This window comes from Acomys minous (genome assembly GCF_964271855.1).
Source record: "Acomys minous genome assembly, chromosome: 13".
NCBI classification, from domain to species: Eukaryota; Metazoa; Chordata; class Mammalia; order Rodentia; family Muridae; genus Acomys; species Acomys minous.
Window position 1 is genome coordinate 71,384,755 of NC_140495.1, and position 144,179 is coordinate 71,528,933.

General features: G+C 40.0%; 1 protein-coding gene, 1 long non-coding RNA gene and 1 pseudogene across 4 annotated transcripts; 2 read left to right on the forward strand and 1 right to left on the reverse strand.

The window, feature by feature from the left end:
- Positions 1–15,626: 15,626 nt before the first annotated feature.
- On the forward strand, positions 15,627–87,038 carry LOC311581752 (large ribosomal subunit protein uL1-like; annotated as a pseudogene). Its single transcript, XR_014783546.1, has 5 exons — positions 15,627–15,704; positions 19,143–31,746; positions 38,926–39,037; positions 73,448–78,197; positions 84,422–87,038. The product of XR_014783546.1 is annotated as a large ribosomal subunit protein uL1-like (transcript).
- A 20,684-nt stretch (positions 87,039–107,722) lies between these two features.
- LOC311581754 lies at positions 107,723–115,785 on the forward strand. The gene is made up of 2 exons (XR_014773883.1): positions 107,723–107,858; positions 113,959–115,785. It is a non-coding gene; the product is annotated as an uncharacterized lncRNA (long non-coding RNA).
- A 297-nt stretch (positions 115,786–116,082) lies between these two features.
- Positions 116,083–133,575, reverse strand: OGFRL1 (opioid growth factor receptor like 1). Of its 2 annotated transcripts, none has more exons than XM_084754287.1 (7): positions 133,158–133,575; positions 129,210–129,296; positions 128,961–129,042; positions 126,408–126,486; positions 126,244–126,310; positions 125,987–126,132; positions 116,083–120,242 (listed from the first exon to the last, which is right to left on the reverse strand). In XM_084754287.1, exons 1-7 carry the CDS (start codon positions 133,392–133,394, stop codon positions 119,579–119,581), a joined length of 1,362 nt encoding a protein of 453 aa, XP_084610413.1. In that variant the 5' UTR covers positions 133,395–133,575; the 3' UTR covers positions 116,083–119,578. The 2 variants fall into 2 exon arrangements, with proteins under 2 accessions (XP_084610413.1, XP_084610412.1); XM_084754286.1 differs by having other exon boundaries at positions 128,961–129,039; positions 133,158–133,574.
- Positions 133,576–144,179: the final 10,604 nt, after the last annotated feature.

A 144,179-nucleotide genomic window follows, 5' to 3' on the forward strand; every position in this document is an offset into this window, starting at 1 on the left:
TCACTGGGTCTAGTAATTCTATTGTTAAGTGATCAAATATAAAATAAATACACAAAAATCAATAATATTGCAAAATAATATCCAATCAAAATGAAGTGAAACACACTCATGATGCACAATTAGAAAATTACTCTTTAAGATCATTGTGCTTTGCTAACAGTGAAAATTACAAAGTGCTATAGGGGAAATTAAAACTCATTCATGTAAAGAACATATCTGCTGCAGAATGGGGAGAAAATCAAATTAATGTAATTCATCAAAGCCCCCAAATAAATTCTAGGACGATGAGTGCAACAGAGTATATTTTGAAAACAATCCAAACGTTTATCAGAGGAATAAGTCAGGGAGAAAAAAAACAAAGGAAAGAGCTTAATACAGGGAGCCTTATTAGTGGGATATGAAAGATATTTAATAGCAATAAACAATAGATGTGCCATAAGCAAACCCTACTAGATTAAAATACAAAATGACACCTGTCCGTAGCGGCGTTACAGGTGTAGCAGCCATGTGGCTCACGTAGCAGAGAGGAGAGACGCTATGTCTATGCTCAGTGTTCTGACCTATAAACATCTGAATAATTAGTAGCCTAACATTCCATGAAAAAAAAGCGAACCCGAGATGACCAGCAGTCTGGGCCCAGACAGCTCCCAGGACGAGGAACAAGCTGGAAACTCAAAGAACCCCACCAAGACTGCCGCCCTGGGGCTTAGCGTGTGCCCAAGACAGGGGACCCTCACAAGGGGCTACTCAGGCAGGCCAAGTGAGAAGAAAGCCAGAGGAGATAACCACCCAGTTAGGTGCCACTCAAGCCTGAGAGGGCAGATCATGCCTGAGACTATCCCTGCCCAGCACCATAATGCAAGAGCGGGGCATAGCACTTCTGAGACCACTCCTGAGATGACCCCAGTCAAGACCCTGGGTACCGCTGAAAGGATCAAGTAAGTAAGTGTTGGAGAAATGGAAGAGAAAGAGAAACAGAAGCATGTGGACACCATGAGGAGAGGCAGAACTGAAGACTCATAGCGAAGGACAGTCCGATGTGAGTAGCCAGTGATGCTACTGGGACCACGGTGGGGTCCTAGCCTGTGCTACTGCTGTGGGCCATGTCTAGGTCTGTGTCTCTGCAGCAGCATGGGTCTGTTACCACCAAAGGCCAGGTGGACGTCTGTGGTCTTGTCTGCCACCCAGGGACATATTGATGTCAGAGGGCTGTGTGGAGCTGGCCCCAATCCTCACTTGGGTTTTGTGGCAGACCTGGCCCTGGCGTCAAGAGAGCAGGATAGCTGTCTCTGCCCCTCACCGGCAGCACATGGCAGAGGAGGGTGATGGCTGCACCACAGAGCTGCCCCCTGATGGTGGGGGCATGGATGAGGCATCCCGAGGGTGTGTGCAGAGGAATGTTAATTCAGAACATAGCTGCTCTGGCAAAGAGATCACATCCAAAGATCTAGATTTCTGTGATCCAGCTGAAATACAAACATGAGACAGAGGCAAACAGATCTGAGTTCAGGGCCAGCCTGATATAGAGCAAGTATCGGATAAAGAAAAGCTTAGGTCCAGGTGTGGTGACACAAGCCTTTAATCCCAAAAGTTAGTTTGTAGAAGGAAGCATGTATGTTTGAAAGTGATGTCTAATTGAGTGGCAGAAAAGGTGACAAATCAGAGGAGATTTGACAGAATAGTATATGCCCAACTCTCACTAGAAGAGAGAGGAAAGGGAAGCTACTTTAAGAGGCAATTTTACAGAGAGGAGGCAGTTTTGTTTTGTTTTGTTTTTTTAAACCAGGACAGCAATAGAGAGATGGGTTGCAGAGAAAGAACTTGGGTGAAGATGGAATAAGCCAGAAAATGAGAAGAAGCCAGAGTAGAGCAGATTTCTGAGTTAGTTTGAGGCCAAGCAGAGCAAATTCCAGGCCAAGAGAGAAGCCAGATTAAATAAATCAGCTGGGAGAAGAGTTTCAGCCAGAACAGCTGAGTTTAACTAGCCAGCCCAGAGCTCAGAAAAAAACAAGTAAGGGTGAGCTTATTTAAGCAGTCTCAGAGTCTGAAAACATCTTAGGCCTAAGTTAGATTGTATGGAGGCTAGAAGCTTCCAGGACTAGGCCTAGGTTACCAGAAGGAGGCAGTAAGCCTCCCAGACAACAACTGAGCGAGGAGAATAAAAGTGACTTTTACAGTTGTGAGCATAGGAAAGCTGGTCCCAAAAACTTGTCTGCCTAGCAGAAGAGTGAGCAAGGGAGGGATGCCCTCCCCAACCCTTGTTCCTTGCCACCTATGGCAGACAGGAGAGCTGGTCATGGGGTCCCGAGAGTAGGAAAGCTGTCTCTGCCCCTTACTATGACAGCATTTGGGAGAGTGAGCCCTGCACCTCACCGGGGCAGCACAGTAGACTTGGCCCTGGTTGTGGGGGTTGCAAGGGAGCCAGTGGAAGGACCAGCTCAGACATCTCTCAAGCCCAGACCCAGGGCGTTGAGTTGGCCTACCCCATCATCTACCCCATCGATGAACTGCTGGCGTGCATGAAGGGGCCGGTCCTACAGATCCAAAACTACAGGGTCTGAGTGACTCAGGGCAGCAACAGGATACTGGAGAGGAGTTCTAGTACTGATAGAGCAGCAGAGGCCAGAGGCCTCATACCAGACCAGCAGGTCATTGCAATGAACATTTGCAAGCAAAGAAGTGTGGACAAAGGGGTACACTGCAGGATACGCCACAGCTTCCACAAAGAGATTTATTGTTGTTTTCTTTTTTTTCTCTGTTGTGGGGAGGAGTTAGAGGGAGGGTGCATGATGAGAAATTCACAAAGAACCAATAAAACATTTTTTAAAGTGACAAAAATACAGGTGAAATGACCAGACACAAGATACGAAAGGCAATTATTTAATAAATGTCTGAGACAGTTACTTAACAAATGGAAATAGTACAGCCCAACAGAAAAAACAAATGACAGAATGATTAGCTATTTTAAAATTACAAACTGAAACCATGCGGCTAGACACTCAAGTCTTGACCAAGTTTATCTCAGGGATGGAGAATGGCCTCTGACTATGAACACACTGGGAGAAATGCTACAAAGAAATTACAGTGGAGCCAGCAAGAGGGCTCAGTGGGCAAAGGTGCCTGCTGCCATGCCAGAGGAGCCAGGTGGCATCCTCGGAACTCGATGAGTATGCCTACATCTATGCTCTTGTGTAGAACCCAGAACCACCTGCCCGGAGGTGAGACTGCCCACAGTGGGCCGGGCCCTCCCATATCAACCATCAATCAAGAAAATGCCTCACAGACTTGCATACAGGCATTGGCTGGGTAGAGGTTGCCCTATCTCAGGTAACTCAAGCTTATGCCAAGTTGACTAGAGGAGTAAGCAGGAGACACGCCTTTCTGATTAACCTCATGGGCGTTAATTCGATCACAGACTACAAAGAGAGTACTGCAAAATTGTTCCTCCGCGTGCCCTTATCTAAACCACTCAAGAACGCCTTTTTGTCTCTTTCAAAAATTACGTATTGAATTAGAAATAAATGTGATAATCATTAAACATCACCCCATCTTTCGTGAAACGTAGCTTGCTTTTTTGAGGAAAGAAGACTAAAGGACAAATGGGTTTATTTTAGTTAAGTCATAATGAATCTTGTGAGTGTCCTTTTTCCAGAGAGAGAGAGAGAGAGAGAGAGAGAGAGAGAGAGAGAGAGAGACAGAGACAGAGACAGAGACAGAGAGAGAGAGACAGAGAGGAGAGAGAGAGAGAAATAAAGTGTGATGACCCTCACTGAGGTTTGTGGAAAAGAAATAGGAAAGGATGTAGATCCAGAGGCTAGGGAGGGGAGCTGTGAAAGTCTGTGCTCTGAGCGTGATATGAGACTGCGAGACTGCGAGACTGCGAGACTGCGAGACTGCGTTCGTAAATCCAGAGCAGTTGCAGTTACCTGCAGAAGATCAAGCCACTCAGAATTCTAGTACGTATGAGGGAGGAGCTCCAAGGGGAGGGGCTCATAAATCTGTGCCCCTAACCAGAGCTGTAGGCACTGATAGCGATGGTGATCCTTTTTCAGGGGCGTGGCCACTCGTTGGTTTCCAGTGTTCCATGGGTGGATCCACGCTCATGTATATATAACTGCGCTAAGTGGACACACACAGTGGTTCATTTTAAAAAGCAAAGGGGGAAAAAAGGAGCGAAGATGAAATTGGAATAGAGATGAGCTAGGGAGGCCTGAAGGGAACTGGAGAGGGATACGGAGGGGGTTAATATAATCATATTTTGTTGTATACATGCATGACATTTTCAAAGAATGATTTTGAAGTAGTTTGAAAAAGAAATAAAAATCTAGCACTAACAAAAAGAAAGAATAATTTTTAAATTCCCTGAAGAAAATGAGACCTGATTGTGGATTAGAATGAAACAAAACCCTTAAGTAGTCTGGCAGTTGTCAGATAAAAGAGAACAATGATTTTCCACATCCTTCAAAAAAAAAAAAAAAAAAAAAAAAGCAACTGACAAAAAAGTGAGTTAGAACTTAGATAACAGAAATAACTATAATAGTAAATTTTATTCTGGAGAGAAATCATTAATGGTATTAACTAGTGATGAATCTTGAATGCCACAGCACTGATCTGCCAGGGAAACTGTGTCTCAGTGTGACAAGAGTGGCACAAAAGATATGAAAGAGAAAAAAAATGACTTTCTGATTGTATTTGAAGCCTGATCTACAGGAGGGAACCCGTTCCTGAAACTGTACACCTAGTCAAAAAGTTCGTGACTGGGAAGGGTCACAGGCCTTTGAGAGGACCAATTATTGTTGCTCTACTAAGTTGTGATGTTGTCAAACTGCCTTCTAAATATTTATGTCTATTCTCATTGGCTAGAGCTGCTCCCAGGCTTCATCAGAGAAGCTGCTTTTCACAATGTGAATGGAGAGACGTACAACTGCTATTATTTTTTACACATGTGGAAGTTGTGAAAGAGTTAAGTAAAAGATATTTCAAGTATTTCATTCTGTCCCTCTCTAGTATTCTGCTTGTTTTTGTTTCATCATGAAAGTCATCTAAAAAATTTTTTTAGCACAATAGACATCTAAGTTTTTGTTTTAAATATCCAAGGAGATTTTTTTTTTTTATAACGTAACGGCATGTGAATATTCTTTTACTTGTAAGTTGAATTACCGTGTAGCAAAGGGGGAGTAGGATTTCCCACACCAGTTTTGTACAACTTTCAAAAATCTTTGTAATTATATTAATTGTACCAGATTTACTGGAAACATGTCAGAAAGTTTAGAAAGATATGTAGATTACATTATTCCAGATTTCATAGATTTGCATAAATGTATCCTTTACTATATATATCCTTGCCAATTCAAAATCTATATTCCAGTCTGCATGAATGAAACACAGTATTCGCTGAATGATACACAAAGATAAAAATTCTCAAAGATAAATATACTTAACTTTCTCAAACAACTGTGAAGCATCAAAGCACATAACAAAGTATTCTGCTCTGTGCCCTAACCGCCATACACTGCACTTTTCTATTTCTTTAACTCAGTTTTTAATACTACATAGATAAGAGAATCATAAATTACCTAAGCCTTGACTTTAATTCATTAACTACTCAATTCTTTCACTGTGTTAGAGATCAAAGTCAGGTTATAACAGGCTAGGCAAGTGCTCTTCCAATGAACCCTGTCCCAACTCTGCTTTCTGTTTTCCTTTCATTTGATATGTCATCTAAAGCTTAAATATTTGTGGTGGATTTTTCTTAACAATTTTATGGGAAGAAAGGAAAGAATTTACATCTTCACAGTCTCCTGTTATTTTCCTGTGCCCGACACGAATCCACCGAAATGAAACAAAATAAATAGAAAACGTTAAAAAAAAAGCCTCCTAGCAAGAAAATTTATGTATCTTATACTATATCTTAGGCTAATTATATTTTCTACACTTATTCATATAAATTAAACATAATACTTGCTGAATGATAAATTAAATCAAAATTTAAGATAATAAATATCCTTAACTTCCCCAAACTAATTTTTCACAGCTTGGGAGATTTCATTGAAAGCTTACCCTTAAACTTTAAAAAGTTCTTCATCCTCCTTACAGCTCCACTTTCAGGAAATATTCATGGACTGACTCATGGCTTGGAGTTCCTAACTTTAAATCATCTTCTTGATTCTCTGCCCTTCTTTGCTCTTGGGAGCAAGGTAAGTTTTTCTGTTTCCAACACAGGGCTGTTGAACCATTGCCTATAAAGTAAAGAGGACCTCTATAGAAGATGGAGAATTAATAATGTAATTATTGTAATGTTTACAGCCAGAAGATTCTGGTGACCAACCAATCTAGCTGTTTGATCCAAAAGAGAAATAAAAGAAATCACAAGACAAGTCTGACTTCTATATTTGTTGACCATCATTCATAGGAATAGCTCAGAACAGTGCATTGCTCGTTTTTTAGGATGTACAGGGACCTAGGACTAGAGTTCATCTACCTGGGTTCATTGGCTTTACATACCATCTCCTTTCCACAAAATAGAAATAATGCCCGTTACCTAAGAGCACTGTCTACCTGCATAGGGTCTCCAAAGTATGCCTCACAAACAAGTGCTTCTTCCATCCTTAATACAGCAAGAAAGAGACACAGCAACCGTAATTGCTATCATCCTCATTTAATGTCCTGCAGGAACTAATTGCCTGTTATTGAAAAAAGGAATGCTCAAACCTTTTTTGACTCTCTCTAAGCCCCACACCAAGCTGCCTCTTCACCAGGGAGAAAGTTCTGAGGAGTTAATGTCATTTTGCACATGAAGGTGCTTTCTAAATTAAAAAAGAATGGAGAAAGGGGAACGTTGTTTCTATATTAATTTTTACACTACTTTGGGGGAGATTCAATCAAATGCGACTACTTTGGAAAAGCTAATCCAGTTTCAAGATACCATCTCTAAACGGTGTTATATTATACAGCAAAATGCTACACACCAGGATGAAACATGAAAGTTGACAGCAGTTTTTCAGTTCTGCCATTCTTCCTTCCTAATTCCAGGTTTGCTTTATTTTCCTTCCTGTTTCTTATCGACTGACAGAGATTCAAAGCTTATTCGGCTTAGTCTCATGTACACATAGACACACACACCTACACACTACATAATTTCCAATAGTGTTCATATCACAGCAGGCAAGCCAACAGACTGATTTACCTGTCTTTAAGACATATTCATCCCAACATACCCATAGGACCTAAAACATTATACAATGGCTACTGCAGTCTCCTTCACTCGCACAGATGTTTACCAGTGATTTTATCTGAAAATCTGGAGACTCGAACGCTCAAAAAAGACAATTTCTCAAACCATGTGTGTTCCAGATTTCTAATTCTTTTTGTAACTTTCCACAGAATCTCCTTCATAATTTTCATTCGTTTCTCAAGCCTTAAAACTCACACTTGGCAAAACTTCAGTAGTTTTTTTCCTGTATGCTGATTCAAACAGCTTCAAGTGATACAATCACTTCAAAAAAAGAAAGAAAGAAAGAAAAGAAAAAACAACTCCCCCCTAAATAAGACCCCCACAAACAGGCATTTAGCAAACACTTTCACCATCCTTATTTTGCCCTGAAACCTGTGGAACCCAAGGACACAGCTGTTCTTCAGTGTGCACGCGCTCACACACACACACACACACATGCACAGACACACACACAGACATATGCACACACACAGAAACACACACACACAGACACATGCACACACACACAGACACACATACAGAGATACATGCACACATACACATAGACACACAGACACTCATTATTATGAATTGCTCACAAAGTTCATAAAATAATTTCACTGAGTGCTGGTGTTTTTGAAACAATCATTTATATTCTTCATGTTTATATTTTACATATCACAGTCCTACAATTGTTGTTTCACAACATATATTACAGTTTTGTTTTTCTTTGAATATACATTCATTTGAAGACATTTTTCTTGAGATAATACTTACAAAAATCTAACAAGATCACATCCCTCCCTCTATTCAGATACAACAAGCCTCCCCACGTGAAAAATTTGTCTTTCAACTACTTATGCTTTTAGTTTCTGCATGTACCCAGCTAAACAAGACTTGCTATTTGGAAAAAAAAGAAATTTAAATGATAAAATTACTACTATATTTATATTATTTCTATATTACTTCTCATCTTGATCATTAGTTGGGTAAAATGAGGTATAGTTCATTTATTTTATAAAACTCTTGTTGCTGTAATTTTATCAAACATGTTATTTTTAGTTTGATGATTGCAATTTAGAATGAATTTATTTGTATTTCTTTTTCTTTTCTTTTCTTTTCTTTTTTTTGTTTTCAGCTTTTAGGAACTTTATTTTCCTTCCATTCTTCCCTTTACTCAGGTATATTCAGAGCAGCTCAGGACCACTCAGTAGTGGCTCCAATCTACACGGTGGCCTATGCTGTGACAGCTGCTTACCAGCCCTCAGTGACTGGCTGGGCTCTCCAGTCCTCAGTGGGGAACTGCTGGATGGGCACGGAGGGTACCTGCACACCCTCAGAGCAGTCTGCCACCTCTGGCTGAGCAGCAGTGAACTCAGGAGCTGGCGCAGTCCATTCGCCCTGGAATTCCTCCTTGGTCACGGCCTTCTCAGCAGCAGCCTGCTCCTCAGTCTCAATCTCCTCTGGGTCTTTGTAGAAGTAAAGATCAAGCATAACCTCCCATGGGTGCTCACAGGAAATAGTGCCACCAGCATCCATCACATCAGACCCACTGAGTGAGCTCCCTTATTGTTGCATGGATGGCAATGCCCACATAGAGCAGAGGAGAAGCCGTGTTGCACAGCGCGATGGTGGGCGGGTTGACATAAGAGACCTCTGTGAGGAGCTGGTGGTCAGCCCCAGGGGTCAGTCACCACTAGAAGCCGTGGCTCCCTGAGGCTGCTTGGATCTGGTTGGTGAAGGTCCCAGATATGAAGGGGCCAGCAATGGGAGTGGTTCCAGTGGCTGCAGCAAACTGTGTTTCTGGAGGAGATGATGCTGACGTCAGCAGGGTTCTCAATGGCGACAGTAGCTGGAGCAATCAGTCTCAACTGGATGTCCTTTCTCCCACAGCAGTAACATAGCACTGCTTCTCACCCACTCATCTTTGCCTCTGACAATCTGTTTAGCGCCCCACCCCCCACCCCGCCAGAGTCAAGAACAAACATCTATTGAGAAAACAGAGTAGCAACAACAACGGACCAAAGAAATGATTTCCCACTTCTAGCTTGGTTTATCACTGGCAAGCATAGATAAATTAGGCAGTTCATCCCCAAATAGCCCATCCCAAAATGAATGCTGATTCATGGAAGTTGCATCAATGCTGAATGTTTTGAGTGGTGCACGCCTTTAATTCCAGCACTTGGGAGGCAGAGGCACGTGGATCTGTGAGTTCGAGGTCAGCCCGGTCTACAAAGCGAGTCCAGGACAGCCAAGGCTACACAGAGAAACCCTGTCTCGAACACCCTCCTGCCAAAAATAAAAGTAAAAATGAATTGCACAACCCTGTGAGAAAGTTTTTGAGAGGTGATCCCTGATGTAACAGATTTCTATTCCTCTGTGAGAACCACAGAAGGATCCTTACTATTGTCCTCATGGAATCATACTCAGGTGCTATGTATGCCTCAAAATACATCATCCTTCCACGTATGTATGTATTTTTTTAAATACAGCACACAGTGAGAAAACAGCATGGTTAAACTCAATAATTCAGAAAAAAAAATGTAAGTTTCATAAAAAGAGAGTTGAAGGATCTGGTGTTGTGCCTCCCTAAAGCAATCATCCTTTATCCATGTCAGAAATAGGAAGAAAAATGGGGCTAATTATTTTTTTTCTATTCTCCCTATAGATATTATTTCATTATTACTAACGACATAATTTTCATATGAATGAACTGTACTCAGTGAATTGGAGACAAGTCATGTGGAAGTCGGCTTTGTCTAAGACACAAAAACTCAGATGCATTCAATAATCAGAACCCAGTTCTTTGTTATGCTCAGTGATGATGCAGTCTCAAGGCAATTGTACCTTGAATGTAAAGTAATTTCACAAAATATTGTGGTTAGTAAGAGTACTACTGACAGATGAATTGACTTAGAAAAGATCTTTGTTTATATTTTAAAATTATCATTACAAATTCAAACGCTAATGTGAGGGTCACAGTTTTTATAATAAACATTTAACCATATGCTGAAGCCACTAGCTCTCTTTCACACTATAACTCAACCTGTTCCGTGGTGGACAAAGGATGAGAAAGTTACTGTGGAAAACAACAAAAATATCACTCTCTAAATGATACAGCATGAGAGTGTAACCACACGTACTACCCAGATGACTTAGAAAAGAGCCACTGCTAGTAATAAACATGTGTGAACCCACAGATTAGTAAGACATTACCCAGCACTGTCTTTGATACGTGAGGCCGTGTACTGTAGCTGGCATTTTCTACGTTGTGGGTTCTTCTTTTTTCCATCCTCCCCAACCTTTTTCTTCTGCCCTTTCACTAAATATGAAAGAAAAAAGGATAGAAATGAAAGGAAAAAGGTCCCTGAATAAGTTCAGGGGGCAGGAAGAGGCCACCATTATCCTTAGACTACTTCCTGGTGATTAGGAACATGGAGTTCTTGGGACAAGTCTGATCTTCACCATCAGGATATTTGATTTCTTTTTCTTCTCATTTCTTTGCACAAAACCACTTGACAAGCTGGGGCCAACAGCAACAAACCACCAAACAGCAGTCCATACTGTCTATGCATTTATGTGTCTTCCCAAAAGTCCCCAGAATTTCAAATGTCACACAATTGCAGAAAACTATCTGCAGCTGGCAAAACCATGCCTTAGCTAGAGCACGAGGCAAATCATAGTCAGCTGCTGAGAAGCAGACCCATATTCCCACACCTGGGATTAAAATGAAAACATATTCCCATAATATTTTTGTTTTTTAAAGAACCCAGAATTCCAAAATTCTCACTACAATGTATAGTGCATTTATACAGATCAGTTTCCCCAGCGTTTCCACTCAGGAAATGTGTGTGTGTGTGTGTGTGTGTGTGTGTGTGTGTGTGTGTGTGTGTGTATGTGCTTTATATACATAGTTAATTAGTTGAAAATAACTGGGGGAGAGTTCAATTAAATTTAGTAAATTTCACATTTTAGATTTATGCATGTCTGTTTAAATTAACAATTAAGTTTCTGTACTAGATAGAATGTTTTGAAACAAAGTTTAAAAAATGACATTATGACACATAGAAATATATCTAAAAATATATTGTACTTTCCTCTTTAATTTTTGTTTGTTTGTTTTTGTTTTTCAAGACAGGATTTCTCTGTGTAGCCCTGGCTATCCTGAACTCCATTTGTAGACCAGACTGGCCTCGAATTCACAGACATCTGCTTGCCTCTGTCTCCTGAGTGCTCGCTTTACAGGCATGCTTGAAAATTAAACACAAAACCCATAAATGAATGCTAATATAGAGTTACAAAAATAATTCAGTACTTGATTGTGTGGGTATAAATTTGACACAGCCACTATAATTTACATGTAAAGCTATGCACATTAGCAGACCTAGGATATATTAATTTTATGTGTACACTGAAAGTTTCATGCATTTTTAAAGATTATACGAAGAACAGTATTACATTGGGGTTGGACTCTGCCGGATAAGGTTGAAGTCGGACTTCTTCCATAGCCCTTTCCCTCTCAGTCTATGAAGGCAGACTCCGATTCCTTAATGGAGTTCTCTCACTCCACCTGGTCTGATAGCCCCAGATCTTGTAAGGAGTGTCACAGTCGCATGGCCCTCAGGGAAAACTACAAGTCTGATCCTTTCCTGATAAGAAACTTGACCACCATGCACAGGGAATTCCTGGAAGGAATTCCACCCTATGCTGAGATCCTAGCCTCCAGCAAATGACTTTTGACCTTTAATTGTACCTAGAAGTCACCCCCTCACACATAGGATAATTAAGTGTCACTTTGTCCTTCTTGTGATGGGACACTCCAACCCCTCCCACACACACACATACACACACCCTGTGTTTCTGCATGTAAATGAGCTACTGTACCACTGTATGTAGATTAAGCATCCTTGCACTCTTAGCCCTAGGGGATCAGACAAATTCTTCCTCCCCAAACCCCTCCCCACTGCCCAAGGTTTATAAATAAAGGCTGGCTGCCTTGCTTGGGGTGGGTGGAGGTGGGGTGGGGTGGGGGTGGGGGGCAACTCCTGCTCTCTTGCTGGACATTCCTCCACCATGACCAGCTGAGACTCCATTTATTCTGGGATGAACCACCACTAGAGGCCCAGCGGTCAGGCAGCGATGGCAGATCTGCCTTTGCAGCTGCTGGGGCCTGTGCCATGACTTCGGATAGCTTGGTGCTGACCCCAGACCTGCCTGCCAGAGGGTTTGCTGCATCTGCCTGCTGTGCTTGGCACAGCAGGTCAAACAAAGAGCTGTAACACTTGGTATCACAGGCTTGTGGAGCACCGCAGCCTCCACTGCCATGTGAGACCTGCAGTCTCGTTCTTAAAAAAGAGCTAAACTGTGACACCCCATGGAAAACTCAGTTTTCACCTTCCAGGGAGAGGCTGGTAGCCTAGCCTAGTGGTCTGGGCCTCAAGGCCTCACCCTAAAGCACCCTAGGCATCCCTGAATGAGAAGCATTCTCATCTGGAGGCAAGCAGTGCATGGACCAGCCCAGATGTGGGACTCAGGACACCAACCACCACGGACGCCGAACGACACATTGGCCACTATGATGCTTCTTATTTTTGAGATATATGTTAAGAGCAACCAGTAATAAAGAATACTTCCAGTCAGGGGTGGTGGCATATGCCTTTAATCTCAGTACTTGGGAGGCTGAAGCAGGTCGTTCACTGTGAGTTCTAGGCTAGCCTGGTCTACAAAGAGAGTCCAGGACAGCCAAGATAACATAGAGAGACCCTGTCTCGAAAAACCAAAATAAATAATTAAATAAATAAATAAAATAACCCCCCAAAAAATAAATAAGTAAAAGAAGAAGAGTATTTCTGCCATGCATGACGGCACATGCCTGTAATTCCACTACTCAGGAAGGCAGAGGCAGGCAGATCTCTGAGTTGGAGGCCAGCCTGGTCTATAAAGCAAGTCCAGGGCAGCCAAGGCTACACAGAGAAACCCTGCCTCCAAAAACCAAAACCAACCAAACAAAAATATATTTCTTAACCTTTTCCATTCATAATTCTTCTCTAAAGACAGTCTCTTGTTTTTTTAACACTATTTCTAGTTCCAAACTAGAAGAAGTGTGGATGAAAAACAACTGTGAGAAGTAATGCTCTGGTGGTTTTTCCAGGGAGAGAGGGGTAAGGAACGAGGGAGGGTAAGAAGAGACAGGCAGAGAGATGAGAGAGATTGACATTGGTCTACGTACCCAAGTACCCTCAAACTGCTGAGGTGCGGAACTCTTCTTCCTTAGCCTCCAGAGCAGCTGGGGCAACAGGTTCACAGTGCGGCACCTAACACCAAACTACTGTTTTGTTTTGTTTTGTTTTGTTTTGTTTTGTTTTGTTTTCTCTAGAATTCATAGGCAGAAGTTTAATTCGCATCTATTTTAAGAGAAAACGGACGGGTTCAAAAATCAGATTGAAAACCCACGAAGACCGAGGAAATGTTCAACGGCTGTGGGTGGCAACTTTTGACGGTGAAGTTGAGACTAATAACAACATGCTCTAGGCTGCTTTGCACTTGGCACGGGGTCTTAGAGAAAACCAAGTGCTTGATAACTATCTTGGCTGGATCTCACCCAGTGAGGCAGGCATATTGTTCTCTTGTTACCGTGTTAGTCATTAACCAGCACTTGGATCTTTTGACAACACTAAGTCCTGGGCATCGTCATCTCTCTGCAAGCTACTCACAGTGAGTTTCAGTTGTGGAATAGGGGGCCGGGTAAGAGAGTATACTTTTGGGGTTTGGTATTTATTCTTTCCCTCTCCCTCCCCAATCCTGTTCTTCCCTCTTCATTTGTTCACTTTACAGATCATCCTTTCAGAAATGACATTAGTCGTCAAAACAATTTATGTAAAGGAACAGGTCTCTTGTACAAATATTTTTAAATGCAGTTTATTGACAAAACACATACATTGAGCACGCCAGCTATTTGAAGCATGCGAATAGATAATCTTATTCTAAAATATGAAAACAGGTGTTACCGAGTACTTTTTTTCAACACCGTGTAGTCCATTTTCAGAAAGGAACTCAATAAAATTAGCTTCACAGGAACGATGAAAAACAAGTAACCCTATTTGTAGCAGTTTGAATAAGATGCCCCTATAAATTCCAGCGTTGGAATCCTTGCTCCCTAGTTAGTGATGTTGTTTGGGGGAGGCTCAAGAAGTCAGACCCTATTGAAGGAGGTCTTTCTTGGGAAGTTGGCATTAAGAACTGAAAAGTCGCTGCCCTTTTAGTTCCCTCTCTCTGCTTTCTGCTTGTGGTTCAAGATGTGTGTCCTCCCTTTCTGCTCCAGCAGCCACATCTGCCACCTGCTGCCTCCCAGCGCTGCCGTCATGGACTCTTGTCCCTCTGGAACTGCAAGTCCACATTAATCCTTTCTCCTATTAGTTGCCCTGGTCATGGTGTTTTATCAAAGCAAGCACACACGTTGGTTATGTAAAATAGGCAAATAGCTATGCAGCCTCTATTTATTGCAATTGGTGACCGCCATCTTTAACCAACGTTTACTCAAGCCATTTCTAGGTAATCGAAGAGAGCTGGCAAATACATCCTCTTTATAGTCTCTATTCAGGGATTCACCCAAGTTTCACTGAATATAGTTTATGCGATTTTAGAAATAAGGTTCATAACTTGACACTGCGATGCGCTTGTGATGCACGCACTCAGAAGGCCGAGGGAGGAGGGTACAGGGTTAAATCGGATTGAATTACACAGAAAGACCCTATCTCAAACAAACAAACAAACAAACAAACAAACAAACAAAAGAACCACAAGGTTTTTATTAAAAATTATGTATATCTTACACGCAATTTTCCCTTAGGATAAGAAAATCATTGCTATGCCACTGATGATCTGGGTTTTTTTTAAAATCAGGACAGAAACTAAGATGTCTGAAGAAACTGCGATCTGAGCGCCGTCTAGTTATGTATTTAGTTTTCTAATGTGAAAGGCCTTACTTAACTTTAAAATTTAATAATGCTAATTAATAATGCCACAACCTATGTGTGCAGCTTTCTTGCACGAGAGCAGTTGGGGTTGTGTGTGTGGGATAATTTTGTTGAACCCCAGAAAGAAGCATCACCTGCTTATAAAGAGGGCTGTCAGCTTCCCGACCTGCCCAAGCCCACTCCCTCTGCGACGCAGCCTTGGCCAGACTGGACTTGCTCAGGGCGGCAGGATCAGGTCCCACCTCTGGGCTCTGAGCGGTTCGCTCCTCGAGGATCAGGGCGGGTGTGTAGCCGGAGTCGCTTCCTATTGGCCATATTGCCGGGCGTCCCGACACCTGATTGGACAGCCCCGCCTCCCCGCGGGCTGAGCTCATTGGAGGACGCCAGCCGAGGGGGCGGAGCGTGCCTCACCCCGTTCCCTCCCCCTCCCGCCCCCTCCGGGTTCTTGAGCGAGCGCGCCGGGCGGCTGAGTGGGGCTGGGGCGCGGGAGCGGTGCTGCGCGGCGGGCTGCGGAGGTAGGGAGCGCGGCGAGCGGCGAGGGCGGCGGGGCCGCGGCTGGCGGCTCGTGGCCCGCGGGCGCCCCGGGCGGGAGGAGCTCGCTGCAGTCCTCGGCCGGCGGGGGGGGGGGAACAGAGCTGCCGGCGAACCGAGCCCTCCACGGTCCTGTCAGCTGCGGCCGCCACACACACAGACACACATACAGAGACACACACATACACACACACACACACTTGCACACACACGCACACATACGCACACACACATACGCACACACACACACACACAAAGAGCGCGGCGGCGGTGCGGGGAGGCTCGCCCGGGCCCGCAGCGCCCAGGCCGCGGAGACAATGCGGCGGGCCGGGGCCCCGCGATGTGCGAGCCGGGAAAAGTTTGCGTCTTCTCCTCGGGCTGGGCCGGGCCGGGCCGCGGCTTGGGGAGCCGGCTTCGGGACGGGGCCCGCGAGCTCGGGCGCCTGCGCGGCCGGAGGCGTGAAGAGAGCCTTTAATACTTTTTTTTTTTTTTTTTTTTTTTTTTTTTTTGGAGCGGGCGGGGAGAACAAATGTAAGTGCGGTCGGGTGAGAGGCGCTGGCGTGCCGCTGACGCGGGGACGGTATCCGTGGGAACCTTTCGGGGGGCGAAGGCTGCCCCGGGCCTGGCGGGGGCGGGGTGGAGAGGTTGGAAGGTCGCGGAGCTGCTCTGCCTGAGACTGGCTCTGCTTGACCTTGGACCAATGATTTAACCGCTTAGATGGCCTCGAGGGTGATCTAGGAGGCGACAGCCACTCCAAGAGTCTTGTAGCTTTGAAATGTTTCTCCGAAGGAGATCCGCCCCCCCCTCGCCCCCCAACCTCCTTACAGTGCGGGAGTTAGAAGTGGTAGGCCGGGATATATTTATATGCACCCGGGGGACTCATCCTTTAGCCGTACTCAGAAGTAACTTTTAAGTCGAATGGCTTAAAGACACCTATCCTTAAAGGTTATGTCGTGTGGGGGGGAAAAAGGCATCCATTACTTTATTTGCAATTCTTAAGACTGGTCTACCTTGCTTCGATTTTTAAAGTTCTAGGGCTGGGACAGAGCCAATCCTGAAGGTGAAGTGGCAGGTGGCCCCAGCAAACACTTCTCCACTCAATTTTGGAGAAGCCTGAAGTATTATATGCAAAGCACAGAGTAAACAGGGCGGGCTTGTGTTTATGGAGTTGGTTTCTGTATCACTGCTCCCTACTGAAAAGTTTTGTTGAAGGGTGAGGTGTGTGTGTGTGTGCTGTCTTTCGACAAAGAAGGAAAAGAAAACTTCATTTGTAATCCATTTGTAAATCTTAAAAGTAATGTAAATCTCCCTTGCGGGCGGGCACAGTAGAGATGCTAGTACATCTTGATCTAATTTTAATGAAGGATTGAAAATAGCCACTGTGTTCGTATCACTGATGCCAAGTCAGCTCACTTACATAATCTTCTTTGTTGAGATGTGTTGGTGCTATGTATAATTCTAAAGAATAACTAAAAGGTTTGTTCTGACATTGAACTATTGTCATTTCAGATTGATATGGAAAATAATGAAATCTTAACTTTTGGTTATCCTGATAACCTACATTTTTTTTTCCATGAAAAGTAAAATCAAACCTTTCTACCTTTCTCTTGTAAATACTACTGCATATATACTTTGTCAGCAGTGTGTAAGGAAGGTATTTGCTGTGTTCCTGATCAAATACCATGGTTTTCTCACGTTGTGAGAGTGCTTCTTAGATGTCAGGTGCTCCGCTGGCCGTTTTCTCTCCATGGCGCTTAGAAGCTTGTAAACAATACAGGCTTGTAAGTTATACATTCCACAACCATTTGCTCACTAAAATGCCCAGAACCCAGATTAAATAATTAAAAGTTCACATTGCCTATCCTTAAAGAAAGTTATCACTATTCTTTTTAAAAGAAGGGAGATGTCAAAGAAAGGATTTACAGAATAAGTAAGCTTAATTCTAGTATCTAGCTTGAAAGTTTATAGCTTAAAATAGAGATACATATTTAGAGACAAAGAAAACGGGTAGTGTTTCTAGGAGAATGATAACAATGTTGAGTTAATATAATGCATTTTATGACCTAGTTTTATTTGAACATGAGCCTTTGAAGAGGTGTGTTTCTTAAATAATCAGTAGCTGTTTGCATTGATTGGATGTCTAATTAAATGTCCTAATCATAAGCAGAATATTTTACTTGAGTGCTGCCTCATTTTTAAACTCATTTAGAAAATAACGTGAAAGCTTTCAGTTTATTTGTCTGAAGGAATATTTTCAAAATCAAGCAAATCCTCAGTGAGAAAAAAAATATCTTGGATCTTATACCAAATGTAAATTAAACACCAGAAATAGCATCTTGCCAAGGTCTTTCCTCTAGACAAGCACTGGGTGTAGGAAAGATCCCAAGTGGACTGCAGTGAGGCCTGCTCTGTGTAGTAATGGCAGCGTTAACATTTGGAAGCTGGGACACTTTGAGCTTTCTTTGTAGAATTTGTGTTCTTAGTCCACTTTCCTAGCTGTGCAGGTTTCAGAGTTGGGAACAGGGTCTGCTCTTTACAGACAGGTATCAAAACTCCCTTGTAAAACTTGTGAAGCTTCACGCTCCTGAGCATCTCCAAACTTAGAGAATCAGAATGTTTGTGAATGGATCCCAAATCTGTACTCAGGAGCTCCATTTAGTTTGAGACTGAATACACAAAACTGTAATAATTAGTGTTTTTACTCTTGCCAGTGTTATACTAGCTACTTTTTCTTTTAAGATAGCTTCCCAAATACTCAGTGCCTAATCGTTTACGCTATGACACCAGACATGGCCTCATCCCTCCGATTCGGTCTTTGTAGGTCAGCCAAGGTGAGGCCTGTAGAGTAGAACCAGAGTTTGCAGACACCTCTTTTCTGGTACACTTAAGAGGTTACCTAAATTTCAGGCTAAAGGTTGAGAATGCACTCAGGGGACAGCAGCTGGAGAGACTGGAACCAGAATGCTTCTATCCATTTAATGCTCTCGAACACTCACACTTGAACATTTAGGTAAAAACACTGATACTGTGGCAGGCAGATGTGTGGCTACATCCGTATACCCTGCCTTCTACTGTTACAGATTTTTGTTGACAAAGTTATATAAGGACTTCAGTAAGTTCTGTATTTAGATGTCCTCCAATTTTTGAAGATTGGTGTGTTTATTGAAAAATATAAAAAAGAAATTGAGGGAATAGGCTGAGTAGTCTGCCAGACCTGACTGTCCAGGTGGTGCCAGCTGTATCCCCAGCCCTGTGCTTTAGCTCCTTTACTACAAAGATAAGGATAATAGTACCTGCCTTCTAGGAGTTGTTTTGAAAATTATGCAAGATTACACATTAAAATACAATCTACCAATAAATGAGCACATTGTATATATTTAGGTATAATTTTTAACTGTAACTTTTCCAATTTTCCTTTTTAGCCCTGGAAAGTCACTGAAGAAGGAAAAGAGGAAGTACACACTGGATGAGCTAAGTAGATCTGAGCACAGTGGAAGGTCACAGTACTGAGAAGTAACTGTTGCGCGGAGGGCAAGAGGGCAGGAGAAAGATGTAGATTGCAGTGGCAGCAACTAACTTGAGTTTCGTGGTATAAGCTTTCTGGCTCAGGTGCTTTTTCTACCCTCATCCCCCTTTGCACCATCATATTTAGCGCTTAAATATATACTTTCTACACTCACTATGAGAAGCACTTATTACGTACGGAGTCTGCCTCAAATTTTGAATCCTGGCATTAGATTTTAGTGTCACTTATTCTCAACTTTTGGGCTTAAGGGTAGTAGCTGTTTTTCTTCTTATGGGCAGGTGGATGGAGTCTGGCTTTTAGAATATTGAAGGGAATAGGTTTCTGCCCATGATGCTGGGAATGGATGCAGAATTCTGCTTCAGTTTCGTTTTCTCATATAGGCATTTGCCACAAAGAACAGGGGTTCTAGCCAAAGAGGCTCCTACCTGGCGACTTATGACACTACTTGTGCTTAGTGTTGAGATACTTAAAGTATTTTCTCTAACAACAGTTCATTTGCTTCTTCTAACAGCCCATTAAAATGCGGTCAACGAAGTGAACAGATTATAGTCAAGCACCTCAAATCCTTTCTCCTCCTCTCTCTTCTCTCTTGCTTGTCAACAAAAGGAGTCTGTCCTGCTCTAAAAGCTCAGCTCTTCATAGGTTTAGGAGCAACCAACCATTGTTTTTAGCTCATTTGCAGTGTCTTGTGTTGATCCACCCAGAATCTAACCATTATTCATTTTCTAATCCTCCCCATATCCTAACATCTTAAAACACTCACCCTCCTTGAATTCATATGGTAGCCGTGACCTTTTGGCCAAATATAACCTAGTTATAAAATCTTAATGAAAGCATGTATATATGGTTTATTTGATAAAAGAAAGCACTGGAGTAAGTGAGTTTTAGAACTTACCACAGATTTGTGAAAGACAAGTCAGGCTGCACTACTTCCCTGACCCTTGAATGGAGAGGATCGGCCAGATGATCCAGAGTAAACATGTTCTCATTCTGAGGTTCTAGCACATTATGACCATGTATAGTTGGGATGGGATTGAGTATTCCTGGGTGCAAGTGTTGTTATGAGAACTGAGTGTCACAGGACCTGTTCTATCTCAGAGATTTATAAATATAAAATTGTTTACTTTAAAATTCCATATACATTTTCTGAAAAGCCTTTCAACCCAAAAAAACTAAAAAATAAAAAATAAAATAAAATAAAATTAGCTGAAGAACAAATTAAAAAAAGAAAGGAAGAAAGCTGATATCATCCTTGGGAATCATTTGTTATATGGTAAAGCAGTAGACTGTCATTCCTCACTGTTGATTGAGGGTGGGGAAAAGTTTGTGCTAGGATCCACCCCTTTGTAGATACTAAAATCTGTGACTGTTAAATCTTTTATGAGGAGTAGTTTGGCATACCACCATAACTGCCATACATCTTGTATATTCTAAAGCAGTCTTTAGGCTTACACCTGATATAATGTGATACCTTGTAAATAGTTGCTGTACTGTGTTGTTCAGGGAGTAGTGACAAGATACAATGTCTGCATATGCTTAACATGAGTGAAATTATTTATTTATTCGTTGCATTTATTTATGGAGACAAGGTCTTGTTTAGCCCAGGTTGGTTGGACTGGAACTTACTGTGCAGTCTATGGTGTCCTTAAATTTATAATTCTTATAGCTCAGCTTCCTAAATGCTGGCATTCTGAGGCATGTGACATGGAGCTTAACATATTTATATACACACACATACATTCATTCTTGATCCACAGAAACTAGAATGCATGTGAAAACCAATGGTAGTTTACATTTCATTTTTATTTACTAGTGCTGAGTAACTCCTGGCCGTGGATTCCTTTTTTAATCATTGCATAACTAAAAATCATAGATGGAAAACTCTAGGCTAGATACAAAGTGATGGTCCACTAATCTGGCTGGTGAGTATAGTAAGACTGCATCTGTATGTACATATATCACACGCACATTACTCCTAAACTAAGGATACCCTGAAATTGTGAGATGCTATTATACATTGACCAGACTTTATGGATATCTCTTTACTTTAAAGTGTGTTGACATTTAATTGACCTTTGAAGGTTCATTCTGTTAATCATACTCAAAGTGCTAAAGCTATGGTTGACTGCTCTGGAATTTTTACATTCAGTCGTGCTTAGCATATAAATTTTCTGGCATAATTGCTGCTTATTTAGAGAAAGTTTCCTTTCTTCTCTCTGAAAATGTGAGTTGTGCTTGTGTTGTTTTTAGAACTTTGCTTCAGGCTAGGTAATGATAGAGGTTTGACTTGAAGTCTCGTCCTGTCATTAGTTGTGTGGGGCATTGCTTTTTCATACACAGGTAATGGAACTCGCTGGCCTAAATGAAGAGTGCTTTTATTCATGCAAGAGCTAGAGCTCTTCAAGGCACCGTGTTAAATTTTAAACAAGTTTAACACTTAAAATTGTATGTCTCTCAAGAAACTTTTAAGAGCTTTTCAAGTCTATTATTGTGGATGAAACTATCAATGCAACAAGTATTTTTATTGAACAAGAATTCAAAAGAACTATTTTCATAGTAAACTGTATTCCATGAATTATCATGAATATAATTTTATTGTAACCACACAAAAGTCTAATCTATTTCTTTTTAAAATGCTTTTTATTGCTTTATCTAGAGTATATCTGCTGAAATGTTTTAAGATTTCTTGGACTTAAATGTATGAAAATGGTCTTTGGAATTATTTTTGATAGAGTTAGCTCAATTAAATTAAATTGAGTTTTGTTTCGTTTTTCCCTTTGGGTTAGTTCACTTGACATTCTCCATGTTAAAATGGTAACAATCTTTACATAGCTTAGACTCTCCTTGAAATCATGACCCTCTAGCCTCATTCTTCTGAGTACTGGTATTACAGGTATGCATTACCGTGCCTGGCTACAAAAAAAAAAATCCTTTTCAAATTTTAATTTTATGTGTGTGGACATTCTGCCTGCATATTTGTCTCTACCATATGTGTGCCTGGTGCCCCTGGAGACTGGAAGAGTATGTCAGATCCTCTGAGACTAGAGCTACAGACAGTTGTGAGTCTCCATGTAAGTAATAGGATTAGAACCTGGATCCCCTGGAAGATCATTACCATCTATCTCTTCAGCCCTTAAATTGGTATTTTTAATATTTTTTGAAATGATGACATTTTTAAAATTAAGATTGAAAAATTAACATGTACTTACCATTTTTGATGATCTTTGAGGCCCCATACATATTTTGAATGTTATTTTTTACCTCAAAACAGTTATTAAATAGGAAAATTGAAGTCTAAACTAGAATTTTTCACTTTCATGAGTTAATTTTAAACTTTGCAAATATTTATCTTCGTGTTTGAAATGCATTCTACTTTAAATTTTGATATCACATCATTTACTTATTTGTGCAGTTTGAATAAAGCAATCAGCTCCTTGCCACAGAGTTTGATCTTCTCTCATCAGTTCTCTATATTGTCTGAACTTTTCTGCTTTTCCCTGTCCTCCACTAGAGTTGTCTCTTTTATTTTATGATAGAACAACCTCCCAATGAAAGGCCATTTTCTCCTAGGCATTTAACTTCATATTATCCTTTTGGGGGCATAAGGGATATATAGTGAAAGATACTAAATACTATTATTTCAATAAAAGCTAAAGAATGTGACCACATACAGAATACTCAGGCCAAGGATTACACTTCAAACTTCCTGTTTGTATGCTGTGATTTCAGTGAATTTCTTCATCAGTAGTTAGCATCTTTTTTTGTTTTGTTTTGTTTTTTGTTTTTCAATACAGGTTAGTAGTTAGCATCTTAAAGCCAGAAATAGCTAAACATAATTTTAATATAAAGACTGGTTTTCTCAGAAAACTTTCTTAGTACATTTTAAAAAATACACAAGTCTATTGAGTGGGTGATAAATTAACAAAAATAGATGCTTAGCATTCTTTTATTGTTATCTTTTGTTATCATAAAGAATTTTCTGTCATTCAGATCTGAAGATGTTCACAGGTGGTTTATTTAACAAAATTTATGTGTTTTCACATACTAAATTCTAGACACAATACTTTATAAGTATTAGTTTACTAAATATTCTCCAAGTTAAAATGTAAGTGCCTTCATTTTACAAGTGAGAAGGTTATGGCGCAAGTATTTATGGTAGGGTGTTTTGCTGGGGAGGCAGTTGTGTAAGAAAAATAGGTAAGAATCTTGGGACTAAATAGCAACAAAGCTGTGCAGGATCTGGAGAAAGATGAGTCTGTTAAGGAAAGGCAGGAGACTGAGCTGGGCCCAGTATGAAGAGCAGCGTGCCCTCCTCCAGGGCTCTGGAAGCACGGGGCAGATGCTCTCAGGTTTCTGTTGAGGGTTCAGCCTGTCAGGTGGAGGAGGCTCCAGCTCTAGTGCTGCCGAGCCCTCATGTCTTCTCCCTCCTGGCATTTTCTGGCTGACTCAGGCAGCTTTGCCCCAGGAGGGTTTTTCTTCTTCCTCGGTTGGAAGCCTGGACTCTGTAAATAATAGTTTTTTTTTCCCCAGTTTTAATCTCAGGCCAGTTCATCCTGCCCTTGTCCTTTGTATATTTCCTTGAAAATAGTACTCAGTAGTATTTTATATATTGTATGAAACTTAGAGATTCATAATAAGTACCAGAATTAAAGGACAATCTTTTTTTGTTCTCCTGAATTCAGGAGAGAAAATGAGAGAGCAGTTAAAGTAGAAAAATAGGGAGAAAAGAAACATTGTGGAAATGAAGAGATAAATTGGGAGCGGGAGGATGATGGAAAATGAAGGGAGAGGATTGCTGATTTGCTTCACACCCACACCTCCTCCCCAGATTCACAGTAACAGGCAATGTCACTTTCTTTTGCCTGACATGCTGAGCAGGGAGTTGAGAGTCGTGGGAGTGGAAATTTTCTTCCTTTTGCATTTTGAGACTTGGGTGTGCTGTTTTAAAATGATACTGGTATCTAAGTAATGTTTGTTTATACTGCATATTTTCTGTGTAGCCTTTTGGATGGGGCTTATAATACAAACAATACTGTTGGAAGGACTGCAGGTACTTCATGGCTGTGTTTGTTTTACTAGTTAAAAAAACTGCTAGGGCCCTAAGACTTCTGAGCACATTTAGAAAACTCCAGAGGCCATTTTAAGAATAGGTCTAGTAAAAAGAAAGAAAGGAAATTAAGACTTGGTTCTTTAGAATGCTGACCAACATGAAAGTTTTTCTTCAGAAAGTATAAGTTAGGGTCTAGTGTGTGTGTGTGTGTGTGTGTGTGTGTGTATTTAAAACTTGTAAAAACTTACTTTAAAAAAACTTACTTTTATTTTTTGGTCTTCTTAATCATCTAGATAAAAGTATAGCATTTTTGTTCCACAGAATATAAGATTAAAGTTAGAAAGAATTTGGAGGGATTTTAGTCCTATTTTTAATTCCATTTTGGTCATTTAGAAAGATCCTTGATCAGATCATGAGTTTCAAAGTAGTTCTTCCTGATTTATGATTGTAATAGGACAGAATAATTGGAATTGTGATCATCTCACAAAATCTGAGATATACTGCCTGTCTTATTTTTAAACTTTCTGGTAACTCATTTTATGCCTCTTCCTCACTTTTTATCTTACTATCTGTATAAAAGGTAGATTACTCATTTACATTTTTGAAATAGTCTCTTTAAGTAGCAAAATATTGAGCTAACTGGTAAAACTGTTGGTTTGGAGGAAGTAATTAATTTTTAAGTGATTGTTCCCCAGGTAGAGACTATCTGAGAGATAAAGTGCATTAACCGCCCTTTTCCCAGTCATTACATGGTTCTTGCATTCTGTTTAAGCATCCATGGGCTCTAGGAAACAGAAAGGGGCAGGCAGATTTTCTTTCTTATTTTCCTTGTATCTAATTGTGCACTTGTCCATTCTTTCCTACTGTCATGGAAACTTTTCTCCTCCTCTGACACCATTCTCACTAGCCTCTCGATTGCCACTGTGCCCAGTTTTTCCTCACTAGACAGAGACAGAACCTGGACCTAGAAGCTTGTAGAAGGTCCCAAGCTTTCTTGGACTCTCCTCCCCGAAGCTTGAGCTTCACCTGTGCTGCTTGTTTATTGCTGCTGTTCCTGTGTCTGCTGTCGGCCTGGCCTGAGCTGTCTTTTAACCTCTGCTCTTGGTGCCTAACTTTACAAGTGAAATTTGAGCCAGTTATACTGGAAATGTCAGCCATCCCTAGTGGTTCAATTCACATTCTGCACAAATGTACTGCATGCCTGTTAACTGGTAACTATTATTTGAGCAGGAGTGATGTTTGTTTGTTTGTTTTGTCTTGCAGGTTTATAGTTATTTGATGAAAATCTAAAAAACTCTTACTTGAACCATGGAGCTTTCGGCAACCCAGAACACTTTAAGTAAAATATTAACTTGCTGTAAAACTCTCTTGAAAGTGTCTTAATTTTCAGGTTAAGTAGGATATTTCAGCTAAATTGCTCATTCTCTTACGAAATAATATAAAGTTGTGAAAGCTGATTTGAAGGTTGGATTCTAAATAAGACATTTATTTCCTGATTTTTATGTGCTTTGTTGTTATTTGCCTTCAGCATAAAGTATATGGTTCTCCTTTGCTTGCATCTCAAATTTCTTACCAGACAGTACTACAGACAAGTTCTTCTACAGAAAGCCTTATAAGTTAGCTTCTAACTGCTATGTCTTTAACTATATTTTCAAACAATTGTGTAATGTTTCTAATTTTTAAAAAAGGTCCTGTGCAAAGTGATGGTGAATGAACTGCTGACTCTTTGTATTAAGAGAAAAAAAATCACCAGTTAAAGGAAATCTGCTTTTATGATTTGTATATCTTTAATTTAAAAAAATCTTCCAACCTTCCTTTACTCAGTTCCTGTTGTATCTCATAAATTCAAAAAAAATAAGGAATTGGAATCTTAATGCTTTATAGCTGTGAGGATTTTGTAGAGAATTTTATTAACCCTCTTAATGAGAAAATTGACATCCAGTGTGGTCTAATGAAATCAGAGAGCTACTGGGTTTAAAAGCCCAAATAATATTTTCGTTGTCTGTTTCCATTAGTATATGCTATAATGTATAAGCTTCCATAACATGTTACTAATCAGAAAAAGGTAATAAGGGACATAACTAGTAGAGGCAGATGCTACTTGTCCCTTTACACATACCTTAGTCACTGACCAGGGAGTTCTGTGAGGAGCAGGTATTGCTGTTTCCTTTTGTAGAGAAAGTAGCTCAGTCTTGAAGTTGCAGATCTCCCCTTACCCCTAGGTGTCTGCCAGGTAACCCTATCTGGTCTTTCTGTTATTTAAGAATCACCATCACAGGACACAGGATGGGGAGCAACACCTTAATATTGTGATTTTGGCTATTTTTGTTCAGTTATAAACTCCCAAAAGATTCTGTATAGTTGTAAATAAGATGCATCTTAAGGATTCTCTTACTGATTTCTTCAAGATTCAGCCAGCAAATACCAAGCAGCCACTTTCTGCAGGGCACTTTTGGGTAATGGAGTAGGTAAATGCAGTAGGTAGAGTCAAGCACAGGCAGAGAGAGACTAAAGGTAATCCCTCCTTTCAAAGATTTGCCTTTGTATGGATGTGTGAAAGATACTAGTCCTTATATCTAAAATTGGTCAGCTCTTTCTAAATATCCATATTAGAGTTTATATTAAAGTAATGTACACCATATATAAAAATAGGGAAGTGAGTTTTTAAACATAGTAACATTTATATGACTTGGTTTTTTTCTTCACTTTCTTTTAACTTTTAATATTTAATAGCTTAATACTGCCAAGTTGTAGCTTTGAAAGCATAGTCATAATTGCTTTCATAATGAATCAGTTTGAAAGTATGACATTCTAGGTATTTTATGGCAATTTATTATTATTAAAGACTCTAAAATAACCTTGCCTTTATAAATGCTTTCTAAAGTTAAAAAAATGAGTTAAGTAGTAGATTGTTCTATAATATTTAACAGTACCAGATACATACATATATATATATATATATATTAGCAACTGTGAAAAATTGGCCTAAGTTAAAAGTAGATGTTTTTCAGTTAGTGATATTGGTAAACAGACATTGTTGTTGTTGTTATTTTGAAATAAGGTTTTACTCTTTGCTAACCTTGAACTCCTAGTCTCAAGTGATCCTTCTAAACTACAAGTATGGAGCAACCCCAATTCAAACAATTGTTTTGGGACAGTTCCCCTGTGTAGCCCTACCTGACCTAAAAAACACTGTGTGTGTGTGTGTGTGTGTGTGTGTGTGTGTGTGTGTGTGTGTGTGTGTATTATAAGCTAAGCTAGCCTCAGCTTCTGCCTCTTGAGCCCTCTGATTACAAGTGTGGTCCATCTTGCCTGTTAAATATTTTTGAAGGCAACATTTGGTTATAAAACTGTTCACTTCTGAGGCAATAAATTATCCTGGAGGAATAGTATTGACCATGCCATGTTTTTACTGGGTGGGAATTAACCTTTAGTTTTGTTTCTTTTTAAAAAGTATTTCAGTATTTGAGCTCATTTCAGCCATGCAATTGTTACAATAAAACTTAAATGTACCTGATGCTTCTTTAGAAGCATGCTGTGTTCCAGTAGAAGCAGGAAGGTTTTCTTGTGTTTTGGAAGGGATCTAATGGAGCACGAGTCCAGAGGGAAGAGCTGAGCCAGCAGCCTGTGGTCTGGGGGAGGTTGCCAGGGAACTGCTGACAGTGAGCTACAGAGAAGGAGCTGAAGTGGATAGAATGAAGTGGGAAAGTCCCCTATTAGCCTGAAGTTGGCAGGCCCTGACCTTCTGGAATCCCCCACCTTAGTGGGAGTACTGGGGAAAGTGAGATGAGAGCTACTGGCAAATCGGGGTGAAGGAAGATGAGTGATAAGCCCAAGGTCATGATGCTTCTGAGAATATCTGAAAACTTGGCCCAGAGAGCAAGCCAGTTTCATTTCATCATAAAGGGTGCTTTAAACTCTTAATTTTTTGGCTAACATTTTTGTTAATTTTATAATGAAAATATAATTATTATTGAGCTATTAATTGTCTCTTATTTTTCAAATGCATACCTTCTTATACTCCACAAATGGTACAGAACACCAAAATAGAGGAGTCACCATTGAGCCATGAGTGAGACTTTAGTGCTGCAAGCCTGGTGTCATCCTTCGTATTATGTTGATGATGTATATGTCTTGGGAGCTGTTTTATTATGCTATGACAGGTATAAGATGAAAGTGGCATAGTAGATACCCACAGCCATGCAATAAATACTTGGGTGAGGCTCAGTTGAACTGAGGTTATAGATATGTACAAGACCAAGCATGGGGATGCATGCTTATAATCCCAACATTTGGTAGCTGGAGGCCACAGTATCAAGAGTTCAAGGTCAGCCTCTGTTATATAGTTCAGGGGGCTAGATGCAGACCCCTACCCTAAAATTTAAAAAAAAAAAGTCTTAAAAATGAAAAAAAAAGTCTTAAAAATGAGTATATAAATTTTACCTTATTTTTTATTTATTTTACTGCCATTTTAATAAAGTGATAATTGAACAAGATAACTGTTTATTTCTAGACTAGAAGAGAATTAGTAAATTTCTAGGCTAGGAGAGCCTTAATAAATTTGAACTCTTTACTATCTAATATAATGGTTTTCTTCCTAGAATTTAAGTTTTCTAACAATTGTTTGCATGAGCAAACTCCATGGGAAGTGACTTCCAGTAAATTAGTAAAGCCTCTATTCATTTTTACATGCAGGGGCTAGCAGGTAGGTTTTCATTTGCATCACTTCCAGCAACAACAAAGAAAGTCAAGATTTATTGGTGTCATCACTTGCAGGAAATGTAATGATGACACAAACCTAAGACTAGCCTAAAGCTGTGAGGAACACCAGGCATAAAAAGAACTAGTCAGAGAAGGTGGAGATTGGTTTTGAAGTGTAGAATTCTGTACATACATTTAGTTATTCCCTGTTTTAAATGAGTTCAATGCATGCTTTCTACAAAAGGAGAAAGACCAGTTGCCATTTGTATTTTACTGGTGTGTCAAAACAAAAACGAGATAGAAGTGGAATGCCAATACATGCAGCTCCCTGGACCCTAGGGTTCCATGGGTCCCTAGAAGTCAGAAGGATGCAGAACCTGGCTCCCGGACCCTGTGCTGACAAGAAGCTTCCCATTCTTGGAATACCACTATAAACATGCAAACCTGAGGTTACATGGTCAGGAAAGAGAAAGGTAGGAGAGAGAAGCATCATTTTCTGGAGGGGCAGGGCACATTGTGATTTTTCATTTCCATGACTAGCTAAGAAAATGTTTTAAAGGAGTTTAGGACCAGTCTTAAAGTCTTCTCTGTTAGAATGAGTCAATTCTTCAAGTAGTTAAAATAGAAAGGATATGAGAAAGATAACCTTCAGAGACACCAGAGCTGTACTTTTGAGGTGGCTGACTTAGGGACCTTGACTCACAGGTCTGAAGCCATGGAATACTCATAGTTTTGAAGTTTGTTTTCTTCTGTGTTCAGGGGTCGTATCAGGGAGAATAGGGTCTGTTGCCCTGAATAAAATCAAATCCTTATTTACATGTTTTTTTGTTTGTTTGTTTGTTTGGTTGGTTGATTGTTTTCCTGAGACACGATTTCTCTGTGTAACAGCTATAGCTGCTCTGGACTTGCCTTGTAGATCAGGCTGGCCTCAAACTCACTGAGATCCACCTGCCACTGCCTTCCTGAGTGTTAGGATTAAAGGCATGTGCCACCACACTCAGCTATTAACATATTTTTGAAAACTAGATAGTGTTCACATTTTCCAGATAATGGCAAGACATTTTAGTCAGAAGCCAACTTAGTTCAGATATTTTAGGTCAGTGGTTCTTTGCTGATGAGGTATAGCAGAAGCCTTTGGTAGCTTTTTCAGGTATTCACACCTAGCAGCTCACCATCTTTTGAACAAGAATTGCAGAATCAAGGGGGCAAAATCAAATCCAGGTATGTGGGGTTAGAAGACACCAACTAGATAAATCTGTCTTTTCTCAGCCTTTTAACTTTGAGAATTATGGTTCCAAATGTAATATGTGCTGTTCAGCAACAAAGAGAAAATCATAAATCATTAAAACAACTGCATAACACAGAACTTCACCTAAAGTGGCAAAATTATCCAGCATCCATTTGAATAAATTGACTTTAGCTTTCATATGAATTTTTACTGTGCTTGTGTCTTGCTAAAACTCCCTATACATATAGGCTGTTAAGTACTAGACTGATACTTGCTAAATGCTCTTGCATTTTTGAGCTCTTGTATCTATGATCTTGTCTTTCATGTTTCAGTGTATGTGTGTGTGTGTGTGTGTGTGTGTGTGTGTGTGTGTGTGTGTTTATTCAGTGTTGAGCAAAAAGGCTGTAGTGCTGAAGTTTGTTTCTCTCACATAGAATTGTTATTGGAAGTTGTTTGCTTAGTATATACCAAGCAATTACCATTTATCATTTTTAATTTAAAGTTATTACTCAAAATTGGATTGGCTCTAGGGCAACTAGGAGATCCTTCATTTTGAGAAAAATTTTTGAGAGTGAAAATACTTTCTTTTTATAAATAGTCGCTGATAGAATATCCTTCAGGGGGCCAGTTCTGGTATTTATGTTTTAATTAAAGAGGACCCTGCCTCTCTATTTGTGGGCCACTTAAAAGAAGTGGGTGTCTTGGTGAGAAGTTCAGGAGGTTTGGTGGCTGTAGCTGAGTTTAAGATTGACTGAGCTCTGGGCGCAATGGTATATGAATGCCAAGTGCTAAGAATGTGTGGAATGTAGACTTGCCAGCACTGATAGAGTTTGCTTTGTTCCCTTGTGTGACTTGACCCATTGAGAAATTGTGGTTCCCTAGGAAGCTTTCATAGTTCAAAGTGTTTAGTTAATAAAGAGAATAGCCACAACATAATTCAGCTTGTTTTCACCTGCTGCCTCAAAGATTAACATAATGGAATAGAACTATCCTTTGCTTTGAAAAAGAAATTTATGGAGCTCATCACATTTGTTAGTTTCCACAAACATGAAGCTCCCTGTGGGGATTTTTGTATCATAAAATCCCAAAGTGTTGCCAACTTAATCTTGTGGTAGCTTCATCTAAATCCAAACCTCAAGGAAAGGCACACCCACTTTTCTGTATCAGCTTAATCTCTCACTAGACTCAGAAGGGTTTTGAATTACTTCAGGAAAAGTAGTCACTGATAGAGCTTAACCTTCCGTTTTCCTCATTTATTTTCATTAGAGAATGGGAGTGGAATTCAGAACATTCAGATGTGGAGTTAATGTGCGTCACTGCTGCCAGCCCCTGCTGCCAGCGATAGGTTCTGTTTTTTTCCAGTGGGAAACTCTGATCCACAGACTGATGCATGCCGCGCTGCACCTCCTTGCTCTTTTCTGCTTTTCTCCTGATTGTTGCTAACTCTTTGGAACATCAGCTGACTGAATTAAGGCTTCTGGAAGCAAAATTCACAACAAAGGTGATCTGTAAAAGCAGCTTGTAAGTCTTATGTTTCTGTCTGTTTATAACTTTCCCGTTCTTATTGATAGTTTCAAGTTTCCCTACTTCAGTGTTTAATGTTGAATGTGTAGTCTATTACTGTGTAGATAGTTAAGATTTTTCTTGGTTACTTTTGCTCAAAGAATTTTGATGAACTTTATGCATATTGTAGTCCTAGTAAGTCACCTCACCACTTGCCTGTTTGTTTCTTATGGCCAACGTTAATGGATGAAATCCATTTATACATGTTGTTTTAGTAAACGTGTTTGACACTTAGTAGATGAATAATAAATGCTCCTCAAGCGTCTACCTGTTTGGAATCACAGTCATTTTCTAAGGCATATCTATGTGAATGAGGCTTTACAGTTTACAGAATGTTGCTTGTACATTTCAGAAACACAATAGACTTCCCAGGTCAGTAAGACAGACCGCTGAAGAAGGCATATCTCTGCTGACAGTGAGCGGCTGTAAACATCCTCGACTGGAAGCTGTGAAGCCACAAACAGGCTTTCAGTCGGATGTTTGCAGCTGCCTACTGCCTCCAACTTCAAGGAACAATTATCTTGTTGGCTGAAACCAATACCTTGCTTTCTCTTTGATTTATTTTTACAAAGCTTGGGTGGGAAAGATAAATTAAACAACTTCTAATCCAAAGAAATGTTCTTCCTGTGCATGAAATATGCAATGTGTGTACTTAAAAAAAATGGTAACAATATTCTTAAGATAACTGAAAAAATGTATTATAGTATTCTTTAAAAAAAAACTATGCTAGGACAGTGCTTAAAAAAATCATTGTAAAAAGTGGGCTCTATTTTTATGTCAAATCTCAGAGTAGGCTTTTTTTAGGGCACTCACAAAAAATTAGGTAAGTACTTGAATTAAACTACCTATCCCTTCTTGATTTACTCTTTAAGTTAATGAAGTAGCAATATTTACCTTAGTAACATCTAAAACACTAATATTGCTTTAACTAATTCTGAAAAGTATATTTGGATTTGTTTGCTGATCAAAAATACTCTATAGTTTTGTTTGAGATTTTCTTTTTGGCTGAACTGATAACGTAACTCAGCTCTCTTTAAAATAGTGTGGGTTGGGGAAGCCTAGCACAGATCTCTGAAGGACAGTTTCTAGTTTGCCTTTTGTGTAAATCTGTATTTTTCTTATGGCTTAATGTGAATGTTTATTTAGCTAAATTATAGGAATGAGACACCTTAAAAAGAAAAGTAGGTAGCAACTTTATCTTCTAAAACACACTTTTGAAATATACTATTTTCATTACTTTAGAAACTACAGCTTCTATTCTCCCATTTAATACCATTGATCTTACTAATAGGAAATGCTGAGAGAGTGTTCATAAATTCTGGCCATGCTGATGACTGGGATGAGAGATGGGTGTGTAGAAATGAGTTTTCCCATACATAAAGCCACCAAGTGAGAAAACTCTTATTAGTCATGCCAGGCAGGAAGAGTTAGTTGACTACCTCTGAAACACAGGGGACTGGATAGAGGAGTCCCAGGCTCTGGAACTGAGCACTGTTGTTTTAATAGGTAAACTGAAACACTGAATGTAAGTAACTCAGCTATGTCCTAAGGAACATACAGTATTTCCCAGGGAGATGGCTATACATTTGAAGAAATTCTTTGACCTTCACTTTTATATTCTCCCCTGTGTTATTTCATACTTCTTTCTTTGCTTCATTGCCTTCTAAATTTTCCACTTTCCACTTTTATTTGGTTGTTTCCTTCATATGAATAATTACTGGAATTTTTTAACTTGTAAAATTTACTTGGTTTAGATATTTCTTACGCCAACAAATGTGAACCTTCATTAGCTATTTTGTTTAGTTTTAAAACTTATACCTGTTATATTTTGTGTTCCTCATTTCTGCAGTAATAATCTAAAATGCTATTTTAGACTACCAACAATGCTATTTATAGTTGAAATAAGATCTGGACTTTCCCCCCTCCATTTTATAAAAATAAACTTAAATTTAGAACAGTGGTATTACATATAAAATTATGTTGTGAAAGTATTGTACACTTAAGTAAGATTAACTTTTGCTCATTATTTTTACATGTGTTTTTAAAAATAATAATGTAAAAATTCCATCCATATCTGCACAATAAAGCATCTTACATGAACCACAACATAAAACAATGTTTCTTTTCCTCCTCCCCCTTCTCCTTTCATGTTGGGCCTTGTGCTTGCTGGGCAAGGGTTCTTAAACTGAGTACATGCCCAGCCTCTTTGGAGTCTTTAAGTGGCTTGAGACAGGTCGGTTACAGACGTCCTTGGTGCTAGAGGAATGAACTCAAGTGTTGTTTCAAAGCTAGTAATGTTTTAAAAAGTGAACAACATACCTAAATAGCCATAAGTAGTATATATGTAGTTTTATTTGTAATTTTCCAAAATAGAAATTGTGACAACCTTTGAAGAGAGCTTTCTAAAGGAGGAATATAAGAGCTGAAAGTGACATTGATGATTCCTTTAAATGATATTTATATTTTTCCTAACTCTAGAACTCTAACTTGAACCTGTACTTAAGCTTATATGGATGTCTCCATAAATAGCATACATGTGTAACTCCTGTCGTCCCTGAGAGGACAGCTGCAAGCTGTGAGGGTTGTGATGACTCAAGGACTGACTTCTTATCTAGACCTATGAATGCCATTTCTGCCTGCATTGCTATTAGATTGTGTTGTTTTCTTTTGCTAAAGTAGTAGCTAAATGTTACCACCAAGAAAAAAGACTTTCCTAAGTATTACCATGATTTGATAGTTTATTAATACTAATTGCCAGGTGTTTTTGTCTGTTGGGAGAGTAATAAGATGTTAAATACTTTTAATTTTTGAAGTGAGTTAATGAAATCTTAAAGATAATTGTTAGGGAACCATCTTAAAAGATTTGATACAGGAATTGAATTTTTCCTTAGCGTAGCCCTCTAAGTACAGAATAGGTATCGGATATTCTAAGTAGCTAGGTAGGCTTGTTAGTATATACTATAGTTGGTTATATGATGCCTAAGCAAATACTGAACCGAGCCATTTGAGATTGAGGGTTTTGTGGTTATTATTTTTCTTCAGTTTTATTCTTCTTAATGCCAGAAATTCACTAAATAAAAGTGGTTTTTTGTTGGTGGTGCTTTTTTGTTTATTTGTTTTTCTCAGTCTACTAAATATGGAGCTAACCAAATGGCTCATGGGTGAAACTGATTGTCTTCAAGGCTGATGAACCTGTGCTCAATCTTGCGACTCACTGGGCAGAATGAGAGAACAGACCTGCAGGTTCTTTAACTTCCTCGAGCAGACCATAGATTGCACACACATCAACATTTATTTGTGGACACACAAACATATACATTTAAGAAAATGAATGTTTTAATGCACTGACTGCTAGTCTTGCACGTGGGAGCTGATGAATTAAACATTCCTTGATAGACTTAGTGGTTATTCATGACAATTATCTGTCACTAATATATACTTAAAAATCTGGCATTATGAATGTGGTGAGCAAGTTAGTGTTGCCAAACAATACTTAATCTGCCTTTCTAATTTGTAGATTTAATTACTATATAAGCTTAATGATGCAGTACTGTTAGAATGAAAGTTTTTTAATGCAAAATGCATGTTAAAACAATGTAGACTAGGGATTCATTCAGCACAAATACTAAATGTAAACTTATTGTCTATACAGACTTACAGTTTCCCATGATTAGAGAGATTATTGAATAAATCCCATTAAGTTACCTTTCATTTGTGGGTAATATCAGAATCTTGTTAGAAGACACAAAACAGTGTGATACTGTATCATAAGTTGTTACACTCAGTGATGTCTTACAAGACTGATCACAATTTTGGATTTCTTGATTTATTTTTATTTTTATTTTTTGCCAAAGAATGAAACTCTTGAAAAATACAAATGCTTATGCAATGCAAGAAATCTTTAAGTAAGGGGAAATTTACAGAAAAAGTTAAGAGATGTCATCATTGAATATATAAATTAATATCCAATGTCATAAAACAGTACCACTTGTAGTCATAATTTCCAGAGTTAGTAGGTGTATATTTATTGGCTTTAATGTAAGAATGACTGTACGTTAGATGTAGATGTCAGTTCAGTACCAAGGTGCATAAACACTGTATTGCCTCACTTTGAGAGTCTGATCTGGCGTGTGCTCATCTTCTGCTGTCCCCAGCTTCCTAAGCTGCAGCTACACTGTTCCAGTCCGTTGTGTTCTTTCTCTTGCCTCAGTTCCTTCCTCTGCACAGATGAATGTTCTTATTTCATGTTTTTCTACTTGTAAACACATAACATCTTTGCATACTTGCACACACGCACAAGCATGCACACTCATATTTTTTATTGTTGTCTGGTTCTGAACAGAATTTCCTTAGAAATTCTTTATTCCTTTTAGGTCATTCTATAGCCTCATTTGTCCTGATACAGGAATCACATGTCCACCACGTGAAATGCAGAGGGACCAGCAGTAAATGATCAGAACTTGTGCCAATGAACTAGGAAGTATTCCAGGATACAGTGAATAAGACAGTCCCAGAGAAGTTAAGCAGCAGCCAGGTAATCTTCAAAGGAAATAATGACCAGTTTAAAGTATACTAATTGACATTAGTATTTGTTTCAATGAAACATACTTTGTATTTTGGATTTAGTTTAATTGTAAGATCTTATACACAGAATTTGATTCTTCCAAAATATGATTTTTTTTAAAGATTAATGATTGTCAGTTTGCTTTACTAAATGCCTCACTTGTAGAAAGGCTAGGAATGATGCTTCTATATACCTTATTTCTCCTGGGTGCATCTACTGGTCTTTCAAGAACGTTCTCTGTGGTGCCATAGAAATGGTTATGACAAGAATATGTTGCTGCCTGGGCCTTGAGTATTGGTGGCATTGATAAAATTGTAAATATCATGTGGCAAGCACTGTTCACAGTGCTTTGTTGTGTCTGTCACAACTTAATTATCACAATAGCATTGTGAAATAAGTGGCACCCTACTTTTAACAAGTGAGGAAACTGAGGCACCGACAGAGTGAGTTACAAGGAACTTCTCTGTAAGTGGCAGGGAGTCTAAAGTAAGAATATAAATTACCAAGGCTCACATGATGAGAGACCAAGCAGTTTGAGTTGAAAGGCCTGTGGAAGGCATATGAAGTATACTCTCCACAAGCTGAGGACATGAAATACAAGGAAGATGTAGAGAGAAACACTGAAGTGCAAGGCGGGTACATGCCCTCAGAGTGTCTAGAGTAGCTGCAGTGCTGCAGGTAGAGGTATCTAGAAGAGTATAGTGAGAAAATAAGCTGGAATATCTGGAAAGTTTGAAAATGCAAAAATAGATTTTGAAACTTAATAGCAAGCTACAGTTTTAAAGAGTGTTGAATTATAGGTTAAACTTATTATGCAGACATGTTTTGTGTCCCTTCAAAGCTGCAAAAAAGGGACAGCACTCTTGCTGCATCTGTAAATAGGCTGCTATCTGTTTTCTTTTTGTAGTTGTAAAGAATTATTCATGCCAGCACAGTTAATGAGCTTTAGCAGCTGTTGAATGAAATTATATATTCTGTTCAGTAAGGGTTTTCTCGTAATACCATTCTTTCTGCCTGCCTTGGTGTCTTTAACACCAGGCTACTTCTAAGTCATAATGTCCAACTTCTTCTCCAGAGTCTGGCTCTGGGTCAGTCTGGACCTTTGGGTCAAGTTAGCCATGGTGGGATGTCATTTTTCTGTACCATGATTCCTCTCTTCAAGCTTTCTGAAAAATTCTAGGGATAACCATTCATTTTTATAAAGGTTTTTTTGAAACAGAATCAGGAGCTGCCAAGTTTGTATAGGAACTTTGAGTTTCTAGGTAAAGAACATTACTTTCGTAGACTGTGGGGTGAAAGAGCTGAGTGAGACTTGATTTTCCCCTCCAAGATGTTTCTCTGTTGTACCCTGTCTTAGAGTTTCCTGGATAGGCTTGTTAGCAGTCCCATCTATTATTTATTGCAGGGATTTAAGCCTTTCTTTTTAGTAATGAGAATTGAAACTAGGACCTTGGGCATGGTAGACAAGTGTTGTATATCACAACCCTATCCTCATCCCTGAATTCAAACTTTAACATTTAGTCTTCCTTAAATATTTCTCTGAGATGACCACGTTTCTCTAATTCTTAGAAAAGAAAGGCAGTTGAGTGTCACCAGGAAGTAACTTCTCGTTTTGCCTACCTGTCCTGGGTCTGTCCTCTGTGGGATCTGCCTCCTTGGTATAGTTGATGGCTATAGCCCTTGCTTTCTGCTAGATACCCCATGTTGATAACCAACATGTACGTGCTCAGGAGTTAAAACTAAGCTGGGAATTCTTTGTGTTCTGAATGCCCCTCTGCAACAAAAACATCTGATTCTTTTTTTTTTTTTCCTTCTTCCACTGAAAACCACTTTAAGGTTTTTCTACAAACATGTTGCCATGTATTTACCATAAGAAAAATATTTGGTAAACATATTTGACTGTCTACTGTGTAAAAACAGATCTGTTTTCACCCTAAATCCTGGTGAAGTGTTAATTTAACAAATTAAGTTATATTTCAGAAATAAACGTAAGAAAAGCAGAAAATAAGCACATGAAGCAAGGTAATTTATGAACAAACATACATATACACAACTACAGTTTTTTGTTTGGTTTTTGAAGACAGGGTTTCTTTATGTAGCCTTGGCTGTCCTGGACTCACTTTGTAGACCAGGCTGGCCGTGGAACTCACAGAGATGCACCTGCCTCTGCCTCTCGAGTGCTGGGATTAAAGGTGTGTGCCACCGTGCCTGGCCAACTACAGTTTCTTAGTCTCTGATTTTCTATTTATTTGCATCCCTGATTATGGCTCTTCCATAAATGCCCAGTTGTTAATTGTTCAAGCATTTTACCTGTTGGTCAGATTAAGTGCAAATAATCCAATGGTACTATTCTGATTATACTCAGTCACTGTAGTAGTTACTTTCATTCTTTCTGTGATTAAATACCAGGCAAGGACCAAATTGAAGGCCTTATTGTGGGCCACAGTTTGAGGAAATAGTCCATCATTGTGGCAGGAGTATGAGGTAGCTGGTCACATTATACCTACAGTCAGAAAGTAGAGAAAGATGAATCTTAGACCTTACCTTAGACCATTTTTTTTCTTTTTGCTCAGCCCAGGACTCCAGCCTGTGATACACTGTCACATACAGTCAAGAGTGGGTCTTCCATCTTATTTAACCTAATCTACAAAAGAAAAAAAAAATCCCTTACAGAAGAGCATAGAGGTTTGTTTCCATTTTAAATTCTATTAAGCTGACAGTCAAGATTACTGTTACAGCTTAAATCTGCTTTTAAGCTATGACAGTGTATGGATACTTTGACAATCTTTTCACTTTACATACCTTTTGATGGGGAAGTAATTTCAACAATGAGTGAAACACCCCAGTCAAAACAGACACCATCCAGTCTTTCTATAGCTTAGTCTCTGTTGATATTTTTAAGAATATGTTAAAAGTAATAGTCTGGAGGCACTCACGTGCTTTGTAGTAAGAACATCTGACACATAGACCACTTGGAAATACCACTTAACATGTTATCAAGTACTCTGTTGCTATCTCAGCCAAACTTATTTCTGAATTAATAAGACTCTGCTATGGTTTACAGATCTCAGAGATATGTAATACTGTATATTCAAGGACTGCTTCAGAAGTAGTATTTAAGTAGCTATAAACATTTGTTCTTCTAACATGGTAGGCATTTAAGATAATGACTGTCGTCCTTGGCACTGTGTAGCATAGTGAGAATACTGGCTTGCTGACTAAAACAAATGGCTGCTAAAATGTATTATTAAATTCCAGCTTGTCTTACTAGCTAGAAATTTTTGCTTTTTTCTTGTATACAGTTTTGTATCTTTTTATTAAATGAATATTTTTCAACTCTAGCAAATAAGAACTATATTTTTCTTATCATGATTATGTTTCTCACCATTTATATGTTTTTAAACTAGTACTTGAAAGAGTCCTACTGTGTGTGCACAAATGCATATGCTCATCTAAAACTGCCTTAGTTAAAGTCTCAGTGTCTAGAATGTACAAGGCCCTGGGGCTTCATTCCTGAGTATTACAATAAATACGATACTATTCCTAACTGTTCTACCTGAGTCACCACTGTGAGACAATCACATCATCAAGTAGTGCTGACTTCATTTCAGTATTTCCTTTAGGTGACTATTTGGGAGACTCCCTTCCAATAGAGGAAGTGGTTTGATGAAGGCCAGTGTTTTCATTTCAGATCCTTCATATCTCTGGAAAGCTGCATCCTCTGTAAAAAATAGAGTTGTATGTGTGCCAGAGTGTAGCTCTGACATTCATCAGGGAGGAGGGGAGGTCACATAATGCTTTGTGTCTTTCAGCAGTAATCCTCCCATCTGGCAAGAATTGGACAGGAAGTATTTAACAATGGGATTTTATAAAATTCAATGTAGTAATGAGTGTTTTTATATTTGAATGGATCTAAGGAAGTTTTTTTTTTCTCCCTACCCCTCAAACAGGAAGGGCACTTAAGGGTGAGGGTGTCTGTGGACTTGGGAGCACTTGCCTACTTTATTGGACTTTGTATAATATTTTTCCATTTTATCATGTCCATGAAAGGAAGAAAGAGTTGTAGTAGTCTCTTCATACTGGTCTCAAATAGATTGCATAAGGAAGTTAGTAAGGAAGTAACTGTCTCTTAGGTAGGTGATCTCACCGTCAACAGAGGTCTTATAATGTCTTCAACTATACCAGAAACAATGGAGTTATTGTCTTTCCTATGTGTGCTGTAAGACTTGGTAGTTTTACAAGCTCTACAGACAAAAAAGATATTCCTGCTTGCCCCTCACTCAAGTTCTCCAAGGCAGCTGCAGACAGAAGTTTCTTCGTGCTAGTGCCAGAGAGTTGGTACACAGAGGACATCCACCAAGGAACAAAATGAGTCCTTTTCCTCCAAGACCTATAAAGTTACAGGTTTTGGACACAAGGCTGGGTCTTCACTAGCCAGTAACCCTTGTCAGTAGCACAGAAAGTGAGGGAGGTCACAGCTAAAGAGGATCAAGAGAAGGCGGAGGAGGCAGAGATTCAGAAGGCATGTTCACCATAAACCTGGCTATGAAGACAGCCTGCTTCACTGAGGACCAGCTAAAAGGTCACAAATATGAGGTGGAAAATATTCATTTTGTGGCATTTTCTTCCTAGTGTTTAGATAAAGTCCTAATAAAGGCACCAAAAAAAGACGATGATTGGGGGACCTCACGAAGAGAACTCACTTTAGGATTCCACAGCTATTAAGTATACTAGGATGTTTTCTTGATATCTGCTTTATCTGTGATCCTGTCTTGTCAGTTGCACCATGACCTTAAAGTACCTAGAGCCCATAAAAGATCTAAAACACCTTTTTATAAAAATTTCTGACCTATTATTCCTTTTACTCTTTTTTCTCAAGTGTTATAGATTGTCCTGACATTTCAGATTGTGGGGGAGGGTGCTTTTAGGAAGGAATTAATCCCCATAATTTAATTTTCCAGATAAGTGAATTATATCCCATTTAAAACTAAAACAACTAAACAAAACATTATATATTATATGTGTGTGTATATAATATACATATATAATCATATGTATGTATATATAGTTTCTAAAGTATTAATATTTTTTGGCTTCTCTAATGAAAGAAATAGACCCCCTTTCCAGCAGTGTTTTGGTAAGTTAGACTATAACTATAAACAGTTCTTGTGCTGTGCCTATTGAGTGCATTGAGGCCTCTGATGTTTGTGCTTGGAACTGTAATTGCTATGACTGAATTGTGCCTTTAAGACATGGATACTGTGCCTGCTACTAATCTACCCCCACAGCACTAAAACTGTCAGTAAAGGTTCCATAAATACTTGGGTTGATTGCTAAGGATAGCATGATTGTCCCTTAATGTTGTCTTTTTCAGTCAGTGTTACTCAGGTTGGGCTTAATGGCAATGAAAACACCTTTTTTTCACTTGAATTGCTCTGTTGCCCCGGTTGGTCCTTTCCTGTCCTTTCATTACCTGAATTTGAATAGGTTCTTAAAACTATCCTTAAGCTTCACAAGAGCTATGTCTTTTATACTACATGGGCAATTTCTTGGACACACTGCCTAATAGTGACATTAACTTGGTTCATTGTGTTAATCAATCCATGTCCTGTGGACCCCAAGTCACACATCCAACATAATTGTGCTGTTTAAAGTATATATCCAATTGAGGGAACCTTTATTCTCTAGTTTAACTGGCCATTTTAACACAAGTTGCCATGTTACGCAGGAAATGTCCAGGCAACATGCAATCAGTGAGGGCTGGAGTTCAAGACTGATGAGTTTGTGTTAGTATCAGTTCCTTTGGGGCATATTTATGCAGCACTTAGGACTCTCCCTGTGTCAAGATTCCAACTAAACTCCTCCACAAGGACTTCTTGAGAGACTTGTTCAAATGTGCATTGTATAACACATTTTCTCTTGTCTATCCACTCACTAATCATATTCAAAAAGAGGAAATGAGAATCAACACCCAAATTATATAAATTTCCTCTTACCTTCACTCTTACACCTTTAAAAAATTAAAAACATGATTGCTGCTCTAAGGCAGAGGCTTTCAGATGTGTGCTCACTCATTTTGTAAGTATTGGGTAATCTACTACTCTAAGTAGGACTCTGCTAATGGTTGGTGGTGCAGCTGTGACCAAGTCAGGTGCTGTCCTTGCCCTCCTGTGCCCATTGCTGCCAGACACTAGAAGGTTGGCAGAAGGAGTGAGTGAGGAGCAGTTGCTGAATAGGTAGGTGGTGGATAGACCAGAGCTGAGAAATTGTGTGTGCTGAAGTGGAAGCTGTTCAAGTTGCTGAGAGTCTAAAATTAAATGCTGTGTCAAAGTCTAGACAGATTGGGAAACTGGTAGAACTGTGAAAAAAAAAAAAACCCCAAGAAACGAATTTGGAGCAGCTTGCTTTTTAAAGCATTTAATAGTAATATTAATAGACTTCTCATGTCAGTAATTCAGGTGCATACTTGAGATAGCTTTCACAGTCCAGTCTATATGCTCTAAAAGTGGCACTGCCATGTGAAGTAAATGTCCTTGAACTTAAAACTGCCATATTAAGAATTTTGATTCTTTTACTAAGGGGAAAATCCTAGCAGAACAATGAGTCAATCTTTTACTACATTGCCCAAGTTTGATATTCTTTAGAGAGTTTTCAGAGAATTGCTTATGCAATACCCATTTTGCTCACTGTTGCCTCAGAGGGTTCATATTAATCATCTTCTGAAAGTTTTTTGTTTAGGTGTACACTATACCTGAGCTGACTTCTGACTCAATCAGTCCCGTTTACAGGTCTCAAAAGGGCTGTTGGTGAAAAACCACAGAGTAATTAGCCCAGGTCTCCAATTTAATCCTACCTCTCACTCAGCCCATTCTCCCTTCTCCAGTGCAGCTTATTCCTTAGACTGCACTGTTACAACCCTTTAAAGGCTGGGGAAAAAGAATAGTCTTTGGTCCTTTCAAGGTTACTTCTTTCAGGGGTTTGGTTCTAGGTGCCCACCTATGCTCCACTTTCTAGGGATGCTAGGCTAGAGTATTTTTGGTCAGATTTAGGTCTGTATGAAACCCAGTTGCCCAGAGGAAAAGTAAATGTTTCCTTTTGTCAACACTGCTATTTTCTGTCCTTCTTCCTTTGTTTCTTGATGGTCTGTTTGCTTCCAGACTCCTTTTAATCTCTTATTAATGTATACATAAGTTGCACATATATGTATGTCGCACAGAGATGTGAAATGTCTAGATGCAATTAGGTAGATAAGTAAAAATGCCAGATAAACATTTGTTTCATTTATTTTCCTGGTCAATATATCACTTTAATAAGATATGGCCTTACCTGACCTCCCTGTCTAAAATAGGCTTTCCCAGCTGATACCTTGACATTTATCATCACTGTAAAATTATATATTTAATAATTAACTATATTTGTCTCTGCGTGGGTATCATGATGCTAGGAACTCAGATCTCTGTTACCTAGAAGAGTGGATCTTTTGCGTTTTGAAACTTGAGGTATGCCTTAATGAAAGTTGATAATAATCTCTTTTTTAGCTGAATATGTGTTAAAGTTTTTTGTTTCCCAGTGTGGCACAAATAGTGAATGAAACCGAGACTCATTCTCTAGACTGTTCATGCTATGTCTCAGCACAGCAAGATACTTAGTATGTCTTTACAGAGGAAACAGAATGAACATAAAGGACAGTGCACAGTGCAATTCTTCCTGAGCGTGTCAGCCTTGTATCAGAGTAAAGAACAGTAGGATAGCAAACCTAGTGTGGTGAACCCTTGAGGAAGCTGGATGTTTCATGTCAGTCAGGCAGTCTTTCTCCCCTGTACTGCTAATATCAACCAGTTAAAGAAATGAGTAATTTGATTTTAAGTTTTGTTTCTTGGCCCAATTCTAAGGTAACTGCTCATTCCTGATGGTATAATTAGTGTTGATTCATTTTTCCTTCCCTGTGGGAGGATTAGTAGGGACACATAACTTGCATATTTGTAAGTTCATTCTTTCAGCCTCTCAGATATCTCTTGCTGCCAAGGACACTTCAAGACTGGGCTTAAGCAATTAGATTTGGAGCCAGTCAGGGTTTTGTGTATGTATTTGGACTTCTCCACTTTCTGATGGGTTTGAGAGGAAACATACAGTTCCACATGAATTTTCAGTGACAGAATTACAACTTTTGCTAAAGTTTTTTGTTTGTTTGTTTTTTAGTGGAGAGGAAGAAGAGTGAACTGGGATAGAAGTTTTGATGTTTCTTTGCCACAGTGCCATTCCTCAAAGGTTAAATTTTCTAGTGGAAATAAGTTTCTAACTTTAATATAATGGGAAAGGTAAACTGGTAGATTTAATGTTTTTCCATATGACAAAAATTTTGTTTCTCACTGAGACAGTGTCCAAAGTATTCCAGTTCTGGTTTGTTGAATAAGCTTAGCACATTCTCTTCACTTAGTTCCCCTAGGTTCTGTTTTTCATCAGAAGAAAACACTGTGTCATGTTAATATACAATAGCCACAAAAACCTGCCCTGGGATACTTCCCTCAGTGCTGTGATGAGAGATCACTGTCAGGTTTCCTAAAATACAAGGCACTCTCTGAGCTGTTTTCACCAAATATAGTAGGTTACCTGAGAAATGTTTGCATTGCTGTTTCTCTTTTAAAGCAACTGATTATTGGGTAGTGGCAAACATATTTATCTCCTTAAGAATAACTCAGAATACTGAGGCTGTGAAATCTCAGTCCTTCATAAAAAGTTACTGAAACATTGAGAAAGTAGTAACAATTCTATAAAGGAAGCATGCTTTACCCCATCCCTCTGTTAAAACATAAATGTTTTAGGTTTTTACACGTCCCTTTAGTACTGGTCCATTTTTGTAGATATTGAAAGTAACAGTATACTTAACAGTGTACTTAAAAGGGTATACTTTAAAAAGGTTATAAATAGATATCATATGAAGACTTAAGTGAATATGTTATATTGACAACAACACATTATGCCAAATCATTCTTGAAATTGCTTTCGTTTTGACTAATAGTCTCATGTAGGTGATTTTTCTATCTGCTACCATGATAAATTATCTCTAAAACATTAAATAGTGAACATAGGATTTTTGTTATTGTTGTTTGCTTAAGTATAATAGATATGTAAGCCATGCCAGGAGTGTGTGTGTGTGTGTGTGTGTGTGTGTGTGTGTGTGTGTGTGTGTGTGTGTTTTATTAACTACAAAATGCAAACTCAAAATATTTTATTGACCTCAGTTTTGATCACTATTTAAACCTGGTGATCTGTGCATTTTGTTATTTGGCTTTTTCCTCTGGTAAGACATATGCTTATAGCTCTAGCAGCACGCTTTTAAAAATTATTTATTTGTTGGTTTGTTTGTTTTTGGTTTAATAGAGAGATTCTCTGTGTACCCTTGGTTGTCCTGGACTGGCTTTGTAGACCAGGCTGGCCTCAAACTCACAAGGATCCACCTGACTCTGCCTCCCTGAGTGCTGGGATGAAAGGCGTATGCCCCACTCCCAGCTGGCATAAGGCATTTTTGATTGGGCAATTGCCTGTTGTAACATTGATTGGCAGCAGTTTATAAAGACATTGCATGATCTCCTGAGAAGTATACACAATGCCTACCCATGTAGAAGATTGGGCAGTCTAATGAATCAAATAAGGTTTGATTTTTGCTCATTATGACTTTAAAATTTTAAAGTCAGTATAATGCAGAGATAGTTGTTTTGTCATTCACAAGTTGATAAGAACCAAAGTGCTCTAATAGAAAAATAAGCTGAGGATATTAAAGTTTAAACAAATGGGAAAATAGCAGCCATGTAACAGAGGAAGCATATTGGTAAGTTTAGCTTTATACAGTCACATCCATACTTTGGGTTAGACTTGGTCTAAGTAGTGATGTTGTTGAGTTTAGGTATGCAACTTTGCTATTTGTTTCCATTTTTGTCTTATGTTTTTTTAGTATTTTCTTTCCTGCCTTTTATTTTTATTTATTATTTCTTAAGGGGGACATGCCTGCCATAGCATGTGTTTGCAGGACAATTTTATGGAGTGGGTTCTTCCCTTTCATCTTTACATGGGACCCAGGGGTTAAACTCAGGGCATTAGGATTATACAACAAACACTTTGCCTATTGAGCCCTCTCACTAGCTCTCTGCCCTTTTTTTATGTTAAATATTTTAGCATTTTAATTGTGTTGCCTTTTTTAAATGCTATATTTCTCTGGTATATTTGTAATAGTCACTCCAGAGGTTATAATATGCTGCTGTAATTTACTACAATCAATTTGAGATCATTGCTAAATCAACCAATTAAATTAGTACTGAGTGATCACTTGCATTCATTCACTTTCAGGCTGTCTCCATCAAACATCACCACAGAATGATCCCTCAGGTCTGCCTTCTAAAAGACAGAACTAAGCATATGAAGTTATTTACAACCCCACAGATTTATTTACGGCATTTGAAATCATTTATAGCATCCATGCCCTGTTTACAGTACTTTTGAACTGAAGTTTGTGTGTTCTCTCCTGTTTAGCTAGGCAGCCACTGTGTGGCAGTGTCATCCACCAGCATTGGAAGCTCCACTTGAGCTCACTACAACAGTGTGGAGCTCCTTTCCCTCCCTGCAGGCCAGAGAAGCAGCAGTGGTTTGGGTTGCAGTGACACCTGCTGGCACTTTGTTTTTTATTTTCTTTAGATCACTTTTTGAGTAGGAATCATTTAATCCATTAGAATGTCATAAAAAGGCCTCCTTTTTCTGTTACCACATGTTCTTATACAGTGTATTTCTGAGCCACAGCTTTGCTAGAAGCAGCAACCAACACTTGGCTTTTGCATTTGGCTTGAGAGAAAGATCTGTCCACTTCCTATAGGGAGGATTAGGTAAAAGAATGAAGACACTGTTCTATGGTAAAATTAGAAATGTCTGTATCACAGTATCACAAGAAATACTTTAAGAATAGGTACTCTGAGAGAATGTGCCTGGTCATCAAGTGTCGCCATGTTATTTTGTCATTACATCTGAGGGTACTCAAAGACAAGTTCAGCTGTTTTATTCCATTTCTGGTGAAGCTAGAGTTTTCACATGAGTGCTGAACAGTGAAAGCATTTCAATCACAGAGCACTGATGTGATCTTTAAAGCTGTATAAATGTTGCCGAAATAGGTTTCTCTTTTTAAAAATTAATACTGACAATAAGGTTAAAATCATATTTAATACTCAGCCCATCCTTTCTCCTTTTTCTAGTCATATCACTGCTATCACTTTACTGTGGTTTCCAGATACCCTGTCCCAACAGCTCACTCATGAACATATTTTATTGCTGGATTGTAGACTTGAAACACAATAGCTAGTATTTGTCAGACCGAAGAAACAGAATAGTCTCAGTATTTTAAATCATGTCACTAACAATTTGGTAATGCATTACAGTGACAGTTCTTTCTAAAGTTGCTCTAATATGCCTGTAATTAATGTTTAGAATTTAACTAAAAAACTGATAGGACTATGATTTTCCAGTTAAATTTAAAAAACGTGCTTAACTTCTGTCGTTGTCCAATAAATGTTTCAGTTTGGCAATGCTCATCAAAATACCTCCCATTTGGCCACTGGCACACTCAGCATCATAACAGCTGGCAGAACTAGCTAACTTTTTAACATAAGACCCACACTTGGTTATTGTGACTAACTGTGTCCAAATGATCTTTGCTTACAGTTCATGTGGAGAGAGGATAGAAATTGGCTGCAAGGAAAGAGTATTTGAACATTTTTCATTTACATCATTGAAAAGTCATATATATTGTCACTTCACACCTTCAATAAAATTATAATTAATATAGTAATAAGACATTAAAACAATAAAATAATAAAAATAGCAAATCTCTCCTTCTATTTTGGACTAGGGTATTGTACTCAGATTTTCAGGTTTGGCAGCAAGCACTAAGCATTTCATAATGTCTGGTTGTTTTATACACAGGTGTGTGTGTATTTGTTTGTTTGTTTGATTTAAACTTAGATTTCCCATACTTAAAACACCAATAGGAAATTATTTAAAAATACATGAGTCAATTACAAGTTCATCTTTTTTCTTCCCTTTGAGCACATTAGTTTAAAAAGAAAAACAGTTAAGCATAGAAGAGAACACGGCTGGGGGAGGAAGAGATCAAGAACCCAAAGTTTATGGAAAATGTGATCAGATGTATTACATTAGTAGGATGGCCTCCTCACCTTAATCTATTACAGCATTTCCCAGAATAATGCCAGGAGCTTGTCTGTTCCGTACACTATAGAATGTACCAAGTCTTAGTTTTAAACAGGATGAGTTCAGTTATGGCAAGAATCTAGACAGAACATTCCATCAAGCAGAGATTCAATGTAGGTAGCACTTCTAGCTGGGAGAAGGGAACTTTTATTTTGAGATGAACATGAGAAGTTAATTAAACAGACATTTGGACTTTTTAAAAAGTCTTTTTGGAACTAAGAGTATTTTCATTAAACTGGGGGAACTCTGTGAATTATTGAGTTCACAACAACATACTGCTGGTTATGCATATATTGTAACACTGTAGTGAGGTGCTCTGTACTGCAGTTAGCATCCAGGTAAGTGCAACCCAACTAGAATAAGAACATTTAAGGTGGGACAAATAAAAGTTGCTGTTAAATAAAATGAGTACTATTAGGTTTTCTTGTGATTTCTTCTTAGTTGTTCCTTGGAAGTTTCCATGTTCATTGTTCCTCAAAGATTCATTTGTTACATTTCATAAGTTTACATTTGGGGTTAAAACGAGGGGTCAATGATCCTCTACTCTTAAAAAAAAATGTATATAGTAGGGATGGCACATGTGTGCCAAGCTATACATGTGGAGGCCAGAGCACAACTTCCTAGAGTCGGTTCTCTCCTTCCATTTGGTCCAGGGGATTGTACTCAGGTTTTGGGTTTCACAGAAAGCACTGTTACTCACTAGGTCATCTTGCCAGCCCAAGTGTTCTTTTTCTACACTGGCAAGATGAAAGTGAAATGGAAGGTCATAGGCAGCTTAGCCTAAGTGAGATACATGCACAGGAAAGGAGCAGAAGGTGCAGTAGCTAGGAGATAAGTTCTTTGTATCTGGTACAAGAAGCCACTGCCTATCTAGATGGAAGGTTCCTTAGGAATTAGGAATGCCCTCGGCTAAGTACTGGTATACAAGATAAGTCAAGCTGCAAAATATTTGTTTCTTGTACATCATTTATATAATTACTATAAGGAGTTTAAACATGAAGATTAGGAAAGGCCACTGTACATCTTGAGATGTTAGATGTACTGTGCTCTACTGGGAATGTTAGAAATCAGATGGTGGCAAAAAAATTTTTTTAGGAGGTAGGAGACATCATGTTAGGTTTGTGGCTTAAATTTTTCAATCCAGTTGTTAGCACAAAGGGAATGAGTATAAGGAAAGCACAATAAAATAATATAAACATAGATTCTTGTCAAGTTTGATTAGATTTAATGCATACTTGAATGCGTTTTTATTTAGAACTGAAAATAGTCAAGTTTTAGTTTCTGTGAAGCTTTTGTGAAGGATAAAGACCAGATTCTATGTAACTATAACGAAAGTTATTTTACTGTCTAGTTCTTACTAACTGACTGGCTTCAAACAGTTTAAATTCTTAAATGATTGTTCAGTATTCAGAATTATTAAGGCTGTTTCCTTTCGTTCTTGTCCATTTTTAAACTGTTCACATGGACTTCTCTGCAGTTATTTTCACCCTGACTTTTCTTCACTTGGAATCCATCATAGGAATAAAATTTTAAAATGAGGTGGTTATCAGGGCAGGTTAACTTGTCACAAGTTCTTGCTGTCACTTAAGAAATATTGGTTATAATGTGATCAGTTCTCCTCGCCATGAATACCATAGAAAACTAAACCAGCTGTACTTTGAAGTAGAGGGTAATTACAAAGACTTTTTCTGAAACTGTTGTAATTTTTCTTACTGTTCTGTTTTCTTGTTTGTTTGTTTTAAGAAATTTAAAACAAATAATTATCTTGAATTCATTAAATTGCCAGACATTAGATAGCACCACTCATATATCTATTCTTTCTATATTTATTGTTTATACTATAAACTTTGGCTCCATGCTGTAGATTGTCTTCAAACAGAATGACATTGAATGAAACTAAATTCAACTTCCCAAATAACTTGGTTTCATAGAGAGAGAGAGAAAATATAATCATGATGATAATGAACTATGAGTTGGTAACAAGCATGCAGGGCATAGTGATGTGGAAAGGGCAGAATAGTTGGGTCCTCCAGGAGGATTGAGCACAGATTTAGTAAAAAGTCAGTGGGGGCTCCTTTGGAAGAGAAATGCTTGATTTGGGATTTGAGACAGTGTGGGGCTAGCTAGAGAGGTGACCAGAGTGCAGAAACAGTTGGGAAGAATGGGCTTCTTGAAACTCTGAGAAGGCATTCCCCCCGGTACAACAGAAGTCTAATAAGCAGCAAGCTGGCTTTGTGAGTTTCTGGTCCTGACTCTGGGGGATATCAGCATTGACATATGACTTTTTCAGCACTTGCTTTGTCTCATTGGAAAACCTTATCACTAAAATCTGAGTAAGGAATTTCCTCAACACTCTGCTCTTCTCTTTGTATGTCCTCATATTTGTTCTTTGTAGTTTTAGTACAAAAATACATGGCATGCATGCCCATTTATACAGCCTGGCATTTATGGCACCTGTCTTTTTTTCCTAGCTCCTGGCTCACTAGCCTCATTTCTGACTCCTCATCTAACTGCTGAATTTTTAAAAGTCTTAGCTTATACTTTTTATATACTGTATCCTCTTCAGTATATAGTCCTCTTAAGTCCTCATAGCACATCTTCCTCTAACAACTTTACTTAATATTCAGTATTGTCTCAAGTACCATCTAATTCAGCTGTGTGTCTTGACCCAATACAGTACCTCCTACACTAAGACTGATGGATCTGTCCTGCATATTAGGTTGTGTTTTGAGGATAAGGATTGGTAGTATTCATTTCTCTTTCCCTAGCATTTTACACCATTGCTGGTGTGTGGCAAGTACATTTAAATGTTTGGCTAAGGCGTGAATGAGTGATTCATATCTGTTACTGAGTTGTAAGCCACTTTGGTTCACAGGTGGTGGTCTCAACATGTAGGCTTGTTTTGTGGTATTTAGTATCAGTGATGACTTTATTCTTCAATACCCAACAAATCAGTGTATCGAATGAATTCCTGGAACTGTTTCAGTCATTTATTGTTAGAGAGAACTTAAGAATTGACTGGCTCTGTTTATGGGCATGCATCCAGTTACAGATTTATTTATTTCCACATACAAGACTTTAAAATTTCCAGTATTATGTTATAATATTTAGTGTACCATTTCAGTGCATACAACCAACATGTTTACTCTACTCATTTGATAATTTATGAACTTATAACCCATAAATAAGATAACTGGCTATTGGTAATTAAACCTTCAAATCATCTATCTGCAGACACAGTTGAACAGTTGTTCTCCATTCTATGCAGGAGTGAAGCAGAACAAAATCATAGCTGAGACAGTGAGAAGGCAGACTTATTTTCCTGCAATTAGAGAGCAGAGTAATATAGAGCAAAGAAACTTCTAAGACCATTTTAGGAAAGCATAAAATATTATAGTTGAAACTTACTCAAATGCCTGGGTGTTTAGGGCCAAACCAGGAGATCCCAGGAAAATCCTGATATGTGCAAAACAGGAACTGAGCAGCCTGCAGCCTTTTCACCAGCTCAAGATCTAGAAGTTGAGATTCAGTCCCAAGGATACTCTGTTTTCTGTCTTCTGCTGTAACACATTATGGGATCTCCAGATGCTCCTGGGCTTCCTGAGGCTTGTGCTGCTCACCGCCAACCTGCTCTAGAGAGCACTGAGTGACAGATACTGTAAACATCCTACACTCTCAGCTGTGAAAAGTAAGAAAGCTGGGAGAAGGCTGTTTACTGTTTCTGCCTTGGAAATCAACTAGAGAAATGAATTTTAGATAGCCTGTGTCTTATAGTTGATCCTATCACTGGCCTGTTATGAGATCAGCTTTAAAAGGTAAAGGATGAACTAATTAATTCAAGCTAAGAAATGTAAGACACTTTGCAATATAGGTTATTTTTAAGTGTTTAAGAAGACCAGGTATAATGGGGTCTGCCTGTAATTCCAGTACTCAAGAGACTGAGGTTTTTGCATACAGAGTTTAAACCATATTGGGTACCATGGCAGAGTCCAGGCTAGCCTGGGCTACATCAAGAACCCTGTCTCATAAAAGAAAGTTTACTAAATACCCACAAGATGAAAATTTTATTAACTAGTATGAGACTATTATTTTATGGGCTGCTGTGGTAGCCCGGTGTATGAAAGCAATAAAATACTAAATGGATGCCCACCAATTTTCCATTTATTTGGCTAGCGTTATACACACTGAGTTTGTATTTCAATGATGTCTGGGACTTGCTACTTTATCAGGGATCAGAGGCAGTTTAAGATCCATGTGGAATGATATGACATACAGTATGACAAAAACCTGATATATAAAGACAATGTAATTATACATTTCCAGAAAAGGTAGGATTCTGGGATGCAGTTGGAGGACATACAAGAAGAGAAATTTAAGCAGAATCTATAGAACTTTCAGGTTCAATTTAAATCAGAAAAATAGCAACCTGTTTCTTTTTCCAGTAAATCACTTATATTAAATATTTATTCAACACCTCATCTAGAACTTGGACTTGTCCAAATATGAATCTTTTGCATTGAGCATCCTAGCAAGTATCTGCCACTAAACTACATCTCCAACCCATATTTAGCTTTTGTTCTAGTCAATATCAAATAAGTCTTTTTTATAGAGATAATGTAAATAAAGTATGTTCTCATACAGCAAGCTCTTAGGATGTTAAAATTCTTAATATATATATTTAGTATACATATTTATTCACATATATGATCTTGGCATACTAGCATGCTTCAGTCATTTAAACTAAAGACACCCTATTACTTTAAATACATTAGAGAAGCATTTTATTTTCTCCAATACCCAAAAGACAATCAAGTATTGCTTAAAAAAATAGTATTGCTTATGTAGATCTAGTAAAAATGTGTATAAATACACTGACCTCAGTATATGAGTTCAAGGAAGTATTTGAACAAACTGGTCTTGCATCAGTTATAGACAACTCAGTTTGGATGAGTCATTAACCTTTTCTAGGTTTGCCTTCAGGCTTAAGGAAACCCCCTCTTCAATACAATGCTCTATATTCTCCTGAAAGAACAGTTACTATTGATGATTGTACTTGTGCTTTCTGACTGTTCTGAGCACAGACAGCTCTGCTGGAAGCAGGTGGAGTATGACACTACATATGCTCTCATCACTTTTTACTCAGATAAATTAACAATGACATTAAGAAATTCCAGATCAAAAAAAAGAAAGAAAGAAAGAAAGAAATTCCGGATCAAAGCTGCTATTAATTTTCAGCTTTTCAAAGCTTTTGGAAAATCCTAATGTATTACATTATTAAATTATTTTTTTTGGAGAACCAACTGTATGCCACTTTTGGGGTATAGAGATATGGCAGAAAAAAATCCTTACTATCATGGGACTTGGAAATAAATATATCATGATAGATCTGTGTATTCTGTGTATTAATGTGATATATCCAGCTTTATTCAGTGATAGTTTTGCCTTTCACTGTTTCGATACCAAATAAATTAATATTTCAAAATGCTATTTCATTGTCTGTGGAACACTTCTAGATACAAAACATTTTTTCCTTAATATGTTCTCATTGTAACAATACTGCATGTGATATGGCTAACTAGTATAAGTAAACATATTTGAGGATTTTTTATGTATTATATATGCATGTCATATGTATTTGCTGAAAAGATACTGTTAAACAATTGTGCAAAAGTTGTATGTTTATTTACTGTCTGTTATATAAATACAAATATCATTGTAATTATGCAAGTAGACTTAATTACTTAGAAGCTTTTGTTCAAATTTGTAGCTTTATCTTTATATTTTTATATTTTAAAGTTGGTGTAAACACTTTAAAAGAATAAACTAAGTAAAAGTAAATGTTTTATTGGAAAAGCAAAACAAACTTTAATGAACAATTTATTGTAAGATTGTGTTGTTTAAGAATTAATAAAAATACGTTTTTCATATTTCATCTGAATTATTTCTTTGTATATAGTTTTAAATGAGTAAATCTTTTATACATTAACTTTATGTCTAATGGTGATCTTTCTATAAAATTAGTTTGACTTAGACTTTTCAATTTGAATATTTAGACTCTTCATTTTGAAACTATAGAAAGCAGGTTATTAATTACAGTATCAGTCATTGAAAAGTTAAAAGTCAGTTATCTCTAAGCAAAAATGGAGAAGAGTTGACATGTTCCTGCACTGGAGGGAGAGGTGAAGATAGTGCAGGCTGGCTCACCTAGGTGTGAGGGGCCTCTCAACTCTGGGCAGTGTCAAAGAGACCACTGCTAGGTGATGGCTGTGATGCCTCAGGGGTTTCCATAGCCACCCAGCATGTATACTCTGACTTTTAATGTGGTTTAGTGCATAAGGCTTCTGCCACCAAGCTTGGTGTTTAATCCCTAAAATCTGCATATTATGGGAAGAAGAGAACCAACTCCCACAAATTGTCTTCTGACAGGCATATTCATGCTGATGTGCGCATGCACAGTAGAATATACATGTTGAAAAAATTAATAAAAAATTTAAGTATTAGTCCTCCATCATGTTAAATTTTTGAAGTAAGATTTCCTTAAAGACAGGGATATAAATATACTGTAAGTTTAGTGTTTTTATTTTTAATTTTTAGAATTGTTATTGTGCTTGAGATTTTATAATTTTCTGGGAGAGGAGAATGATTTATGATTTTTTAAATGATTTATTTTGGTTTTCTTAATTTTCTCACTTTACATCCCGATTATAGGCTCCTCCCTCATTGCCTCCCACTCTCTCCCTTCCCTTTATCATCCCTCTCCCCCCTAGTATTCAGAAAAGGGGAGCCCTCCACCCCTAACATCTGACCTGTGTGAATCTTCTTCTTCTGTGGCCTAACAAGGCTGCCCTACCAAGGGGATGTGATCCACAAGTGGGCACCAGAGTTCCTGTCAGAAGTAGTCCCTACTCTCCATTTTATGGGTCTCACAGGGAGACTGTGCTGCCTTTCTACTACATCTGAGCTGAGGGTCATCATGCATGGTCCTTGGTTGATGCATCAATCTCTGCAGCAGCACCACCCCATCCTACATCCCGCTACCACCTGAACTGTTGGCTCCATTGGTCTCCTTGTGGAGCTCCTGTCCCTTCCAGGTCTTTCTATCTCTCAACTGTTCCATAAGACTCCCTGTGCTGCACCTTGAAGTTTGTCTGTGAGTCTCTGCATCTTCTTGATTTATGGATTTTTTTTAAATTGTCTTTTTAAATACTTCTCATTAATAAAAATAATCTTCAGTTTCAAACACCACTTAAAATTTTTTTGTCCTACAGTTAACAGAAAACAAAACAAACAAAAATAATTTGACTCCTTTATGGATCAAATCCCAGGTGTTAGCAGGCTTCACAGAATACTCGTTGGGGACAGTGCGTTTGGGATGTTAGAGTAGCTAAAAATGCCACTCAAATGCTTTGGACAATGCTACTCAGCAATAGATCATTTCAGTCCCAAACAGTGGTATCACAATACACAGCCTTACAGACAATCTAATTCCAGAAGAATTTGAACTACTCACTCTCTGTAGTGTTCCCCTGGGACACAGTAAGTCTGAAAAAAAAAATGTGATGCGGGTCATAAAAAAATAATCAAAATTAAAGATTAAAAATTACGTGAGTAGTATGTGTACCTTTCAAGCGACTCCAAGCATCGTATAGTGTTGGGTTTTTTTTTTTTTAAAGGCTTTCTCATTAAAATGTCAGCTGTGGGGTTTTATTCTTTTTGCTTTGTTTGAGTTAATAATTTTTAATCATGCATTTTACTGAGAGAAAAGAAACGGCAGATTTTGTTTTTAAAAGTGAACTCCTGATGTGTTCATTTCCACGATACAGGAATGCAAAGAGAATAAAGGAAATTTCAAAACTTTAGATATTTAACCTTCAACTGATTTTTAAAGTGTTGCTCCTATTTGGCTCAGGGGGAAGAATACTATTTTAAATTCTCAGGTTTGTGGGGCAAACCCAGATATTGTGTAGTTTGTGAATCTGACAACACTCAAGACTTGGCAATGTTTACAGCTTGCAACACTAGGCATAGATGCCCCTCTAAAAGTACCTTCAGTGGATGACTAGGAAACTGTTGCAGACACAGCAGGGCATCTGATCGTGCAGACTCACAGTAGTTATGACAGCATAAATAGGAACTGTGCACACTCAAGTCAGACTAAATCTCAGCATAGAGGGTGGGAGCTGGACAGGAAATTTCAACCTCAAACATGGAGCTTGGTAAACTTTCTCTTAAGAGTGTATGCAGTCCCTGGTAACTCAAACATACTTCAGTGCAGGCCACACATTAAAGAATGTTTGGTCTTGATTGGGGGAAACACACAGGAGATAAGAAAGAGGGGTGGTCGGGTGGGTCTGGAAAGAGTTGCAGGGTTGGGAGAAAAGTAAGATCAAAACACATTGTATGAAATTCTCAAAGAACTAAAAAACTTTCCTTAAAATCTCACTTAATTTTAAAATAGTTTTAATGCAGTTGCAAGCCAGCCCTGTACATACATAAAGAGACCAGTCACTGTCTGTTATGTTGCACCTCTGATAAGGCATGGCTAGTTGCATTACAGTCTGAACTAGGATGTACTATCCCAGCCCATTCCATGAATCATGATATCTGCCACATGGCTAATATATAGTACACAGTAAGGACTGCAAGTAACTGCTCTTCATCCCATCAAGGCATCTGGAATTAATGGCTCCTGACTAGCGGTTACTGTTAATGTCATAGTAGAAGCCAGGCTTGTTTCTACTCAGCACTGACTTGACATTAAAATTCCAAATCATGGGTCTAGAGATGTGACACATGCTATAGCATGAAGACCTGAGTTCAAATCCTCAGAACCCACATAAAGCCAGGTCCAGTAGTAGGTGTCTGTAATCCCAGGGTTTCTGTGATAAGAGGAAGGGCAAAGACAAGACTCACCAGCAAGCAGTGCATGGCAGGTAGCTTGGTATACACAGCAGTGAGCAAGAGACCCTATCTCAAACAAGATGGAATATTGTCCTCTAATGTTAACACACATGCATGTGCATCCACATGTACCCACACCATGCATGGATCTAATCAGACCTGATGAGGACAGGAATAGATACTAATAGGATAGTTTTAGGGACAGGGACCTCAATTCTTGTTGGCCAAAGAGCCAGGTTCATGTAGCATATATTTAGTAAAAAGCACAGAAATTGTCTTCACCAAACTGAAAGCTTACTAAAGATGGGAATCTACTTATATGTGAAAATTTTAGTGCAAAAATGATTATTCAGAAATTCATCACTGTATTGCTATACCACCACTCATGAATCCTGTTGTCCAATAGCTCCTAATTTGGGGATAGTATGACTATTGTCCCTATAACATGTTCTTACTCTCTGTTTGGGGTATAGAAAATTGTACAAGGTTCTCTAGGGAAAGTAACAACTGTTTTACTAGAGTTAAACAATTTAAAAGGTCAAATGTGGAATATTCATATTGTCTGGAGATGGAGAGAAACCTTCCAAGTATAGAGTTTTGGGTTTAAAAAAAAAATACAATAAAGAGCCATGTAAGCATAGATGAATGGACTACATATCAAGATAAAACATGAAGACAAGTAGGAATTTTGGACTCTTACAGACGAAATTAACAATCATGTGTAAGATTCATACCACAGTACAGACTTTAACGAATATATGAAGTAATAATTCACAAAAGACATTCAGATAACTAATGTTTAAAACCTTCCATGATGGTAGTTGTGTAGTTCCCAGGGCAATATCTCTTGACTCTGGGTTAAGTCTTCAAGGAACAGTTTGTTAGCTTCTCATAATCACAATAAAGTTGAAAATTGTGTTGATATGACACATATTTGAACTGCATTAAAAAAAAACTGGATTGTGCCAGTGGAGTCCACAATTTTATTGATTAACTGTTTTCTGTTATCATTGAGATTCTGAAACTAATCATAGTCAATGAATAAAATAGCTCTAGTTTTTATGAAATCTTACTGCAAAAAAACGTTTTAAAATGTTAGTATCTTCTAGAAAGAAAAGGTGTATCTGTCATGATAAATGATTGCCACGCTTCTTTTTTTTTTCAGTGTTAGTATCAAACCTGAGGCTTCACACAAGGGAAGCAAGTTATATTCCTAATTCAACCAAATACTATTTTCGAATCACTGAAAGAAGTAAAATTAGCATAAGATTTTCCTATTCTAATTTAAAAACATATGAATTACCATAATGTAAGTGGGATTGGTCTCATTCCCTCTTTGCCTTTCTATAAGAGCCCCTTAGTGTCTAGCCACCCCAAAGACAGAAACAGTAGATCAGTTGTCTTTTTAAAAATATTATTATAAATGTTATTATAAAATATTTGCAAATACATTACACACCCAAATTAACCAAAGTCTGTACAATTTCATAAACTTATGCAGTTAGAATTGGCATTTAAGATTGAAGGTGTGAAACTGCACATTATATTTTATACTTCTCAGTACTGGATATATTTTATAGACTTACACAGCACCAAAAACAAAAGGTCCTTAACAATTAGAACTAGAGCAACTATTAGCTTTATATCTTCGTTCACAGTTTGTGTCATTACTTGCATTCATTACTTCCTCATCGCCTTATATTTAGCTTTTCTTGTTTTGTTCTCTATTTGTTTTCTTTGTAAATATATATTTTTCTTTTATTATTTTTAACTGAAAATCAATTTTTTTCATACAATATATTCTGATTACAGTTTTCCGTCCCCCAGATCTTTCCACATCCCTCTGACTGTAGTTGTCTTAATGATATGATTATGAGTAGACACTACTGGGAGATATAGTAACTCAAAATATGATGGGGAAGCAGGTTGTTTCAGCTGTTAATTTCATGGTAGTGTCCTGTTTTCCCCTTCCTTGGTGTCGTAGATAAGAAGGGATGGCACCCTTGAGCGATAAAGGTAGAACAGGGAATGGGAAAAATTGAAACAATGTATCTTCAAGGCTGTGTTAAACTGCATTCATGTTCAATGATTTCACAATATTCAACTTGTGAGAAGTTTAAACAGCTTTTCATAATTAAAAAGTTAAAAGTTTGTGTTTAAGTAAAACAAGCCCCCTGACTTGGATTAATAATAATAATAATAATAATAATAATAATAATAATAATAATAATAATATACTAAAATATATCTACCTTTGTGTTGGGTAAAAATTAGTTTTATTAAAAGCTAGAAACTCAACAGATAAAGGGAAGCATAGCTAAGAAATTACTAAGACCCTACAGAGGTCAATCAGTTCAACTACACAGAATTCACTGAATAGCAAAAGTGTTATCTTGAATCCAAGAATAAGATGTCCTGTTTAATGCAGTGTGTGGAACACTGAAGTAGATCCATTCCTTCTATCACACTCCAGAATAAACAAGCTGAGTAAAGGTATTTACAACATGTATCACTAACAAACCATTACTCTTTAATTTATTGATATCTAAAATTACAGAAAAGTACCTAAAGAAATTTTGTAGAGACATGGACAGATTTGAACAAATAGCTTGAGCAAACAACATATGTACATATATGCATCTATGTATATTCCATAATTATATGGAAAGATCAACAATTACAGCCACATCAAAATAATGATGAAAACCACAGCAAAGGCCTATAAACAGAGGTCCATCATACTGGAAAAAAATTCCAAAAGCTTTACAATCCATTCTGTTAGTGAAGTAGAGAAACAGGTCTATGGTCATGAGATGTGGGAAATATCTCTACAGAGAGGAGTTGTCAGTCTCTAACCCACTACATCTAATTACTACTTTTCTTAGGAGAGGTATCAACATCAACAAATGTCATTAATCCTTGATAGGGAACCAACCACAGACCAAAGAAACATTTTTGCCCAACTCTATGGGGAATCACTTGCCTCATGAACCTTTCTTCTTCCCACAAGGGCCAACCTTGTAATGATCTTGTACTGGTCATCCCACTGCTCTGGTTTCAAAATAACAATGGCCATGTGGTGCCTAAAGGACAGAGTTCTACATCTGAACACAGAAATCTCTGAGCTTGAGCACATTTCCCCAGTAACATGATATGAAAATAGCTTTATATATAGTTAATCATAAAATATTTGTGATTGTCAAGCAAGTGGAGTACTGTACAGCTCTTCAGCAGAATATTGTAGAACTCCATACAAGGATATGGAATGATTTACAAGAAATACAATTAAATTGAAATTTTGGGAAAAGCATTCATAGTATATTAACTGTGGTGTAAAAAGGAAAGAATCATCACACACATACACACACACACACACACACACACACACACACACACACACAGCTTAACATACCTAAAAGGGACCTGAGAAATACAAATCAGAGGACTGTCCAGTTGGCTACTTATATGGGATGGGGATATCAGATAAAAAGAATACAGGAAGAAGGGACTCTGGTTATGCTATATCATATAGCTGGGTTTGAAATCATGCTAATATTGTATATATTCCAAAAATAAAATGAGTGAAATGAAGAAGCGAGTATAATTGAAATGTGTATACCTAGTTGATATTCTGGTAAAAAACCAGGTCATATGACAAGGGGGGAAAAGAAGAAATGAGTAAACAACTTCTAGACAATATGTAACTACTTATCCTTATTCTTGGGATAGAAGTGCAGAGCTGTCAATCACTCACATATTATTATTATAGTGGCATGTGTAAAGTCATTGTTAACCTGTTTTAAGTGCACTAGATTGTTGAATAAATGAGTTAATGTAGTAAGGTCATTGGGTTCTCACTGTGGAAATAGAAGAATAAAAATATAGAATAGTAGAAAGCAAGTCAATCCTATGGAACAGATTAGAACCAGATACAATGTTCTAAATTGTTAATCTGTGTATGAAATTCTGTGTACACATATGCATGGGTATGTATTCTGTTGGCATGCTTCCATCCCTTCCTACTCGTTAGTTAAAGGGCCAGGAAGCAAAGATCAGAGGAACAGTGAGAAAGGCTACCAACTAGACTTTGATCCCTGGTGAAAGAAAACGTGGTGTCTATAAGTCAGACTCCACAACTCAAGGTAGCTCATAAAAAATGCTCAGCCAATAGCTCTTAACATTGGCATTGTCTTTACATCCTAGAGCCAGCCACAATTACTTCAGTACAGTTTATCCATTACATGAGAATGGTCCATATTAATGAGGTATGTTATGCTGTAATAATGTGTATATTGTATTATGTTCAAATCTCTGCCTTCTTATGAAAATAAAATCAGTCAACATTTTCCTCAAGTTCATACAGACCCTCAAGATAATCAGAACTTAGTTTTCATTTGCTTGTATCCTGTTTGTCTGTAAAAATGGTCTTCAAAGGCCATGTAAAAGTAGCAACCCTCATGTATAAGTACTATAATACTCATGATGGCAGCTCTTCTTCTGTTCGGTTCTTTCTTCATTTCCACTCCTGTGTGCACGTCTTTCATTACAGATTTGAATTTTGTATTGTGTAGTGGATGTAAACATGTTTTTTTTCTTAATCCGAGTGTGCAATATGAAACGTGTGTAAGGGTGTGTGGTGTTTTTCACGGGAAACAGACTTGTAAGAGAACAGGTGATGTTTGTCCACTAGAAGAGGAACACCTCTTGTGGGGGCTTCATCTGTGCCAACTCATAAGCATCCTAGTATGGACTCTATGAGGATATACATACACACACACACACACACACACATACACACACACATGTATACCCCCAAACAAGAGGCTTGGCTTTTTGGCTTTTTGGTCTTGGCTGTTCATGGCTCCACTTTGAGACGCTCCTAGAGAGAACCATTCCAGCGAACACTTTGAGGTTCCAGCTGCTGCAGTTGCAGTCGCCTTTGCTGAATTGTTGGTTTCCCATTTAATGGGTCGGCTGGGGTCCTGCTGACTATGGCAGTGGAATTCTCCAAGGAACTAAGTCTAAAAAGGTCTACTTCCCCTGTTCCCATTAACCTTTTTTCTCCTATCTAGGGTAGGTGGGTTGGAAAGGAGATATAAACAGTAAAGAACCCCAAATAAAGTATGTTTGAAAAGTTCAAAGCCTACAGTCATGGTTAGTATTTGTGACCTTAATGGAATTCAGAGTTACCATGAAAACAGCCCCATGGGCATAGCTTTAAAGGATTTTCTACACTGGGTTAATTGAGGTTGGAAAAGCTTCCAACTCTAGGGGGTGCTATTCCAGGTGCTAAGATCCTAAACTGGATAAAGGGGAGAAAGATCTGGAGAGCAATTTCACCTCTCACTGTTCCCTGACTGGGTACAATGTGAGCGGCTGCTGCCCCTCTGCCTCCCAAACCACGATGGGCCCTACCCTCAAACTGAGCCAGCACGAAGCCCTCCTGTCTTAGACTACTTTTGTCAATATTTTGTTTTAGTAGCAGGAAAAGTAACTAATATAAAAGCTTTGCTAGAACACAAAATGTCAGAGAGACCACAGCAGGACAGGTTACCCAAACACTTGTTCTCACTGGAAAACTCAAGATGATCCACACTGTGGATATGCTGGGATTTAGCAGCCACGAATATACCTACCAAGCCAAAAATAGAACTGACACACTGCTATAGGTTGCTGTTTGTTGCTATGATAAACAGTGACCACAAACAGCTTTGGAGGAACAGGATTTATTTCAACTTACACTTCCACCTCACAGTCAATCAGTGAGGGAAGTGAGGGCAGAAACTAGAACAGGAACTGAAAATGGAAACCACAGAGGAATGTTGCTTGCTCACTGGTTCACTGGCTCACGTTCAGTCAGCTTTCTTATGTAGCATAGCTCTCCTGTCTAGGATGGTGCCGCCCACAGTGGCAGGCTGTCCTACATCAACCATCAAACAAGACAGTCTCTCAGAGACATGGACCTGGCCAATCTGATCTAGGCGTTCTTCAACTGATGTTCCCCCTTCCAGGTTGTATCCCAATAAAAACTGAGCAGGACATGAAAGTTTATCAGAAAAAAAACAACAAACAACAACAACAAAAACCCTGTTACAATAAATTATCCTTCTATGATCTTCCAGCTATCCACATGGCATTTTTATTACCAATAAGATTTGAGTGAGAACTCAAATAGATTAGATCAGTAGCCATGACAGTGTGGCCTGGTCTCTGAGCAACCTACCTGTAGGGGAGTTACTGTTAACCAGATTCACAGCCATGCAAGGCCAGTGGCCTGGGGCTGAGCTCTGATCCAGGTGGATTGATCTTTCAAACCAAAAGCTCAGAACAGTTACCCAACTGCTAGGTGGTCAGTCCTCTCCCCTTAGAGGAGAGTCAGCTGGGCAGTGGGGAGGACCTAAAAGCTCTTCCCATGGGCTTGAGAAAAAGTGAAAGTGCTATTTAAAGGCCCAGGGGCATAGTGCATCAGGTGAATTTTGAGTTTTGCACTTCTGTTGAGTGTGCGCCCCATACTCTCTGGAAGGCACCTCCTGCTTCTGTCATGCACTGCTAGGCAGGCCCTCTTGCCTGTGAACCCTAATGTCTGCTTCTGCAGTGTAACAGGCACAAGGAAAAGGCTCCAGTGACTGCATTTTAAGATCAAGCCTCTCCAGGCAGCAGTCTAGTCAGATACACTTTGTCACTACCCGTTTTAATGTGTGTTTGCTTCACTTTTTCCAGGGTAAGATGAAAACTGAGACTCAGAGAACTGAAGAGGGGGATACAGGCTTTCTTCTCCCTGTCCCCAAGCTGCCTCTTCCTGTATTTCCCAGTGGTTTATGGGAGGGACTCAAAGCAAAGGGTGAAAATGACAAATAGACACTGTTTCTATTGTCAGTCTCTGAAGTTCCAGGAACAGGCTCAAAGTTCAATCTAGGTCTATGAAAATATTAGCAGATGCCAAAAGGCCAGCAGCCAAGATTTGTCTCTTTGTGGGAGAACTAGAAAGCTCCCAACAGTTAGAGAAAAAAAATTAAAGGCTTGGCAATGATGCAAATCCTATGAAAAAGAGAGTGAGAAAGAGAGAATGCCTCTGAATTAATTAGATTTATGAGCTTCTCAAAGACTGTTTTCTCCTGATCCTGGGCCTTTAAGTGTTAGCTGGCTGAAAGTTTAAGACCAGGATATATTTATTTACTCCCCACGTGATACTGCTAATACAGTGCAGATGAAATAAATCTGAGATAACTTGGGATTCTTTAGAGAGGGAGCTAACATTATTGGGTAATAAGTAAGCTTTTATAGTAAGCAAATGTATAACCTTGTAAGACTATTCTAAGCCATTTAGAATGACAATCACGTGTCATAGTCTTGAAATTATTTTTATTTTTTGAGATTATAATTACATTATTTTTCCCTTCCCCTTTCTCCGAACCCTTCTATATACCCACCCTTGCTGATTTCTTTAAAATTCATGGCCTTCCCTCCCTGCCCCCCACCCCTGTTCACTGTTGTTATATGCATAATATGTAAGTACAGCCCGATCAACCAGTCTGTGTTATGTTACTTAAATGGTAGCTTTCAAAGCTGACCATTTTGAATTGGATAATCAATTGTTGTGTAGTATGCTATTTCCTGGGAAGACTATTTCACCCATACTCAGAATTCCTTACTTTTCTGTAGTTCTTTGAACTGCCTGACATTATAAGATATTATTTAAATAAATTTATTAATTGTACTGAGAAAATCACAATTGACCCATCACAGTTTTATGTTTCTAGAAATTTAAATTGGGAATATTTGTTCTTTCCATTTTTAAATATATTAAGCATGGCAAATAGGGTGTGTAAGGTGAATTGAAACTGATGCTAAAAATTGAAGGTGTTTGAATACATGTTAACGTAAAAATTTTAAATAAAATACATGATTGAAAATCATGCCATGTGTGGTAGGGCATGCCTTTAATCCCAGCAATTGGGAGGCAGAGGCAGGCAGATCTCTGTGAGTTTGAGGCCAGCTGCTCTACAAAGGGAGTTCCAGGATAGCCAGGACAGAGAAACCCTGTCGTTAAAATACAAAGAAGAAGGAGGAGGAGGAAGAGAAGGAGGAGGAGGAGGAAAGAAAAGAAAGAAAGAAAGAGAAAGAAAGAAAGAAAGAGAGAGAGAGAAAGGAGAAAAGAAAGCAAACAAAGAAAACAAAAGTTACTTAGGCTGGGCATGGTGGCACATGCCTTTAATTCTAGCACTTGGAGGGAGAGGCAGGCAGAGCGCTGTGAGTTTGAGGACAGCCTGGTCGAAAGAAAGAAAAAGAAGAAAAGAAAGAATGAAAGGAAGGAAGGAAGAAAGAAAATCACTAAGGCAAATTCTTGGGGGTTTTGGTGATCAAATTATGACCACACAGATTTTGATTAAGGAGTTTCCTTTCCCACAAATATCCATAGTTTATCAGAAATAAATGTATTGCTTTTATTTCTAAATAGCTTCAATGTTTTTGCCAGACATTTGACTGTAGTGGCAGAAAATAAACAGTAGAGGGCACTTTGGTTCTCTAATAAAATCAATTGTTCCAAAACCTTTTGTAAATCAACAAAATGAAGTATAAGGTTTGAATACCATGGTAAGCTTAAACAAAGATGTAAAACAAGACTCTCCTCTTGCTGTAGTCAAAGTACAGCTAACTCAGGCTAACTGAAGTGTGTCTCTTTAGTCAGGCTATAGAGAAATTGGCTGCCCCATGGAAGACAAAAACATAACTGGTCTGAGGACTACAAATTGTGGTTCCACCATACCAAGAAAATTTCATTTATACAAACAAAATCTCACATTCAGTTTAAAATTGCCAAGCATGCTAAATGTTTCTGACTTAAATCAATAAGCTCAATGTATTAACTGCTTTGTCTTGTTACGATAAAATGCTAATTCAAACCAACTTGGGGGATCAAAGTGTTTATGTGGCATACAGGGTACAATCCACCATCAAGGGAAACCAAGGCATGAGCTCCAGACAGGAGCCTGAAGCAGAATCCACTGGATGGGTGCAGCTTGCATGCTTGCTCCTCTGCCTTGCTCAGTCCTCTGGACTGAGACCTTCTGTATCACTTAGCAATGGAGAAAATGCCCCTACAGACCTGGTAATGATAGAGCCAATTCCTTTAAGAGTACTTTGTAGGTATACCTAGGTTTGCATGAAGTTGAAAAAAACTTACCATAGCATTCACTTTATCCAGGATTTTAAGACACAATTTGCATGCTCTAACTGCATAAGAAGTAGTGGTAAGTCACAGAATACACTTCTATATTGGTTTGATACTCCTAACATTTGGCCTATGAATTTAGAAATGTTCCATTTCTTCTAGAGTTATATTTATTATCACCCTTGTCATTTTGGTCTTAAGTCACAGTGGCTTCCTGGAACTACCGACAAATCTATTCTAATTTTATATACACACAAGCAACACTAAAAGGACTCCTGAGATTGCATTTATATATTTATGCATGTATACCTAACAATAATAATTAAAGAAAAAAAGCCATGAATTTGAGGGGGAGAGGGAATAAGGAGGAGATGGACAGACATGGAAGGAGGCAAGGGAAAGATGAAATGGTATAATTGTATTTTAACTTAAAAATTCAAGTTAAAAATGAAAATGTGAGAAAGAACATGCCGAAGAAGAGAATATACAATTAAATCTAAATTATATTATTCCAAGTGGTGATGACCTTGTGAAAATCATTATAATTTCTTGAACCTCAGTTTTAGCATTTTATAAATGAATTTCTGTATTTAGTATCAACTCTACAATAATGTCATCCATTCTTACTCTGAATATTTTCCTAGCAAATTTAATGATCTGTGCCCTAGTTCTCAACAGATTTATCAAGGCTCTTCTTCTAGCAGGTTGAAAGATCCACTTAAATTTTGATAAAAAAATTTTTTTAAAGATAAGGAGCCAATGCTAAAAAGCATCTCTTACTCAAAATGAGCATCTGCTTCAGGAGGCCTGAGAACCTCCAGAAATCAATCAGTAGACTTCACACACCACATACCAAGAATTACTGACAGAGGTTAAAATTATACAATTACTACATATCTGGGGGCAGTTTCAGAAAGTCTATGTGATATTCTGGGGTCAAAGTGAGAAGTAAGTTGTAAAACATGAAAATACACTTTCAAACCCAATAAGGTCTTGTTCTACAGTTCTGAAAACAATCTATCCATTTTCCACTTGAGAAAATAGGTCTTAACACCCTTGCACATATGCACTTTGCCTATGTAAAGTCCTTCAGCAGTTTGAGGAGCTGCTTATAAGGACTTTGGCTAAAAGACTCCAATACCAGGGCCAGAAATAAAGCAAAGTCAAAGGAATTGTAGAAAATGCACTTCAATATTAGTTCCTTGAAACTACTCAAGTGTTAGTACTTGATCAGGATAGGAGCTGAAATTGGCCATACCAACTCTCTAGAACACAGCCTCCTTGTTTTGTTGAGCACTTCTCGAGCCTTATGTCCGTGATCAGTGGACAGCTAAGCATTCCACAAATATTAGAGGCTGTGTGATAAAATGTATCCTGAACCAGGAAACATCTTTACACAACTCTACCTGGGGAAACCATACCCAACTCTAACCCTTACTTAGCATCTAAACCACCTTCTCCATTTATGCTCTCCTTAACTCATTCTGCCCATCTCCAAGCAAAAGTAACCACTACTCACATTGCACCATATGTCCAGTGTTCACCATAGCACATGCAGGTGAATAAGTTCACAGCCTTCTTTCCCACACGACTGTGTATTCCTAGAAGAAGGCTAGTCTAATTTTACTCCTCAGCTCCTAGAACAAAGTTGACACATAGTAAGGAATAGATCAACATCTCTTAAAGAATGCAAACATGAGATTCTAGCTGACAGGCAATTGTAATAGTCCAGTCTTCCCAAATTCAGTGAGTGGAACTATAAACGAAAATTGAAAATCATTAATATACAATAGATCCAGTTAGATGAGTGATTAAATATAGAAATGAGAGATAATAAGAACTAGAAGATGACTATAGCCACATTTTCTAGTTTAAAAGACTGAGAGAATATAGAGGCTATTATAAACATGGGAAGAACAGAAGAAAAAGAACGTGAATTCTGTTCCAGGCTTTTAGACCTGATAGGCCAATGATCTCCATTAGCAGGTTATCAGGCTCTTGTGTATTCAGAGCTAAAGCTGTTAGAAAGGCTGTAGACTTTAAGGGCGTGGCAGTACAAAGTACAGAGTGGATGGTAATGAAGAGATACTGAAGAGAAGCATAGGAATACTAGACTTAGGGTACTACTTTTAAGTTAAAAGGCTGTAGAGAAGTGAAAAGATCTGACAACATGCCCCAAGAACATGGGTTATCACAGGAGCCCAGAAAGGACCAAACGAGAGAAGGGCCATAGAGCCCTCATCATGTGACTTCCATGAAGAGAGGGCTTCAACAACAGGTAGAACCAAATGCACGAGAGCCATGGAGCTGCGTGAAGACAGTGAGGGCAGTTCTCCCTAAGTGTCAGTTGTAACATAAATGGGCAGTGTTGCTGTAAGTTCTGTGACATGGCACCTTTCCTGTCTTCTAATTGAGAGTTATTAGTGTAGTTCTGTTTCTACTAATCAGAGCTACTAATTTTTGCTTCATTAAGAAGTTAACAATGTAATCTATGGGGCTGAAGACACAGCTTAGTGGCAGATCACTTGCTATTGTGCCCAATATCCTGACATCATTGCTGGCAACAGAGAGAGAGGAGGAGGAGGGAGGAGAAAGGAAGGAAGGGAGGGAGGGAGGCAGTTCTTAGGACTGTTTTGTGTTTTGCTTTGTTTTGTTTTGTCTTCTAAAAAGATAAACCAGGACTATCTTAAAAGATTTCTTCCAAAGAGAAACACAGACTATCACTAAAGCTATTAAGCAGAAGCCTCAGGTGGCTCAGTTGGTAAAACATGACCTTAAGTCTGGAGGTCTGGGGTTCAGACCCAAGTAGAACTATTTTTTCAGGTGTGGGGGTATATGATTGTAATCCCAGCACTTAAGGAGGCAGAGGTAAGTGGGTCTCTGTGAGTTCGAGGTCAGCCATGTCTACCGCCAAGGCTACATAGAGAAACCCTGTCTTGAAATCCAAAATAAAATAAAATAAGATCTGGTGACATTTTCATCTTGGTAGGTTTATTCCATTAAATTTACCACTGACGTCTTGCGTGTTTTGATTTGGTAATAGTCGATTGTGTCATTTTAAGTATATCCTCCAAAGCAGCTTGGGCAAGATCATTAAGTTCAAATTAAAAGTGAGTTTTATTGGAGATCGAATATATTAACTAAATAAAATATCCAGGGTCACTTCACTGTGCCAGAGACTTCCTAGAAACTACAGTTAATGAATTTCTGCATATGAGGTGGGTTATTCTCAGGGGAAACAATAGAAAACGCAGGGAAAACCTTCAGGGATCTGAGGGAATGGCATAGATTTAGCTTCCAGTAATCATACACAAGGCATCTCTGGTCATAAAAACAGAAGTAGTCTGTGTGAACCCTATTTAGATAGGTTACTTGTATGCTTTTTGTGTTGCTTATGTACATGTTGTTATCTCCCTGCTAAAACTTCTTAACATACAAGAGGAATCTTGCTTTGTTTCCTGTCATGTCCCAAGCACCCACAATAATATCTTGAATACCAACTGATTCACAATTGTTTGTTACACAAAGGAGTGATTAAAAAAAAAAAAAGAACTCCTATTTTCTATAAGTTTTACATTTTCCTGCCCAGAAGACTCTCTTTAGAACTTCCTCCTGTTCTTGCCTTTTTCCCCTTCTCAGAACACATCCCTCTGTTTCCACACCAGGCATTTGTTATGCATCTCCCCGACTTCCAGAGACAGTGGTCCATCTTCTGTTTTACTGCTTCAAGAAGAGGCTCCTCCATTCTCCCCTCAGAAACTGAGCAGGAGAAAATGGGCACATAGTCCTCTCAGTCTTGTTTGTTTTTTGTTTTTTCATCTGCCTTTGTACATTGTCTTAGGATTTACTCAAACTTTTTGGATAATGTCCATCTGATCTCCCTCTGTATAGAACAATTACCGTGGCCACAGTCTTGTTTTGATAGAGATAAGAAGTGAAGCCATACATTTACTATCTCGTGGCTTGTCTCCCAAAGCTCTGGCTGGTAGATTCATAATGGCCCTAAAGTAGCACAACAAACATGCCAAAGGGAAGGAACTTCCATTTTTTTGTATGTAGAAAAACCACTGTTGATGACCATAGAGATCACTACCTTGAAGAGACCTGAATAGGGACAGGGTGAGGTCCAGCTCCTTCTTGTCCATCAGGCTTCTTCCAAGCCTCTCGCAAGCAAGGATGGAACATATAGAGATTCTAGGCTCCGTTATCCCATCCAAAGTGGAAGCCCTGACACTTCTGGATCTGAAGGCTCACTTGCACCTCCTGTTTCTGCCTCCCTTACACTTCATGGAGTCCTCCCCATAAATCTCTTTCATATAAAAGCCTGTTTTGCCATCTGCTTCTTGGAGAACTTGACCAGATGCCTCTAAAAGTTGACTGCCTCACAAACTTGTCAATGAGAGGTACTAAAGAAAGATACCCAGCATGAAGGTGTCACTTCCTAAAGGTCTTACTGCAAACTGTGTGGCTTCAAATTTATGTGTCAAATGCAGGTTCTGGTCACATAATGCATCAATGAAGGAGGCTCATACTCTGTTCGCCGAAAGAGAATGTCTTAAACCCTTCAGCCAAGTGTGCATTATATTGAATCTGTGGGTTCCATAAGCTTTAATTTTTTTCTTTGTCTGCAAAATTATTGGTGACTGTGACTACTATGTGAGTTACCATAATAGGTCTCAAATGACAGAAATGTGAATGTGCATTAAGTAACATATTTTACCCAGTAATAATCATGCCTTCATTTTCCATGCCAAATTCAGTGAATACTAGGCACCTTTGAAGTTGTGCACACTGAGTCTGTGGTACTAAGATAATGAGTGTCTTCATCTAACAGTGGGCTTTAAGAGAAGCCACGCCCCAATGGCAAGATTCAGTACTGGGAAATCTGTAAGTAAAACTTTCAGAGTGGGGGCTAGATCCTAGTAGCAGGTGTCCTCCTAAGCCTAGATGGTCCACCAAGCTAATACACAGGGATTTGGCCTGTGGCACCTCCAGCAGCTGTTCTCAAGGCCTGTGTCAGCACCGTTTATATCAAGTACACTCAGAACGCTCATGTCAGCAGCATAATGCGGGCATGTCAGCATCTTCATCTGACACCCCCGAAAATGTGTACAGTTTAATTAGACTAAAGCCACGGGATGGTTTGTTGGTAGCTCAGCCTGGAAGTAATGGCTTCCTAAGGGAGACATCCCTGCCCCACCATGGGGAACCATCTAATATTCATCTGTGAAAAGCCAGCCCCACCTGGTGCATTCCCTCTAAGAGACTATACTCAAAGAGCAATAACTTTACCTCCTGAATTTAGTGGAATATTTGTGGTTAACTGGGATAATTTGTCTGGACACCTGAAGACTTTTGTGTTCTCCTTGCACCAACATCAGCCAAGTGTGCTATGTTCTTCCTCAAGCAGGTTGTCTTATTTCCCTGCTCCATTTAAATGGGGGAAAGAAAGCTTCCATAGAGAGAGCTAGAGGAATGACAAACTGCCTTCCAGTCCATGGGAGGCTGGCTGGAGGAGGTTTCAGTGGGGAGCGCAAGCTTCTCTGATGGCAGAGAAGCTCTGATGGGCAGTGGGCCCCTAAGAGCTTAAGAATATTTTAGAACTGCCCTTTTTCTCCTAAAGTACTGCATTTGTTTGAGCCATTCCTTGTTTTAAAAGCATTCTTTCTCCACCATCTCAGTTTTTCAGTGCTGAGTCAGGCTGAATAACAGAGACCAGCTCAAGTCCATTCTTGAAAAACTCAGAATATTTTGTTGTGGAGGAGTGGGACACAGTGTCTATGTGGCAGAATTATGTCCAGTTAGGGTTGGAAGCTAAAGAGTCACTTGAAGCACTTCCTGTGCAGAGCAGGAGGCTAGGAATAAACATCAGAGGAGAGTTAAACCTGAGCTAAGGCGTTTGAAGCAGAATCAGACCTTTCTTTATAATGATGACAACTGGATACTAACTTCTAACAAAACAGAGTTGGTGCCTTCACAGAAGTTCCTCTCTGACCAGTATCTGAGCTCCTTACATATCAGTATCTCCTGGGACTTCCTTTTTCTAAAAGGAATGTATTTTAGGTTATGAATCAAAATGCATGTTCTGGAAGGCATGGATAGATTTGCACGTATACATACAACAAACACACACAAAGAGAGGAAGGGAGACTGAGGTAGGGAGAGAGAGAGTGAGGAAGGAAAAAGAGAGGGGAGGCTTTTAGAGCATACTTTTTCTTCTCTTATTTTATTCTATCTTAGGACAGGGTCTCAATATGTATCTCAGGCTGACCCTTGCTATTCTCCTGCCTCAGCTTACCCAGTGCTAGGATTACAGGTCTGCACCATCGTGTTCCATTAAACCTCTGGTGTTTGTTGCAGTAATTTTATGGGGTAGTATACAAGTGGGAAATTATTACCATGATGATTTACACAAGTCAGAATTCTTAACGGTTAACTGCAAACTCTTCACACCTGAGTCTTGACCAAGATTCAAAAGGAATAGCACAATGTTTAGTGTAGGACCAATATTCCCAGCCAATGGCTCTTAAAATCCCACTGGCTCTTATGAAAAGGATAAAAGATACTTTCTTTAGTGCTACTACCAATATGTCTTCCACATTTTAAAGATGCACTTTCGGAGATGCCTTTCTGGAACAGTAGAGTTCTGGACAGGAGGACGTGGGCAGGAAATATTAGGTGTCATGTGCTACTTTGTTAACACAGAAAAATAAATTTAACTTGAACTGCATCTTTTTGAAGGCTCAGAAATTGCTTTACTGTTGTCACTACAGAGCCACTCTTCAATCACTTTGAAGAATTATAAAGGACGCAAAAAAAAATCTCTGAAGATGAAAGAAGGTAAATGCTTCTCCCTCCCAATAAAAAGGAAAAAGGAGTGTCACAAGAAATTACAGACTACTGGTTGAGTAGAGCTCCAGAGCAAATGATCAAACAAGCCATTGCAATGCCTCATGAGCAATGGGGAGTGTGACTTTTTGGAGAACATTGCGTTAACTAGGATGACGAAGAGACTTGTTACATTTTGAAGCATTTTGTTGTTGTTGTTTTGTTTTTCAAGGCAAGGTTTCTCTGTGTAGCATTGACTCACTTTGTAGAGCAGGCTGGCCTTGAACTCACAGAGATTCACCTGCCTCTGCCTCCCATATGCTGAGATTAAAGATGTGTGCCACCACCGCCCAGCATGAAGCAATTTTTAATACTAGTAGGATTCTAAATCTATTACATTGAATATATATCATGGTGCTATAGATGTGAGTCTAGCCTCATCTCTTCTAGAAACTTCCCATGCAATTCTGAGTAATCACACTTTCATTTGCTGGATTATTAGGCTTGCTGCTAGTCAATGTCCCTTAAAATCTGAGAAGCTCAAAACTGGGGTTCACAAATCCCTATGATATTTGTAGCTATAGTCAATGTCACTTAGGGAAGCTGTTTGACTCATGGGGCCCCTATGTGTTGTAATCTATGCTTTGATACAGGCTGTTGAAATGGAAATGCTGGAAATTTGGGCCATACATTCCTATTTTTCTATCTTCCTTGTCTATAGCTGATTACTGTAGATCTAGATAGTTCTCTTAAACATGGTTGATCAAATTCTCTCCAGAACATCAAAGAAAAAGATGGAGGGCTCTTTTCTGTTGTTTGCAGCTTGAGCAGCCCTGAACAGCAAATTCTCTCAGTGACCTTGTATTAGGCAGTGATGGAAATGCTGCACAGGAACCAGAGCAAGTGCTACAGGTTTCTGGAAATAGTGGAGTTGCAGATCAGCCTGAAGAACTACAGCCCACAGAAGGACAAACACTTCTGTAGCACAATCAGGCTTAATTCCACTTGTCACCCCCAAGTTCTCCACGTGCATTCTGGGGCCCACCATCACTGTGATAAATCCAAGGCTATGGACATCCTCCACATGGACATCAAAGCACTGAAGAAGATTAATAAGAACAAGAAGTTTGTCAAAAAGCTAGCCAAGAAGTGTGATGCCTTTTTTTCTTTTTCTTTTTCTTTCTTTTTTTTTTTTTTTTTTTTTTTTTGCCTCTAATCAAGCAGATCAAAGGTATCCTAAGCCCAGACCTAGACAAGGCTGGCAAGTTCCCTTCCCTTTTGAGATACAATGAAACATGGTGGCCAAAGTCAGTGAGGTGAAATACATGATCAAGTTCCAAAGAAAGAAGTAGCTGGGTCTGACCATTGCTGTTGGCCACGTGAAGATGATGGGTGATGAGCTGGTCTATGACATACACCTGGCCATCAATTTCTTCTTCCTCAAGAAGAGTTGGAAAAACATCTGGGCTTTGTACATCAAGAGCACCATGGGCAAGCCCCAGTGTCTCTACCAGAATGTTCCAATAAACCTTAGTGGTACCATTCTCTTGGCCTATCTGTGATTAGCGGTAGGGTGTTTGTAAGCTCAATTTTAAAAAAGACAGAAAGTCAAACACAACTGAAGAACAAGAAAAATGACCTCAAATCCTTAGTAATGAAAATGATAATGGAGAAAACTAATAAAATCCATAAACAAATGCAGGAAGATGCAGCCAAACAGATTGAGCATATTAAAGAGGCCTATAGAGAGGAAATGAAGAAATCACTCAAATTCAGGAAAAAATAGATGAAGGAAATCAATAAAACAGTTCAAGATCTGAAGATGAAAATGGAAACAATGATAAAAGCACAGACAAGAAAGCCGGGAATGAGAGAACTTAGAGAAGAAAGCAGGAAATGCAGAGGTAAGCTTCTGTAACAGAATTCAAGAGATGGAGGAAAGGAACTCAGGAGTAGAAGATACAACTTAAAAAGTTAATGCAACCATGAAAAGAAATGTTAAACCTGAAAAATTCCTGACACAAAACATCCAAGAAATCAAGGACACCATGAAAAGACAAAACCTGAGGATAACAGGCCTTGAGGAAAGAGAAGTCTGACTCCAAGGCCCAAGAAATACTTAAATAAAATCATTGAAGAAAATTTCCCCAATTTAAAGAAGGAGATGTATATAAACATACAGCAAGCCTACAGAACACCAAATAAAATATACCTGAAAAGAAAATCCTCATGCCACATAATAATCAAAACACAAAATGTACAGAATAAAGAAAAAATACTAAAAGTGGCAAGGGGAAGGGGCCAAGTAACATATAATAACAAACCTATCAAAATTACACCCAACTTTTCAACAGATACCATAAAAGTCAAAAGGAACTGGGCAGAGGTCCTGCAAACCCTAAGAGACCAGGCTAGACTACTATACCCAGCAAATTTCAATAACAATTGATGAAAAAAAGATATTCATGACAAAATCAAATTCAAACAGTACCTATCTACAAATCCAGCCCTACATAGGTTACTAGAAGGAAACCTCCAATCCAAAGTGACAAAGTACAACCAAAATAACACAGGAAATAGATAACTTCACTGTTGCAAAACAGAACCACACAAACACTCTACTACAACCAACATCAAAATCAAGGGACTTAACAGTCACTGGTCATTATTATCTCCCAACATCAATGTTCTCAATTCTCCAATAAAAAGACACAGACTAACTGAATGGATGCATAAACAAGACCCAACATTCTTCTGCAATCAAGAAACACATGTCAGCTACAAGGATTTACTTGTAAAATCAGGGTAAAAGGCTGGAAAAAGGTATTCCAAGCAAACAGATACAAGAAACAAGCTGGTGTAGCCATTTTAATATCTAATAAAATAGACTTTCAACCAAAATTAATCAAAAGATATAAGGGAGGACACTTCATACTCATCAAAGGTAAAGTCAACCAAGATGACATCACAATTATGAATATCTACACACCCAATAAAAGGCCACTCACATTTGTAAAACAAATATTAGCAAAGCACACATTGATCCCTACACATTAATAGTGGGAGAACCACTTTCATTAAAAATAGGTCAATGAAGCGGAAACTAAACAAAGAAATAATGACACTAACCAATGTCATGAATCAAATGAATCTAACAGATATCTACAGAACTTTTCACCCAAACACAAAAGATTATACCTTCTTCTCAGCACCTCATGGAACCTTTTCTAAAACTGATCATATATTAAGTCACAAAGAAATCCTCAAGAAGATTAAAGATACAAAAAGATTGAAATAATACCTTGTATCCTATCAGACCACCATGCACTAAAGCTGGAGTTCAACATCAACAGAAATAACAAAAAGCCTACACACACATGGAAACTAAACAACTCTATACTTAATGACAACTGGGTCAGGGAAGAAATAAAGAAAGAAATTATTCATTGAAAAAATTCAATGAAAATGAAGGTACAACATACCCAAATTTATGGGACACATTGGAAGCAGTGCTAAGAGGAAAATTCATAGCACTAAGTGCCTTCATAAAGAAATTGGAAACCTCTCATATAGACAACTTAATGACACATCTGTAATCCCTAGAGGGAAAAAGGAATAGATAGTTGTAAATAATCAAACTGAGGCTGAAATCCATAAATTAGAAACAAAGAAAACAATTCAAAGAATCAACAAAACCAGGAGCTCATTCTTTGAGAAAATCAACAAGATAGACAAGCCATTAGCCAAACTAACTAAAAAGCAGAGAGACACTATCCAAATCAACAAAATCAGAAATGGAAAGAGAGACATAACAATAGACACTGAAGAAATACAAAGAATCATTAGATCCTATTTCTAAGGCTTATATGCCACAAAATTTGAAAATCTTCAGGAAATGGATGATTTTCTTGATCCATTCCACTTGCCAAAGTTGAATCAAGATCAGATAAACAAATTAAACAGTCCGATTTCTTCTACATAAATAGAAACAATCATTAAAAATCTCCCAGGGCCAGATGGTTTCAGTGCAGAATTCTACCAGAACGTCAAAGAATAGCTAATATCAATTCTCTTCAAGCTACTCCACAAAATAAAAATGGATGGAACATTACCAAACTCATTCTATGAGGCCACAGTCACTTTGATACCTAAACCTAACAAAGACCCAACAAAGGAAGAGAATTTCAGACCAATTTCTCTTATGAACATTGATGCAAAAATACTCAGTAAAATACTCACAAACCAAATCCAAAAACACATCAAATATATCATTCACCATGACAAAGTAGGCTTCATTCCAGGCATGCAGGGAAGATTCAATATACAGAAATCCATCAATGTAATCCACCATATAAACAAACTGAAAGAAAAAAACCACATTATCATTACCTTAGATGCCAAAAAAAATTTGAGAAACTCCAACACCCATTCATGTTTAAAGTTTTAGAGAGATCAAGGATACATGCACATATTTAAACATAATAAAGGCTATATATAGCAAGTCAATACCCAATATCAAATTAAATGGAGAGAAACTCAAGGATCCTCCAAAATCAGGGACCAGACAAGGCTGCTCACTTTCTCTATGTCTCTTCAATATAGTTTTTGAAGTTCTAGCTAGATCAATAAGACAACAAAAAGAGATCAAGGGGAGCCAAATGGGAAAGGAGGAAGTCAAATTATACTAATTTGGATGTCCCGTCCAGCAGGACCAGTAATTACGGGGTCGCGAGGGGAGCCATACCTGAAAAGATGGGACGAGAAAGAAGGAGACGAGACCAAGTAGAACTCCTATCAAGGTCTGTTTATTGAATCAAAAGCAAAAGCTTATATGGGGTGGAAGCAGGAGCCAAGCAGTAGGGGAGGGGTCTGAGAATGCCTCCAGGTGATCTCAGCAGGGGAACATCCTGTGGTTCATAGCTAACTATCTCTTGGAAAGTCCCGAGCCAACCCGGCTAAACAACATCTGCAGAGGTCGAAAGGAGGAGGTTATGCAGAGGTCGAAAGGAGGAGGTTATGCAGAGGCTGAAATGAGGAAGTTATGCAGAGGCTGAAATAAGGAAGTTATGCAGAGGCTGAAATAAGGAAGTTTAGCTTTGGAATGGGGCATCAGAATTTTGCCTCAGCCAGTAGATTCTTTTAGCCTTGAATGACCCTGGGCTGGCTCCGGACATCTGCCCCTTCTTTATTAAATAGAAGCAGAGAGAGAGAGAGGGGGGGGGGAGTAGAGGCCTGACCCTCCTGAAGATGGGCGTTGCGTTAAGAGGTCACTGCATGGCCATTTTTTCAGGTCACACATGTCCCCAACCTCCCAGACGCGTTTGCGGAGGACAGGAAAAGGATAGTAACATCCTTTATGTGCGTCAGCCTGTATGCAGTCAGGCGTGCTCCTCAGGAACCTACCGAGGTGTCTGGCATGGTTCCCTGCAGTGCTTAGCCTCGCACCCTCTCAAGTGAACAATCGACTCAAGCCCTTAGGTCTCAGCTTGTTGAAGTCGAGGCCACTTTTAGCCGCATTATCAAGGACGGCACAGTCTTCTGCCTCGGGGTCAGGTGGTTTGAGCCTGTGGTAATGAACTTCCACATGGGTGGGTCCCTGTATGGCAGAGTCTATTTGGCGTTTGACAAAGTCAGTAATCTTTCTGAAAGCCCACGGTCCAAAAGATATTAGTAACAAGAACCCTATAAGAGGTCCCAGCAATGAAGGGAGGAGGGTAGTCAGAAGAGGGGAAGCAGAAAACCAGTTTTTATACCAGGATTCAGCTCTATCTCGCTCCCGCTTGCGATTTTCTAGACTTTCTCTGACCTTCCTCATGCTATCTTCTACGATCCCAGTTTTATCGGTATAGAAACAGCATTCTTTGAGTGCTGCGCATAATCCCCCTTGTTGTAAAAACAACAAATCTAGCCCTCTCCTATTTTGCAGTACCACTTCTGCAAGGGAGGAAAGTGAATCTTTTAAAGCTGCCATAGCAACCTGTATTTCAGCAATATCCTTATCTATGGCTGCACTAAGCTGGTGATAGTTTTGATTGGAGATCACTAAAGATGAAATGCCCGTCCCGGCTCCGACAGCCCCGAGCCCCAGTAGAACCGCGATGGTTGCGGCTGTAATGGGCTCACGTTTGACTCTGGATGGTGTACCCAGAGGAGTCCAGAAGTTGAGAAATTCATCTGTAGAATAAACTGTTAATCGAGGAAGTAGCTGAACAAGCACACAGTAATCATATTGTTGTAGGAAAGGCTGTACCACGATAAACAGGGTTAGGCCAGTGGAACATGCCAAATATGTATCATTTGGGGCTACCAGGTAGGTGGAACCACCACTGACCTCAAGGGTCTGATTACACAGAGGAGAAATAACGGAGGGTAAACGCATCCTGGGTCCCCTGATGCAGAGCCCCAGGCCTGAGACTTGGGCCAGGGTCATGCCTTCCCTGGCCTCTGGGTTCCAGCGAACCAGGGAGGAGTCGTTAGTAGCAGTAAGATTGTTAAGGATAGCAACACCCTCATAAAAGGGTGGGGAAGCATGACAACATAACCAACAATCATCTGCAAGGTCAGGACGAACAGCGTGCAGGGCAGACCAGGATTCATTAACCATGGTCAGGATAATATTAACAGAAGGTGAGGGACCGGGAGGTATGGTGGGTTGAAACAGGGTGGTATGGGGTGTACCAGTGGCTGTTGGGTGGCGTGAATCAGACCACAGGTTCTGTAAGACCTGATTTGGGCCAATGGCCACCGGTTTTGAATTGGGAATGGTCTTGAGTAGTTTAATTTTAAAAGTAAGGCCAGGATCATATCCAATTGTATATAACCTAAGTCCCCACTCTAGGCCTCGATTCTCCCATGTGGCTTTCTTTCCTTTGTCAGTGAAGGTAATCACAAGGGGGTTGCACCAATTACTACAGCCACACGTGTCAGAGGGGTCAACTGTCTCTGGGGGATCCTTTCTTTTAACAGTTATATAATCCCAAGAAGATGAAGGTTTCCAATAGGCATCTCCCGTAGTCTCACATCCCCAAGCGGCACAGTAAAAGTCACTAGAGAAGCCGCATTTGTGACCAAGGTAGCGGTCTCTGTGTCCCCCGGGACACACATAAATGGGTATTTCTCCCAAAAAGTACCTGGGCACTTGTCCATCACATCCTGCTTGGACACCCTCAGGCCGAATATCCAGTGGCTTATCTTGGGGCATATAATGGGAGGGGGTTCCCTAGGCCTCGCTGGCTCCCAAGGCCAGCATACATAAGTCCACTTCCTAAGTAGGCCACAGTGTTTGATGAGTGAAAGAGGAAGAGGAGTTAACGATGTCCCTTTCCTCAAATAAGAATAGGGTCGGGACCCTGCCACCGGGAGGTGAATGGATCTTTCCATAAGGCTTGAGCATAAGTCTGAGAGGTTGTAGTATGCCATAAGCGATCCGCTGCTGATCTGTGATTTTTGTCTAGGGTAAGGAAATTTAAGACAAAAAGTGCATGGCACAGAAGGGTTTTGTTATTGCCCAATGTGGGGAAGAGTGTTCCCCCTGTACCTTGTAATTTCAGCAGCATATTTTTAAGCGTTTGGTGAGCTCGCTCGACAATTCCCTGTCCCTGCGGGTTGTAGGGAATGCCAGTAATATGTTTGATGTTTAATTGGGCACAAAATTGTTTAAAATTGGCGCTGGTATATCCAGGTCCATTGTCTGTTTTGATAGTTCTAGGCTGTCCCATGACAGAGAGGCAGGTCAGTACATGGTTGATGACATTTTTAGTGGCCTCTCCTGTTTGAAGGGAGGCGTAAAGAAAGCCACTATACGTATCAATGGTAACATGGACATATTTTTGTTTTCCAAAAGAGGCAACATGGGTAACGTCCATTTGCCACAATTCGCCTGGGACCAGTCCTCGAGGGTTGACCCCGAAGTGGGCTTCGGGGAGAAAAGTCAAACAACTCTTGCAATTACGAACTATCTGTCTAGCCTGTTCTCTGCTAATTTTGAACCACAACCTAAGGGTGTGGGCATTAAGATGGTGGAGCTCGTCGGCCTGTTGGGCTTGGGAAATTAGATCAGAGGGATAATCTTGAACCTGAATAGACCCGACCATCTGGGTGGCAGCATCGACTAACCGGTTTCCCTCGGCAAGAGGTCCAGGGAGTCCAGAATGAGCTCTAATATGTCCAACAAAAAAGGGTTTGGTGCGCCGATGGATAAGGTTTTGTAATGCCGCAAATAATGGGGCAGCATTAGTGGTAGGTTTTATGTGAGGCACTGTTTCTAGCAAGGGGACCGAACAGGCAATGTAGGCGCTGTCGGTATATAGGTTAAAGGAATGGTCTGGGAGGGCTGTAAATACCTGTATTATAGCATATAACTCAACTAGCTGTGCCGAAAGAAAAGGGGAAGACACACGAATGGTTACTCCATCAATGGAATAAGCTGCTATACCATTAGAAGAACCATCTGTAAAAACTAAATTAGCCTGGGAGATAGGGGACAATTTCGTCCTTTTAGGGAAAATAATAGGCATTTTGTAAAGGAATTGAAGCAACCTATCGGGGGGATAATGGTTATCGATTTTGCCTTGAAAATCTATGCAATTAATGGCCCAGATATCAGAATTGATAAATAGCCAATTAATCTGAGCTGGGGTATAGGGGAGGATCAAAATGTCAGGGTCTTTTCCAAAGGTTTTTCTCGATTGTAAGCGGCCATCCTTTATGAGCTGGGCCACCAGAGATGGGTAGGTGGCAAGGACCTTAGACGATTCCGAAGGGAGGTGTACCCAGTAAAGGGGGGCGCCCTGCCAAAACACCCCGTGGGTGTAAAAGGGGTGGGAAGGACAATGAATTGTAAGGGTTTAGTAGGGTCAAAAAAGGAGATAGTTTGGTTGTTAATGGCAGACTCAATGCGAGCTAGGGCAGCCTGTAATTTAGGGGGTGTCAGAGGCCACTGGTCTACCCAGACAGGGGCATCACTTCTCCAAGAGATCTTATCTGCCTGGGGTGCAGGGGATACAGTGAAAAAACAATCCTTAAGTCTAATATAAGTTTAAAAACTTACATCTTTGTAAGAAAATTAGCTTATCAGCAGATCACGTTCTGTGGAGATCAGGTTGAAATTTAAGAGTTCTGTCTCTGTTAATCTCCAAGTGTTAGGATTAAAGGTGTGCACCACCATACCCTGTCACAGAGATCTGCTTGTCTCTGTCTCCCGAGTGCTGGGATTAAAGGCATGTGCCACCGTGACTTGTTTAATTGTTTTATTCTAATTTTAGTAAAAAAATTTTAAACATCTCAAACAAAAACTAATCAGGAAAACAAGAAAATTCTAAGTCCTAGGTAGTTAACTACATTCCCTAGCCTAGTTTAGAAATCTATCAGCCTCCTAGTTCCGCCTCTCCAAATAGCCACATGTCTGTAGCCATCTCTGCTCTGTAGGAGTCAAGCCCACAGATAACTAGGAGCAGTGTCTGTAAAATTATCTGGCTCAAGGAAATATTAGCCCTGGACTTGTTTAGTTAGTTGGATCTAAGCTGGAAACTCTCAGCTGTAAATGTTTGTTTCCAAGGACAAAACTAGTTTATATCTCTTATTTGAGCACCTAAAATTTTTTAGAAATATTTCAAGTAAACATTAAGCAAATAAACAAGAAAATTATAAACACCTTGTAGCTAAGGAATTTGGAATTAACTCTATTTGCTAGACCAATTTGAAAAACTGTTAGTCACTTACAAGCAAAAAAATTAAGCAAGAAAATTCTTGCTTTTAGGCAAGTTTTAGGCAATAAACTCTATTTCTTAGATTGTGCTTTTTCAACTTGTCACATGTTTGCAGCCATGCCTGTTCTGTAAGAGGCAAGCCCCACAGGCAGCCACTGTGTCTGGGTCCAGGCCCTGGAAAGGGCAGGCCTGCTCCTGCCTCAGAGGCAACACTCTTGCTGTCTCATAGGCTGTGTGTGCCATGTTGTGCTGCACTGTTTTAGAAAATTGGCCAGCGAGTAAAGCTTAGCCCTCTATCAAGACATAGAAAAATGAAACAGTATTTTAAAAAGTAAACAAATTTACAGACATAGACATAAAATTTGACATGACGATTATAAAGCAATACCCGAGTTCCCTGTGTCCTGAAGGACTGTTTGAATCTCTGTAAGAAAAGCTAATGCTTACAAGGGCTTTTTAAACTCTAACTCCTCTTTCCCTGAGAAAAATTTTAAGGTGGCGAATAAATTACGCCTCCTTTGAGAGACTTTAACCCATCTTATTGACAGAGATGAACACTTACCTAAGTGCGGAGAGGTCCTGTGAGCGGCAGGCCCGCACCCGAGACGATCGGAGGTACTTTTGACCTCGGCGAGAGACTTGACCGCGGCGTTTCTGAATTATTTCCCATGAAGGGTCTCTGTCGTGGTAGAGGGCTCGTACCTCGTGGCCACATTGGGCGCCACTTGTCCCGTCCAGCAGGACCAGTAATTACGGGGTCGCGAGGGGAGCCATACCTGAAAAGATGGGACGAGAAAGAAGGAGACGAGACCAAGTAGAACTCCTATCAAGGTCTGTTTATTGAATCAAAAGCAAAAGCTTATATGGGGTGGAAGCAGGAGCCAAGCAGTAGGGGAGGGGTCTGAGAATGCCTCCAGGTGATCTCAGCAGGGGAACATCCTGTGGTTCATAGCTAACTATCTCTTGGAAAGTCCCGAGCCAACCCGGCTAAACAACATCTGCAGAGGTCGAAAGGAGGAGGTTATGCAGAGGTCGAAAGGAGGAGGTTATGCAGAGGCTGAAATGAGGAAGTTATGCAGAGGCTGAAATAAGGAAGTTATGCAGAGGCTGAAATAAGGAAGTTTAGCTTTGGAATGGGGCATCAGAATTTTGCCTCAGCCAGTAGATTCTTTTAGCCTTGAATGACCCTGGGCTGGCTCCGGACATTTGGAGATTATATGATAGTGTACATAAGTGACTCCAAAAATTTCACCAGAGAACTCCTACAGTTCATAAACACCTTCAACAAAGTGGCTGGATATAAAATTAACTCAAAAAAGTCAGTAGCCTTCCTGTATACAAATGAAAATCATGTAGAAAGAAGTTTGAAAACTACACCCTTAATGATAGCCAAAAGTAATATAAATTATCTAGGAGTAACTCTAACCAAACAAATGAAAGACTTGTTTAAAAAAAACTTCAAATATCTGAAGAAGGAGATTGAAGATGACATCAGAAGATGGAAAGTTCTCCCTTGTTCATGGATCAGGAGAATTAACATAGTAAAAGTGGCCATGTTACCAAAAGCAATTTACAGATTCAATGCAATCCCTATCAAAATACCTACACAATTTTTTAAAGACATTGAAAGATCAATTCTCAACTTCATATGGAAAAACAAAAAACCCAGAGTAGCTAAAACAATCCTGTACAATAAAAGATCCTCAAGAAGAATCTCCAAACCTGATCAAAAGGTGTACTATGAAGCAACAGTAATTAAAACAACATGGTACCGGCATTGCAATAGGCTGGTTGACCAATGGAATGAAGTCAAAGTCCCAGAAATAAACCCACACACCTATGGATACTTGATTTTTGACAAAGAAGCCAAATCTATTCAATAGAAAAATGATAGCATCTTCAACAAATGGTGCTGGTCTAACTGGATGTCTACATGTAGGAAAATGAAATTAGACCCATATTTGTCACCATGCACAAAACTCAAGTTGATTAAAGACATCAACATAAAACAAGAGACCCTAAATCTGTTAGAAGAAAAAGTGTGAAAGTGCCTGGAACTCATTGGCACAGGAGACAACTTCCTGAACAGAATTCCAACAGCCCAGGCTCTAAGGCCAGCAATTAATAAATGGGACCTCATGAGGTTGAGAAGCTTCTGTAAGGCAGAAGACTCTGTCAATAGAACAAAGTGACAGCCTACAGACTGGGAAAACAATCTTCACCAACCCTACATATGACAAAGGTCTAATATCCAAGATATATAAAGAACTTAAGAAATTAAACACCACCAAACCAAATAACCTAATTGAGAAATGGGGCTCAGAACTAAACAGAGAATTCTCAACAGCGGGATATCGAGTGGCTGAGAAACACTTAAAGAAACCAAACCAAAATGACTCTGAGATTCCATCTTACACCCAGCAGAATGGCTAAGACAAAAATCTCAAGTGACAGCATATGCTGATGAGCATGTGGAGAAAGGGGAACACTCCTTCATTGCTGGTGGGAATACAAAGTTGTACAACCACTTTGGAAATCAATCTGGCATTTTCTCAGAAAACTGGGAATAGGGCTACCTCAAGACCCAGCTACTCCACTCATTGGAATATACCCAAAAGATGCTCCACCATACAACAAGGACATATGCTCAACCATGTTCATAGCAGCCTAATACATAATAGCCAGAACCTGGAAAAAAAACCTAGATATCTCTCAGTCAAAGAATGAGTAAACAAACTGTGGTACATTTACACTATGGAATACTACTCAGCTATTAAAAACAAGGAAATCCTAAAATTTGCAGGCAAATGGATGAACTAGAAATGACCATCATGACCCGGACCCAGACCCAGAAAAATACACATGGTATATACTCACTTACACTTGGACACTAGCCTAACAGGGATGTCCCCTGAAAGTCTTCACTTAGCAAGAGACTGGAATAGATACTGGGACTTCCTATTAGGACTACAGGTGAGAGAGGTTAAGAGAGAATGGGGAAATAGAAGGAAGGATCCGGAGGGACCTAGAAACCTACAAGAAGTCCATCAAGGCTGGTGGATCTGGACCCAGAGAGGTTTGCTCAAACTGCTGTACCAACCAAGGATAATGCAAGCAGTAAACCTAGAACCCCTATCCAGACATAGCCAATGGACAGCACATTCTCCACAGTTGTGTGGAGAGCAGATACTGACTCTGACATGAACTCTGGTGCCCCCTATTTGACCTCTTCCTCCTGGTGGGGAGACCTTGTGGCACTCAGAGGAAGTGCTACCAGGATGAGACCTGATAGGCTGTGGTCATGTGGTGGGGGAGGAGGTCCTCTTCTGTCCTATACCTGGGGAGGGGAATAGGGTGAGAAAGGGAGGAAGGGGAAACGGGAAGATACAAGTGAGGGGATAACAATTGAAATGTAATCGGAATAAATTACTTAAATAAAATTAAAGAAAAACTGCCTCAATCAGAAAAAAAATAAAAAATAAAAGACAGAAAGGTACCAAAAGGTGGGGAAGTGTCAATGTGGAGGTTTTCATTGTTAAATGACAGAACGGAATGAATGGCTGACTAGTGCTCTTAGACAGATGCCTCTCCTTTCAGTGCCTAGGACCACCAAGAGCCTGGACAGGGAACTGAATTCAGAGTTCTTGTCTTTGAGATACTCTACTCTATAACTGTCCACTACTACATAGAGTCAACTATGCCTCGAATACCTATAAGGGCTTGGCCTATGGTGTCACATTAGGGCCCTGTGACCAGATTCTGATTTTAAAAGATGAGGGAGTTACTTTTTCTAACTGGCATTGTACTTCTTCTATGGGATTGTATGAGACTGGACTGTCAGAATGATGTCAGCACACTGATGTAGGAGGTCTACACACCCTACAGGTCCTTATCCAACAAAGTTACCAATGATAACATTGTGATCTTGTGTTGTGAAACTTTCTTATATAACTAATATAAATATATTTGTATACATACATATATATTGCACTTAATAAATATAATATTGATACCTTATACATTTCTATATTATAAATTGTTTATTAAATTTACATTCAATAAATTTCTTATTATATGTCAAATTTAAAAATACCTCCTTTAATAAACTATCACATATACCTAAAAACAGATGAGTAAATATCAAAACCAGTATTGGAAATTGGCAGCAGCAACATACAATTCTTTATTCATCATTAAAGTTGCATTATTTTAATGAAATCCATAACTTCAAATTCGTAGGTGTAAAGGAGAAAAATCTAAAACAAAACATCTCTTCACAGTTCTGTTTATGCTGTTTTTGGAGCCAATCACACAATAGCAAAGTAGATGCAGAATTGGGCAGAATCAGAAACTCTCAGCTTGAAGCAGACAAATCATACTGAGGACAGGTGTGCAACTGCACTTTTTAAACCCAGCCAACCACTTTGTAATCTTAGGTCTCCCTCAACTGACTGAGTCTAAACGTTAATGCAACATCCCAAGTGTTACCTTCACATTTCATCATTTCCACCTCATCTACCATTTTTTCATTGGCTTTCTTATTTTGTTACACATGAATGATCAATAATCCTATAATTTTTTAATGTAAATAAAAGCTTTCACCTCCATAAGAAGAACAAAATTAGTTATGAAAAAACTAAAAATAAACAGTGCAAACCAGTTTTGTGTATTCATGACCTCTGAACATGCCAAGTATATTTTGAAATCTTTAATCCCCTCAGTCAATCATGTTAAGTCAACACATTAGTCCTGTCAGTGTCTGGTCAAGCCTGAAGAATCAAACTCTGATTCAGACTAAAATGAAAGTTTTCACGGTGGAATAACTGTCAGTTATCTCATGATTTTCTCCCAGTTTATGGGAGCTCATTAAAGCACCATTCATTCCTCTTAAACATCCACCCACAATTCACTATCAGTTAGATCACCCCCAATTAAAGGTTATTCTTCCTGGTAAGGTTTCCCAACATACACTCCCTTTTCTTTCCTTTTAAAAGAGGAAAGTGACCAGCAACTGTGCAAAAATATGTGTGTTCATCACATTTTATCACTTTCCCTGCTACTCTTTTCTCCAAGACACCACAGCTTTTTTATGTTCATGCTGCCTGGGCATGTTGGTGGCATCTATCACTGAAAGCCATACCTGCCAGGACTAAGCCACAGGAGAGGAGGGAGAGCTGGCCAAATCCCTTTAGACTGTGTCAGAATGAGTGATGATTGTGTGTGCTTTCAGACGAACCCTGGAACCTTGGGATTCTAGGATGCTTTATCTAGATAATAATTTGTGAAAATCTCCTGTATTGGGTATTTTCTTTAACACATTTTTATGTTCAACATAAGCCACAACTCCAATTTGAAGGCTGAATCATTCAACATCCCAAGCTCCTCAACTAAGAATGTTTTTTTTGGTAAATGTTACCTGGTTTAATGGGCAAACCATGATTTGGTGTTTACTTGTAGGGCAGTCGATGCCTTGAGACAGAATAACAGCTCTACATGGAAATGGTGTAAGGGATGGAAAAATGCAAGCATTGTCTGGCCATTGCCAGTCGCTTTTCTTGAAAAGGAGAATTGTTGGGTTCTCGGTTACATTTATTCTAAAATTCTGTGAAGTCCTCCATGATTTGTTTCATTTTCCACTGCTATATAGCTGTGGTAGTTCTTTTAAGTCCACACACACACACACACACACACACACACACACACACACACACACATATGCATGCATGCATGCATGCACGCACATGCTCACACACACACCACACACCACTGCACCACACATGAGATAGGCTGCAAACCATCCATCCTGGTTAGTGTTGCTTCTCATTCACTGTAATATGCTCTATCCATGTGCATAGGAGTGGAGGGGCTCATGTGGAAGAAAATCATTTGGCCACAGTTTAACATTTAAAGCGACTTTAATGTTGAAGTGCTGGCACTATCTCCAAATAACACTTAGGCATCGAGTCATATAAGCATTCTCACAGAGAATTCATTGTTCATGCTATTATCAATGAGTCTCATTGCTTAGGTGACTTTTGAAAGTAAGGCCCTTGAGCCAGGCAGTGGTGGCTCACACCTTTAATCCTCAGGAGGCAAAGGAGAGACAGTCGGATCTCTTGAGTTCAAGACCAACCTAGTCTACAGTCCAGTTCCAGTACAGCCAAGGCTACACAGAGAAGCCCTGTCTCGAACCCCTCTCCCCAACAGCCACTATGAACAACATCTGGTGTGTATGAACGGTCTTGGTGTAAACATTTAAAATATACAACAATATTCGAGAACTTTATGTTTTTTCCTGTTGAATCACTGGAACCCTGGACAAGTGGAAGTGGCTTAGGATCTGAAACACTCCCATTACTACAGCCGACCACTCTCTGCTGTCCTAAGCAGCCATTCCAATTTGGCCCCTCCTTTGCTCCTGTATCCTCATCATCACACTACGCTGTATGCTTTTATATGGAGGTGTCTGTCCCTCCTACACACAATGAAAATGCAAAAGCAGAATGCTGCATTTGTTAAAGCCGAGTCACCGGAGAAGAAGATGCTTCTCACACACTATCTTGAACACCAGCTGACGCCTAGGACACAGTGGCCACATGGCTATCTGGCACTGTTGCATGCATTTGCCTACTCCATTTACCCTTTTGAGATGTTTGCTCCTCAACCCTACTGCCTTATTCCCAAATCTTTACCTGTTGTCATAAGCATGCAATTCCACTAACTCTTCAAGTGAGCATGGCAGAAACAAAAGTTTGATTCTTGCCGAATGTGTCCTGAATGATTTTGGAAAACCCCATAATGAGAAAGCATAAAACCAAACATGCCCATCAAATGGATCATGGGAAACGGCACTATATTCAGCTGAACAGACAACCTTCAACATCTGGAAGGGTTTTCCATGAAGGCTGGATGCAAGTGCCTTTAAGTCTTGGCTCCATTTTCAAGAAATTTTAGCAACAACATGCAGTATCAGATGGTTCTCCAAACAAAGGAAAATTCTTGTTTCACATTAAAAGATTAGGAAGCTGAAAGTATAATTAAATTCTTTTTTTAAACTTCCCATAACTAATTTTTTAAAGGATAAACTAACAAATTCTTGAAGAAAAAAAAAAAACCTTCTTACAAGCTTTGTCCAGGTCCCTAACTTCCCCACTGTCCCCATCTACTTTTAATTGTTGTGATAAAGCACTAACAAAACCAAGTTGGGGAAGAAAGGGCTTATTTTATTTGGCTTACAGGGTGCAGTCCACCATCCAGGGAAGCAAAGGTGGGAACACAAGGGAGGAATCTGTAGGCAAGGACTAAGTCAGAGGCCATGGAGGATTCTGCTTACTGGCTTGCAGCCTTATACAGCCTGGAGCCACGTGCCTAAGGACAGTACCATCCACAGTGGCCTGAGCCTTCCCATACCAACAATAAATCAAGAAAATGCCACATAGACATGCCCACAGGCCAAGCTGATGGAGGAAATCCCTCAACTGAGGCCCTTCTCAGATGCCTCTAGTTTGTGTTAAGTTGACAAGAACTGACCAATACACCAAGAGCAGTTTAAAGAAACCCTCAAAGCAAAGAAGAGAAGGGTCCCATACTTGATGCCAAAGCACTAATAAGAACTATATGGTACTTATGGTCAGGATTCCCCTAATAAAAGACACCAAGTAATGAAGCCAAGGCATATGCATTTTGGTCCCTCAATGTCACTCCTAAGGCCAGGCACACAAATTCCATTCTAGGGTTGGCCATACCAATAGCTGACTTCCTTTTTGCTTAAGTATCTACAAGTTTAGGTCCTAACACATTTAACAATAATATAAATACTTGTATATAGTAATATAATTTTTAAGCATCTCCTTGTGTTAGCCTCTAGAACAGGAAAGTGAAGAAACAAAATCATTTCCCAGACCTTTCTAGAGCTTACAGCCCAGTTCTCCAATGTCTGGAAAAGGGGATCGAAAATATGAATTTGATATTTGCATCACAGTAACATTGGTATTATAATTTATTCATGATGCATTAATAATGGTTGACAGACTCAACATGGACATTGAAGGTTAGAATACTTTCAAGGAAATCACCATAATCTTTCAATGAAATGCCAGTGAGAGTATGTCCTCCAAAATGATATTCCTTTGTCATTGTCAAAGTCAAAATTTGGAAGCTAAAGTACTGTCTCAATAAGTAAAGCTATTTCTTATGATAATTGCTGAGTTAGGCCAGGTGTTTACCTGGCAGGTCATGGTGCTTAGAAATGTCTTATGAGTGGTGTGTTCCCAATATTAGCATAGGGACAGTTGAAAAGTACTACTTATTCATAAATTAGATTTATTCATACATTATTTATCCCTATAACTTTATGCCTGTTTGCATTCCAAGATCAGTTCTTGAGCAGGAGAAAAGGGTGAATTTTTTCCCCTGTTAATGATCCAGGAATGAAACACTCCCTGAGAAGCCCTCGGGAAAATTCTGTAAAAATCAATATTGCCAGTCAAGTGTTTTTTTCCACTGGGAACATCCAGGCTGAAAATTGGTGGGCTGGCAGGAAAACTTAGGACTGGATCCCAGTATCTTTAATTTTGTTGAAGATTTTGTTTGACATCATTTGCAACAAAGGGCAAAATGAATTCTCAATCTTTAAGAAAAAAGGGAGACATTTTAAGATGTAGTTATTAAATGGCCCAGGAGAAATAAACTCACATCAAACAAAGCTGTGTCTGTTATTTCTACAAAGCCTGTTCTTCCTCTGTTCCTTAAAGAGCAATCGCACTGATCTAGAGGGAATTTTATTTTTATCCTTTCTAGCTTAACTTCTGCTTATTGCAAAGGAGGTTAATATCTTCCCTAAACTTGGGTTTCGTAACATGGCATTAGAACCTGGCAACTAACATCTTATTGAAATACCTGTGATGAAACCAAGCAGCACTGGCTTGGGCCTACGCCTATGAACTTCAATTTTCAAAAGCTTTCAATGTCAATTACCTCCCTCAACAAAGCAGCTCATGCCAGCCTCCTGATAACGCTGAGAGTGTCATATCATCAGAAGAGGGCTTGCTTAAGCTTCACAGTCAAATCTAATTTCTTGTAGTTACTGCTGAGAGTTAGGCTGCCTTAATCAATTGAATTCCTAAAGTAAATGAGGACCTCAGAAGTAAACCTGGATTTATTGAAAACAACCTTGCAATCAGAATTTCCAGCCATGGGGCTTGCTATGCAGTTCACTCAATACAGGCTACTCAGCAGTTTTAAGGATGTATTTTCCAGACTATACTGAGGTCCCTTCCCATTAGAAGAAAAATTGAATGGAATGCAATTCATACAATATTAATCACCTGCTGTACTTTACAGCTTAGTAATAAAGTTATTTATGCTGCCAGAGGCAATTCATGACATTAACAGTGGGAAGACAGCAGCAGACAGGTGGACGGAGTATGTGCCAGTGACAAAGGGCAGAATAACAGCATCTCTCTGCAAGGCTTCGAAACAGGACCATGTCCAAGAGGAATGACCCTGGAATAAATTCTTTGTATGATCCACTGAAGAATAATTGATGTGTAAATCAATCTCTGTCTTGTCTTCTGGAACAAATGAATAGCAGAAATTGTCATTTAGATTAACATAGCCTAGATGTAGATCAACTAGCTGTCAATCACAAATCCATCTTTTCCCCAGATCAAATATATCCTTTCAGATCGAATTATGTATTCTGGACCAAACTCTTCACATATTAGCACAATTACACTCTCAACCATACTACATTTATTCACATGAAAATATTTTTATCGGACTATGCAATTTTATAACCTTTATGTGTGCTATTTTATTTTTCCCACATCCAAAACCAACTAAAATGCAATAATGTCATTTTGTCCATGGTTTCGCTGCCTCCCTTAGTACCTGCTACAATGGTAAATAAGAGACAGACATAGACACGGTATCTGCAAATAAAGAATACAAAGCTAACATTTTGCCAGATAGAAGGTTATAATACTGTCATTTCCCATGATCAGATGTGGGCTATTCAAAAAGAAGGAAGTCATGTCATAAATAATTCAGAATAGAAGACCTAAAAGTCATTTATATTTTACTTTGAAATGCATTAAGGCTGGCCTCATCTTTACAGAATGGTGCAAATATAAAAACAGTCAACAAATGACGAGCCATGTGCTTTGGTAAGCGAAAAGATGAAAAGGGCATGAGGACATTTGCTGTTGTGTCTGCTCAGCTTTCATCCCCAATTCCTACAGCATTTTAATGTCCTCCTGTGTAATTTCCTGCCCTTTCTGGTGAGCTCCAAAGAGAAAGCAAATGCAGATAATACTCTAGGCTCCTCTGTCTGATTTTCCTGTTACTGCCTGCAACACCTAAAGACTGGCACCTCAATAACTCTTAGACAATCTGTCCTTTTTCCTGGAGCTGTGAATTGTAGGCTGTGCTATGGAAAAACAGAAACACAGAGAGCATTCCTGAGCGTGTACGTATGTAGCATGCTCCTAGGAATTGTTAGATACCCACACTCCATGAGCATCAAAGAGGTGTCTTATAGTCTACCTAGATTTCTTACCAATCCATTGATAATATTTATCAGAATTTTCTATAATTTGTGCCATGGCCACTGTGTTGCTTCCATGGCAAAAGTGAACATGAAAAGCCAAGACACAGCTGAAGGGCACCATAAGGGAACAGTCTGAGAGTGCAGTCATGGGTCGGCAAAGGCAGAAAACGTGATGGAATTTGGCAGTTGTGCACTAGTTGGAGATAAGGAGGAATAGAGCAGTCTAGACCAGAGAAAATCTAGCAGTCGCAGAGAGAAAGAGAGATGCCATGGACATATGAACACTTGTTCAGTTGTCTTGGCTCCCAGTGGCAATATCCAGTCCTACCGCTCAAGACAAGCCACTGTATATTTTTCCTGGAATTACATAGCTTTACTAAGCTTTCTAAACCAGTGGTCCTCAAGCTGTGGGTTGTGAGCTCTTTGGAAGTTGAATGACCCTTTTACAGAGGTCTCTTAAGACCATTGGAAAATACAAATATTTACATTATAATTCATAATAGTAGCAAAATTACAGTTATGAGGTAGCAACAAAACTAATTCTGTTCCACAACATGAGGAACTGTATTAAGGGTCACAGCATTAGGAAGGTTGAGAATCACTGTTCTAGACTCGCTAGGTACTTTCAAAATCAAAATTACCAGTCAAAGTATAGGCTATGGGGTCCAATGGCCTCTGTTAACACCTCACTCTACTACTTACTTAAAAGTCCATAACTCTAAACTTAAGAGTCACAATCTAATTGACATCTCATAGGCTTTTGGTGAAGTCGTAATATAGTAATCCAATCCTGTCACTCGGCAGAATGTCATTGTAACATACATCTTTTCTGCCTCTTCAGATTGTCTCTTCCAGACAGCCCAGGCTGCTGGGAGCCCTCCTTGACCACTCCAGGCCATTGACCTAATAGGTCTAAGCAAACACTGCAGGTAGGAGAGTGAGATGGAGCTAACACCCCGCTGAGCAAGCTGTGCTTTATGAAACGGGGATAGTAGGGAGCCAGGCAGATGAACCTTTATTCTGAGTCCCTGCATTGCTCCCTATAAACTGTTAGACGACGCCAATGAACCTACTGAGTGGCCAGCTCTGTTCCCATCATCACAGCTCCCAGAGTCCAGGGTGTCAATATTTCATGTCCCATTGACTCCTACCACCCTCCAAATGGCTTCTCCTCTTTCTCTTTCCTATCTTTCAATTTGTTAACTCCCAAAGAAAACTCTGGCTTTAAAACCTTGCTTGCTTCATTCTCTACATTCCACGCAAGCCAGTCAAACCAAAGACTTGTGTTGTTCTTTCTTCAACTAGCTTGACTAGATCAGACTTAGAACTAAGAAGCCAGAAGAGACCCAAGAGGCACAGTGTCTGTGTTAATGCCATGCTACCCGGCCACTTAGTAATGGAACCTGGAACTTCTGAGGATGTAATGGACGTGTGATAGAGATAGTAATGGGACTTTTGTTTCTTTGTTTTCATTTTTCTGGCTGTGGAAGTAATAGAAGAGTGTTAAGAATTAAATTTGATGCTCTGAACATTTAAATAAGCACTTTGCAGAAGAACTCACAGCTCATGAAGGTTAGCTTCAAAGAACAAAACTAAATGCATCTTAAAATAATTTACTAATAAAGGTAATGATTGGCTTTTCAAATATGTACACACACACATACATATGTATATATAAAAAGTTGTTTGTTCAGATGAAAATTTGAAAGAATCAAATATTTTAAAAACCCAAACATTTAATTTCTTCTGAACCAACCAAGGTTCAGGAAGTTTCAAGACTGTTTAATTGTTTTTACCTTACACAATGAGGTTGAAAGTCTTGTTCTGTTAAAAATTCTTGTAAGGTTAATTGTTTAAATAAAAGGTACCTAGTCCTTTATTCACTAAGTGGAGTTCAGGAAATTATTTACCTTTCTGTGACTTTTGTTCCTCTTCTTTAAAACATAATGGCACATCCTTCAAAGAATCAAATATGGGAAAAAAAAAAGTCATCATTCAACCGAAAAAAGTCTTTATTTGGGATTTGCATTATCAGAGTCACATGTTTGGCCGTCTCTCCAGACCCCAGGACATCTTCATCTGTATCATCCTCTCCCCCCGTCAGTCACACTTTTGTTCAGTGACAAGCATGAAGCAAACATTTCACTATGTAGCCAGACTCTCTAAGCATCTAGGTTCCTAAACACAAAACTCATTTCAGCAAACCATCATTGGAGCCCCAAAACAAAAGAAGAGGATGCAATCCATGCACTCTTTGGGTACAGATAGGCTGCAACCACGTTATCTCTTGATGAATGTGTGCCTCACTGCTGGAACCACGTAGTTCCAGGAAATACAGGAAGTTTTGCTAATTTAGTGCAGTGTATGAATGTCAGACCCTAAACGCCCACTTGTAAAATGATCTCATAGCATCTTTGTATAGAGTATCTGCATTCCTACATGAAAATGTATGATGCTGGTATCTTCTAGAGAGATAATTCTGCTTCCCCACATTCTTCAACTAATGGTGTTTTTTCATTTTTTTTTTCCTACCAGGGCTTTCCGAGAAAGATAATAAATTGTTATTCAGTCCCAGTACTCAAGATTTTCATGAGACAATTATAGTCTCATTAAAACAAACAAACAAACAAACAGTGTATTTCCCAGTATTCCTTAGCTGCCTGTAGTTTTCTGTCTAGCACGGTGGCCTTGTGAGATTTCCCTCTTTCACAACCATTAGTGTCATGCATGTGGAGAGTTCACAGGGGTGGCTTCTCTCATATTTCTAGGAGATGAAAGCTCACAGAGGACTTCTTGTTCCTCTGGTTCTTACAATATTTCTGCCTAATTCTAAAAATGGGAAGAAATAGTCTCCTCCAGTTTGCTATCCAAACCCCACACACACACACCACACACACACACACATACACACACACACACACACACACACACACACACACACACACACACACACACCAATGATTAAAGAAAATGAATCCATGAATTTGAAAGGGAGAAAGGATGTGGTTACATAAGAGAGGTCAGAGGGAGGAAGGAGAAGAGGGAGAAATTATGTACTTATATTACAATTTTCAAAATATCACTTTAAATGCCTGTAGTAGATGTAAACAGGTTTTTGTTTTGATCCCAAGTATGGTATAGGGAACAGACTTGTGAAAGAACAGGTGATGTTTATCCACTTAGAAGTCGAACCACTTTTTGGATCTTGGTATTGTTTGGCTGTTCATTGCTCCACTTTGAGACACTCCTAGAGAGAACTGCTCCAGCGAAGGCTTCGAGGCTCCAGGCTTTGGCTGCTGTTCCAGGTTCCAACAGCGACTTTGGTGGAATTGCTGGTCTGCTGAAATCCTGCCGACTACACCGGAGGAATCACTCCCAGGAACTAAATTCAACAAAGTCTACTTCTGTTCCCATTTACCTCTTTTCTCTCTTATCTAGGGTAGGTGGGTTGGAAGGGGGGTATAAGTATTAAGGAACCCTGAATAAAGTAGGTTTGGAAAAGGTTGAAGTCAACAGGTGGCACCCAATGGGCTTTGGGCATAATGGGTAACTTAACTTCTAATGTTTCAGAGAAAGACACAGGTTTTAAAGATAGAGGAATGCTGTTTCAGCAAAAAATCACAGCTGCTGTTGCAAATTTCTTTCCTACTTTATACTCAGAGGGAATTTTTTGTTTTTTTTTTCCTTTGTCTTTTTACTGTATTACATTTTTTAAAAGATTGGAAGACCAATAAGATATGAAAACTGGAAAGGTCAGTAAATTCTATCGTTCTGGAAAGGATTGCAGAGTTGGCTGTACAACTACATAATTTGCAAGTAGAGGTTAAAGCATTTAGAAAACAAAAAGCGCTCGTTGGTAAAGGAAATACCCTTGGTAATCGAGAGCCAGTGTTTCCCACAATTGCCGCCCTGCCCTGCTCCACATGCCAGGTTGTCAGAGCACTGGTGTGCAGAAGGGGACAGAGAAAAATGGGAAGCCGGAGAGGCTGCAAAGATTCTAGAGGAACAGGAAAGCAGACAGGCCAAAAGGGCTGTGGAGACAAGTGCTCCAATAGAGGAATCCTCTAGGCATCCTCTAGACATCATGGGCATTTCCAGTCTTTGTGCAACATATCCCTGCTAATGATGGTGGTGAGGCTTATGATGAGATGGCATGGCATCCAGTAGCTAAGCTAGATTTAAAGCATTTTAAATAGGTTATTGTACAGTATGAAATGTATTCAATTTATGTTAAATAAATGTTAAGTAACTGGGCTATGCAGCATAAACTTATTCCCCAAGATTGGAAGGGATTGGTGTCAGCTGTGTTAGAAGCTGCTCAACAGTTACAGTGGTTATCATGGTGGAGAAACGAAGGCAGGAGAATAGAACAACATAATATGACAAAGGGGATAAATGTGGTTAAAGATCAATTGCTTGGTGAAGGGCGTTAGGCTGACTTAAGAGAACAAACCTGATCTGAAGATGTAGTAATTGAACAATGTCGTGTTGCAGCCTTAAGAGCTTGGGACATGGCTGGGGAGCCTGGTAAAAGAACCACTTCATTTACTAAGGTATTTCAAGGCCCTGGAGAAGCCTTCAGAGAATTCTTACAGAGATTGGGTTCGGCTCTAGATAGAGCCATACCAGAGCCTGAGACCAGACAGGCATTGACACTGATCATGGCATATGAGAATGCAAATACTGAAAGTAAGAGAGCAATTAGACCATTAAAAGCACAAGGAGCCCCATTAGATGAATCAGTAAGAGAAACAGTTAATATTATCTCTCCAGAACATCAAAACAATATCGTAGGACAAGCTATAGCTAGAGGTCTCAGATATCAAAACCTCCAGTGCTTTAACTGTGGTAAATTTGGCAATTTACAATGAAACTGTAAGGTTAAAAGTTGCAGACCTCAAAATAACAGGTGCACTCACTTTGGAGTAAATGGTACTCATAGAAGAGTACAAGAAGTTTCTGGCCATGATGATAATGATATGCCAAGACTTCCAGGGTATTATAGCTGCTGTGGGAAGGGAAAATATTTGTCTAGGGATTGTCAATCCAAGAGACACATATGAAGTAATCTCTTGCCATCAGGAAATTAAAGGAGGGGCCTGTTAGCTCGAGGCCCCACAGCAAACAATGAGCCATCTTTCTTTGGTCAGCCAGGAGGTAATGAACTTGCAGGAAAACAAAGACTAGGTATCAATGATTTAATGCCTGCTACTGAAGGCTGTGCAGCTCTGGATCTGGCCTCAGATAAATCTCTTACGCTATCCCCACAGGTTGAATGTTACAAAATAACCACTGGTGTTTACAGTCCTTTACCTCAGGGACCGTAGGAATAATATTGGGAAGACCTGGATTAACTTCTCAAAGCTTTATCGTGCATTCCCAGAATATCACTTTAAATGCCAGTACAAAAAGATAATATATAAAGTATGGCAAAAACTTGATTTATTTCCAGGTGTTACATTTTCTTTTAAGTGTAATATTCATACCACAAACACTCACACAACTGCACAGTTAGCCGTATTGTTGATTTTCGAACACTAGCATGCTTATTACATCATGCAGCAGAGGTTGCAAACACAAAACCACTTCCTGATTTCAGAAGACCCAGAAATGTTCAGCAATTCCTATTCTGTAAAGAACAGGAATTATACAGCGGTAGTAAAATCAAGTCATTCAGTCATTTTGGCCATTTGGACCCACTGGCTGTTTTCGCCGTGTCTGATTCCCTCTGGGTACAGTGACCACACTATTGCTAGCCAATTTAAAAGCCCAGCACTTCCCCCAGGCAAACATATAGAAGACTGGCTTCTAAAATGTCTTTCACAACAGGAACTTCAGCCCCAGTAGCTGTATTTCTTGGCTTCTTAAGGCACCTGCATAAAATTTGAAGATTGCTTCATTGGCCTTAACTCCAGCATTCTCTGCCAGTGCCGTGGAGTCATTTCCAGTGCCTCAACAGACTTCGTCACAGCATACCCTCCAGTCCAGGACACATTTGTCCATGTGATATGATCTATTTGGCCAATTCAATTTATGTTGCCCCACTCCCAGCTCTATGATTCTTTTCTCCTAGGAAAACTTTGAAAGTATTAACGGCATCATCTACTGCCCTTTTTTATAGCATCGGTCAGACTGTGTGGGAGTAGATAATGCTGTCTTTTTTTCCCCCCTTGCTTGAAAATAACCACCGGCATTTTCCAACATCTGAGAAATCAGCACTCTTGCAGTGTCCTGTTTCTTCAAGCATGGGAGGACTCAATTTAGGAAGAACTCCAGCACCAGATGTTCTGAACTCCTAGTCCAGCAAGAGCTTTGTCCATTGAGTCATATCCCTAGCTCTGTGCATATCATTTAGTTGTTTTTTTTTTTCTATCCCACCATTGTTTGCTTACAGCATCTCTAAAATAGCCAGTGAGACCTTGTTCAGCAGATGGAGTCTAATTCCTTGAAGCTGTCTCTTATGATACCTTTGCTTTCAATTCTGTCCTGCTTTAACTAGTCTAAGAGTCCCCCTACCACCAAACCATTCACCAAGTGATGAGCACCCCTTGAATAATCCTTCTAAAGATGTGAAGATGGTCTCTGACCAAACGGCCCTTCTTCTCGGAACCCTTTGGTTACTGTGCTTACTAAACTTGTTAGTGCCCTAAGTTTAGCTCCATACTTCCCTAGCTAAAACCTGCTACATTCCAGAGAATTACACATGGTCTTACTGAAATAGACCAGCTTCACTTCTTTGCACAGTTCCTTGGGGTGCCTACTTTCTTACCCTAACCTCTTTTTTTCCCTTGCATCTCAGTTCCCACCTTCCAAACCACCTCATATCTGCTTCCTCCACTATCACTCACAATAGGTGGGTGCAGTTAGTGTTTTGTTCTTTTGCAGTCACTGCTCTGATAGAGGGACTAAGGATCCTTGGATCCTTGTTTCTCCCACTGAGTGCCCTTGACTGCATAAGGGAAGAGACCATATGAATGAGTGTGTGGAAGGAATTCACATCCTTCTGCTGAGATGTGGAGGAGAAGACTAGAAAGTCTGACTCCTCGCTACTCACCTGATTACATTTTATAAAACAAGTGTTAGGATCTCTCCCACGGGACTCGGAACTGCCTGTGTCTCTTAAAATGGAATCAAAGAAGGGAATAAAACTTGCTATAGAGTAGGAAGATCAACTTAAGATGCTCTGCAGACTTCTAATCTTATGTGATAGTGGAGCAACTTGACTGCTAAATCTCCCTTGGAAATTGTGATTGTTTGTTAAATCTTTGACTATACATACCTTCCTTCTCCCTTTTGGTGTGGAATCTTGTTGGAAGCTTCAGGTGTATTTTGCATGCTGTTGATATTTTGGAATAGAACCGCCTAAAGAAAGTGCTCGAGGAGTACTATGGGATGGCAGAGGGACTATGAGAAGAAGGTAGGATTTAGTGAGGCTTGAACTTTCCATATAACATCACTTCCCCCTCTTCCTATGTGTTTCAGTCTTAAAATATTTTTAGCTACAAATTAAAGTGTTTATTTGTCATACTGTCATAATATGTCCCCCGCATTTTTGCTCTGCTTGTTCCAACCATTAATTATATGACCTTTAAAGAGCTGGACAGCATAGCAATTGAAGACTTGTGCACACTGCGACTACTGTGGCTCCTACTTCTGGTGTATCTTGCAATAAACTTGGCTTGTACTTGGACATAGAGTAAAGAGACCCTTCAAAATCCCATGGATGGGACTCTGAGACTGCAGAATAAGAGCTGGCTTCAGTGACTCATTTTTCCTGAAGATGGGGGAGGAGTCATGAAAAAAAGCAATGTTCCAGTTTGATATGAAAGTATAAGAAATGTTTTGACCCATGAACAAAAAGAAGACATTCTATGGTGAAAGAAAATCTTGAAGCCAATTAAAGTGTATGCAGCTATGGAATTATGAAATCATTTAAACTTTCATGCTCCAGTTTCCTTACTTGAGAATTTGGGAAGTTTTTCATCATTATTGAAAAATTGAGAATGTGGAAGAGAATCAATTTTCACATGCTTTGAATTCTGTAGAGGAAAATGTACTAAATTCTATAGCACAGTTAATATATCAAAATTCTGTCATTTTTACAATGTATTTGATGTTATTTGTTATAATATGACAGTGCTTTTTCTAGTACTTTCTTGAAAGAGTTGTAGCCTATCACATGTGTTAAATTAATATTTGCTTTTCTATCTGAACGTCTACTTAAAATAAAAACTTTTGAAAGTATCATATTTATTCTAGGTTAAATTGCAGCTAATTTAATTTTCCTTAGTTGTTGTTTTGTTGTTGCTGTTGCATGTTTCAGACTCTGACTTTTTAAATTTGTATTTTCCGCAATGAAGTACAAAGTTAAATTTCAATTCCAGCCTGGATGAATTTGGTCATCTCAAATTCAGACTATCAATATTCGGGTGTTACTCTGTGCTGCTATTAAGCGAATGACTGTTGGATGTTAACAAAATAAACATCTGTGTTGCAGATGCTTACGAGTAGGGCAGAGGATCTGTTCATGTAACAGCCACACCATCCACTGAATTGTTGGTTCTTATGTTAAAAACACAGCAGGATAAACTATTTAGGAGAAATCTGCTTACAAGGCCATATGGAAATGTGGAGCCTTTAGTAATAATTTTAGATGCCTGGGGTTTCATGTGGTGAGTGCAGTAACCTCTTGTTAGGGATCTGGCTGATCAAAGTGTACAAGATTAAAGTCAAGGTTCAGATTGTACACTGGTGTTCATTCATATGGAGCAAATGAAAATCCACTTACATGAACATAGCAATGAATCCATGATTATTTTTGTAGGTTTATTTCCCAAGAGGAACCATAATTCTATAATTCAGCTATGGCAAGTATAGCAAGTAAACTCAAGTTATAAGAAACATCTTGGTTCTTACCGACTTCAAATCAAATAAAACAGATTCCAACTTTCACCCCTGAAGGCTGCCAGGGAGTGAAAGTCCATCAGGTTATTGGTTCTTCCGGAATCATGTTAGTGTTCAGGTAGTCACGTGTGTGGGGTGGGAAGAAAGCTTCTCCTTGTTGGGTGGTCGCAGTCTCTGCTGATGAATGAACATGGTTCTACTTCAAAATCTGTGATTCCTTAGCATTCTGGCTTCTCGGCTCTGTAGACCATGGAGGTGTGAGCTTGTTTCTCAGGACACCTCAGATGTCTCCCATGTGCATACCAGGGAGCTGTCCCTCAGAGGCCTTGCTTCACATTCCCGGGGAGCTGCATGCTTGTATACTTACAGACCTTATAAGGGACTAGTTTCTGGGGGTGAGGAAACGTAGAGCCATTCTGCACTCTGCCTGTCAGGCCTTGTGCCATGGACTAGACTGACTGATTTTTCTCCTGGGCAAAGTATTATCTAATCAAGTTATATGTACTGGGGTGAATCTGCCCAGAGGGGCCCTTCAGCTGGCTTTGGACACAAACCAGCTGCATTAGGCTGCCTGGATGCATTGCTGCCAAGTGTTTAGATCTCTTACCCTTAGCTCATGGCTAGAGAAGGGAAACTCTCCCTCCCTCTCTCTCTCTCTCTCTCTCTCTCTCTCTCTCTCTCTCTCTTTTTCTTCTTCTTCTTCTTCTTCTTCTTCTTCTTCTTCTTCTTCTTCTTCTTCTTCTTCTTCTTCTTCTTCTTCATGTTCTTACTCTTTCTCCTTTACTACAACCCCCAGAAAAGGGTCACTTTCAGTTATAAGATGCTACAACACAGTGTCAAGCTCTTTGGCTCTGAGCTTTTGTTTGTTTTGTTTCGGTTTTTGGCCTGGCTAAGATAATGCTCATTGAACTAATTACTAGAACCTAGCCACCAGCTTGGATAAATAAGAAGTCAGTGTGCCTTTCTTTTTAAGGAGCTAGGAGATGGAGACATTTTTTTTTTCAGTTTATTTTGTGCTGGGAGCAGGCAGCTGCTAACTAGTTGCTGCCTGAAAACACTACTGTTCTCACCTTGGCCCACAGGCTACAGTGACTCTTGATGGGCTGAATTCTCGCCAGCCTTTTCTATACCCAGGTCCTTCGACGCAGTGAGCACAGCGGCCCCTCACCGGTTGCTCCTGCCAGTGAAGCCTGTGCACCTCCCAGCTGGATGGCCCAATACCAACAGTGCTGCCTTGCCAGTGCAGGTGTCTGCATAGAAAATGTTCTCGTAGCTGCCGAGCCTCCCGCAAATGTAACTGGTGCTTTGAGACAGTGGGTAATGCTGGTGAACCCAATCGGTGTCATGGAGTAAGGGCTGCAGAGGTATGGATGGGTACTCAGTGATTCTGGGTTTTGTGGCCATACCACACCTGTCTCTACAGCTGCCTCTTTGCTCATACGCATGCCCAGTTGGTCTCATACTGCCTCTCAGAGGTCAGGGTACAGTTCTCAGATATGAGATCTTTCCACTTAACTTCTGTAGCAAGGCAATACTTCCCACCAGAGAATCCTATGTCCCCCATTTCTGCATTAAAATTACACCAGTTTCTTAAGTCTGTAGATATCTTGGAGTGATTACTTTCTTAACTAGTGGGAAGCGGAAGCCTTTGGGGCTGGGAGATTCAAAAATGCGGAGTTTCTGTCTACCCTGAAGCCACTGCCAGCAGGGAGGTCTACTGAAAGGCCTCTCAAGACGGTTCTGTCACACCGGTGAGCAGGTAAGGATGTGCCTTGGACTGCAGCGCTTCTGTCCCAGATGAGATGTGCAGAGCACCACATCCCTTATCTATGGTACCCGCTCGCTCTGGAGCACACTTTCTCTCTCTTCAAGCCCCTGCTGTATGGGATTCTTACCCTTTCCAACCACGATGCCTAGTAACCCATGTTAGGCTCTGTTACTTCTTCTATAAATCCAAACGTCAGAGTTTCTGGTACTCACTCCATCTAGTCTCTGTGTACAGCTTACCGTTGCATTCTCATGGGCTCCCATGAGAGTGATTTTTGTAACCTCCCCGTTCGTTTCTAATTTGATTTCTTTATCGTAGGATCCAGTCTGAAGGCTTTAACTACTCTCTGCCGCCACGTTATCAGATGTTTCATTTACAACTTGCGCAGACCCAAGGAAGTGCTCAGTGTCTGGACAGCCGTCGTTCACCTCTTTCTCCATTCTTTTCCTAGTAACTTTTGGAGTCGTCAATGTTGAGATCCTGGGCGTAGTTTGTGGAATTTATCCCTAATTGATCGAGACATTTCTCCTAGAAGCTGACTGTTGTGGGAGGTAACGCCATCATGAGTTTATCAGTTGTGTTAGCAGGCGTTGTTCTCACAATCAGCCCTTCAGGTTGGTGGCGGTGTGGGGTGGGTGATTATGGGGGAGAGACACTTCGCCACTGGAAGCATTTCCAATTTGAAGTTAATTTCCTACCACAGTAGGAGGAAAATCCACATGACATTCCACCGAGCTACAACGGGTAGGAATGCCTGTGAGTACACAGACAAGGGCAACTCTAAGGTGCCGAGGTGTCCCCTCACATCAGCGGTGAAGCTGCTGACCAAGATACTTATGCCTCGGAGGCTGAAAGCAGCTAGCTGTTTTATGACCCAGCCTGCAGCTATACATAGTTCCCACTTAAAAATCCATCTGATTTATCACAGTAATAGACACTATGAAAATGTTCCCCAAGGGGGGCTATTTCTTTTAGCAGAATCCCCATACTTCAGTGTGAACCAGCAACAGCGCTTATGCAATTATAAAGTACTTGAAGGAAGCCTAGAGATTGAATGTAGATCGCGATGTTTTATCAGCCGAGTTTTACTTACACAAACAAAATTGTCTTTAAAATACTTTTGGGAAGTCTAACTACCTCACTGATCTTTATGCTTTGCACACAAAAATATTGATGATAAAGAGAAAAGTAACTTTCTCAAACATTAAAATCATATTATTTCTCTTGCTAAATCCCCCAATGGGCATTTATTTGAAAATATTTTTTCAAGATTCCCATGATAACTAAATAATAAATATAAAATATTTACTTATATCTCTATTTGTGGCATCAACTTACTGCATATCAATCATATTACATAAGGAATGGTTTTGTGTTATGTAAATGCAAACAAAAGTCAAAGTGGAATCTAAAATATCATATGTAGAACTGGCTTTTGCCTTTTCTCTCTTTTCTTTCTTCCTTACCATCCTCTTGTTGCCCCCCCCCCTTTTCACTCTGGCCTTGTGGAAAATGCTCATAAACTACACATATTGAATAACTGCCAGTCAACAACAGTAGCTGTCTGCTGGCCTCAGGAAAAGACATTCTAATTCCATAGCCCTCAGTCTGTGCAAGGTACGTATTATTTCCACCTTATAAATAAACCAGTGATGGCGTGTAAGTAAGTAACCTTTCCCAAGGTCACACGTGCTAATAGGAAAATGAGACTAAAATTTCAGAACCAAATTTCTTTCCATCACCTACATTCTTTCTATAATGCCCACGATCCTACAGGCTTGGACCTCCAGGATATGACTGCTACATGAGGCAATGCTAAGGCGAAGGTTTTCAGTCTGGCCATGCATACTACTGGGTTTATGTCTGAATAGCCAGAGAGACCCTGTTGCACCCTAGTAGTTTCCAGTCTGGATGTAGCCCAGCTCAGCCAGGCCATTCCAGATCTCTTCAGCCGTTTATGCTACCACAGATACTGAGTGGGACTCCTCAGTGCCGTCTTCCCCGGAGCCATCTTGGTGAAGACAAGAAAGTGGAGTGCAAAGCCCAAGATGACTAGTGGTTTGCTGAAAGAAGCTAGGTTGTTTCAAGGAAGCATTTTACTGGACCCATTTGAGTTTTGAACACTGATGTTTACATCAGAAAGAGAAATACAAGCATAAAAATAACAGAAACAGCTTCTGCTGTCCAGTCTCCAGTGTCCCAGACACTCAGTAGGGCGGGGCTCTTGAAGAGCAGAGCAGAGGCTGGTACCAGAGCCTATGCTGTGTGTTTATTTATGTGTCTGAGTTGAGCGAGAGGGATTCTGTGACTGAATCACACTTTGATAAGTTGATTTTTATCAGTATGAGCCACAGAAGGACAAGCAAAATCAAGAACCACCTTATTCACAAAGTCACATTGAACTCCACAGTTTTTGAAGTCTAGAAAACATCCAAATATCTCTAAGGGCTGGATTGCATCCATCCACTGAGCATGCACAGCATTTCTACTTAAAGAAACTTTAAAGTAAGCGCAGATGTTTTATTTTGACTTGGTTGTTCAAAAAAAAAGTCTCAAATGAAAGGTCCAAAATACAACCTGAAAATTAAATGCTACTAGAAAAAACAAACAACTGTATTCCTTTGCATGTGGTCTTTGCTGATAATCAGGACATTCGAGTTGTAGAAAGAGAAAGGACAAATCATCTTCGCTGTGAACTGCCAAGAGAATTACCTTTATCCTGCCAAATGGCCCAGATGGTTTTCTTCCAGAGAAATTTCCATATCATGCTCACCCTACTTTGCATGCGCATTACTCAGCCAGGCAGAGTCAGGTACTCCTCCAGTTTACAAAATATGACTTTAAAATTACTTGACTTGATTTAAAATTTCAAGCCAAGTAGTAAAAGGGGAACCCTGGCTTTGTTTCCCTTTTCTTTTTTTAACCTTGACCTTGAAACTGCCATTAAATCATATTAAAAACAATTACTGCTAAGTGACCAGAGAAAGCAGCAAGGAACCAAGACCTAAGTTCACAGAACAAATCATTAAAAACTTGTGAAAGGTTTTTTTAAATATAAAAACTAGTAATGCTGTACAAATAATTATTTCTTTTAGAAATTTAAATTTTTTATTTTATGCATGTGGGTGTTTTGATTGCATGTATGTCTGTGTATGTATGCGTGTGCCTGCTGTTCATGGAGGGCAGCAGAGACCAGAGTTCTAGACAGTTTTCAGCTACCATGTGGGGTACCAGAAATCTTTTAACCACTGAGCCATCTCTCTGGCCCCCAAATAATTTTCCTTCTTTTTTTTTTTTTAACAGTTTCTCCAAATTATTTATTAGGATGTCTGACTCAAGGAACTACAAAAAGCATGCCTCCAACTATATACACAGTTCATACTTGACATGACACTTGAAAATACTGGACCCAGAACTTAAACTGCAAGGTAGGTCCAAAGTGGGAAAGTAACTGGACATGGACTGAGGACAACAGCAGCCAGACAAAATGGTCAGACCACAGGCTGAATCATTTTCATTCTTAAAAGAACACAATTGTTCATAATATACATATCTTGTCTAAGATACTTTTGCCATACATTGGAAAGTCAGTGAATGATAATTCAGTGTATACCATAGGCTTTATGTAAGAACTCAAAATATAAAAAGATACCATGGCATTTTGTGAAGACCCCATTCTCCATTGGAAGCAGAGGAAATGGGCATCTGCAAAAGTAGACAAAAGCCTGGGGAAGTGATGGTGGTGATGGTGGTGAGGGAATGAGTTGGAGACAAATAAGGAAGTGGCATCATAGCAGAATCTACCATCACACTGGATGTATTGATGAACAGTTTGGGGATCAGGCAACGCTGCTGGGTGAAATTAAAAAATGTCAAGGTTAGAGCAGTACCACAGGTCCATCACCCTATAGACCACAAGTCTATCACCCTATAGACCACAGGTCCATCACCCTATAGACCACAGGCCCCATCACCCTATAGACCACAGGTCCATCACTCTATAGACCACAGGCCCCATCACCCTATAGACCACAGGCTCCATCACCCTATAGACCTCAGGCTCCATCATCCTATAGACTACAGGGCCCATCACCCTATAGACCACAGGCCGCCCCATCACCCTATAGACCACAGGCTCCATTACCCTATAGACCTCAGGCTCCATCACCCTATAGACCACAGGTCTATCACCCTATAGACCACAGGCTGCCCCATCACCCTATAGATCACAGGCCCTATTACTCTATAGATCACAGGCTCTATCACCCTATAGACAAGTGTATAGAGAGCTAACTACATGTGGTACGCTATATTAGTCCACATTTTTAAAGAACCCTTGGTTTGTTTCCCAAATGGAAACATGAAATTATCCAAACTGTAAGTACTAACTCCGGGACCAGTGGCTCACATGGTGAAGCCTCTTTCAATTCCGACCCCTGGTTTTAAATTACTTTCATAACATAGGCCAATCATTGCCTGATGGATCCTCTTACATCTGTTCTATTTATTAAAAATGTGGACTAAGTTAAAGGAGCCATCCAGCACACTCACTGAGCAGACCCTGCCCCTCCCTCCTGTTTAGGTTCTACATTAGGCTCTTGCATTTTCACCTCTGGGTGTGGATGGAGTCATGACACATCCCTGTCTCAGCCTCAGTATCTGTAAAGTTAATAAAATCTTCTGCCAATGATGGAAATCTGTGATTTTTTTCTCTTGTATTTATGGACATTGAAACAACACAATTAGGGAAAATGCTTGAAATGAGCCTGGAGTTTTGTTTTTCTAGAGGAAATAAAAATGTTAAATTCCTGTCCAAATCAATGTGAATTTATTTCGTGCTGTGTTGATAATATATGTCTGACATTTTTTAAGGTGAAAAGGCTGCGTAAGGGCCCCTTTTTAATGCATAGCATGTCGATGCCCACAATTTAGAATTTCAAAGTGTGAATATCAGCCAAAATTATTCATCCTTCTTATTTTATGAATATAATGGCAGTTAAACCATCGTGCTCAGAGAATTAATTGCATGAACATTTTAAACTTAACTTTTAAGTGGCCTCCCGTTAAGATGTAAAGTGAATATCCACTTGAAGGGTTACAAATTAAAAGGTTCTGCTTTCAATAAAAATCAAACAGACAGTGTCCTTAAAGAAGCCAAGACAGTCCTCTGGTCATGAGCCATTCCAAGCAATTATTGATGAAGCAATGACAAGCTGTTCTGTGTACTGTATTTACGAGAAAAGTTTCTGCCTAACTATAGGAACACATCTAATATAAACCATCAATTTCATACACTCAGCGGGGTCTTTTCTGAGAAACACATTATAATTATAAGAAAACTTTATAGTATTTGTTTTTATTTATAAACCTGATTGGCATATGTGAGATTAGACTGATTTTCATTGAGCTCAATGTCCTACAGCTCCTGTTGTGTGTCTCATTTTCTCTGAGCACCACCAGCAGCTGGACCTTTAAGGAACTACCTGGGACACATCCCCAGACTTTCACACGCTCTCTGTTCCAAGGAAAACATGACAGACTAGAGCGCAGAGACTGAGAGACTTGCCCAAGCTTACACAGCCAATTGTGGTGGAGGAGCCATACATCCACCTGGTCACTGAGGTCACCATCATGCAGCGACATCCCTTTGTCCTTCTGCCTTGTCCAGAGCTTTTCTTGAGCTTCTCTCTCCTAGCAGTTACATTGTCCATTTCCAGGCTTTCAGGCCCCCTCAGTATTCTAAGTAGAGCTGTCTGCCCTCATTTGATGCATCTTCTTGGCCACTTTCCTTCCGCTTACAACCCTCTTCCTTTTTCAAAGCTGAGAGTGGGTTAAATAAACTCACTCAACCCCAACCAGAAAGAAAAATACCTTATACACCTTTTGAGCATTAGACGTGTTGACTGTACAACAATGTTATCCAAGTAGAACAATGCTAACCACGACAGCAAAATTAACAAACCTCCTGTTCCAGAGCCATCAAGTCGAAGCCTTGTGGTTCTCTGAGCTTCTTCTTCAGTGTCCTATTTTTATATGTTGTTCCAATCAATCCTACATGTCATTGAAGAAAATCCTCACGTTTCCTCTGTGATAGTTTGATGATTCAGTCACTATTTCCAGACCTAAAATCATCAGCACCCCACCCACACACCCATCCCACCCCCACCCCACACACAAAACCTAAACTATAGTCAGCATTTTTATCTGCTAGGGATCCCCTTTTATTTCTAAAATGCTGGCATGCATCTCTGGTGTCCACTGGAACCTTAAATTGAAGAAAATGTGAATATTTTTCTCCAAGGAGTCTCTTTTATTACACTCTGAGAGAGAGGCGGGCATCATCCTGCCTGACCAGCCCGAGAATCTCCATTTGCACTAGATTTTACACTGCTTTCCGTCTGTGGGCCAATGGAAGCCCTTCTGTGTTCTTTTACTAGAATGTGCGCATTCCCTCTCGCTGGTAGTAATTGTGTGCATCCTCTCTGCTGGCTCATCTAAAAGACTGTGGCTAGCATCATGCTCAATCACCCCTGAGATCGTTACACTTTTCTGTCGTTTTCTTCGTTGTGTACAAGGTGACCTCATTCTCTTAGCACGGAGTTGTGCTTAGTTCTTTAATCCTATCGGGTGCTGCTCAAACAGGTCAATGCAGCCAATTCAAACAGTCTGCCTTTTCTCATCTTTATCTTTCCATATTGTCCTGTCACTCTAGAGCAGCGCTTCTCAACCTACGGGTCGCAAACCCTTTGGGGTCGAACGACCTTTTCCCAGGGGGCGCATATCACATATCATGCACATCAAGTATCTTCATTACCATTCATAACAGTAACAAATTACAGTTATGAAGTAGCTGTGAAGATAATTTTATGGCTGGGGGTGGGGGAATCACGACACCATGAGGAACTGCATTAAACGGTCCCAGCGTCCTAGAGATGCCTTCTCACTTGTACCTCATATTTTTCTTACACAAAAATTTAATTTTACCAGTTTTATCCACTTGTATCAAAAAAAGTCATATATTCATTATACATTTTGAATATGCACTTAAAGATGAAGAAAAGCAAAATATATGTGTGTACATACATAATCTGCCATGTAAAATCTTACAATAGAAATAACTTCATATGAGTAAGGTTTTACTCTTCATAATAAAATATTTATTTTTAGAGGATTAGAAGATACTTAAATGTGAAGCATTAAAAAAATGATGCTTAACCACTGGAAAACAGCAAGCCTTTTTTTTTTTCTAGCTCTTTAAAAAACTTTTTAAGCATGCACAGTCAACACAGTGTACTGTAGCACAATACTAAATTGTTCCCTAAGGTTGACTGGCTTTTATTAATTTACATGGTGTAATGGTTATTAAACACAATAGTTAAGAAAAATAACAATTCTAGCAGACATCTGCATTTATTATTTTAGAAACAATACACAACAGTTAGCAATAGAAACTACTTCCCTTGACGTTTCCTAGGCCTTAGCTGTGCTACGCAGTTACAGAATTACAAAAGAAGTATCTCACAGTGTCACACGGGCCCAGAAACTGGTTAAAACTTCTTTTTTTTTTTTTTTTTTTTTTTTTTTTGGTTTTTTGAGACAGGGTTTCTCTGTGTATCCCTGGCTGTCCTGGACTCACTTTGTAGACCAGGCTGGCCTTGAACTCACAGTGATCCGCCTGCCTCTGCCTCCCAAGTGCTAGGATTAAAGGCGTGTGCCACCACGCCCGGCTAAAACTTCTACCATACACATGGGGCATTGGGAGTAACAAACATGAGAAGCTTTGGGTAGTTCCCACTGCAGCTGAATACACAGTGCAGCGACCCCTAGAGGAGCGAAGGTGTGTGACAAGGAAATGCACACCTTTATATAAACCACATAACACTTACCTGAAAGATTTGAGATACAAGAGAATCAAAAACTTCCAACCTAAAATAGTGGCTATATCTTTTTTAAAATCACCTTAGGTTTAAAAAAAAAAAGGATGGACTAGTGTCAAATGGGATACAAATAAAAGCCCCATAGAAAAGATTAAAACGTTATCAAAGGACCTAATATTCTGTTCTCACTTGTTGCTCGTTTTGTAATTTATTTTATTAATTATTTATTTACTCTGCACATGTACGTGTGTGCATATTTACGTGTGAGTGTGCATGTATGAGAGTGCCATGGTGCACTTTTGAAGGTCAGAGGATAATTTACAAAAGTCAGCTCTCTTCTTCCATTATGTAGCTTGTAGGGACCAAACTTGGGTTGTCAGGCTTGGCCGCAAGCACCTTTACCCACTGAGCTATCTCCCTGGCCCTCACTTATTCTTAGTTGTAATGCCACACAATTACTGTGCAGACAACTAGATAATGCGAGAGACAGAAACTCCATCTGCTACCTGTCACCAAGTCATCTTAATCACCCTGGTTTCTCTGCACATAAAAAGGAATTCAATTTGATACTGATCATTTGATTAATTAATAATTAATTAGTCAATTAATTGCAGTTGAAGGTGTCAATGGAGAACTCACAGCGTACGGAGAGTATTAATGGGTCTGTTTCCACACTGATCACCTGCGCATAGAGCACCAGCTGATCCTCACAACACATCCCATAGCATCCTATTCCATTCCTCATGTGCTTTAAATAAAGAGTGTTTGCAGTAACTGAGATCTAGGTACATTTTTTTTTTATTGTTTTTAGTATTTGGTCTCATTTGCTTTCCTTTTCTTCACATAAAACTGTAAGTCAATTAGTATTGAAAATATGCTCCTTGGACAGACAGTGAGCCCAGCAGTTGAGCATTCCTTAGGCTAAAAGTATCTTCTACAACCTCTATAGTTAGTGTAAGCTCTGTAATTTTTAAAAATTTTCTTTTGAGACCATAATTACATGATTTCTTTTCCTTCCCTCGCACCAAACCCTCCTATGTGCCCACCTCCTTGCTCTCCTCCAAATTCATGGTTTCTTTTCCTGTTGTTACACATGTGTGTATGTGTTTGTTCCTAATTACATAAATACAATCTTCTCAGTCCTTATGCTACATGTGTGCATATGTTCTCAGCTCCGGCAGTATTGTGTAATCAATTAGTGTGCTCCTCTCTGGGGAAGAGACTATTTCTCTCGCTCTCAGCATCCCTTAGTGCCTTAGTGGCCTGTAGTTCACAAGTTTTTAGTTAAGAAAATTAAAATATTTAAACATCATCAAAATTTTTTTCCTTAAGGTGCTATGACTTAAAAAGTATTCTAGAATCTGGGTGGTGGTGGTATGTGCCTTCAATCCCAGCACTTGGGAGACAGAGGCAGGCAGATCTCGGTGAGTTGCAGGCCAGTCTAGTCTACAGAGTGAGTTCCAGGGCCGCAAAAGGTTATACACAAAGAAGCCCTGTCTTGAAAACAAACAAACTTAAAACAAAAACAAATTTATTTTAGAGTGTCAAGTAGATATTCAAGCTTTATCTTGCCCTCATAATACAGGGAAGGGTTTGTTGTTGTTACTGGTTTTTTGTTTGTTTTGTTGTTGTTGTTGTTGTTTTAATACAGAAGTGTGATGGGTGTTCCTGGTTGTCAACTTGACCACATCTGGAGTTAACTAAAGCCCAAACAGCTGAGCACTCCTGGGACAGACTTTTCTTAAAACAAACTTTTGAGGTGGGAAGACCCACCTGTACTCTGGGCGGCCTTTACTTCTGCTGGCAGCCTATATGAAGGACACGGAAGAAGGAAGCTTGGTCTCTGCCTGTTTGCCCGCATTCGCACTAGCAAGCCCATTCCTCTGCTGGCATCGAGATTCCAGTGTATCCTGCAGACCAGCTGAGAAATCCAACCTTATGGCCTGAGAAACTACTGGACTCTTAGGACGTTCTGTTGGAGGACAGCTGCTGTTGGATTAGCTGGACTATAGCTAGTAAGCCATTCTGATAAATACCTAAATATATAAAAAAACTTTATATATATTATAAATTAATATTTACATATATCCTATAAGTTATGTCCCTCTAGAACCCTAGCTGTACAATAAGCCTATAAAAGAGCAGCCCAAAAGAAATTTGATTGAAGAACAAAGGTGAAAGGTGGTATTTCAGTGTTTTCCAAGATAGGTATAAAGAAAGAACTAATTTATACAGCAGATGCCCAATTGCTCATTAATTTCTAAACTATAAAGTGGTAGCAGATAGTCTGTGAATACCAACAGCCTTTGAAATTGAGCATGGAGTCTAGGAAGGCCTATTATCATGGACAGCAGAGACCACAGGTCTGACCCCTTCATGATCTGGAGACACCTGTGGTGGTCTTTCATTCATGCCCATGCAAGGGGCTTACTCTGCCTTCCAAGACACCCACATGATTCTTGGCCCCTACCTCCTCCTCTCAACTCCACTCCAGCCAGCCAGCGTTAGGGCTACAACATAGTACATCCCAAGATGTTCCACATGAAAACTTTAATTCAAGGGAGAAAAAAACCCAAGAAATTGTTTTCCACAAATAAACAAAAAAATAAATTTCACAACAGAATTGGCAAACATAGATGACATTTCTTACTTTCTCTAGAAGGAAAGCAAGAACAAACCTTTTAAAACATGAAAGCTTTTCAAACTAATTTCAGATTCCTCCAAACAACTACTCAGATGAGGACTTTAATGATTTCTCTAATAGCATCTCATTTTACATAGCTATCTGAATGCAAGAACAGAAAGTAAAACAGATCACTATAACTTGCAATAACCAAATGATATTTAAATGAGCCAGCATGTAACAGAACTGAGAAACATAAAAATAGCACAATAGACAGGTGAATCTTTGCTCCTCTGAATCCTTTCAGGAAAGGCAACATATTGTTGAACGTCATCGTGGTGAACACACTTTAAGAACTGGTGCTCATGAGTTTACAATGGGATAGTCATGTAAACTTTTGAATGAGAGCCATTTGCATTCATTAAGGCACATCTGAAACCTCTAGGCATTCATGTTAGAACTCTGCTATTAATTTCAGTGATGAGATTTTGAAAAGCAACCTGTCTGTGAACACAATCTACTAGGTGGGTTGGCTCCCTAGAACAAGGAGGGAGGCAGCTTAGTATTAACTGTCACCCTAGAGATCTTCCACACAAACCTGTTCCTGCAATAAACAGCATGAACCCAATGTTGAAAGAGGTGAGGAGACATACATTGCTAGGCTCCTAGGTCCAACACTCACTTTAGCCAACTTCCTCTGAAACTATCCCTGCCTAGAATGATTCTAGCATGTAAATTTTCAGCTTATCCCAGCATGCGCGTACACACACACACACACACACACACACACACACACACACACACACTGCATCTTACTCCAAACAGTCATTAAAGACCTGTGGATGTAATTATAATTAGACATTTTCAATGTTCTTCTTGTGTTACAAAACAGATTTTAGAGGAGTTTGAAGAGTAGTTCTAAATTTGCTTGACTAAATCGCTTTATCGTACACAGAGAAGTTTTACTTTAAAACAATTAACCAAATATTTTTTGTTCATTTAAACACATTTTTAAAAACAATTTGGCATGTAGGTTTATTTCCAAAATGATTTTTTAAAGGAATACATCACTGTATTTTTTTTTCTTCTCATCCCATCCTACCTTCATTCTTAGTAAATTATGAAAATCAAGAGGGCATGGTACAAAGCATATGGCTGTGACAGGGTTTTATTACATCTTCATATATTTATATATGTAACAGAAAAAGAATCTTAAAACTCTCTTAGTAACTCCTGAGCTATAGATCTTCTTTCCTTCAACCTGAAAAATATAGTCTCAAAACCTAAGACAAAATAAAACTATACAATGTAGTTTTAGAACTTGACAGCTATCAGATAGGTTTTTCAAGTCCACCATGATTATTTAGAATCTCCTGTGATAATGAGCTTGGAAATGCAGAACGATACAATAATCTTAGTGTCAGAAACATCTCCACCATACAGAAATATATAACTATTCATCACTTTACAGTATTTCAAAATATCATCACATATATTTTCTCCTCTGAAATAAGAAAGCAAAATATTAGAAATGCATTAAGCTAATCAAGCAATATAGCATCTATTTGTTGTGAAATGTAAGTCTATCAATAGCCGGTACTTGGCATCCTTGCAGCCCATGGTACCACAGAGACCACGTGAGGACACCTGTGGATGCTCAGCAATGCATCTAGCTACTTGGCCATGCTACACAGCATTTTCTGGAACAGCTTCTCAGTAAATTTCTGTAAGCATATGGTAGTTTGAAAAACACAAAACATAGAAGTCAAATTGAGAGGGCTATTTGATATCTAACACACACGTAAACACATCGTCTATCCATCTTATGTTAAAAAACTATTAAATGTACAAAGTGCTCTTAATAGAAAAAATTGAGATGCTCAATTTTTATCAGCAAAAGGAATGATTTCCTTCCTTTTCTTCACTGAGTTATGTTCTCTGCTATTTACAGATTAAATGTAGGAATCATTGTTACTTTATGAATATGCAGTTTAAATAACCGCCATGAGGAAAGGCCACTATTTTAGATGGAAGCCAGGGAGTTCTTCTCTTCAGACCAAATAGTTTCAAATTAAATAGCATAATCTAACAAGATCATTAATAAGGAATAATATTCTAGAACCCAAATTGTTAAAAATTTTTATTTATAAGGGTTCCATTACACCATAATTTCTAAGTAATTCGGCCTATATTAACTTTAGTATCTGGTAGCTTGTTTTTAATGTTTTTAGTATCTGACCCCATGTTTATTTTTTTAAAACGTATTTATGTGTATGAGTGCGCTTGAGTGTATGTATGTGCACCATATGTGTGCAGTCCCCCCTTTCCCCAGAAGAAAGACCCCCTGATAATAAAGGCTATTGTGGTCCATCAAGTACAGGTTCTGGGAACGGAGCCCTAGTCCTCCGGAAGAGCAGCAAGTGCTCTGAACCATTGAGTCATCTCTCCAGTCCCGAGCCCATGTTTCTTATATTAAATACCCTTAAAGCGGTCTGAGTGCCTCATTGTGTGCTCAAAACTAAGACATTTTGCACTTAATTGATCATATCCCTACAGTTCAGCCTAACTTGGCAGTCCTCTTCCATCCCTGAAGCCTGTGTAAATACATACTACGACCTTTAGGCTGCTGCTACAAACACCACACGGGAAAGTCCACGCATTCCTTGTGTAGAACTGAATTTAAACCTAGACTGCTGACTCAAAATCTTACAAATTGGAACCGCTAACGCTGATGTAATACTGTAGATAAAATGGTGATGTGTGTCATGTCTTACAGGGATATGATACACAAATAAACATGTCTCATGTCTGTGCCATTATGATGCACAAATGAAATCAGGGATAAGTAACTGAGCTGTGTTATGCAAATTTTAAAACAGATAAAATTTCATTGCTAAAAGCATAAGATTGCTGGGGGTGTTTTGTAGAATTATCACTGAAAGTGTGGGCTGGAAAAGCCAACAAGTTGTCTGTATGATGTGCTACAGAAGAGGAAATAGTAAAAGTTTGGGGGGCACAAGGGTGGGGGTGTGAAAGCATATAGGACTTTTCTCAAAAGCTGAAGAGAGTTTTTTAAAAGTCAAACCTTGCTAAATAAAATAAAGTAAAAATATTTTCTGTTCATCACTTTGTCTGTGTTTGTACGAATGTTTTGAAGTTCCCATCACAGTGTTTCTGATTGTCTTCTGATTTATAATAATAATTAGCAATAACACTGTAGAAAATAAGACTTTTAACCAACACTGTGCAAATCTAATACTTACTAAAAGTGAGTATACATAATTTTAAACTATTCTTAGCTTCAAATGACAAACTAAAGATGAATACACACATAATACATGAAGATGAACATACACAATCCATGAAGATGAACACACACTATACATGAAGATGAACACACATAATACATGAACACACAGGTAATACAGGAAGATGACTACACACACAATACATGAAGATGAACATACAATACATGAAGATGAACACACACATATACATGAAGATGAACACACACACAATACATGAAGATGAACACACACAATACATGAAGATGAACACACACATACATGAAGATGAACACACACACACTTACACACTCACACACATGTATGGACTTTTGACATCAGTATAATCCTCATGGCATCAATACACAAACAGCTTAAAGGACAAATTTGCTTATTGTTGACAGGACGAAGAGACATCATTTCAAAATGAGTAAATTTTGTGATTCTTTTAACATCCCTCAGTGATTTCCATCTATAATCGACCACCAGTTGTGTATAGAACAGCCACAAAAACCTAAGTCTATTTTTGTTCTGTATTTTTTCACATAAACACAAGAAATCATTTCTAAACATTTAATACTAAAAATATTTTTACTGTTATAAACATAAAAAATTCCTGAAATCAGACTATTAAAATTGTCCCTCTGCTCCACCTGGACAGTGGTATAGCAGAGTGTCCTAAAGTGTTCTAGAAAACTCATGCGGAAATTGAGAAAGATGGTGGCTCCAGCAAGGAGAGGAGAGGGGTAAGAGCAGAAGAGCAGACAAAAGGGAAGGCCAGGCAATGCAGAAACCAAAGCTAAGAACACTGAGTAGGGGAGCATGGATGTGGGGAGAGGGAGGACAGGAGCGAGGGGACTACCATTGAGATGTGAAGTGAATTAAAAAGAAAGAAATCTGTTAAAAAAAAAAACACTAAGGTGCTACAATCAGAGTCCAGATTAGTTTCTGGATACGTCTGAGAAGACCTGAATCTTCCAGTTTCAACGGAATCTAAAAGGCAGGTGCGACTGCATCGTGAGAGGGTCGTGGCTTCTGCAGAAATGTCTCAGGAGAACATGCTGAGTACCAAATGCTGCATGACTCTTTCTAGATAACCTAAAAATGTTTTTAAAGTGACTGTTATATACAGAATTTGAAAAAAAAAAACCACCCTACATATATTCTTTTATTGGATGTAGTCTTAAAACTTCTTATTAAATATCCAATTCACTGTGACCCAAAATAGAAACAAGAACCAAGGGCTTACAACAAAAGTCACAGGTGGCTACCAGTTTAAACGTGACCTCATCTCTGTTCTCAGGATAAATTAGACAGCAGTTTTGGATCCCTTAACAAGAACTGGCTTGTGGATTTGTGACATTTCACTGTGACACTACCTCATCGTGACAACTGGTATTTTCAGAATTTTCAGAGTCTGTGCTCTGGTTTTCCCCCTCTCCATGTTTTTCGGAGGAAGTTGGACATTCCCCCTTCCCCGCAGTATCAGTAACTGTTTTCTCGGGTGGAGGATTTGCTTCTTCGGCAGCGCTGTCTTTCTCTGTGTTTCTTGGCTTGGTATCTTCATTGCTGGGCTCTGGGCTTGGCTTGTCTGTCTCCTCGCTGGGCTCTCTAGATGCGCCCATTTTTTCTTCCACTGTTTTGCTATTCGCGTGACTAGCTACGGAGGGATTTTTGGAGTCCTTAGATTTCTTGGGCACAGAGGTCTGGCTGTTTGAACCTGTGGGAGGAGTAGGCGCTTTCTGAGCTTTGCTCCGCTCTGGTTGATCCTTTTTAGGCGGCCCCCAGATAAAATTCTCTGAAGGCGTGTAATGTTTCTGGGCGAATCGCAGGAGCTTTCTTCTCTCTCTTCTGTCTCTAATTGTATAGACAAAGTACTCCAGAGCACTCTGCTTAATATTAGGGATAGTGTTTTCCACGAGAGCCTCGTGAAGAATAAATTTCACGAGAGGAGATTTAAAACTCTCGTAGCCAAGCTCACCGAGGCTTTTAAGAATCCGTGTAATTCTTAAATAGTTGTGCTGAGACCTGAAAGAGAGAATTGTACAAAATGAAAGAGAGAAAAGAATCATGAGGAGAAAAGTAGGAACATCCAAACGTTGAGGAGATGTTTACGAAAACGCAAAGCAAGAAAATAAGTCTTACGGTGACTTAAAAAGTAACCCATATTGGCCACTACTGTTTTGCTTTGTTTTTCGAGACAGGGTTTCTTTGTGTAGCCTTGGCTGTCCTAGACTTGCTTTGTAGGTCTGGCCTTGAACTCAGAGATCCGCCCACCTCTGCCTCCTGAGTACTAGGATTAAAGGTGTGCGCCACAAACACACATTGACCATTACTAATAAAAAATAGGATATATTTTATTTAGCATATTGAAATTTAATGATGTAATCTAAGGTATGTGAAACTTAAATGTAGAAACAGGCTCTGCTCTTTAAAAGACTCTTTAATGTAAAGAACCATTGAGATGGACTGTAGCCTCACTGGTGTTACATTGTCTATTAATGTCAATGAAAACCAGTGATCTACAAGAACAGCTACGGTTTACGGATGCTGCTATAAGGAAAGCAGTGAGGATGGGACTAAAGATGGGCGTGAAAGGGACACGCTGTCATTACAGTTATTAATGTTATAATGGCTCTGCTTTGTTACTGTTGTTGCCTCTTCCCATGCCTAACATAGACACCTCACCACGGAACAAAACAGAGTCACAGAGTACACTGTGACTTCTTCAGGCATCCACGGGGAACTTGCCCACTTGCGACATCATAGATGTATGCTGTTTATCACAGGTAACCAGGCCAAACAGAGACACCCTAGCTAACAGCTGAATGGTGTCACTAACAGCACCAATGGGCCAGTCAAAATCTGCCAGATAAGATAAGTCACAAGGAAAGCAGCGCCCAGTCCTCTCTCTGGCTAGAACAATTCTAAGGAAGGAAACAAAAGCGACTTGATAGAGCCTGCCTTAGATGTTGAGAGCTTATGGGCCTCAGAGCCAGCCTCACCCTAGCTTTGTTACTGTGGTGGTTGAATAGGAATGCCCCGCATACACTTCTGTGTTTGGATGATTGGAGTAAGGGCAGGCACTACTAAGAGTTGTGGTCTTGTCGGAGGAAGTCAGACACTGTGGGGGTTGGGCTCTGGGACTTCTGAAGCCCAAGCCAGGCCCAGTGTCGCTCTCTCTTCCTGCTGAACAAGATGTAGAACCCTCAGCTACCTTCCTAGCACCATGTCTGCCTGCATGCAGCCATGCTTCCCTCCGTGATAACAATGGACTAACCCTCTGAACTGTAGGCCAGCCCCACCTAAATGTCCTCCTTTATAAGAGCTGCCAAGGTCATGATGTCTCTTCACAGCCATAGAAACCCCAAGACAGTTATCTAACTGCAATGGAAAAATCACGATGGCCATGGAAAAAGCCTCAGTGTTTTTAACCTGTAAAAACAGGGAAAAGGGATCACAACCTGACTGCACTGTTACAAAACTCAAATGATATAAATGAAAGGCATTAACACACTCAGCAAACACTGGACATTATTTGTAACTACTTTGTGTGTGCATATGTCCACTATGTACAGGTGCATGTGGGGGTACACACAGGATTTGCACGCGCATCCTCTGGCACTGTGTCCCGGTCACCACTCACCTCGCTTGGTGAACCTGTCCCTCTCACTGGCCTCCAGGAGTCTATAGACTAGTTGGCCAACAATCCCCAGGGATCAGTGCTGGGGCTGTCAGCATGTCTCGCCCACCACCCTCAGCTGTTACACTGCTGTGACTACTATCATCTACTGTAGTAGAATTTGGTGTTAGTGACACCACATCTGTACTTTGCCATTCCCACCTCCCCTTACCTTATGAAAAAACTTCAAATCTTTCAACAACCTTGATTCCAAGCATGCATTTCTTTTTCCCACATGACACTTATATTTCTTTATTTCAAAACTGAGGCCATTTCTGCAGCAGTGCTTTCCAGATGTACTCTGTCATGAGTCATAACCCACCTCCCCAGCCTTGCTCAGCTGAACACACTCACCTTAGAGCACAAGCCTATACAGACCCTTCAAGACTCCCCCCCCCCCCCAATTACAGAACCATGTCTGATGCTAACAGGCCAGGCATGTATTTACCTAACATCTGTACAGAATACAGAACTAGCACTCGCTTCTAACTTCCTAAGCCCTGTTTTCCATCAGACATTGAACCATCTTGAAAGCTGCCCCAGCTTCCAGAAGTGCTTGGGTTTTTAATTAGAAGTAATTACCAAATCACCTGGGAATATTGGAAAAAGATGTCAAATTATTTGAGATATAGAAGTACATGGTTCCTGCTCTTATATTTTAATGGGAGAATAGAGAGAGAATAAAAATCTGAATTACTTGAGCAAACCAACCACTGAAATAGAAAATTTATTATCTCCATCCTTTTAGATGCTTGCTCCCAAAATATTATTTTAATGACTAATTTTTTGAATGTGAAAGTTGAACCTTTGCACATATGTCTCAGTCTTGTGAATCTGTAATATTTGAAATTTTTAAAACTTACTTATGTGTCTGTGTGTGTACCTGTGTAGGTTTAGATGCCTCGTGTGTGTGCAGAAGCCAAGGAAAGTCAGAAGAAGATACCAGATCCACAGGAACTGGAGTTATAGACAGTTTGAGGTGCCATGTGGGAGCTAGGAGCCACACCCTGGCCAGACTTTAACGACAGAATTGACTTAACTGTCACATTCAATGTAGAGTTCTTATATCAAAAGAAGTTATTGACAGAACTTGAAAACTGACTGAGATGTGAAGAAAAGAGGGAGAATGTTTAAAAGACTGGAGGTGCTCCACAATGAAGCAGAAATCAGATTTGCAGCCAGAACCACTCTAAGATGAACAGGAAACTTAGTATTTGCATACACATTCAATTGTATTAAAATACAATTATTTTATTATTGTTGTTGTTATTAAAATATTAATATAATAGTAACATAATATATTAATATAATATATTGATATAAAATATAATTAAAATATTTATGTAACAGCAAAAAAAAAAAGGGGGGTAAAAAACCTGAGCGGCTGAAGAAAATAATGGCTAGATACTAGAACAAAATTATCTACAAAATAAGAAAATTGGTTCTTTCAGTGTGACTGGAAATAAATGTTGCAGCAAAAGACAAGATGGTAGAAAGAGAAGTTAAGCCCTGCTGGGGCTGTAAACAGCCTTGGCCTTCCACACAGGGCATGGAGAAAGGGGCTGCTGTAAAGACAAAAGGGCAGTGCTGATTTTATCAGAAGACTAGACTGGTAAAGAGAGAGCACAGGAGGGAGGTAAAACCTGAACAAGACTCAATACGCTTCATGAACCATAGTTCGTTACAAACATGACCTGGACAGCATCGTAGTGGCTGAACTGCACATCTGTACTTTCATGCCTGAACATATTTCACCACATTTATCACAGTCACTTGTTCACTCAATTTCACTTCATTTTACTCTGATGAAACAGTTTTCCTCCACTGAGCTATAAACACAACCAAGTCTCGGCCACCTATTATAAAAAAGTTCAAGATGCCACACAGCTTCAATCACATATAAGCGATGACATTCAAGAATAGATCACAGATTAATCCAAATGAAAATAGCGGAGGTGTGTTTACATCATTCCATATCCATTTATTCAAGTCTAACCAACAAAAATGTCTGGTGATGAGGAAGCTGCAGCATGCCTGTAATGCTAGAATTTGGAAGATGGTGCCAGGAGGATGACAAATGTTAAGTCATCCTGGACTCAGAGACTCTGTCTCAAAAATAAACAAACAAAAAAGTCTTGCAGAGAATCCAGGTTTGGCTCCCGGCACCTGCATTAGGCAGTTCACGACTTCCTGGAAACACCAGTTCCAGGGGATCTGACACCCTCTGACACTCTCTTCTGACTTTGGTAGGCACACGCGTGGTTCACACACAGACAACAGGCACACATATATACATGTATTTTCACCCCAATTTTTAAAATAGCTTTCCACACGTAGGAAAGCAGAAAGATATCGGATAGAGGGGCAGAGGTTGCTCTGTGGGACACAAGTGGAAAGGCTGTGGGTTCTCCCGGCAGAGGCTATGAGACAAGCTAATTAACTGAAGCCGTCAGAAGGGGCTCTGTTTTTTGGCTATAACTGAAAAGACCTGACAGTGATACCCCGGGGAGGCTTCAAGCCTTAGCTCACACTCTGCCCGAGACTTAGACCTTCAACAGCAATGCACCGACCATGATTGTCATTTTAACACAGATGGCAGAAGGATGGTGGTGAGCACACAGCGCGTGAGCTCCAACCACTGTTTGCCAAAGGCTTACGTGCATATCGCTTTGCTCAACAGTATGGCAAAGAAACACTCCGGATATGGCCACCTGCATTAGACAGGCAGAGGTACGTGTATATATACTTTAGTGAGCTCACACATCGAGCTTTAACTAGAGTTATATAAGTTAATGGGTCTCCAGTCAGGATCGTAAGCTTTACGTACACATTTTCAAGGCTTTAGCTGAACTCCCTACTTTATTTAATAATATTTCTTACCTCAAAGGAAAAAGATGCCCCAACACTAACATTTCTACTCCTTTTACCAAAGTCAGAGGAAGTTCTAGGAAGATGCAAAAAATTTAAAGAGCTGATGCCAAAACTCTGGTTGTTTTTGCCAAAGAGAAATTGCTTACGATAGGTTTTTTTTTTCCTTAATACTTGCCCAGTTCAGCTAATTATAAGGTGCTAAAAAAAGTTCCTTAAAATTGTTGGTTTTACAGTCCAGCACTCATAAGTCACTCTATAATTAAAAAGGAAAAAAATTCAGTGTGCATATGAAGAAAATATTTTTAAAACTAAACTTTGGTTATAAGTATTAATCACCATTATACACATCCAAGCAAAAAATACAGCTAAAATCATGCAACAAAGCTGCTAGATTTTCTTTTACAGGTCTCATAATTAATCAGAAATTAGATGTCTTTTACCTAACTCACGAAGATACATGCAACTTTTCCTCTATTTTAGCTAGAAGAATGGCTACAGCAAGCAAATTCTTCTTTATATACCATAGACCTCATTCATGAACTTAATCTAAGAAGTGTCCATGCATGAAGATATTAGGAACAGTTTGTACCCCAAGTAGCCTATAGCTTAGGAGGGAATATATGAAAAACTATAAGCAAGCAATAACTATAAACTCCATGCAATGTGGAATACAGAGGGAGAGAAGCCGCATTGGGCTGCAGGGAGAAAATTCAGGAAGAAGTCAGTCACTCTGGAGCAGAAGAGCCAGTATTCTATGTAGGACTGTTCTTTGTCATTTTGAGCTTTGTTTTAGAATGCACACGAGGGAATGAATGCATTTCTGACCAGCTTTTTGATTCCTGTCCTTAATGGCTAGCCATTCCTATGTCCTAAGTAAGTGGTAGTCCTACGTCCAATGTCTTGCTAGTCTTATATCAACAGCTAGTTAGTCCCATGGCCAAGAGCTAGCTTGCCTTGTCTGACTAGCTATTTCAATGCTCAACTGCTAGTTAGTCCTATGTCAACAGCCAGCTACTACTATGTCCAAATGCTAGCTGTCCGTATGCCCAGAGTCTAGCTCGTCCTACGCTTAATAGCTAGCTATTCCTTATGCCCAACAGCTAGCTGGTCCTATCTCCAACAGCGAGCTGGTCCTGTGCCCAATGGCTAGCTGTTTCTGCTTTCCAGAGAATAGAGCTACAGGAAAAGGCCACTGGCTTACCACTGAGGCTCCACTTACTCATTCAGATGTTGAAATCTTTCTTGCCAGTTTACAGCCCGAGCAACATTTCCAGTTTTATCAATCAGCTTTATCCCAAAAAATTCTAACATCATTTTATAAGCCAAGATGAATCTTCTGATTGCTTCTTTTGTTTTTTTAAATTCCTGATACAAGAAGGAAAAAAAAAAAGTCAATTGAAATGACTAAGTAGCTATCAGGACAATAAAATAATATTGTTTGGCTACCTCATGTAAGATGAATTGAGCTTGCATTACCTCAATTTCATATGTAGTTAATTCTTTAGCATAAAAGTTCAAGCCTTGTTCTCTCAGAGGGAAAAGCCTAGTTTGTTTAAAAAAATTAAAAACTTCAATTAATGTTATCTTGAAAACACGTGATTAAACAGGACATTGTTCAAGGTAGAGAAAACTTGACTGACCATTGAATGTAAGTGTGGTTGTGTTCCAGCTTTTCATAGTCCCCTTTCCATTTATTTAGAACCTCTTCAATGTAAACACCTAAACAGTAAACATTGAGAAAATGAACCATTCATTGAAAACATGGTGATGGCATCTTAACATAGGAGTCACTTGAGTTTTATATTAAAATATTTATTTTAAAAACAACCCTATGCCATATATTCAGTGTAAAAAGCCTAATTTAAGAAAAATCGCAGCATCTCAAATTACAAAATCTTGTATTGGGCAATGTACTCTAAAGCAGAAGATTGCAAATGATGGCCTAACAATGGTTTTGTAAATAAAGTTTTATTGGAATCTAGACAAGCACATTATTTATATACTAGCCACGGCTAGTTTTTAGTACAACACAGACTTGAGTGTTACAATGAACTATTTTGCAAAGCCTAGCAAATTTACTATCTGCCTCTGAGCAGGAAAACTCTTCCAAACAGAATTATTATTTGACTAACAAGAAAAATGGACAAATGGAAACAATGCTCTTATGAAGGATACTTTTTTCAAAGCCACAACTAGTAAATTAATAATAATAATAATAATAATAATAATAATGATAGTAATAATGATAATAATAATAATAATAATAATAATAATAATAACAATAACAATAACAACAATTCGTTCAATGTCACATGCTACTAACAAAGTAGTCTGGAACTTAGGTCTTTGTGCCTACAGAAAATAAGGCTTTTTACTATGGCCCATGTTCTCCCATAAGAACTTAATAAAACACTCTTGATTCTCAAGTCTGTCAATGTCCTTGTAATTGGCCGGTTAGCTAATCTTACAAAAAAACAAAACAAAACAAAACAAAACCAACCAACCAAACAAACAAACAAACCCACAACTCATCTCATTCTTGCTTCCTCAAAGATCAGCAGCTTGTCACCAAGGCTCCTCCCACAAATACTGAGATGTATTGAGTCACACCATCACACCAACAAGTCTTATTTACATGCTGAAGTCATTTTACCCTGGAATTGGGCATCCATGTCCACATACTTGCCTCCAGCCTTCTGACATACCAAAAAGCTCAAGTGACTTGGATTTGGCCTTTTCAATACTTCTAGGACAAAGCGTCTGGACTCCTGCTTCCAACCACCGCATCCGGTCTTTAAGCACTCCTTTCAGTTTAATCTCCCAAGATCCCAACACTGTGAAAGGCTCATGTCTTACGGTTCCTATCGCTGTGACAAATGCCATGGCCAAAGGCAAAACGGAGAGAAAGGGACTTACGAGGCTCACATTTCCACAACCCAGTCCATCATTGAAAGGAAGATAAGGATAAGAACTCAAGGCAAGAACTGAAGCAGAGGCCATAGAGGAATACTGCTTACTAGCTTGCTCCCCACGGCTTGCTCTGTCGGCTGTCTTATATCAGCCATCACCACCAGCCCAGGACTGGCACTGCCTCCGGTGAGGTACACCATACACACACACACACACACACACACACACACACACACACACACACACACTAAACATCAATCAATTCTCAAGTGAGGCTTCTTCCTCCCAAATGACTCCCGCTTGTGTCAGGTGACATGAAGCTAGCCAGGACATCCTACAATCCAGGACCTTCCCTAGCTGACTCATACTATTGTGAATGTTGCTCAGTTTTAACTGACAGAAAGTGACAAAAATCTGGACAATCTGGTCACCCCACGTTAAACTCCTAAGGAGCGTATCTGGCTTCTGCTTTGCCTGCACACAATTCGGATACCCGCTGAGAGGCACAGTGTGCGGCCTCCATTTTTGCTTACAAGTTTGTAATCAAATTACCATAGCAACTGTGAATCTTCACTATGGGTTTGGGAAAGCTCCTATGCTATCAGAGAGGTTGTACCGTTGTGAAGGAGGCTCGTTTAGTTAGCAGGGTTTGGACTGGGGTTGCTGTGGTTTTCCCAACCCTTGACTTTTGAAAAGTGGCAAAGGTAATTCTAAACACAAACAGTATATTTTCTCAAACTCTAAATAAAATTTAGGTATGGCATAGCAGAAACAACAGCAGATCCTGGGACTAAGTCCCACTCTGAAATCAACTGAGTGACCCAGCAAGTTACTCACCGAGGCTTCAAATCCCAGTAGCCACATCTTCAAGATGGAAAAAGCTGAATTTAAATTCAACTCTCTCCAAGGTTTAACACACACACACACACACACACACACACACACACACACACATACACACATGCACTCATGCCTAAAACCCAAAAACCTAAATGTAACCAACCAAGCAAACAAAAACCCTGCTCCTACTACCTCTTCAGTACCAGCCATGACACACAGGTATAAGGAAGGTACAGCCAGCCAGTATCTACTTCACTGAATGGATGAGCACAGCTGTAAAGCCAGGGCCCTGGGGACACATCAGCCTGCGTGGCAAGGCAAAACAAAGTAATACGCCACAAAGGACGCAAGCCGAGAACAAGGAAAAGACACCCAGGTGTGGGTTATTTCTTTAAACTTTGCTTTTTTTTTTTTTTTTTTTTTTACCAAGGTGGCTTACTCACCATCTGGTTTAAATGGAATTTTATTCTTATAAAAGCGAAGATTGCTCAAGTCATTTTGATATCGGATATCTTTGAAGTTCTGCTAAAGGAAACAATAAATTAATGTCCAGCGTGTGGAAACACAAAAAAGAGGAAGAAAAGAAAAAGGCACAAGGACCCTTCTGACATGGTTTCTTACCAGCAGAGTACACTGAGAAAAACAGAAAGACAAAAGTTTACACGGAAGGAGGGAGGGCACCATTGTCTTACTGGGTACTGGTGTCTGTACTTGTACAGATCCCTTGCAGCATAGAAGCTTCTCTTTGGTTTAGCTGCTGCCTCTGTGGAATCAGCACCCTACGACACAAAGGGAAACTCCACTTACACTGAGAATTAAACTGAGAAAGTTCCAGAACAAACTTAAAATAATCAACACCCATAAAGAACCCTGAACATTCGCGACCTGTCTGGATAACAGAGAACTATTCTGTCTCTTTAAGGATGCTTAAGGACAGTGCGTGCTGGCATCCACCTTCCTTGTTTGCACTAAAAACTTTTGCCCTGAGTTATATCAATAAATAATAAACTTTACTGTTCAATGCCTTTGGAGGGTAAATGCTAAGCATTAGTATTGACCCAGAAGAGCATTACAGAATAAATTGAAAACACATCTTACTGGGTGTTATACAATGAAGCCTATGATGGCAGAACTTATTTTATATGGTGCCATGAAAGGGTTAAATTGGTAAATCAATTCTTCTCAGATGATTCCCATTAAATTTGCATCCTGTGGCTTCACTTGGAAGTCAAGCAATATTTATGAAAGGGGGGGGGGCGGATTTTAGACTAAATTAGCTTTCTAAACTACTTCAAAGCTCCATAACAAACATACAAGGCATGAATAATCATCTGCCCATTCAGCGATCAGTGGGCTAGAAATCAGCTAACGTGATATAAACACACACAGCAAGACAAAGCTCTCTCGGGTAGAGTGAACATTGCTTACGAAGGATACAGTTCTGTTATCCTCTAGCTATCCAGGGCATATAATGCATGACATTATATCCATGACTATATAGGGCATTGTCCAGGGACATGCAGGACAACCAGACCGAACGTGATGAAGAAGACTGCAGTGTTGAAACAGGGACGTTCATTAAGAAATCTGCCCTCCATCCTTTATCGCAGCATCCCCCACCCTCTGTCTGTGTTGACAGACTGGCATCTTCTAAGCAATTTTCACACGTCTCTGAAGTGGTGCGATTCTCACTCTTACTACAAGTGCAGAGCTGCTTTAACACCATATCCTCTGCTGTTTAACGGTAGTTACACTGTCATGTTACATAAGCAAGGAGAAGCTCAAATTCTGGTCCTTGCCACACTTTTCAAAATAGCTCTGCCTAGCAAGTTTCTGAGTCTATTTAGCCTGCGCTACAACCCCATGAATCATTGCCCGCATTTGCAGAGAGCACTTCCCCATTTACAAAACACTTCCGCGTGGATCACTTCATTTGAGTCTTACAACACACCTTGACTGACAGTTATTAGTGTCTGCATCTTAGGAACTAGGTTGCTGAAGCTTGGAGGAAGTGAACAGGGCTCAGGCAGGGCCCAACAACAGTGCGAGAGCTACCTGCTTCCGTGTCCGACTAATTAGGTCTGAACTGGTCCCATCCCTGTTAGGCGTGATGGGTATTTGAAAACCCCCGTTTTATAAAGATCAACGACCCGAGATCTGGAGCCAAGGGGCGAAGGTGAGTCTTGGTTCTGCTACTTAGTATCTGTGAGGCCTTAGGCAAATCACTTAGCTGCATCTTACTTAGTTTTATCATCTGTGAAATGAAGATAATGACTCATGTCCTGCCTGTTCCCCAAGACTGCGAAGTAAATGATTCCCTCCTTCAACCTGCCAGCGTCTGTCCTGTTCGCTTCTGTATCCCGGCCTCTTTTACTTCTCCAGTAAAGAGTCTTCCACTTAACACTCCTCTGCCCTGGATCCACAAAACTTCCTTCTTCCAAAATATCACCCCCCCCTCCCCCCCCCCGTCCGCCCTGTCCCCCCCCCTCAACAACCAGCAAACCTGCTGCAGTCTCTCCCAACTTAAGCATACTATCCCCTTTGACCCAAGTCTCTCCCAGGTGTAGATCCTGCCTCTGCCCCCTTTGGAAGTAAATCATGGCCAAGGAACTGTGCATGTTCTCTTTTCTAGAGGAACCCATGACACATGACCCATGGCCTGAATAACGCTCTACATTACAATGGAACTATTAGGAACTTTCCAAATAAATCTCCATCTGGTCAACCCACGTCTTAGTGGTCATCCCAGGTAAGTTTCCTGCAGCCCTGGACACCTTAAGGCCCTCCAGCCTGAAGCAGTATCAGCACTTGGTTGTCAGAATACCAATACTCTCTGATCCTGTTTCCTGTGTCACTGGTCTCCCCCACCCCTTTTTTGGCCCCTGCTCTTAATCACACCCAATATAGAGAGTGTGGAGGCTTGTCTTCATCCTTCATGACTCTTTGTTGACTTCTTATCTTGCACTGATTTTTTTTTTTATGGAGCAAATAATCTGAATGCCTGCCTATAGCTCCAGTTCTAGACTGAGTAGCTGTAGAGAATATTAACTTCTCCACAGTCCCACTTGGATGTCTAATAGGATGGAAAGCTTAAGACTGGCCTTGACTGAACCTCTAAAGCATCTCTTGCGCCAGGTTCCTTCATGTCAGTTAATGGGACCATCTTTTGTCTAACGTTTACAGAGAGATGGATGACAGCAAAGACAGTGCTGAGAAGCCAGGCTACAAACCTACTTGAAAAGGGGAACAGACTGGTCCAAGTAGGGAACAAATAGGATGAGGAGGTCAAAATGTACCATTAAAAAGATTACTTAAGAAGTTGGTGGTACTTACAGGAAACAAAACTAACAGAGGATGGTGGCCTACTGTTTGTTACTCACAGGTTCCAGGGCACTGGTTGAATAATACGATAATGGTATTATTTTATTTTACATAGATTGACCTAGTTAATTGGATTATTCCCAGCTATTTTTGAATATTCCGAACTTCTGTTGATGGCTGTTTACTTGGGAAACAAATGGAAGGATGAAACTCTGGAATATGGTATGCGCTACTGTTTCGGGGCTGAGCACACAATTCTAAATACTAAATAGTCCAAGCCAAAGCCCAAGGGAAAGACGGCCAGGATCCCACTCAGCAGGGCCAAGGCCCTCACTTTGGCGACAGACATACTTAAGCTAGCATCTTTCTCTCCCTGTATGCTCTAGGCAAGATTCTCTCTGAAAGGCTCACAGGTCTCCAAAATAGAGAATGAAAGTGGAACACACACCGCGCAATTGCATTCCATCTCTACAACATGCTCAAGTGGCTCCCGAGGGAAGCCTAGGACTTCCTCCGAAAGGTGATGTTTCCCTTAAAGTGCACATTGGACTTTGGGCTCCATTTTCCTTTAAGTGTAAATTGGAGACCTGATTCAGAACCATCAACCTTAACACTACAGACTTCTTTAAAAATATGCAGTTCCTCCTTTTAAAAGTTTCTGAAGCCATGAAAGGTTAAGGGACGTCATCTATCTCTCCTCTAACCTATCTGCCTAACTGCATTGGTCAACTGATTTAAGCTTGGTTGGATCAACAAGTCCTCTGGGTGAAACGAAATGTTTAAGAAATGTCTTAAAGTCGTTGAAAGGTCTCTCTGTGGAGAAAAGAACGGTGGCATTTTAAGTTTCCTAGGGAACCTTCTGCAATACTTTTAATGGTCGTGGGCCCCCGCTGAGGGGGAGACTGTGGGGCCGCTTGGCAGTTTCAGTTGTCTTGTTCTGAACAGTATTAAAAATAAAAATAAAAAATAAAACAGTAACACTCACTCACTGACCGGATCTTCACAATCCTCTATTTTTAGACTAGTTCCTTCAACCCCACCTTCGCATCACCCAGCTGCGCTGCAGAGGCAAAGATAACACCTAGTGGAGTCGGGGTTTGCCTTGGGGGACTTCCCTGTGATCCTCACAGCAAGGCCCCAAGCCGGCAGCGAGCCACCGGGCGATGCTGGGCACCGCAGGCTCCCCAGGTCGGGTGCCCGGGCCACGCACGCCTAGCCTAGCATTCCTCCCAGCATCCCCGGGGAGTCAGGTACAGTCCCTTCTCCGACGCCCGGCGCTCAGCCCCTCCGGGCCCACCGTGGGTCCTGGGGCCGCGTACCTGCTCGGCGCCCGCCGCCTCAGCTTGGTCCTCGGGCACCGGGCTGGTGCGGGGCCGCCCTCCGGCTCTCTCGGGAAGCTGCTCGGGCTGCTCCGGCTCGTCGTGCTCCTGGCCCTCGCCACCGCCTGCCGGCCCCAGCTGCTCCGGCTCGGGCTCCGAGTCGGTCTGCCAGGTGGAGTCGCAGTCTTCCACGGTGGTGGGCTCGCGGAAGCTGACCCCGCCGAGCAGGTTGCCCATTGAAGAAGCGGCGGCGGGCGCGGGCTGCGGCAGCGCGCTAGGGCCCCGGCATGGCCGCGCTCCGCTCGGGGCGCAGGCGGCAGCTCGCGCGGCCCGAGCCGCACAGCTCAGCGAGGCCACCGGCGCTCCAGCGCACAGGCGGGGAGGAGCCGGGCGCCCCGGGGCCGCAACCGCACGCGTCCCGGCCCGCCCATCCCGTGGCCGCCGCCCCGCCCCGCCCCGCCCCGCCCAGGGGGTGTCAACCCACTCCAGAGAGCACTGGACCACCTCCACCCGGACGCGCGTCCCGCTCCACGGTCTCCTGGAGTGGACACGGGTCAGCAGCTGCCCCGCCCCATCTGGGCTGGGGACCCTCCCCTTTGGGGCTCCTCCCAGCTAAGCGGGAAGACTGATCCCGCCCCAGGTCAGAGAGTGGAAGGAGGTGTCTCCATCAGCAGGCAGGTCCTGCACACACCCCCGCCCGCAAAGGCTAGTCCAAGAGGAAGACAAATTAGCTGCAGCAGAAGACAAAAGCTAACCGTGACAGTGCACCCTCTATAAACAGGAAATCCAAGCTTCGGGAACAGTACTTAAGGCCACCTAGAGTCCCTGAGGTCTACATAAAAGAGCTATCTGTCACCCCATCTAAAGAGCAAACTTCTCTGGAAACAAAGAGGCAGTAACAACCAGACCAGCACATTTCACCTATGAGTAGTCCACATTTGTGCGCTGTGCAGAAAAGCCTCAGAATCCATACAACAGATAGGCTGGTCCTAGGTGGAGTTCTGAAGACTATAGTTCTAAGGTCCAAGAGGGGCCCCATGCTGTAAGAATACTTCAAGGAGAAATAACCACCAAAGAATCCGCAAACCGTAGTGTGTGAAGCAAACCTTATGAACCAGGGCCGTCTGCCTGCACAGGAGTCTGGATAGGACTTTTTCTGCTGTAGGACATTGCCTGGGGTTGTGCATTAGTTTTGTTATATGAATCAATTGTACTCAAAACTAGTAACTAAAAACAATTATAAATCAAGGTAAATGGGTATTACTCAAGGAAGAGTCGATGAATGGGATGCCTCTCCCGCAAACAAATCTGGGTTGATTCTTTTCAAACATTGCAATAGGCTGCAACTTCTGTCATTTGGTTTCTGACTTTGGACTGGTCATGCAGCTTCTTTCGACCTCAATTTCCCCATCTTCAAAAAACGAAGCCAGGCTTTTCTCTCTGGAGTGACACCTAGCTTGACCTTTAATCACTTTATGACTAGAAGAGGCTCTAAAACTAATAACAGACCCATAATACACACAAAAGAGCTTTCTGGTCAGGATATCATAACAACTGATGATATTAAGATAGAATCCTTCTTGTCAGACTCAAGCAAAATTAGAACCAGAGAGTATTACTGGGGGAAGGGTGACCATGCCCGTCTGCTGTAAGTAGTTTCTTGGCTCATAAGATCTGTGTTTGTTCTAAAAGACCGTAGTGTTTTGCACACCTCTCCCACTGAGGGGGAAATGACCCTTGTTGGGGTGGAAGCTGAGAAAACTCACTTCAAACGGTAGCTTAAAAAATGAAAGCTTTATTTTCTGAGCCTTCAGGAAGTCGATCAGCTCAGGATCTGAACCCGATCCCTGAGGGGAAATGGTATTGCACTCTTAAAGGGTGAGATCACAGAACTAGGAGGGGTAGGGTGAGCTGCGAGGTCATCCAGTTATAATTAAGCATTGGGGGTTAAACAAGGCAGCATCTGTTGAAGACTAGGCCTTATCCTGAGCACTTGGCTCCAAGGCCCTTAACTCTTCCCCCAGACATGCAGTCCAGAATCCAGGGCCCTTAACTCACCTCCTAGACATTTGATCCAGAGCTCTAGGTGATGGGGGACAAAGGAAGAGGTTAGCTGCATGAAATTAAAATATAGTGAGGGCCTGGCAAGCAATTAGTTTAAAATATATATGTATATTTAATATGTAAATATAAATATACATGGTTTTATATATATATAATTATGTATAATTGGTTATATATAAATATTGTAGTATATAATGTTATGTATGTAATTATATATGTGTATATGTGTAAATATTATACATACACACAAACACACACACACACACACACACACACACACGTTAGACACCTTGGTTAAGATAACTGCAAGTTCTACATTTTTTACTGGTTTACCAGACAATTAAGAAAAACACTTAGATGGGCAGGGTAAGAGCTGGTCTCAGAGCCTCGGAATATAAACTTAGTTTGACCCTGCTAATAAAACTGGGAAGCAAAATGGAAGAGCTACTTTCAAGATGGCGGGGCTCTGGCGACTGTCTCCTCACACCCTTAACGTTAAGACTGCATCAGTCCGTACAAACGCTCATGCAGAGTATTTTCCTAGCAATCCTGCCCACTCTACAGATGAACCCTTCTCCCCTCCTTCTTCCTACCTTCCCAGCCTGCAATCTCGATATTCCAGGAGCTTGTTCAAATAATATCTTTTTCACTTTAAAGTCATATCCTTCCTCAAAGCTTCTTGAACATTAGCCACAGCTTTCTCCTGTTTGCTTACAATCTCCACAATGTTCTCCTCTTTCCAAATAAACACCATTGAGGAGAACCTCTAATTGTTGCTTGTGTTAACAATGACTTGGTGAGTTAAACATCTCGGGGCAGCTGCAAAACAAATCAATGCAACACTTGTTCAAATCCGGGATTTCCATCCGTCTTCCATCGGTCCCGGACTAGAACATACTGCGAAAGTGAACACTGAGCTAGCCCCGGGGTCAATGATGCTGAAAGCATAGGGGACCAATGTGCCCAGGTACTCCACCAGTTCGCCTAGAGGTGTATAGAATAAAGTCAATTGCATTGTCTTTGCTCTCCTGTACTTAAGAGACTATTTCCCCCTGCTCCCAGAATGCCTTAGTTACATGTAGTTCTTTTTCTAGGGTTGTGGCCTCATGAAACTTCTCCCCTTTTCATGTTTGCATGTTTATTGGTGCCAACTCTGTTCAGGTCTTGTTTAGGCAGCAAATTCCTGTTTCTCTAGCTCTTACAACTTTCCCCTCCCTCTCCCACCATATGTAAACAACAATTGAAAGAAAAAAAACAAGAGTTCATGAATTTGATTTAAAAAATAAAAACAAAAAAGGGGGTAGGGGTGTACGGGAAGAGTTGGAGGGAAAAAAGTGAAGGGAAGAAATGACATTGTTATACTTTAATTTCAAAAAATTAAAAAAGAAAGATAAGAGTTTTGGACCTCACTGTTCTAACTTACCTATATTGAAAAATAGAATCTGGAATAAGAGATAGTTTAAGACTTTCAAAGTTAAGCCACAGGGAAGTTTGCACTGTGTATAATTTGGGGTTATCCCCTCTGATAGCTCTGGGCTGAAGGTGGAAATTCAACTCCCCAGAGACTACCTTGCTGAAAAGGCTCCTGGATATGGACTCTGGCTGTGCCTGCCAACGAATCCCAGCCCCCACTATCTCCTGACCAATGCGAACTGCTTCCTGTTGAATCCATTCACCAGATGAATCTCATTCAGTAAGACTTATTGATCCCACTTGGAACAAAATAAGCACCCAATAGAGCTCTGCTCAGATTTCCGAGTTGGGAAATTTAATAAAATGACTGTCACTGTCGTTCTAAGGTCACCGAATTCTGAAGTGCTCTGTTACAGAGCAGGAAGCACACATGCAAACGTAAGTAACTGCTGCAGTTAAGCGTTTACATTTCCCTCTACCTTTCCGAGTTTTTATCAGTTTTAAAAAAAATAGGGTTATAGATTATCATCCAAGGTGTGAAATATGTTTATTGATGAATTTGATTTTACATGAAATATTATAAAAACAGAATATAGAAAAACACTTAAAATAAGGTAGAGCAATAATTTGCCTACATTGTATCCAACATGTTTTTAATAGTTAAATTTGAATGTCTCTTAGGTCCTGTAAAAAAGAAATTACCCTCAATGAATAGCTAATTAAAAAAAATTCTACCTTTGAGAGTATATAACATTCTTGAATTAACAGTGAAGCATATTTTTCAAACCCCATCATTTTGCTGAATGTGGTAGTATACCCCCGGCTTAATAAAGGTTACTACTGCTGTCATGAAACATCATGACCAATAAAACAACTTGGGGTGGGGTGGGGGTAGGGAGAAGAGTTGATTGTATCTAACACAATGTCAGGTCACAGCTCACCACTTAGAGAAGTCAGAACAGGAACTCAAACATGGCAGGAACCTAGTGGCAGCAGCTAATGGACCAGGAGGGAATGCTGCTTCTCCCTATGGCTTGCTCAACCTGCTTTCTCACTGAACCAGGGCCACCAGTCCAGGGGGTGGCTCTACCCACAGCAATCACTAATTAAAAAAATGCTCTGGGCTTGCCTACAGCCAAATCTTAGGGAGACATTTTCTTTTTCTTTTTTTTTTTATTTAAGTAATTTATTAAGATTACATTTCAATTGTTATCACTTCACTTGTAACTTCCCATTCCCTTCTCCCTCCCTCTTTCACCCTATTCTCCTCCTCTAGGTCTGTGACAGAAGGGGACCTCCTCCCCCACCATATGATCACAGCCTGTCAGGTCTCATGCTTGTAGCCTGCTTACTCTTCCTTTGAGTGCCATGAGGCCTCTCCACCAAGGGGAAGTGGTCAAGTAGAGGGCACTAGAGTTCATGTCAGAGTCAGTCCCTGCTCTCCACATAATTGTGGAGAATGCACTGTCTATTGGCTAGATCTGGATAGAGGTCCTAGGTTTACTGCATGCATTGTCCTTGGTTGGTACAGTTGAGCAGTCCCCCCTGGGTCCAGATCTGCCAGCCTTAATGGTCTTCTTGTAAATTTCTAGGAACCTCCAGATCCTTCTATTTCCCCATTCTCTCTTACTTCTCTCACCTGGAATCCCAATAGGAAATTCTAGTATCTATCCCATTCTCCTGCTAAGTAAAGACTTTCAGGGGACATCTCTGTTGGGCTAGTGTCCAATTATAAGTGAGTACATACCATGTGGGGAGGCTCCTTCCTCTCAGATGACTTTAGCTTGTGTCTAGTTGACAACCCCTACAGCTACTCACAAGACTAAGGTGGAAGGGTTAAGTTAGCCCTGGAGTTCAAAATCAACCCAAGAGTGGGGGGTTGTCTCAAAATAGAACAAATGGAACCACTTAACCCATTACCAGGAAACACCTTAATTGATGTATGCATGCTAATTCTAGTCATTATTCATCTAATGCATTTTCCAAGAGTATCAAATTGAACACTAACGCAAATTGTATGTGAAAAGGGGCAGAAGTGCTATCAGGAGGAACAGGAATGAACTGTGGCTTCTGCCTCCCTGTATGCAGACTCTTCCCAGATCCACACAGGTACCACTGCCACTCTCCAGTGTAACTGTGCTTTCAGTTTTCCTTGGGAAGCACTGAAATGCTTTAAAGAGGAACGGACACGTTAGAAACTAAACCTTTAGAATAGATTCCCAAATGCAGCTGCCATAACTTGCATTTGATCTTTACAGTGAGCTGTGTTTTCAGAATATAACAAAGGAGGCCTGTTGTTGCCTATGTCCTTTGAGACTCTCCCAAATAAAAGCAGAAGTCAGACCAAGGCCCACTTTTCCTAACCTAAGGTGTTAACCCTGTGGCAGCTCCCAGAATCCTAGAGGGGGAAGGAAAAAAAAAAGACATCTCAAAGAAACAGTCATGTGCTACATATTAACCCTTCCAGCAGCAGTTAGCAGTAGACATCTCTGCCAACACTTTCAGGGACCCTGGAGAAGGTGTTCTTTGCCCCCAGGGACCTGAGGCACACCCAGGGACTCCAGGACACAGCTTTACACAGGACACAACCTGGACAACCTCTCCTGGAGTCTTTGACCAAACCAGGGCTCACTGGAAATTTCCTGAGATCTCTCTTTTCAAAAAAAAAAAAAAAAAAAAAAAAAAAAGGAATTTGTGAATGTGTTTTAGTTTATGAAGACAAAATTAGGAGGTGCTTTTATGTCAGCTGCCACCTTCCAGTTCTACCACTCCTGCGTGTGCCACATCACCCTCACCACCACGATGCCTCTTACGAAATCTGTTCTCTACACTAGGAAAGGCTGTTTTATCCTGCCTGTTTCTTTTTTCTTTTTGGCTTTCAGGATGAAGTTTCTCTGTGTAGCCTTGGCTATCCTGGACTCACTCTGTAGGCCAGGCTGGCTTTGAACTCACAAAGATCCACCTGTCTCTTCTTCTCAGAGTGCTAGGATTACAGGCATGCACGATCTCGCCCAGCTATGTATTTTTCTATCCATTAACTCTTTCTTAAAATTCTTACTATCACCGCCCCAGATCAGAACTAAATTTCCCAAAGTTGTTTTAAGATGGGATTTCTGTAGTTTGAATAATTAGTAGAAGATGCCAGATATTATGCTATCAAGTCTTGGTAACAAATGAATTAAATGCTCCCATTGGCAGTCAAATTGCTGCCAAGATTCTGATGCCTCCCTGGGGGACTTTAAATATTACCACATGTAATCTATCAAAATGACAAAATATGATAACTGAGTAATTCTGGTTTGTTTTGATTGGTTCCCAACACTTAATTTGTTTTACCAGCGTTCACCAGGGATAGCCATTGGGCAAGCCAAGGCCACAGGCTGAGAGTTTTACAATACACTGGCCAAGACAATTTCACAAACTCAATGACAGCTGTACAAATTTTAAGTAAAATAGAAGCAAGAGGAGATGACAGCGGGGTGGCTTTAGAGGGTTTCTCTGAGAGAGGTGGCATGTAAGCGAAGAACTGGAGGGCTGAAGGAGAAAGAACAGAACAAGGACCAATGAGAAGAGAGTTTCTGGCCAAGACGCTGGTGTAGACAAAGCACAGCCAAACTTGAGAAGGAGAGCAAACTGGCCAGAGCAGCTGGAGTCTGAGCAACCAGCTTAGAGATGTTTGTTTTCCTTCCTTCAGAAACTGCTGGCTAGCCAATTTCATCAAGAACTACCCTGTTTTTTTTATGGCTTCTGTAAGAATTTTTGTTGTTTGTTGCTTTGTCATAAAGTACCAGCATGCCGAGGGGACCCTCCCAGCGGTAAGTGGCTTGAGACAGTTGCCAAACTGACTGATGCACCAGAGCCACAACTTAGCTGTGTTTTGTGGAATCCAAGAAACACTGATTTGACGCCCATCTGGCTTCATTTACATGTGAAAAACTATATATTTGAAATTTTCCACCACGAGGTAGGTGACTAAGAGGGAAAAATTCCCACTGGTTTATTTCTAAGAAGTAGTTTTCAGTTCAAAGGCTAAGTCCACAGTCACAGTCAGCGCTGAGGATTTTCACAGCACAAAGCCCTTTGTATCTGCCAATACTGCTCAAGTTCTTACAGAGGCCAAGGTTAAAGGTTTACAGTGGTATGTGTTGCACTGGGTCATAGTAAGATTTACAGGACATACTGGTAATGAAATTAAGCAGACGCTATTATGGTAAGAAGCAGGTCAGAAATCATCATTTGCATAACTAAACAGAGGACGACGACGTCAGCCTGTGAACTGAAAGTAGACCAGACTTCAAAGTTAAAAATAACACTTGTTCAAAACTACAGTTCATAGTTCTCATTTGCATAATCTGGCTGCATATTGTTATTTTAAAATAAATATAATAAATTTTATGAAACAAGAGTGCTTGATTTTCTGCTTGATTTTCACGAGTTAGAAGGATATGTATCACATAAGGTTTTCAAAAAATATTCCATTATTTTTTTTTCTTACCTAATTCTCGGCCCTTTAAATTTTTCTAATCACTTACAAGCATTGCAGCAACAAAACAAAAGAAATAAAGAAAAAAAAAAAAAGAAGGATATGTAAACACATTCTGGACTTTCCCCCAGATCTGAAGGACATTTTCTATAAAATCAACAGGCAAGGGACTTGTGGTTTGTGAGTGTGCTCCAAGCTTCCTGGGAGTTCCTGCCTGCTCCTTGTCTTTTGAAAAAAATGTGTTTCCTCTAAGCAAATGTGTGCAGATAGTGCTTTGAGAATATGTCACAAGCAGTAGTTCTGCTGCCCTGGGGCCTGGAGATGCAGCCCAGGGATACAATGGGGCCAAAGGACAAGTGTGTGGGGCTTTGTCTGGGACTTGCTTGCAGTTTCAGGACACTCACGCTCCTGCCTAGGGGACAGCCCAAACAATTTAAGATTAAACAGAGCCAAATTCTTTTTTTTTCCTTTTTTTTAAAATTAATTTATTCTTGTTACATCTCAATGGTTATCCCATCCCTTGTATCCTCCCATTCTTCCCTCCCTCCCATTTTCCCCTTATTCTCCTCCCCTATGACTGTTCCTGAGGTGATTACCTCCCCCTGTATATGCTCATAGGGTATCAAGTCTCTTCTTGGTAACCTGCTGTCCTTCCTCTGAGTGCCACCAAGTCTCCCCCTCCAGGGGACATGGTCAAAGGTGAGGCACCAGAGTACATGAGAAAGTCATATCCCACTCTCCACTCTACTGTGGAGAATGTTCTGTCCATTGGCTAGATCTGGGTAGGGGTTTAAAGTTTACGGCTTTTATTGTCCTTGGCTGGTGCCTTAGTTTGAGCGGGACCCCTGGGCCCAAATCTGCCTATCATAATGTTCTACTTGTAGGTTTCTAGGACCCTCTGGATCCTTCTACTTTGCCATTCTCCCATGCTTCTCTTATCTAGAGTCCCAGTAGGATGTCCTCCCCTCTGTCCCAGTTTCCTGCTAAGTGAAGGCTTTCGTGGGACATGCCCCTTGGGCTAATATGCAGATATAAGTGAGTATATACCATTTGAGTCTTTCTGCTTCTGGGTTAACTCACTCATTATGATCATTTCTAGTTCAATCCATTTATCCACAAATTTAGGGAATTCCTTGTTTTTAATATCTGAATAGTATTCCATAGTGTATATGTACCACATTTTCTTTATCCATTCTTCTATTGATGGACACTTAGGCTGTTTCCATGTTCTGGCTATTATGAATAAGGCAGCTATGAACATGGTTGAGCATATGTCCCTGTTGTGTGGTGGAGCATCTTCTGAGTATATTCCAAGGAGCGGAATAGCTGGGTCTTGAGGAAGCCCTATTCCCATTTTTCTGAGATAGCACCAGATAGATTTCCAAAGTCAGAGCCAAACTCTTGCCTGGCCTTCATGGAGATGGTAGTGCTGTTTGAGGACCTAAAGAGTAACCTGACATAGGTGGCCAGCCACTGCCTTAGGCCAGAGCTGAGGTGTGGGAATGCGAGGCAAGAAGAACACTCTCCGATAACAATGTGTGTGTTTGTGTTTGTTTGGGGCCATTACACTGAACACTGACCTTCCTAAGACTGCATACATGTAGTTTTTTTTCCCAGTTCAAAACTGTTTCCTCCAAGGCTACACTCCCTGCACCCATTTTCAAGCAAGCTCTAGTGTCCTCTCTTCTTGACATTCAATATCTTGCCATGCTAATTAAGGGCTCTGTGTGACTAACAAAGCATGGTGGCACCCTGACATACGACATATGAGACAAGGTTCTAAAGGCATTGCTGATTTCATCCTGGTGTTCTGAACTGCTTGCTCTAAGGGAAATTAGGGGCCATGCTGTGAGGACATTCAGGCATCCCTCCGAAGAGTGATAGAGGCCCCCAACCATCGGAACATAGCCCCAACAAGGGTCTAACCCGAGCCAAGCCTTCAGACTCCTAACACTTCAGCCGACATCTCACTCTCTTAATCCTCACACGAGGCGCTCCAGTATCTCAAGAGAAAAGTACCATAAAGAACCAGAGTCAGCACAGGACACACTGAGACCAAGTTCTCAGTACAAAAGAGATTTGTCTGCCCCAGAGGGACAAAGGACAGGGAATAAGAGACAAAGACAAGAGACAGAGGATGAGAAAGAAGAGAAAGAGAACCAACGGAGAGGGAAAGAGATACTTGCACAGGAAAGACAAAGTACTGCCTTCTGGACAGAGAGACAAGACCGACATGGCCCGTAGGCAAATGGCGGTTTACAAAGGCAAAAGGGGAAAACTGTGTGAGGAGGAGGCCTTTCATTTTAATTGGGCATGTTAAATAGGTGAGTCAAAGGGGGCTTTTGATTGCTGGACTTCAATACTTTGAAAGCTGGACCTTGGTTGTCAGACTCAGGAGGAGGAACAGATTGGTGGCTGGTTTTCAGGATGTAATCTATGGTTTGTCAAGGGACGGGGAAGGGAAAGGACAAGCCGTGCCAGAGGCATATTTGCCATGCTAGGGCGTGCTGGAGCCCCTGCAGTGACCAGCTTAGCTCATCTTCGAACTCTTGACCAAAAAAAAAAAAAAAATGGGAAAGAAAATAAATGATCATTATTTGAAGCTGCTGTGCCACAAAGTCACAAGAGTAACTGGAACGTCACCGAGTCAATGCCTGTCACCCTACTTCTACTGGTCACATGTGATAGGAGCCACGTCCTTTCTTCCCTTTTGCTCTCTTCATTTCTGGTGGTGGACCATCCATGAGTAAATACGTAACAAAAAAAAAAATATGATTCCTTGGGAAAAAATACTGCTGAAGCACAAAACCAAGGAAATAGTTTTCTTTGTTAATGAGAAAAAGTTATTGACTCTTGCAATAAAACTGTATTTCATATTTCCTAGGAAGTAGTCATTGGGATCTGTGACAAATGCTGGTAAAAAAACACAATGAACAAGATAGATTTCTCCCTGCAAGATCAGTGTGGAAAGTTAAGGAGATAACACAGTAGAGGAAAGTTAAAATGAGGCCATCAGATCTGGCATACTGTGACCTTAGAGCAGTTTCTGTAGAATGGTAAAA

What these genes read in the sequence shown, in the direction of transcription:
- OGFRL1 (XM_084754287.1), bottom strand. Translation starts at nt 133,394, where the DNA reads ATGGGCAACCTGCTCGGCGGGGTCAGCTTCCGCGAGCCCACCACCGTG. An exon ending in AGTACAGACACCAGTACCCA is followed by an intron (nt 129,043 to 129,209) that starts GTAAGACAATGG and finishes TGTTTCCTTTAG; the next exon opens with CAGAACTTCAAAGATATCCG. An exon ending in AGATTTCAACATCTGAATGA is followed by an intron (nt 120,243 to 125,986) that starts GTAAGTGGAGCC and finishes TCTCTCTTTCAG; the next exon opens with GTCTCAGCACAACTATTTAA.